This window comes from Scyliorhinus torazame, chromosome 2 (genome assembly GCF_047496885.1).
Source record: "Scyliorhinus torazame isolate Kashiwa2021f chromosome 2, sScyTor2.1, whole genome shotgun sequence".
NCBI lineage: Eukaryota > Metazoa > Chordata > Chondrichthyes > Carcharhiniformes > Scyliorhinidae > Scyliorhinus > Scyliorhinus torazame.
In genome coordinates, this window is record NC_092708.1 from 392,829,989 (window position 1) to 392,974,167 (window position 144,179).

Genomic DNA, 144,179 nt, shown 5'->3' on the forward strand with positions numbered 1-144,179 from the left:
GAGATGTGGGGCTGGATTCTCCGCACGCCGACGCCGAAATCCGAGCCGACGCCAGGGCGGAGAATCCATTTCCGCGCATGGAATTGGGACCGGCGCCGGTTCCCCGATTCTCTGGACCCCGAAAAGAGAGTGCACCCCACCGCGTATCCCCTACCTGCGGCCATTGCTGGAGGTTCGCCCCGCAATTCTCCGCCCCCGACAGGCCGAATTCCCACGACGTGGATCTAACATGATCCTGCCGGTCGGGATACTAGCGTGGCGGCTGCGGACTCATTCCGCGGCCGCCATGGTCGGGGACGGGCCGATCCGAGGGCAGGGGAGGCCTTACACATCACCGGGCTAATTTTGGGTGGGCAGTCCGGGTCGGAAGCGCAGCCGATCGGAGCACATTTGGGAGGTCCAGCTCCGCGGTCTGAGTCCGCCATGGAGCACGGCACGGCCGCTGGAGGCCGCCGTCGTGCGCATGCGCGGCCTCTGACCGGGAAGTGTGGGGGCCCATATCTGCGAGCTCCCCGACGGGTCACTGCAGCCCCTGCAGGGCTATGAATATGTGACCCTTTTACGCCAGTTTTTCTGTCGTGAAAGGCCACAATTTTTATGATGTCGTGGGGACATAATCTCAAGAATAGAGAATCCAGCCTGTGATGTCTCAGGAAGGACGTCGGAGTTATTGTGGGTAACTATTTGTATTATCTGGAAAGATTAATTAGATAATGTGCAATATAATAGTAAATGCAAATCCACTTACCTTCTTTGTAATCCTTGCCTCTGAGTTAGAAGAACATGGAAGTGATTTTCATAGGAACATAGGAATTAAGAGCGGAAGTAGGCAATTCAGCCCTTCGAGCTTGCTTCGCCATTCAATCAAATCATGGCTGATTTCTTCCTGGTCTCAAATTCACCTCACTGCCTGTTCCCTATATCCCTTTAACCTGTTTTTTATGAGAAATATATGTATCTCCTTGAAACTATTTAGTGATTCAGACTAGGGGCTTTTCACAGTAACTTAATTGAAGCTACTTGTGACAATAAGCAATTATTATTATATTATTGTTATACTCCACCGCACAATGGGGCAGCGTGTTCCACAAATTCACCACCCTTTGCGAGAAGAAGTTCCTCTTCATCTCAGTTTTAAATCTACTGCCTCTCAACCTATATCTGTGACCCTTCGTCTAGATTGCCCCACATGGGGGAACATTTGGTCTACATTACTTTTATCAATCCCTCTTAATATTTTATATACCTTGATCAGATCCCCTCTCATTTTTCTAAACTCCAGCAACTATAATCCCAAACTGTTCAATCTCTCCTCATAAGTTAACCCTTTCATCCCCAGAATCAATCTGGTGAACCTCCTCTGAACTGCCTCCAATGCCACCACAACCTTCCTCAAATAAGGGGACTAAAACTGGACCCCGCCGGGTCGGAGAATCGCCGGGGGCGACGTGAATCCCGCCCCGATGCCGGCTGCTGAATTCTCCGGCACTGGGGTTTTGGTGGGTGCGGGAATCGTGCCGGTTGGCGGCCGCTGGCAGCAGCCATCCCGGCGATTCTCCGCCCCGCGATGGGCCGTGCGGCCGCCCGTTTTCGGCAGGTCCCACCGGCGTAAATCAAACCAGGTCCGTACCGGCGGGACCTGGCTCTACGGGCGGCCCGCGGAGGCCTCGGGGCGGTGCGGGGGGATCTGGCCCCTGGAGAGGGGGGGGGGCACGGTGGCCTGGCCCGCGATCGGGGCCCACCGATCTGCGGGCGGGCCTGTGCCGTGGGGGCACTCTTTTCCTTTGCACCAGCTGCTGTCAACTTCCGCCATGGCTGGCACAGAGAAGAACCCCCCCCCCGAGCATGCGCTGGGATGATGCCAGCACACACTGGCGTCCCGCCCATGCGGCAACTCGCGCTAGCTGGTGGAGCCGATTGGCGCGGCGCCAAGCCGATCCATGCCAGCTGGCGTGGCGCCTACCCCGCCGCCGCCGGCCTAGCCCCTGAAGGAGTGGAGGATTCTGCACCTTCCGGGCGGCACAACGCCGGAGTGGTTCACGCCACTCCTCGGCGCCAGTACTGCCCGCCCTGCCGGGTGGGGGGAATCCCGCCCGTGGTCTCACCAACACCCTATACAATTGCAACAATACCTCTCTACTTTTATACTCCAGTCCTTTTGGAATAAACACTAAAATTCCATTTGTCTTTTATATTACATGCTGTACCTGCATACTGATTTTCTGTGATTCATGATCAAAGACACTGGGCGGGATTCTCCAATACCGGATGCCAAAATCATGTTCGGAGAATGGCTCCGACACTGAAATCGGGACCGGCGCCGGTTTGACGCCAGTCAGCCATGCCCTGCCCTTTTGGAAGTAGCGTCATTGCAACGCGTGCTATTGCAACGGCCGGCCTTTCCGCGATGCTCTGCCCCTGATTGTTCGCGTTCCCAACGGTGCAGGACACGTGTGATCACACAAATTGTGAACCGGCATGTCGGCTGCGGACTGCGTCCAGCGCCGTCATACTCGGCCGGGTCCTGTGCCTCTGTCCGGGAGGGCTTATGCGAGGCTTGGGGGGCTAGTGGGTGGCCAGGGGGTGGGCTGTGGGGTCGTGGATGGCAGGTTGGGTCAGCGCAAGGCCAGCGGCATGTCGTACAGCGCGACCGCTGTACCATCGTCAGCCATGCGCGGCCCGGGACTCGGCCATTCTCCGCCCGTTTTGGCAGGGAAGGTGAGGGTTTCGTTCGACACCGGTGCTAACCTCTCACTGGTACCGGAATCGGTGAGGGGATTGCACCATTTTTTTCCATGTATACCTCCCACGGGATTCTCCGTTCGAGCCGGCACTTAGCCGCAGTAATGGAGAATCCAGCCCACAGTTTTTTTTTCAACTTGCATTCAAAATGGGTGTTAGGTTGGTGCTTTGTCCACTGCGTGCACTGTCCAGATTCAGTGGGACACCTGAACTATTTTTAGATTAAGGCTTTATTAGAATAAAGTCACCGAGGTGTTCAGTGCTCATTGAAATTCAGAAAATATCTCACCAAACTGGGGACCGGAAATCTAGCAGTCCATGAATAAGCTGAACCTGAAGTTGGCATTAACAGGAGAAGGCCTGGTGGAGGTGGGTAAAACAGCAACAAACTGATATTGGCCCTCAATTTTCACAAGTAGGCCAGCTGCTGTCTGTTTCAGATGGCTGCTATCCGTTTTCAGGTAGGGCTGTTACGCACCCATTTTTAGGCCCTCCGAAAGATTGCATTAACCATGATTAACCATTTAATTTCAAATTATTACCCAGTGTAGAATTGCTGAATGTAGCAATGCCAGGGGCCATCGTTGGATGTGATGTAAAAATGGTCACACTGTCTTATTAGGCTGGTGTTAAAGATTTGAGGGTACTATTTGAAGACTACGTTGGTATCCAAGGCAATATTCTTTTCTCAGTCACTGCATCAAAAACAGAATTTTGCAGCAGAAGTTTGCAGCATTAAAGGCACATCACTTATTTCCCATGATCCCATTCCATTGGCCTTCAGGATGTGTGGAGGTTGCAACCCATCTGTTTTCTGCTCAGGGAAGATAGCATCTGTTGAAAATGAAAAGTTAAAATTGAATTTGCAGGACTGCAGGCCTCATCTTACCAAGTCTCAACACTTTTCTGTGCAGGGATGTTGCATGCACTTTATACAACTTAACATGAGAAATATCTAACCACATAACTTATTACATAACAAATAAACTTTTCTTAGTTTACAATGACACATCATATTATATAATTACAATGTTTTAACCTTAGACAAAATAATCAATGCAACAGCATTATCCGGATCTGTACATGGTAATGTTATCGTAAGTCTTGTGTTTTTTTTAAATTTAAAGTACCAAATTCATTTTTTTTCAATTAAGTGCCAATTTAGCTTCGCCAATCCACCTGCCCTGTACCTCTTTGGATCGTGGGTGAGATCCACGCAGACAGGGGGAGAATGTGTAAACTCCGGGGCTGGGATTGAACCAAGGTCCTCAGCACCGTAGGCAGCAGTGCTAACTACTGCGCCACCGTGTTTCTTTTTCTTCTGGTTTCCAGTTATCAACTCCGAAAAGAATACTTCATTTAAGTTTACAGTGTAATTGTCTTGTTTGTCACTTGTAGGCATAGTTCAATTTTCAAGCCCACTTTCCAAGTTCACGTGGTAATTTCGCATTTCAATTTAACACAGTCAAAATGTGTTAATATCTCATTTCCTCTTTTATCAAAATCTTTTAGCTGTTTCAAGAATGTTGTTTTTTTAATATTTGTTTTAAAGCTTTTTTCAAACAGAATTTTTACAAGAATGTTGTTAAGATGCTTGTGTTCACTCAAAATGGTTTTGTGTTCTTGCTTTGTTTGTTCTTTGAACTTTGTAATCAGATGGCACGGTAACACAGTGGTTAGCACTGTTGCTTCACAGTGCCAGGGACCTGGGTTTGATTCCCGGCTTGGGTCACTGTCTGTGAGGAGTCTGCACGTTCTCCCCGTGTCTGCCTATGGGTTTCCTCCGGGTGTTCCGGTTTCCTCCCACAGATCAAAGATGTGCAGGTTAGGTGGATTGGCCATGATAAATTGCCCTTTAGTGTCCAAAAAGGTTAGGTGAGGTTATTGAGTTAGGGGGATAGGGTGGAGTTGTGGGCTTAAGTAGGGTGCTCTTTCCAAGAGCCGGTGCAGACTCGATGGGCCGAATGGCCTCCTTCTGCACTGTAAATTCCATGATTCTTCCAGCCCCATTTCAATCAAGTTCATTTCAATTCTATTCGAGCCATGTCAAACACTTCTTCTTTCTGAATTTTCATAGATCGTTCAAACCCTTCAACCTTTTTGCTCAAGTTCTAAACTATCTCAGTCCAGATCTTAACAGATTTTGAATGGTCTTTGCCTTTCTTCCAACTATTACATCTTGTGTAGTATCACGGAAAAGTATTTTCGAATCAGTGTCTCTGGTAAGAAATATCACTTTGTAATTTCAGTACTTCTGGTTGACAATTCGTCATTTACAATTTTGCAGATACTCCAGCTGTTTTCTTATTGTCCATTACTACCTTCGATACATCAGTAATATTACTTGGATCAGTCCTTTGCTCAACTAAATCACTATTCGACAGAGCTTTTATTCATAGGAACAACTATAGAATTGAGACAGTCCATACCACATATTTTCTTAATTTCCTCCATCTTATTTTGAAGTTCAAAAATCTTATTGTTCTTTTCATGACGAAGGTTGTTAGCTTTTCTATGTTCAACCAGTTATTCTGATTTTCTATAAATATTTCTGATGCTTGAAGTTCACTAAGGTTTAACTGAAGATCAACCTTTGCTAAGTTTGCTTTTTCAAGTTTCTCCTTTCGACAGATCAAATCCTCAGTCAAGTGTGTTCCACGTTTCCTGGCTGATTCTCAATTCTTCTTATCAATTTTCCTTTCATTTACAAACTCCTCTTTCATGCATGAAAGTTTATTTTCTATGTTAATCAGGTTTCCCTTCAATTCCTTGTTATAGATCATAAGACGTAGGAGCAGAGGTACGCCATTGGGCCCATTGAGTCGCTCCGCCATTCAGTGAGATCATGGCTGATCTAATACAATCCTCAGCTTCACTTATCCCCATAACCGTTGATTCCCATACTGATTAAAAATAGGTCTATCTCAGCCTTGAACATACTTAACGGCCCAGCCTCTACAGCTTTCTGTGGTAAAGAATTCTACAGATTCACTATGCTCAGAGAAGGAATTCCCTGTTATTGATGTCCTAAATGGGTGCCCTGTCAAGTCCTCTGAGAATCCTATATGTCTCAATATATATATCTTCAATAAGTGTCTCATTTTTCTCCACAGTAGTTTTAAAAAGTTTGTTAAGATCACCTTGATCAACTGCCTGCTGCAATACAGTTGCCATCACATTCCTGTTTCCACAAGTCACTGTGTCAACAACTGTTGCACTAGTGTTACTCTTGATTTGTCTAACAGAACATAATTGTCAGTCACTGTGTTGTAGTCGTATCTTTGGCCAGGGAAAATATCAGTTGCAATCTTGCACCACGACTCAGAAGGATTGAGAAACTTTCTCGATTGGTGAGGTTGATGGAGTTGATATACTTCATGCAACTTGTGCAACTTGTTGATCAATGTTCTTATTGCTGCTTGACTAATAGTCAGGTTCAATCTTTGGGGTTTTTCTGAGCCCATGTGACCTATATGTATATGTTCAAGCATAGAGCAATGGAGAGCTTATGGAATAATCATTTGTTTGCTTAGAAAATTGCATTTCTGGACAGTCCTAGTTCATCTGAATGACCAGAAAGAGCGTGCTTGCTTAGAGACCTTTTCAATATGTTCGGGCCATCTGGTGGTGATGATCCCCTTCGGTTATTGCAGCTGGACATCATCAGACGTAGCTTGCTGAACCTGCTGTGCCTGACTTTGACCAAAGTGAATGAGATTAATGTGGACATTATCTTCAGACTCTGATTTGCCAATATTCACTTGTAAGTCTAGACAAATATCTTTGTTCTTAGCTGGATTTGGAAGTCCGCAAAGAGCATCAGGAATAGTCACCTGTGAGTGTGGCTTGTATTGTACTTCCAAATAGCGTTCTTGCATCTTCACAAGTAGACATTGTAGTGAGAGATTTGTGAGAGATTTTTTATCATTTCCAACACTCTGTGATTGACATGAACAATGAAATGCTTGCTGAATAAGTGCTTGTGGGACCTCAGAATTCCAAAAACTATAGTGAGAGTTTCCTTTTATATGTTGGGTAGTTTGCCTAAGCTGAACAGGCTTGTCATCCAGTAATAAACATGCTCTGAGGTGTTTCTTGGATGCATCTATTTCTAACATGGGCAGAAAATCATAAAATTGAAGGATACATTTGCTGGATGGTGAAGCATTTTTGGTAGACCACCAGTTCATTTTTCAATCTTCATGACAAATGTATGGTGTGTATTTGTGGGGCAGATCTCAAAGAGGAGATACGCTGTGCTAAAAAGTTGAAGAAACCAAGACACCTTTGTGACTCGCTTTTTCTGTGGTGTAGGCATCTTTTGTACGTCTTCTATTTTAGTAGGATCTGGTCTGATACTGTTTGAAGAATAGATTGATCCAAAGAAGTTGATTTGACTCATGTTGCTTTGATTGACTTTTGCAGATCAAAACTAAGCCATGTTTTCTTGTTATTCCAGGGTCTGATAAACATTTGCGTCATGCTCATGTTTAGTTTTCCTAAATACTGCAGTGTCATCTGTTATACAGAGACAACCTGGCAGATTCCCTCTGATATGATCCAAATGTTGGAATATATCCTGGCTAATGGAAGATCCAAACGATAATCTGAGAAAACAGTATCTGCCAAGAGGTGTTGTTATGACGCCCCGGGCTAGTGTGTGATCGATTCCAGCCCCACAGACCTCGGAGTCCTAACACAAGTGAATTAACCAATAATTTGTATAAAGTTTGAAATCTTTGGTCCTTAACTGCTCCAATGATTTACAGGCACCAGATTTGTAGGTGAAACTCAACAACTGTTATTTATAACAAAAATAGAGATAAGACATGCAATAATTATAATAGAATAGTGGCTACCCCCTTTTACAGTTCCACTCTCTACCCAAACACACAAGAAAGACACACACACGGAGGGGAGGGGTGAAAAATAAGGGGACTCATATGAAATGGAGGATGGTGTCCTGGCTTCAGATGTTGAAGTCATTGCAGCAGCAGGCTGTCTTCCCAGGATACAGGGTGATTGAAAATGCCAGTTGGATTGCTAAAGATTTTCTGGCAGGATCATCCAGTCAGAACACCCAGCCTGTAGGATTCCCTCTGGGGAAGTCAGTCCAACTTTTATCAACCTGCGCCTTCACTCCAAAAGAACAGGCTCAGGCTGTGTAATTCCTATTTGTTTCTACCTCCACCAGAATGACCATCAGCCTTGCTGAGTTAAGAACAGAGTTCCCCACATGGGATTTTACAACGGGTTTTTAAACAACTGACCCCGCCTTCAGCTGGTGGCTTGTCTAGATTTCGTTAAGATTTTATTTGTCTCCCCCCAAACCCTGGTCTCAGCCTGGGTTTACTCTTACTTGGTTTCCGGGCTGATTTGAATGGCATCTGGCTTTACTGAGGAGAAAACAGAGTTTCCAACCGGGTGTTTGAGAGAGATTTACCCTCTCAGGAGAGAGAAAGTCAAAAGAGCCTCCTTCAGCTTGGAGTTGAAATCAAAACTAAAACTGGAAACACAGTCTCAGAGGAAGGAACATTCCAGAGAGAAGCTTCACCAATCAGCACGATCCATTGATAAGGCCAGGCAAACTGAAACAAAAACAGTTCATTGGCCGACAGCCAAGTCCATCAAGATGTGTCATTATTGATGTCAGACCAAATAGCACATCCTGTTCAAGGTTTTTTTAAAATGAAAGGTGAAGTCCATCTTAAAGGTAAGTATAGGTCCTATTAACTGCCCAGGCACAACAATTTAAATAGTAGAATAACAGAAATTAAAAGGGAAAAACGAGGGACAGACAGGGATTAACTGGAGGACCTTAGTGTTCTGAAAATTGTCAGGTACTGTGACAGTGGAGAAAGATCTAAGGATCAATATCTATTTTTGGTGTCAAGCTTGGAAAATTGCTTAGTATCTGGAAATTTGGGATTAAGCTCCTCCAGGGCAGGAACCGTGTGTGGATATATTTTTAGTGTAATGTTCAGTTACCTTGGATTCAAACATAAAAGTACAGTGCCATCTTTCTTCAAAACATGTAAAGGAGCTGTACCAACAGTCAGAATGATGTTCAACTTTATGAATCATGTTGTTTTGTACCATGGAGTCAAATTCCAATTTCAGTTTATTTTGAATGTGAATACTGCACTTAGAAGGAGGGTCGATCCTGGGTTGGGTATCATCCTTCAGATCTAATAATGCAACGACTTTAAAGTTATCAATTGAATCAAACTGATCTGGATACGGGTTTGTCAGGTCATGGACAAACTCGATATTGTGATCTGGAATTTTTGGTGTTGGAATTGACATATTGGTTACCTCGTGGATCGTGATGATATGTAGGTTTGTGCAGGCTGTTATACCAATGGTAGTAGGTCCTGCTGTAACAATGATGTAAAAGGTTTAGGTGCCCACCCTGAGGAGCTGTATTGACATTTATGACAAATAATATCAATGCATGGGATCTCGGACCTCTTGTAAGCAGTTAGTTTATCATGTGTGGACAGCACGACTTGTGCCAGTTTCCAGTGTACATCTCTTGTATGAATTGTATGAAGCGTACAGGGATATTATTTGCACTTGCACCGGCGCCAATGTTGCCATTCTTCTTGGATGGAGGTAATAGCTTAAACTTCGCTGTCGGCCTCCATATGATGTACCAAATTGACCATATGTACTATCTGACTGAAGTCTGAAAGCTGTAATGTTGTGGTTACCTCTAGGATTCTGTTGATATGTTTGTGTGCCATGGATGGAACTTGCAAACTTGCTTTGGCATTGCTCCTTGGTTGACTCTTCATCACATGCGCTATGGAGAATTGTGTTGTACCTTGGGTTTCTCAAACAATTGGACTTCCTGCACATTTTTTCCCAATGTCCTCTTGTAGTACATGGCTTGCATGTATCACGGAATGCTGGACAATGTTTGGTGAATGAGACAAACTACATCTCATACATGATTTGGACATTTTGCTGTTCTTGTTGACTGCTGCAGGGTTAAGAACCTGCAAATGCCACTGCCCTGCTGCGATTGCTTCAAACTTGCATCCTTTTCCTAGCGGTTCGTTGAAGGTATGATTTTTAGATTTATCCAGAAGTGTATTACAGAAAGATTTGACAGGTATAGAGGCAATGACCAGTTCCGACAGTCTTTCCGGTAACTTAGCTGTTATCAAATCACCTCTGTAGCTTTGAATCGACATCTACCTATGAATTGGTCAACCAGTTCACCTGGCTTCTAGTGATATGACATGAACTCAAGACAATGAATTATGAAGCTAACTCTGACCTTGAATTGATTTTCTAGTAGGTGGAAAATCCTGTCTGAATCATTGTGGCCATCAGTCAAAATACCAGAGGATTTGAAGCTTTTCAAGCCTTTGTTTCCCTAAGCGATTAGAATTTTGATAGTGTTATGACCAGAGCAGATGTTAATTGCTGAGCAATCTAAATACCAGAGGGAAATTTGGCTTTCAAACCAGACCTTTTCCTTTTGTATTCTGAAAACGAAAAGAAAATGCCCTAATCTAAGGGGCTGGTTTAGCACAGGGCTAAAGACCTGGCTTTTAAAGCAGACGAAGGCAGGCCAGCAGCGCGGTTCAATTCCCGTACCAGCCTCCCCGAACAAGTGCCGGAATGTGGCGACTAGGGGCTTTTCACAGTAACTTCATTGAAGCCTACTTGTGACAATAAGCGATTTTCATTCATTTCATTTCATTTCTCAGAAGCAAGAAGTCCAGTAACAGTTTTGGGATTTTAAAAATTAAAAGCTTCATTAGCATGACAAAAAGAAGGTTTAACGCACAAGATTACAGTTACAAAGCTTAAATTAGTCTTACAAAGCATTTCCCTGAAAAGATTCCCATCTCAGTCAGATCCAACATAATAATCCTCCAGGCAACACTCTTATTTTAAATAAATAATCTTTATTGTCACAAGTAGGCTAACATCAACACTGCAAATGAAGTTACTGTGAAAAGCCCCTAGTCGCCACATTCCAGCGCCTGTTCAGGTACACAGAGGGAGAATTCAGAATGTCCAAATTACCTAACAGCACGTCTTTCGGGACTTGTGGGAGGAAACCGGAGCACCCGGAGGAAACCCACGCAGAAATGGGGAGAACATGCAGACTCCGCACAAATGTTTAATTATAAAAATCCAAGAACATTATCCAAGGCAAAACTGCCGTCGCTTTAGTAAAGGCATACTACATGATTTCTCAAATTCTTTTCCACTCCACTGTGGAAATCCAACAAACCTTCAGACACAAAACTGCTTTTTGCAGCCCAAGAATTTTCTGGCTTGACTGGATGGCTGACTCAAATTGCATATCTTCTCCAAGTCCAGAGCTGTTTCTATCAGGCAGTCTTCCCACACAGCCAGCAACAAATCTCTGCATCTCTCTTTAAATATCCCTTTCATCTATTACATTTATGTCAGGGTGGCACAGTGGTTAGCAGTGCTGCCTCAGAGCGCCAGGGACCCGGATTCAATTCTCTCTGTGTCTGCGTGGGTTTCCTCCGGGTGCTCCAGTTTCCTCCTACAGAACAAAGGTGTACAGGTTAGGTGGATTGGCCATTCTAAATCGTTCCTCAGTGTCCAAAAGGTTAGGTGGGGTTACAGGGATAGGACGAGGGAGTGTGCCTAGGCAGGGTTCTCTTTCAGAGGGTTGGCGTGGACATGATAGGCCGAGTGGCCTCCTTCTGCACTGTAGGGATTCTATGTTCTATAATTCCATTCTCATCACTTCTTTGAACTCAACTTTTCCAAAATATAAATGGTGGGATTCTCCGTTGGCTGACGCCAAATTCGCGAAACGCGATTGGGCGGAGAATAGGTTCCGACGCCAAATTCGCAGCAGGCACTGATTTGACGGCAAATCGCAATTCTCCCGTCACCTCGCCAGCGGTGTCAATGCGCGCATACATGTGCACTAAACACTTGCATATCATTGGCGGACCCGTCGATGGGCTGAGTTCTAGGACAACACCCACAGTAGCCCGATGGTGTATAATGCTGGCGAAGGCAGTGCCAGTCGACAGTATCCCTGGCATCAGGGACAGGCGCCAGGACCAGAGGTCCCCACGGTGCTGGCCACCAATGGGGCCAGGGCAGCGGGAATGGGGGGGTGGATATGCAGGGGCAGTGCCAACTGGGGCCACCATGTAGCCCGGTGAATCTAGTTGGACACGATTACGCACATGCTAACATGCCAGCCTTTCACCCCCTGCAGACAATGAATATTGGAATTCATCCACCAATGGTGGTCTTCCTGCTAGTCGCCTCAGCCGTGGTGGATGCCCTACGGCTGTAAGAGCTGGTGCTGCTCGAGGAGGAAGCTGCAGCAGCAGAATGCTCAGCAGCGGAGTGTGCCACAGAGGGACAGGTGGCAGCCGCCCAGAATGGAAAGCGAGCTGCCCTGACCAAGGAGGAGGAGGTGCCAAGGAGGCCCCGCGTGTGTACTGGCACCTCCTGTCATTCGAGGACCTGCTGGACCAGGCATACAATCAAAGACTCCAGCTGAGCACAGAGTCAGTGTTACATATCTGCCAGATGATGGCACACCTGGCACCGTGGGGGTATGGGGGAAGACACCCACTCCTGGTGGCCGTTAAGGTGATGGTTGCCTGAACATGTATGCGATGGGCTCCTTCCAGGTGCCGAGTGGGGACCTGTTTGGAATCTCACAGACCTCACTGTACAGGTGCATCCGTGCCATCACGGAGGCTGTATATGCCCAGGTGGCTCAATACATCCATTTCAACTGGACCAAGCCCACCAGAATGCCTGGGCGGTGGGGTTCGCCACTATCGACGGGATGCCCAGGGTCCAGGGGGTGATTGATGGAATGCATGTCCCCGATGAGCACCTGTGTAGCGGCAGGCTTGGGTTATGTAGATCTTCTCCAGGAGCTTTCATGTTGTAATAGAAACATAGAAAAGAAACATCAAAAAAATAGGAGCAGGAGGAGGCCATTTGACCCATCAAGCCCGCATTGCATTCATTATGATCATGGTTGATCATCCAACTCAGCCTAATCCCGCTTTCCCCCATATCCTTTGATCTCCTTCTACCTAAGTGCTACCATCTAGCTGCTTCTTGAAACCATACAATGTTTTGACACAAACAATTTCTGTGGTAACGAATTCCATAGACACACCACTCTGGGTGAAGAAATTTCTCCTCATCTCTGTCCTAAATTGTCTACCCCATATCCTCATACTGTGACCTCTGGTTCTGGACACACCCACCATCGGGAACATCCTTCCTGCATCAACCCAGTCTAGTCCTGTTAGAATTTTATAGGTTTCTATGAGATCTCTCCTCATTCTTCTGAACTCCAGTGAATACAGTCCTAAACGACTAAATCTCTCCACCGGGTCGGAGAATCCCCGGGGGGAGGCGCGAATCCCCCACCGCCGCCCCGATGCTGGCTGCCGTATTCTCCGGCGCCGTTTTTTGGGATTCACGCCATGCTGGTCGGGGGCCGTTGGCAGCGGCCCCCCTGGCAATTCTCCGGGCCCTGATGGGCCGAGCAGCCGTCCGTTTTTGGCCAGTCACCCCAGTGCAAATCACTCAACTTGCGTACCGGCGGGACCTGGCAGGTAAGTTGACGGGGGCGGTCCACGGGGGGCGCGGGGCCCCACGGTGGCCTGTCCCGCGATCGGGGCCCATCGATCTGCAGGCAAGCCTTTTCCGTGGGGGTACTTCTTCCTTCCGCGCCGGCCCCTGTAGGGCTCCGCCATGGCCGGCGCGGAGAAGAGAACCCCCCCCCCCCCCCCGCACATGTGCCAAAATACCCCAGCCGGTCTGCACATGCGTGGAACCACGCCAGTGGTTCCGCGCATGAGCACGCCTGCCCTTCGGCGCATGCGCAAACTCACGTCGTTCCTTCGGCGTCGGCTAGAGCGGTGCCAACCCCTCCGGTGACCACCTAGCCCCTGAAAGTGCAGACAATTCCGCACTTTCGGGGGTTATTGACGCTGGAGTGGTTGCTGCCGGTTCTCCCGCCAGGGTGGGGACTTAGTCCCCAGAAGGGAGAATCCCCAGTTTGGTAAACCTTCTCTGCACTTTTCGAGACCAAAACTGCGCACCATATTCCAGCTGCAGCGAGACATCCCTGCTCCTGTACTCAAATCCTCTCGCAAAGAAGGCCAATATACCATTTGCCTTCTTTTCCGTCTGCTGCACCTGCTTGATTACCTTCAGTGACTTGTACAAGGACACCCAATTCTCGTTGCACAGTTCACCTCTCCTAATTTATGGCCATTCAGATAATAGTCTGCCTTCTTGTTCTTGCTACCAAAATGGATAACCTCATTGATGCACGATCAATGACCACTAAAGCGAGGTTGTAGTCCATCTGAAGGCTTTCATAAGCTAGATGTTTCCCCCAGCAGCTCAGGTACAGAATGAAGGCTGCTGGGGCGGCACGGGCTCTTATACCCCGCCTAGCAGGGCGGAGCTACCATACATCTTGACCAATATGAAGCATACAGGTTCTACCAATGGTGTTCCAGTATTACCAGGTACCGTAATACCTCTACGACCACACTCCCCCTGTTAAAAAAGAGTCCGGCGGGGGGGGGGGGTGGACTGATACTACAAACATGGCAACGTGGTAGAATTAGTTATGGAGGTACCGTAATACCTCCGTACAGCGTTTTGTAACTATTTACAATTCTAATAACTATTTACAATTTATGATTTAAATTTACAATTTAAAATGAAGCAACCTGTCGATCGGGGCCCCTGGTTGTCCTCTGTGATCGTCAGAGCTTCGGTGGTGAATTTGGTGGAGGCTCGGGCGTCTGTGACTCCGCGAGCGTGGCTTTGATCTCCGTGGCAGCTTCGACATCCCTAGACGGCGCTGGTGGGGAAAACGGTTGACCTGGGAAGGGAGCGCCTGCAGGGTGCGTCGGTGGGTGGGGGGGCCTAGACGGGGCCGGTGGAAGGACCGATCCTCCTGTAAGGTGCCCTGGTGGAGGGGAGGGTGGGACTGGTGGCTGGGGTGGGCGTGGGGCTCTGGCGGACGGCAGGTCTCGTAGGGAGACCGTATCTTGTCGGATAGGCGTACTGGGGGTTAACGTGGAGAAGATGGACCCTCTCGACCAACGGGTCCAACTTGTGCGCCCGCACGTGTTTTCAGAGCAGGATGGGTCCGGAGCTGCCAGCCAGGTCGGGAACGAGGTCCCAGACGAGGACTTCCTGGGGAAGACGAGACGTTTGTGAGGTGTTTGGTTGGTTGTGGTACAAAGCAGTGACCGGACGGAGTGGAGGGCATCCGGGAGGACTTCCTGCCAGCGGGAGACTGGGAGATTCCTGGACCATAGGGCCAGTAGGACGGTCTTCCAGACCGTTCCGTTCTCCCTCTCCACCTGTCCGTTACCCCAGGGGTTGTAGCTGGTCGTCCTGCTCGAGGAGATGCCCTTGCTGAACAGGAATTCACGCAGTTCGTTGCTCATAAAGGAGGACCCCCTATCACTATGTATGTAGGCGGGGAACCCGAACAGTGCAAAGATGCTATGGAGGGCCTTGATGACGGTGTTTGCGGTCATGTCGGGGCAGGAGATGGGAACTGGGAGTACTCGTCAATCACGTTCAGGAAGTACGTGTTGCAGTCGGTGGAGCCCTTTGAAGTCCATGCTGAGGCGTTCAAAAGGACGCAAAGCCTTTATCAGGTGCGCTTTCTCTGGCCGGTAGAAGTGCGGTTTGCACTCCGCGCAGATTTGGCAGTCCCTGGTGGCTGTCCTGACCTCGATGGAGCAGGGCAGGTTGCGGGTCTTGATAAAGTGGAAAAAGTGAGTGACCCCCAGGTGGCACAGGTCCTCGTGAAGGGCTCGGAGGCGGTCCACTTGTGCGGTGGCACATGTGCCACGGGAGAGGGCGTCAGGAGGCTCGTTTAGCTTCCCGGGACGATACAAGATCTCGTAGTTGTAGGTGGAGAGTTTGATCTTCCACCACAAGATCTTATCGTTTTTTATCTTGCCCCGCTGTGCATTATTGAACATGAAAGCAACCGACCGTTGGTCAGTGAGGAGAGTGAATCTCCTGCCGGCCAGGTAATGCCTCCAATGTCACACAGCTTCTACTATGGCCTGGGCCACCTTTTCGACTGAGGAGTGGCAGATTTCGGAAGCATGGAGGGTACGTGAGAAGAAGGCCACGGTCCTGCCCGCTTGGTTGAGGGTGGCCGCCAGAGCTATGTCAGACGCGTCGCTCTCGACCTCGAAGGGGAGGGACTCGTCGATGGTATGCATCGTGGTCTTTGCAATGTCTGCTTTGATGCGGCTGAAGGCCTGGCGGGCCTCTATCGACAGGGGAAAAACAGTGGATTGGATCAGGGGACGGACCTTGTCCGCATAGTTGGGGACCCACTGGGCGTAGTAACTGAAAAACCCAAGGCAGCGCTTCAGGGCATTGGGGCAGTGAGGGAGGGGGAACTCCATAAGGGGGCGCATGCGTTCAGGGTCGGGGCCTATAACTCCATTTCGCACTACGTAGCCGAGGATGGCTAGGCGGTCGGTGCTAAACACGCATTTATCCTTCTTGTATGTAAGGTTAAGGATCTTTGCGGTCTGGAGGAATTTTCTGAGGTTGGTGTCATGGTCCTGCTGGTCGTGGCCGCAGATGGTGACATTATCGAGATCCGGGAATGTTGCCCGTAAACCGTACTGGTCAACCATTCGGTCCATCTCGCGCTGGAAGACCGAGACCCCGTTGGTGACACCGAAGGGAACCCTTAAGAAGTGATAGAACCGCTCATCTGCCTCAAAGGCAGTGTATTTGCGGTCACCAGTGCGGATGGGGAGCTAGTGGTAGGCGGACTTAAGGTCCATCGTGGAGAAGACCTTGTAATGTGCGATCCTGTTTACCAGGTCGGATATGCGGGGGAGAGGGTACGCGTCCAGCTGTGTAAACCAGTTGATGATCTGACTGTAGTCGATGACCATTGTTTGATTCTCTCCGGTCTTTACCGCCACTACTTGAGCTCTCCAGGGACTGTTGCTAGCTTCAATGACTCCTTCCCTCCGTCATCTTTGGACGTCTGACCTAATAAAGATCCGGTCCTGGGCACTGTACCGTCTGCTCCTGGTGGCAACGGGTTTGCAATCCGGGGTGAGGTTCGCAAACAGGGAAGGCGGGTCGACCTTAAGGGTCGCGAGGCCGCAGACAGTGAGGGGGGTATAGGGCCGCCGAATTTGAAGGTTAGACTTTGGAGGTTACACTGGAAGTCTAAACCTAGGAGTGTGGCCGCGCAGAGGTGGGGAAGGACGTAGAGCCGGTAATTTTTGAACTCCCTTCCCTGGACTGTGAGGTTTGCTACACAAAACACCTTTATCTCTACTGAGTGGGAACCGGAGGCCAGGGAGATTTTTTGATTAACCGGGTGGATGAGGAGAGAACAACGCCTTACCGTGTCGGGGTGTATGAAGCTCTCCGTGCTCCCAGAGTCGATTAGGCAGGACGTCTCGTTCCCATTGATAAATACAGTCGTTGTAGCAGTTGAGAGTGTTCGAGGCCGGGACTGATCCAGAGGCACCGAGGCTAATCGCAGCAGCTGAGTGTTCTCTTCGGGCAGTGTGTGGTCAGCCGAGCTGGGGTCCTGGGGGTTCGTCCAAGATGGCGGCTCCCATTGGTCGCACATGGCTGGGGGTGCAAAAAATGGCGGCGCCCATCCTTCTAACGTGGCGTCCGCGGGACAAGATGGCGGCGCCCGGGGGCCGCACGTGGTCCTGGAGTAGGAAGATGGCGGCGCCCGCTGGCCGCACGGGGACCGTGGAGAGGTTTGTGGTGGCGGTCCGCATTCGCCGCCGGAGACCGCGGCGACCGCATAGGCCTGGCATACCACCACGAAAAGGCCCTTTTTACCGCATCCCTTGCAGGTCGATGCGCAGGCCGGGCAGTGCTGGCGGGGGTGCTTGGCCTGCCCGCAAAAGTCGCAGCGGGGCCCCCTGGGGTTGCCAGGCCGCCTTACAGCACAAGCTTGTGGGGAGATGGGCGATGTCTCGGGGTCGGCTGCGGAGGGGTTCCATGCTGCCCAGGGTACTGCCGCGCGGTCGGGAACGTAAGCACGGGCGTTTCTGGAGGCCACATCCAGGGAGCCTGCAAGGGCCCGTGCCTCCTTGAGACCTAGAGTCTCATTTTCTAGCAATCGCTGGCGGATTTGGGAGGATAGCATACCTGCCGCAAAAGCGTCCCGGACCAAGAATTCAGTGTGTTCGCTCGCCGAAACTTGCAGGCAGCTGCAGTTTCTCCCCAACACCAGGAGTGCACGGTAGAATTCTTCCAGCGATTTCCCCAGAGATATGTCGCCTCGTTGCTAGCAGATGTCGGGCGTAGGCCTAGTTTATGGGCGAATATAATGTCCTTTTAGCAGCTCTATTGCTGCATCGAAATTTTCCGCATCCTCGATGAGGGTATAAATCTCAGGACTCACCCTTGAGTGCAGGACTTGCATTTTCTGTTCTCCCGTGGGTGTGTTTTCGGCCGTCCCGAGATATCCTTTAAAGCACGCCAGCCAGTGCTTGAAGATTGCCGCTGAGTTCGCCGCGTGGGGGCTGAGTTGCAGACACTCAGGCTTGATTCGGAGCTCCATCCTTTTTAAAACTAGCTTATTAAATTGATGCACGATCAATGACCATTAAAGCGAGGTTGTAGTCCCACTGAAGGCTTTAATAAGCTATATGTTATCCCCAGCATGATGAATGAAGGCTGCTGCGACGGCACGGGCTCTTATACCCCGCCTAGCAGGGCGGAGCTACCATACACCTTGACCATAGGAAGCATACAGTTTCTACCAATGGTGTTCCAGCATTACCACATACCGTAATACCTCTACTACCACACTCATATTTATCAAATTATGCTGCATCTCCATTCATTTGCCCACTCACTCAACGGGCTGAATTCTCTGATTTGCAGACTAAGTGCTGATGCCGGCATGTGAAAAAACAGTGCAATAGCTGCACTATCTTCCATCTGGTGGGGGGTGGCACCAGTCGTGCAGCGTAAAGCCCTGGCTTTACTTGCGGATACGACCGTAGAATTGCTGGGTCCGTGGGTGCACATGCGCATGGCAGCGGCCTGCGGTGGCTACTCCATGCACATTGCGTGGGCCGCACACAGACCTGGCCTACCAAAAACTGCCCGCCCTGTAACCAGCCTCGCCATACCCTGGACCATCCCCCACCAGCCCTCCCAGCCCTCGACGAAGGCCCCCCTGCCAGCAGAACGGCTGCCCCCTGATTGTGGCGGCGTTGGACTTTGTCCGCAGCTGCCACGCGAGGTTCCCGGGAAAAAAAAACATAAGTGTTCCATGCCGTCAGGAACTCGGCCTATCGGTGGCAGATCATCGCAAAAGTGGCGCCGTCCTCGATTTCGCCGCAAACAAGGATTCTCCAGCTGATCGCCGAATGCGATTTTGGCGTCGGTGACCGGAGAATCCCACCCAATATGTACAAATCACACTGAAGAATCTCTTCATCCTCCTCACAGCTCACCCTCCCCCCCAACCTGGTGTCATCTGCAAATTTCAAGATGTGACATTTTGTTCCCTCATCTAAATCATTAATATATATTGTGAATAGCTGGCGTCCCAGTACCGATCCCTGCTGCACTCCACTAGTCACTGCCTGCCAATTGGAAAAAGACCCGTTAATTCCTACTCTTTGTTTCCTGTCTGCCAACCCGTTTTCTGTCCATCTCAGTATACTATCCCCAATCCCATGCGCTTTAATTTTACACGCTAATCTTTCATGCGGTACTTTGTCAAAAGCCTTCTGAAAGTCCAAATACACCATATCCACTGGCTTCCCTTCATCAATTCTACTAGTTAGATCAGTTACATCTGCTAGTTAGAATTCCAGTAGATTTATCAAGCATGATTTCCCCATCATAAATCCATGCTGACTCTGTCTGATTCTACTACTGTGTTCTAATTGCTCTGGTATAAAATCTTTGATAATGAATTCTAGAACTTTCCCCACTACTGACGTCAGGCTGACTGGTCTATAATTCCCTGCTTTCTCTCGACCTCCCTTTTTAAATAGTGGAGTTACATTAGCCACCTCGCATCGACAGGAGCTGTTCCGCAGTCTATAGAATCCCGGAAGATGACCACCAATGTATCCACTATTTCTAGAGCCACCTCCTTCAGTATGCTGAGATGTAGATTATCAGGCCCTGGGGATTTATCAGCCTTCAATCCCATCAATTTCCCCAATACCATTTCTTTACTGATATTGATTACCTTCAGTTCCTCCATCTCACTAAACCCTGCATTCCCCAAAATTTCTGGTATCTTATTTGTGTCCTCATTTGCGAAGACAGAACTAAAGTAAGTATTCAGTTGCTCAGCCATTTCTTTGTCCCCGATAATACATTCCTCTGTTTCTGAATCTCCTGTCTTCACCAATCTTTTTCTCTTCACATTCCTATAGGAACTTTTACAGTCAGTTTTTATGTTCCCTGCAAGCTTACTTTCATACTCTATTTTCCCCTTCTCAATCAATCGCTTGGTCCTTCTTTGCTGAATTCTCAACAGCTCCCAATCCCAGACCTGTTGTTTTTCTTAGCCAATTTGTATGCTACTTCATTGGATCAAATACTATCCATAGTTTCCCTTGTAAGTCATGGATTGGTGACCTTTCCCGTTTTACTTTTGTGCCAAACACGAATAAACAATTGTTGCAGTTCTCCCATGCGCTCTTTGAATGTTTGCCGTGGCCTATCATAATAATAATCTTTTATTAGTCATTGCTTACATTAACACGGCAATGAAGTTACTGTGAAAATCCCCTAGTTGCCACACAACAGCGCCTGTTCGGGTACATTGAGGGAGAATTCACTATCCACTGTCATCCCTTTAAGTAACATTACCCAATCGATCATAGCCAACTCATGCCTTATTTTATCATAGTTTTGTTTATTAAGATTCAGGACCCTAGTCTCAGAATCAACTACTTCACTCTCCATCTTGATGAAAAATTCCATCATATTATGGTCGCTTATTCCCAAGGGATTTCACACAACTAGATTGCCAATGATTCTGTTCTTATTACATTACCCAGTCTAGGATGACTTGTTCTCTAGTTGGCTCCTCAACATATTGATCTAGAAAACCATCCCGCATACACTCCAGGAATTCCTCCTCTATGGTATTGTGGCTAATTTGATTTTCCCAATCTACATGCAGATTAAAATCCCCCATAATTACAGTTCTTCCTTTATCACATGCGTCTCTAATTTCCTGTTTAATGCCATTCCCAACAATATCACTGCAGTTTGTGGGCACAAACGTTTTTTTGCCCATTGCTGTGTCTCAGCTCTACCCATATAGATTCCACATTGTTGGAGCTAATATCCTCCCTCGTGTTAATTTTCTCCTTGACCAGCAGTGCAACCCCACTACCTTTTCCTTTTTTGTCTCTCTTAAATACTGAATATCCCTGGACATTCAGTTTCCATCCCTGGTCACCCTGCAGCCATGTCCCAGTAATCAAAAGTATATCATACCTTTTCACGTCTATTTGTGCAATTAGTTCATCCACTTTATTGCGAATGCTCCACGTGTTAAGGCACAACGCCTTTAAGCTTGTCTTTTTAATATTACTAGTCCCGCTCCCAATATTTTTCACTGTGGTCCTGTTTGAATCTGGCTCTTGGTTTACCTGCCTATGACTTTTCTTATTGCCCTTTCTGTCTTTTGTTTTTGTCCTTATTTCCTTCTCCTCTGACTCCTTGGATAGGTTCCTATCCTCCTGCCATATTAGTTTAAATCATCCCAAACCACTCTAGCAAATACTCCCCCTAGGACATCAGTCCTCGCCCTGCCCAGGTGCAACCCATCAGTTTGTACTGGTCCCACCTCTCCCAGAACCAGCCCCAATGTCCCTGGAATCTTAAACCCTCCCCCTCACACCATTTCTTCAGCCACGTATTTACCCGTTGTAGCGCACAAAGACTCACGAGAGACGAATAGAGATGAAGTCGATGAGGCTTTATTAAGCGTGACTTGTTCCCCGCAGTTCAGTAACAGACTGGCCTGCGGGGGAGAACTCCTGGTTCTTAACCAGGACCCGGGATCTGTCAGCCAATGACATCACGGCTTCACAGTCCCACATGACCCCTAATGCATACTACCACACCCGTACATCCTGCTATTTCTACTCTGACTAGCACGTGACACTGATAGTGATCCTGAGATCACTACTTTCGAGGTCTGACTTCTCAACTCTCATCCTAACTCCCGGTATTCTGCTTTTAGGACCTCATCCTTTCTTACCTATGTTGTTGGTACCGATGTGTACCACGACCACTGGCTGTTCACCCCCCCCCCCCCCTTCCAGAATATCATGTAACCGCCCTGAGGCATCTTTGACCTGTTTTGCGGCCTTGTGGAATCTATGGACCATGTCTATGTTAGGTATTTTAGGCTGCATCCCTTTTATAGTTTTCTGTCGACTCTTTCGTTGAAGTTTTGTTTATACTTCAGCCTTATGCTCCTGATCTACGGGCACCCGGTGAGAAGAGGTGCGGGAAAGGCGGAGGACCTCGTTGTGAACCTGCTCCTGGGTCTGGCAAAGAATGCCATTTACAGGTCCAGGCAGCGGGTGATCGAGGTGGTCATCCAACCGGACTGTCTGCCCCTCGTCCGCAGCTACATTCGTGCCCAGGTGTCTCTAGAAGGGGAGGATGCAATTTTCACCGGCTCCATTGACGCCTTGCATGCCCAGTGGGCAACGCAGAGGCTGGGGTGCTTGATTGACCCCTTTAACTGCACTTTTATTTGATGATTTTAAGTTTCCATTGATCTTTGTTACGTTCGGGCTGTGCCTCTAACAGGAGTGGCCCTTTTTTATTTTACCCCACAGTTTGTTTTCTTTATATTTCTTTATATGGTTGGCCTCAAAAGACAACCTGAAAGCAAGTTTAATTACTACTTACCTACTTATAACTCACCACTTGAACTCCCTGTTACCACCCAAGTCCGAAAGCCCTCTCACTCAGCAAATCTCCCCCCTTATGTAAGGGGTGGGATGTGCTCAGGACTGGGGGGCCAGGGGAGTTGAGTTGATCGGAGGGTACCTCTTGTGAACTGCGTTTTTATATATCAGAATCACTCGTGACCTCCCTCTTGTTTCAATTGTCGCCTTCAATTTTGGTTGTTAAAATGTAACTTCAGCTCTGGACTCAGTAGGTGATGAAGAATGAATGTTGGGGGGGGGGGGAAGAAACTTTTTGCAACTGTCACTTCAGTATGAACGCTTCTCTGCTTGCTGTCTTCTAGTCTCTACTTGCTGCCATTGACTTATTGATGATAGGGCTGTCCATAACCTTGAGAGGTGGAAAATTGTACTCTCTTAATTAGAATTGCCACGTTTCTCGCCCTACCATTAAAACCTGAGTGAAAGACCTGTCCCATCCAATTTTTGGGAGCCTTGTCCTTTATACGCAAATGGCTCTCCTGTAGAAATACAACATCAGAGTTTAGACCAGGCAGTTTCAAAGATGGGGTCGCGTCCCGCGGGTGGGTTGCGGGGCGGGTGTCGGGAGGGTCGTGGAACCGTCCGTCGCGGCGCTCTCGCACGCAACAGCCACAGCAGCTGCATTTTAACAATGCCGGCAGCGAGCGACCTTCAAAAAGGCCGCGACCATATAAAAAAAATGCGGCCGCACTGCGCATGCGTGCCAGCTGAGGTAAAAACCCCACCACTATTCTTCGAATTCTCCCAGATAGGGCGCTGTAATTCTAAATGGTGAAATGGGATTCCCTTGAGCTCCTGACGCCTAGGCAGACTTAGGTGGGTGCTATTCGGGTCAAACTAGTGTTTCAAGTTATCCCCGGTATAACCCATATCTTCCAAGAAGATTTTGTTTACTTACCACTCAGTAACTTTACTCACGGGTCCGGCTTTTTAGGTAGGGTAAGGTAAACTTTATAATAACCACTCTTTCAGGTGATCAATTTAAATTAACTTTATTTTCAAATAAAAAACACCAAAGATCAAAACTGCTTTTACAGAAAGGTAAAAAGATCTTGGCCAGGATTCTCCCCTACCCGGCGGGGCGGGGGGGTTCCGGCGTAATGGAGTGCCGGGAAGCACTCCGGCGTCGGGCCGCCCCAAAGGTGCCGATCTCCGCACCTTTAGGGGCCAAGCCCTCACCTTGAGGGGCTAGGCACGCGCCGGAGTGGTTTGCGCTCCGACTGCTGGCGGGAAATGCCTTTGGCAAGGTCTTCGCCGGGCAACGCATGCGCGGGAGCGTCAGCTGCTGCTGGCGTCATCCCAGCGCATGCGCAGGGGAGGGGTCTCTTCCACCTCTGCCATAGTGAAGACCATGGCGAAGGCGGAAGAAAAAGAGTGCCCCCACGGCACAAGCCAGCCCGCGGATTGGTGGGCCCCAATCACGGGCCAGGCCACCGTGGGGGGCCCCCCCGGGGCCAGATCCCCCCGCAGGACCCCGGAGCCTGCCCACGCTGCCTTGTCCCGCCGTTCAAAAGGTGGTTTAATCCACGCTGGCGGGACAGGCATTCCAGCAGCGGGACTTCGGCCCATCGCGGGTCCGGCGCGGCGCAATTCCCGCCCCCGCCGAATCTCTGGTGGCAGAGACTTCGGACACGGCGGGGGCGAGATTTACGCCAGCCCCCGGCGATTCTCCGACCCGGCGTGGGGTCGGAGAATCCCGCCTCTTTTCTTTGGATCCTCTGGGCCAGTTGTAAGACCTTCAGGTCTGTCTTGACAATCGCTTTTCTTTAACTTTTGGTCTTCTCCCGATGGATTCTCTGGGTTGCTCGGTTTTGAAATGCTGTTCGCCCCATCACCGAGAAAGACTGCCGGCTGCTGAATTTTCAGGGCTTATATTGCCCTTTTACGCAGCCTGAGTTTCTAGCTGACCTTTGAAATAGAACTGTCCTTTGCCCACTAGCTGTATTATTTAATGCGAGCTCCCATCATTTACTAACGCGGCATCATCTACTAGCACGAGCTCCAGGCTGTACCTTCAGTCAAGGTGGTGTCATTGGCAGGTCGCCCCCTGTAACTCTAATCTTATTTGGCTTGGTTATTTGCGAAAAAGGTTTTAACGTCAAAAATGTGTAAATTATGGTATAAACGTACCTACCACCTTATGTGTTTCTTTATCTGGAAGGCAATTGTCTCATTTTTAACTGGCGTCAGCAAGGTTTCATGCCTAACATTTATCCCCCAATTTAAACCTAAGATCCTGGCTGTTCTTTTTTTTAACTGTTCAGTAAAATAATGCACTTCTAAGGAAGTGTGAAATACGGTTCCCTTTTATATAACTTAAGTATTTAAATTGATTGAATGTCTTTTTAACTTGAAAAACAGGATGAGTTGTCCCTAGCTGTGTTCTTTCGCACCTGTGAAGCTATCTGTATTTCAAACAAGCTGCTGCTGTTAACCCTTTGCGGGACTTTTCCCTTTCATTTAAAATCTCAGGCTTTTCAGGATTACTTTCATGGTTCAAATGACATATTTTCCCATTTTTTCATTACACCGTGCATCGGTGCACATGCGTAAATCTGAATTATTTTTATTTTTTAGAAAATATTTTATTGAAGCATTTGTAATTTTCACAGTTAAACACTAACATTTCTTAAATTACCGCGTGGGCCAACACATGTACAAAAACCTAAAAAAAAACAATGCCCCCAACTGCCCGCACCCTATTTCCTAATTACCCGTATAATAAGTTCCCTGTCCTTATCTAACGCTGCCATGCCTACTATTTTCTTTCCCCCCCCCCCCTTATTGCTGACATTCAGTTTTCTTTGAAGAAGTCAATGAACGGCTGCCATCTCTGGGCAAACCCCTGAGTTGATTCTTTCAAGGCGAACTTGATTTTTTTCCAGGCTGAGCAACCCTGCCATATTGCTGACCCACACCTCTGACTTTGGGGGCTCCGAGTCCCTCCATCCCAGCAAAATCCGTCTCCGGGCCACCAGGGAGGAGAAGGCCAGGACATTGGCCTCCCCCCCCCCCACCCCCTTGTCCCCCGGATCATCCGATACCCCAAATATTGCCAGTTCTGGACTCGGGGTTACCCTCCCTTCCAGGACCTCTGACATAACGTCCGCAAATCCCTGCCAGAATCCCCTCAACTTCGGACATGCCCAGAACATATGCACATGGTTAGCCGGACTACCCCCACACCGCCCACATCTGTCCTCCACCTCCTCAAAGAACCTGCTCATCCGGGCTACCATCATGTGAGCCCTGTGGACCACTTTGAACTGGATCAGGCTAAGTCTGGCACAGGACGAAGATGAATTAACTCTCTTCAAGGCTTTTTCCCACTTTTCCACTTCCAGCTCTCTTCCCAGCTCCTCTTCCCACTTCCACTTCACCTCCCTGATCGGGGCCCCTTCCTACTCCATCAACTCCTTGTATATCTCCGAAATCCTCCCCTCTCCAACCCCAGTTTTTGATACCACCTTATCCTGTAGTCCCCTCAGGGAGAGGCGAGGGAAGCTTGGAACCTGCCTCCGGACAAAGTCCTGGAACTGAAGATATCGAAACCCATTCCCACTCGGTAGCTCAAACTCCTCTCGTGCATTCAAGGTCGGAAAGCCCTCCTGGATAAATAAATCCCCAAATCTCTCCATCCCTGCCTGCTGCCACCTCCTAAAGCCCCCATCCAGCCTCCCCGGGATAAACCGGTGATTGTTACAAATTGGAGACCACACTGACGCCCCCTCCAATCCGATGTGCTGCCTCCATTGTCCCCACATCCTTAGGGCTGCCACCACCACAGGGCTTGTAGAGTACCGAGCCGGCGAAAACGGCAGGGGCGCCGTTAGTAAAGCCTCCAAACTCATACCCTTGCAGGATGCCCCTTCCACTCGCTCCCAGGCCGACCCCTCCCCTACTACCCACTTCCTGACCATCGATATGTTGGCCGCCCAGCAGTAGTTAATAAAGCTCGAGAGGGCCAGGCCCCCCTCCACACGACCCCGCTCCAGGAGTGCCCTCTTTACTCTCGGGGTTTTACCCGCCCACACAAAACCTGCAATCGCCACATTTATTTTTCTAAAAAAAGTGTTTGGACAAAAATCGGAAGGCATTGAAAAAAGAAAAGCAATCTTGGGAGGACTGTCATCTTCACCGTCTGCACCCTTCCCGCCAGCATCAGTGGGAGCATGTACCACCTATGGGAGTCCCTTTTCATTTGGTCGACCGCTTTGCCCAGATTTAACTTGTGGAGCTGCCCCCACTCTTTAGCCACTTGAATCCCTAAATATCTGAAACTCCCCGCCACCACTTTAAAAGGTAACTCCCTCAGTCTCCTTTCCTGCCCCCGTGCCTGGATCACAAACATCTCGCTCTTTCACATATTCAGCTTATAGCCTGAAAATCACCCAAATTCTCCCAGTATCTTCATGATTTCGGTTATTCCCCCAACCGAGTCTGTAACATAAAGCGGCAAGTCATCCGCATAGAGAGGGACCCTGTGCTCTACCCCCCCCTCACTATTCCCCGCCACACACTCGATGCTCTGAGGGCCATCCCTACCTTGTCCCTCTCCCGAGATTAAAATAATCTGAACGGGTTCGGTTGGTTCTCACATTTGCCACCAGGGAGTGATATAACAGCAGGACCCAGTCCACAAATCCCTGCCCGAATCTGCCTAAAATATCCCATAGGTACTTCCACTCCACCCGGTCGAAAACCTTCTCCGCGTCCATGGCTACTACCACCTCAGCCTCATGCCCCTCGGCTGGCATCATTATAACATTGAGAAGCCGTCTAATATTGGACGTCAGGTGCCTGCCCTTCACAAATCCCATCTGATGCTCACCTATTAATTCCGGGACACAATCCTCTATTCTGGTGGCCAAGGTCTTTGCCAGTAATTTAACATCTACATTTAATAGGGAAGTTGGTCTGTACGATCCACAGCTCTCCGCGGAGGTCCTTGTTTCGCTTCAGGATGAGAGCGATTGATGCCTGTGATTGCGTTGGGGGAAGCACTCCCAACTCCTTGGATTCGTTGAAAGCCTTGACTAACAGTGGTCCCACTAGCCCCGAAAACCTTTTATAATATTCCACTGGGAATCCGTCAGGTCCTGGGGCCTTACCCGATTGCATTGCCCCCAATCCGCCCATCACTTCACCGAGCCCAATTGGGCCCCCAAAGACTTCCACCAGCTCCTCATCTACCTTCGTGAACTCTAACCTCTCCACCAATTGGTTCCGACTCGTACAAACAGCTGTAGAATTCACGGAACAGTCAATAACCACCCCCCGGGTCCCTCACTACTTTCCCCCTCACATCCTTAATTTTCCCTATCTCTCTCGCCGCCTCCTGCTTCCTCAGCTGATATGCCAACATCCTGCTAGCATTCTCCCCATATTTGTACACTGCCGCATTTTCCCTCCTCAGCTGTCCCTCTGCCTTGCCTGTGGAAAGGAGCCCACAGTTGAAGTCTCTGTCGCTCCTTCAGGAGCTCCTCATTCGGAGACTTCGCATATCTCCTATCCAAACGCACAATTTCTCCTACAAGCCTGTCGAGCTCCGCCCGTTCAGCCCTCTCCCTATGGGCCTGAATCGAAATATATTCCCCTCTGATGACTGCTTTCAATGCCTCCCACACCACTCCAGCCGCGGTCTCCCCCGTGTCGTTGGTGTTTATATACCCCCGAATGGCCTCCCTCACTCGCTCACATATATCGTCTGCTAACAGCCCTGCATCTAGCCTCCACTGTGGGCGCTGAGAATTTCCCGTGTTCACCTGTAGGTATAGCCAATGTGGCACATGGTCCGATACTGCGATTGCTGAATACTCTGTCCACCACTCCCGCTAACAATGTTTTGTCCAATATAAAAAAATCGATCCTGGAGTACAACTTGTGCACATGAGAATAGAATGAATATTCCTTGCTCCTTGGCTTCTCAAATCTCCACGGATCAACACCTCCCATGTGCTCCATGAACCCCCGCAGCTCTTACGCCACTGCTTTTTAAAAAACATCATTTTTATTGAAGTTTTCACAAAATATCAACAACAAAATGAAAAAGGAACCCAATAGAATTAAATACAAAACAAAATAAAACAACCCCCGTGCCCCCCTCCCCCTATACATAAATAATAAATTAACACCCCGAATTAACACATATCAAACATAGCAAATATATACACCCCCTCAGATCCCCCAGTGTAGACAAACAAAAATAAAATAGAACCCCCCCCCCCCCCCCCCCCCGGGTTGCTGCTGACCATTGTCTACCGTTCTGACAGGAAGTCCAAGAACGGTTGCCACCGCCTGAAAAACCCTTGCACGAATCCCCTTAAGGCAAATTTCACCGTCTCCAATTTAATAAACCCCGCCATATCGTTGATCCAGGATTCCACTCTTGGGGGCCTCGCATCCTTCCACTGAAGAAGAATCCTTCACCGGTCTACCAGGGACGCAAATGCCAGAATACCGGCCTCTTTCGCCTCCTGCACTCCCGGCTCCCCTGCAACCCCAAATATTGCGAGGCCCCAGCCCGGTTTGACCCTGGATCCTACCACCCTCGACACCGTCCTTGCTACGCCCTTCCAAAACTCCTCCAGCGCTGGGCATGCCCAGAACATATGGGTGTGGTTTGCTGGGCTCCCTGAGCACCTAACACACCTGTCCTCACCCCCAAAATACCGGCTTATCCTTGTTCCGGTCATGTGTGCCCTGTGCAGCACCTTAAACTGTATGAGGCTGAGCCTCGCGCACAAAGAGGAAGAGTTCACCCTCTCAAGGGCATCTGCCCACGTCCCCTCCTCGATCTCCTCCCCCAACTCCTCCTCCCACTTACCTTTCAACACCACCACCGAGGCCTCCTCCTCCATCACCTGGTAAGTTGCCGAGATCTTCCCCTCTCCAACCCACCCCCACCGAGAGCACCCTGTCCTGTACTGTGCGTGGCAGCAGCAGCGGGAATTCCACCACTTGCCGCCTGGCAAACGCCCTTACCTGTAGATACCTAAAGGTGTTCCCCAGGGGGAGCCCATACTTCTCCTCCAGTTCACCCAGGCTCGCGAACTTCCCATCCACAAACAGGTCCCCCAACCTTCTTATCCCTGCCCTGTGCCACCCCGAAAACCCTCCATCTATTCTCCCTGGGACAAACCGGTGGTTCCCCCGTATTGGGGTCCACACCGAGGCTCCCACTTCCCCCGTGTGCCACATCCACTGCCCCCAGAAGGCCGTGTACTTGCGGTCACTCGGGCGGATGGGGAGCTGGTGGTATGCGGACTTGAGGTCCACGGTGGAAAAGACTTTGTACTGTGCAATCCGATTGACCATGTCGGATATGCGGGGGAGAGGGTACGCATCTAGCTGCGTGTACCTATTGATGGTCTGACTATAGTCTACGACCATCCTCTGCTTCTCCCGGTCTTCACAACTACCACCTGGGCTCTCCAGGGGCTATTGCTGGCCTGGATTATGCCTTCCTTCAGCAGCCGCTAGACTTCGGAGCGGATAAACGTTCGATCCTGGGCGCTGTATCGTCTACTCCTAGTGGCGACGGGTTTGCAATCCAGGGTGAGGTTCGCAAACAAGGAAGGCGGTTCAACCTTGAGGGTCGCGAGGCTGCAGATAGTGAGTGGGAGTATTGGGTCCCCGAATTGGAACGTTAGGCTCTGGAGGTTACATTGGAAATCTAACCCTAAGAGAGTGGGAGCGCAGAGTTGAGGAAGGACATAAAGCCTATGATTGTTAAACTCCCTCCCTTGCACCGTTAGGTTCGCGATGCAGAACCCTTTGATCTCTGCGGAATGGGATCCCGCTGCCAGGAAAATCTTTTGGGTGCTCGGACGAATGGAAAGAAAACAGCGTCTTACCGTATCCGGGTGGATAAAACTTTCCGTGCTCCCAGAGTCGATCAGGCATGGCATCTCGTACCCGTTGACCAGCACCGTTGTTGTTGCCGTTTGGAGCGTCTGGGGCTGCGATTGGTCCAGGGTCACCGAAGCCAGTCGTGGTTGTTGCATCGCGGCGTTTTCTTCAGACCCCGTGGAGCCGTCTATGCTGGGGTCTTTGACTATCTTCCAAGATGGCGGCGTCCATGGATTGCACGCGGTTGGGGGCGGACAAAATGGCCGCCCCCATGGATCGCATGTGGCCGGGGGGGGTCACGAGATGGCGGCGCCCATCCTCCCCGCGTGGGGTCCGGGTCCCGCGGGCCGCACATGGATCGTTGGGGGGGGGGTTGAGTCTGCTGTCCCCGTTCTTCCCCGGAGATAGCGGCCAACCCCCGGGACTGGCACACCGCTGAGTAATGCCCCTTTTTGCCGCAGCTCTTACAGATAGCTGAGCGGGCCGGGCAGCGTTGCCGGGGTGTTTCGCCTGCCCGCAAAAATAGCAGCGGGGCCCACCCGGATGGTCTGGTGCTCTAGCCGCGCAGGCTTGCGGGGGGGGGGGGGTGCCGGGGAGTTGGTTGCAACGGGGGTCCACGGAGCCCAAGGGGCTGCCGCGCGGTCGGGGCCGTAGGCGCGGGCATTTTGTGAGGCCACGTCGAGGGAGGCCGCAAGGGCCCGTGCCTCTGTGAGTCCTAACGAGTCTCTCTCTAACAGTCTCTGGCGAATTTGAGAAGAAGTCATACCTGCCACAAAAGCATCCCTGATTAGGAGCTCCGTATGCTCGTTTGCGCTCACCGACAGGCAGTTGAAGTTTCTTCCCAATATCAACAGTGCGCTGTAGAACTCGTCTAGCGATTTTCCGGGGATTTGCTGTCTCGTCGCGAGTTGGCGGCGTGCGTAGACCTGGTTTATGGGCCGAATGTAGACTCCTTTCAGCATGGTGAGCGCCGTCAGGAAGTCCTCCGCGTCTTCGATGAGCGTGTAGATCTCCGGGCTCACCCTGGAATGCAGGACCTGCATTTTCTGGTCGGCCGGGGGCCGTTCGAAGGTAACCTTCGAAGCATGCTAGCCAGTGTTTAAACACGGCCGCTGAGTTTGCTGCATGGGGGCTGATTCGCAGACACTCCGGGGCGATCCGGAGCTCCATAGTCTTTTTAAGTCTGCTTAATAAATTGTAGCGCAACAATTACTCACAAGTCGAGAAGTGATGGAAGTCAATCGAGGCTTTATTAAGCAAGACATGTTCCCCAGCAGCTCAGTTACAGAATGCGGCTGCTGGGAGAACCCGGGCTCTTATACTCCGTCTTGCTGGGTGGAGCCAGCAGGCGGCAGATCCAACCAGGACCCAGTGCCTGCTGCCAATAGCCTCTCGGCTTCATAGGTACCATATTACCCCTAATACATACCACCACACCTCCACTTCGCTTCCCTGAGCCAGCCTTACCAGCTAGCCGAGCAGCTCCACCCCTGATGTCTAAAAGTCTACTGGCTGCTGGATCTTTACCCCCCAACTCTTAACATAAGTTTTCAAGACAATAGCACCAAGCACAAAAAACAAACACACCATCCACTTAAGGTCTAAACTCAACGGCCCACCCAACCCCCTTTACAACATCTTATCAATCCCATCACCTTCAAACAGAGCCCCAAACAATGGAAGTGTAAACATACAGGATAAATGGAGAGACAGAAAAAATTATGCATGCAAAAACTCAAACAGATGTCTTTCCCTCTTAGACCATCTCAATTTGAGAGCTTTTCTTTTACCCCCCCCCCCTCCATTTTTTTTAAATTTTCCCATTTTTTTTCTTTTTTACAAACACAAAAAAAAGGAAGAAACTGTACCTTAGTACATACACTGAAAGGTCAAAGTTAGATAACTCAAAAAAAAACCTTCTCGTCCCGGTCATCGCAACTCAAGTTACAGTGCACCACAGAACTTTTTGATTTAAATCAACCAGTTTTCTCTTTTTATTAAGTCCTTATGGGTCCCCCAGCTTGTTTGTTGTCTTTCATAAAGCCCGCCACTTCTTCCGGCGAGCCAAAATATAGTTCCCGTTCCTTGTAGGTTACCCAAAGACGGGTAAAGCAGTCCAAAGTTTAATCCCTTCGCATACAGGGCCGCTTTAATTTTATTAAAACTCGCCCTCCATTTAGCAAGTTCTGCTCCCAAGTCTTGGTAGACCCGGATCTTGGCTTCTTCCCACACAGACCGTTTTGTCTCCCTAGCCCATCTCATGATGCGTTCCTTGGCCAGGAATCGGTGCAGCCTCACCACCAATGTCCTCGGGGGCTCACGGCCCTGGGGCTTGTGCATAAGTGCCCTGTGGACCCACTCCACCTCCAACGGCCTATCGAACGCCTCTGCCCCCATCATTTTCTCGAACATCTTCACAACATACGCACCGGCATCCGATCCTTCCTTTCCCTCTGGGAGACCGACGATCCGAACATTCTGCCTGCGGGAACAATTCTCCAGGTCCTCCACCTTTTCCAGCAGCCGCTTTTGCCGATCCTGTAAAATGCCAATTTGCAGTGCCATCCCAGTAGACTGCTCCTCTTGTTCCGTCGCCTGCTCCTGTAGCTTTTGGATCGACTGTCCCTGGGCCTTCACGTCACCTCCATCCGGCCGACAGCCTCCTTAATCGAGGCTACCACCTTGGTCAGGTTCTCCACACACTCCTTGTGGTGCCAGGCGAACTTCTCATCCAGATATGTAACCAACTGATCCATCGACCATTGGGCCGACGGGACCGGACCTCGCTTCTCTGCCACTGCAGCTACCAAGCTCAGATCCTCACTTCTAACCAAACTTTTGATTCCTTCTTTTGCGATTATTTTTCGAGCGTAATTCCATAGGATTGGCCTTCTCCTCCTCTCACTTTTATCCACTTATGTTAGAAAAAGTTTCCGCAAAAATCCAGCTTAACAGCCGTCAAAAAAACACCAAGTGCGGCAGCTGCTAAATGTGTGACTGTTCACAGCATGGTCGCCACCGGAAGACCTGCATTATTTTTATATGGTCGCGGCCTTTTTGAAGGCTGCTCGCAGCCGGCATTGTTAAAAGCCGGTTGCTGCGTGTGAATTTGCGCCGCGACGGACGGAAAGGCTTAAAGGAAACGAGAGAGAGAGAGAGAGAGAGTTAAAGAGGCAGCGAGGTTTAAGGAAGATTTTCCAGAGTTTAGGGCAGTAGCAGCTGACAGTACAGCTGCCAATTGTGGAGCAAAGGAAATAATGCACAAGAGGCCAGAGTTGGGAATACAACAAAAGAAGGCGAAAAGCCAGCTGCTGAGGCTGTTGCCCACAAATTTGTGTCTGTGAGGGTTTCCTCCGGGTGCTCCGGTTTCATCCCACAAGTCCCGAAAGACGTGCTTGTTCAGTGAATTGGACATTCTGAATTCTCCCTCTGTGTACCTGAACAGGCGCCGGAATGTGGCGACTAGGGGCTTTTCACAGTAACTTCATTGCAGTGTTAATGTAATCTTACTTGTGACAATTAAGATTATTATTATTATTATTACATGAGTAAGAGCAACATAAACAGTGGCGTCATAAACAGTGTTATTACAGGGAACAGATCAGTCCGAGGGAGAGTCGTTGGGGAGTCTAGTAGCTGTGGGGAAGAAGCTGTTCCTGTGTTTGGATGTGCGGGTCTTCAGACTTCTGTATCTTCTGCCTGATGGAAGGGTCTGGAAGAGGGCAAAGCCTGGACGTGAGGGGTCTCTGACAATGCTGGAGGTTACATTGCCCATGTCAGAGACTTTGTAGCATGCAGATTCAATGTTGAGAACTCCCTCCCAACTGTATACCACTGTGCCGCCACCTAATGATGGTTATATCTGGGACATTGTCTGTAAAGTATGATTCGTGTTGCTGTCCATGTCAGCCTGTTGCTTCACTAGTCTGTGAGACAGCTCTCCCTATTTTGGCACAAGCCCACAGATGTTAGTAAGGAAGACTTTGCAGGAGTGACAGGGCTTGGTGTGCCATTTTTGTCTCTGATGCCTGGGCCAATGGAGGTAATACTTCCGGTTTCATTCATTCCTTGTAGACTTCATAGTAGTTTGATACAACTGAGTGGCTTGCTAGTCCATTTCAGAGGGGATTTAAGAGTCAAGCACATTGCTGTGGTTCTGGAGTCACACGTAGGCCAGACCAGGCAAGATTATCAATTTTCCTTCCCTAAAAGGCCAGGGATGGATTATCTTGTCAGCCAGCTGCATTTTGCTGGCCGGCGGCCCTCGCCGGCAGCAGGATTCTCTGTTCCCACCACCTTCTAATGGGAGCTCCCATTGTGGCCACCCCACTCTGCCGGAAAACCCGTGGGCGTGGGTATGTGCCGGCGCAAAGGAGAATTCCGCCGGCGGAGAATCCAGCCTCGGGATTTTACAACAATGGTTTCATGGCCACTATTATTGATACTACATTTTTAATTCCAGATTGATTGACTGAATTTAAATTCCACCAGCTGCCATCAAATCTATGTCCCCAGAGCATTAGTCTGGTGAGATTACCGCAACATCACTACCTATCCTGCTTTGGAAAGTGCTGTCCAAGAAACCTGAACAGTTGATTGATTGATATTTGATTGATTGATATTTATTGTCACATGTACTGAAGTACAGTGAAAAGTATTTTTCTGCAGCCAATGGAACGTACACAGTACATACATAGTAGACAAAAGAATAATTGACAGAGTACATTGACAAATGGTACATTGACAAATAGCGATTAGTTACAGTGCGGAACAAGGGCCAAACAAGAGCAGCATAAGGCGTTGTGAATAGTGTTCTTCCAGGGAACAAATCAGTCCAAGGGAGAGTCACTGAGGAGTCTAGTAGCTGTGGGGAAGAAACTATTACTATGTCTGGATGTGCAGGTCTTCAGACCTCTGTATCTTCTGCCTGATGTAAGGGTCTGAAAGAGGGCAAAACCTGGGTGTGGGAGGTCACTGACAATGCTGTCTGCCTTCCTGAGGCAGCGGGGTGTAGACAGAATCAATGGGAGGATGGCAAGCTTGTGTGATGCAGTGGGCTGAGTTCACTACACTTTGCAGTTTCTTGCGATCTTGGGCCGAGCAGTTGCCATACCAAGCTGTAATGCAGCCGAATAGGATGCTCTCCATGACACATCTGTAGAGATTTGTGAGAGCCGATGCAGACATTCCAAATTTCTTTAGCTTCCATAGAAAGTGGAGACGTTGTTGGGCTTTCTTAACTGTTGCATCAACATGGGTGGACCAGGACAGACTGTTCGTGATGGTGACTCCCCAGGAATCTAAAACTATCAACCATCTCCACTTCGGAGCCATTGATGGGGAGGAGGGGCGGGGCGGGGTTGAACTATGCTTCCTGAAGTCGATAATCGGTTCCTTGGTCTTTACAACATTTAGTGAGAGGTTGATTTCAGTACACCATGCAACCAAGTGATCTGTCTCTTTCTGTTGTCTGATTCATTGTTTGAGATATGACCCACCACAGTCGTATCATCTGAAAACTTATAGATAGAATTGGAGTTGAATCTTGCTGCACAATCGTGTGTATAGGGAGTACAGTAGAGGGCTGAGCACACATCCTTGCGGGGCCCAGGTATTAAGGACTATTGTGGAGGAGGTGTTGTTATCTACCCTGGCAGATTGTGGTCTGTTGGTGAGGAAGTCAAGTATCCAGCTGCACAGGAAGGGGTCAAGTCCAAGGTTGCAGAGTTTGGTTATTAGTCTTATCGGGATGATGGTGTTGAAGGCGGAGCTTCAGTCTATGAACAGCAGTCTGACGTGGGTGTCCTTGTTGTCGAGGTGTTTGAGTGTTGATTGTAAGGCCAGAGAGTTGCATCGGCTGTGGATTGGTTGCCGCGGTGCATCTTGTAGATCAGTTTGCTGCGGTGTATCTTGTAGATCATGGACTGGGCAAAACTTTCGCTGCAGGCCCGTCCCAAAATTAGCAGCGTGGCGTAGAATTCGTCCAGCGATTCTCCGGGACTTTGCCGTCTCATTGCGAGTTGGTAGCGTGCGTAGATCTGGTTCACTGGGCGAATATAGATGCTCTTTAGTGCTGCGAACGCCGTCTGGAAATCCTCTGCGTCTTCGATGAGAGGGAAAATTTCCGGGCTTACCCTCGAGTGCAGGACCTGTAGTTTCTGGTCTTCTGTGACCCGGCCGGGGGCCGTTCTGAGGTAGGCCTCGAAACAAGTCTGCCAGTGTTTGAAAACTGCTGCTGAGTTCACTGCGTGGGGGCTGATCCTCAGGCATTCCGGGATGATCCTGAGCTCCATAGTCCTTTAAGCACGCTTAATAAATTGTAGCGCACAAAGACTCACGAGAGACGAATAGAGATGAAGTCGATGAGGCTTTATTAAGCGTGACTTGTTCCCCGCAGTTCAGTAACAGACTGGCCTGCGGGGGAGAACTCCTGGTTCTTACACTCCGCCTTCAGGGCGGAGCTAGAGGTCAACAGCCAACCAGGACCCGGGATCTGTCAGCCAATGACATCACGGCTTCACAGTCTCACATGACCCCTAATGCATACTACCACACCCGTACATCCTGCTATTTCTACTCTGACTAGCACGTGACACTGATGATGGTGTTGAAGGCGGAGCTTCAGTCTATGAACAGCAGTCTGACGTGGGTGTCCTTGTTGTCGAGATGTTTGAGTGTTGATTGTAAGGCCAGAGAGTTGCATCTGCTGTGGATTGGTTGCCGCGGTGCATCTTGTAGATCAGTTTGCTGCGGTGTATCTTGTAGATCATGGACTGGGCAAAACTTTCGCTTTGAGGGTCATATCTGGGTGTGGAAATGGTTTGGCAAACCATAAATGCTCAATAAATGAGCAATTCATGTTACCAAGGAGAACACAATTTTCTTTTAAAATCAACATTTGTTAAATGATGCTATTGAGCAAGGCAGTTTTCAAAGCAGTGTTAGAAGATGTATAATTCAGTTGTGTTGATTTTACCTGCCAGAACACAAATTTCACTGTACCTAAAATTTCAGTGCTCTGCCCTGATGTGTTGGGTACTCTGCTACACAGACGAACCAACACAGTTGCGAATGGTACAACTCAGTTTTATTACTAACATTTATTTACAGTGGTAAACTGGTTACTGAGGTTCAATCATAACCCTAGAATCTGTGGACCTATTCCTAAGACTATCTTGGAGTGGCACTCAGCACATGGTAGATGTCTGAGTGGCTTGCTATGAGCTCTGTGCCCTGAGCTGTCTCCTGCTGGAATGCCCGGGAAGTGTCATGTTCCCTGTTTTGTAGTGTGTATGCTCTTGCCTGTGATTGGCTGTGGTGTTGTGTGTGTGTTGATTGGTCCGTTGATCTGTCCATCAGTATGTATGTATGTTTGTACCATGATGTTTACCTGAATATCATGACATCCCCTCTTTTTTACAAGAACATGTGCCTATGTGGTTATAAATAGAGATGTGTACTGAGTGCAGCTGGATGTGTGTGTGCGCAATATCTACAGCATGTACATGGGGCTAAACTATATACAAGGGGCGATATCGGGTGCGACATAGCAACGAGGTTGTACCATAAACAAAGAACGGGGAAATGTTGAACGACAAAACAAACTCCTGTAACAACAAGGAAGAACAGAAACATATTAACACAGTGGTATTATGAGTTCAATGTACAAACAGGCTCATTAGTCCAGTCTAGTAGGTGGGCGACGAATTCGGGTTGACCGCCTCAAGGGTGAGTCTGGATCCACCGGCTGAGGAATGGGCCTGGCCACGGGCGACGACGGAAGGGGCATGGTGGCAGGAAGCGCCACGAAATCGATATCAGGAACAACAGGAGGGCGCGGTGTCGGTATAAGTTCCCGTAGCGAGCGTGGAAGTAGGCGAAGAGCCCGGCGTTTGCGCCTACGAATGGATCCATCAGGTATGCGAACCAGGAATGAGTGGGGAGCCACGCGTCGGAGAACTTCGGCAGGTGCTGACCAGCCACCTTCTGGTAGGTGGATGCGGACGTCGTCCCCAGGCGCCAGGGTGGGAAGATCAGTTGCCCGTCTGTCATATGCCATCTTGCGAACGCGCTGCTGTTGCATTCTGTGTAGTACCGGAGCATGATTGGTTGTGGGTACCAGAATGGACGGCACAGTGGTCCTGAGGGCGCGGCCCATCAACAGCTGGGCTGGTGAGAGGCCTGTGGCTAGTGGGGCCGAGCGATAGGCCAGCAGGGCTAGGCAGAAATCCGATCCGGCAGCAGCAGCCTTGCAGAGGAGCCGCTTGACGATGTGAACGCCCTTCTCCGCCTTTCCATTGGACTGGGGATGCAGAGGGCTGGACGTCACGTGTGTGAAGCCATACGAAACAGCAAAGGACGACCATTCCTGGCTGGCAAAACAGGGCCCATTGTCCGACATGACAGTAATCGGAATGCCGTGGCGAGCGAAGGTGTCTTTGCAGGCCCTTATGACAGCGGACGATGTCAAATCGTGCAGGCGTATGACCTCTGGATAATTTGAAAAGTAATCAGTGATGATTACATCGTCCCTGCCGAGCGCGTGAAAATGGTCCACACCCACCTTCGCCCAGGGGGACGTCACCAGCTCATGGGGCTGAAGCGTCTCAGGAGGTTGCGCCGGTTGAAACGTTTGGCAGGTGGGGCAGTTGAGCACCATATTGGCAATGTCATCACTGATGCCCGGCCAGTATACCGCTACTCGGGCCCTCCGTCTGCACTTCTCGACCCCCAGATGGCCTTCGTGTAGTTGGTCGAGGACCAGCTTGTGCATGCTGTGCGGAATCACAATCCGGTCCAGCTTTAGGTGGACATCATCAATGACGGCCAAGTCGTCTTGGACATTGTAGAACTGCGGGCAGTGTCCTTTGAGCCACCCTCCCGTCATGTGGCGCATCACCCGTTGTAGAAGGGGGTCAGCCGCAGTCTCCCAGCGAATACGGGCCAGACTGGAGTCGTAAGCTGGCAGATTTGCCGATGTGAAGGCCACCTGCGCTTCGACCTGACAGATGAACCCCTCCGATTCAGGCGGTGTGCTCACTGCTCTAGACAGGGCATCCGCAATGATAAGGTCCTTACCCGGGGTGTAGACCAGTTGGAAGTCATACCTCCTGAGTTTAAGTAGGGTGCGCTGGAGGCAAGGGGTCATCTCATTCAGGTCCTTATGTATGATGCTGACCAGGGGGCGATGGTCAGTCTCAACGGTAAACTGGGGGAGACCATACACGTAGTCATGGAACTTGTCTATTCCGGTCAGCAAACCCAGGCACTCCTTTTCGATCTGCGCGTAGCGCTGTTCTGTGGGGGTCATGGCCCGCGAGGCATAGGCGACCGGGGCCCATGACGCAGTATCATCCCGCTGTAGGAGTACCGCCCCAATGCCGGACTGGCTGGCATCAGTCGAAATTTTAGTGTCACGAGATGTGTCGAAAAACGCCAATACCGGGGCTGTGGTGAGCTTAATTTTGAGCTCCTCCCATTGTGGGCAGCCCCGGGAACTCCGTGGACTTCTTGACGAGGTGGCGCAGAGCCGTCGTGTGGGAGGCAAGGTTGGGAATGAACTTCCCCAGGAAGTTGACCATGCCTAGGAAGCGTAGCACTGCTTTCTTGTCTGCCGGCTGCGGCATAGCTGTAATGACGCTCACCTTGTCTGCATCCAGACGGACCCCTGACCAGGATATGTGATCCCCCAGAAACTTCAGCTCGGTTTGGCCGAAAGAATACTTGGTTCGGTTGAGGCGCAGGCCGTTTTCCCGTATGCGCGCAAAGGTGCGCTGGAGATGATCAATGTGCTCCTGTGGTGTGGTGGACCAGATGATGACATCGTCCATGTAGACGCGCACCCCTTCGATGCCCTCCATCATCTGCTCCATGATCCTGTGAAAGACCTCGGATGCCGAGATGATGCCAAATGGCATTCTGTTATAGCAGAACCTGCCGAAAGGGGTGTTGAAGGTGCACAGCTTTTGGCTGGACTGATCCAGTTGGATCTGCCAAAAACACTTCGAGGCATCCAGTTTTGTGAAGATTTTAGCCCGGGCCATTTTGCTTGTGATCTCTTCCCGTTTGGGTATGGGGTAGTGTTCCCTCATTATGTTGTTGTCGAGGTCTTTTGGATCAATGCAGATCCGGAGCTCGCCGGAGGGCTTCTTAACACACACCATGGAGCTGACCCATGGCATGGGCTCCGTGACCCGGGACAGCACCCCTTGGTCCTGGAGATCCTGCAGCTGCTGCTTGAGGCGGTCTTTGACTGGCGCTGGGACCCTGCGAGGTGCGTGAATGACCGGGGTGGCGTCCGGTTTGAGCCCTATTCTGTAGGTGTAGGGCAGCGTTCCCATGCCCTCGAATGCCTCCTGGTTGTGGGCGAGCAGCGATTGGAGCTGTGCCCTAAATTCTGCATCCGGGAAGTCTGATGTGCCTTCTGGAGACAGAGCGTGGACTCGTTGCACGAGGAGGAGAACCTTGCATGCCTGTGCGCCTAGCAGGGTGTCCTTTGATGATCCGACTATTTTGAATGAGAGTGTGGCCGTGTGTGTGTTGTGTGTCACCTGGAGCTGGCAGGATCCCATAGCCGGGATAACGTTCCCATTGTAGTCGACCATCTTGCAACGGGATGGCCGAATTGGTGGTCTGACCTTCATGGCGCAGAAGGCTGACCATGCTATGAGGTTGGCGGAGGCGCCAGTGTCCAGACGGAATGTTATCAGTGATCGGTTGACCGTTAGATTGGCACACCATTCATCACCCGGATTGACAGTGTTCACTTGCAACGGCTGGTGGGTCCTGGCTTGAGACATCCGGTTCCCATCAATGACCGCAACATGGAAGGCGTCCTGGTCGTCTGTGTCACTTGTCTGGATATCGTCTGGGCACGACTCGTAGTAAGGAGGCTGAATGGTCCGCACGTCCCTGCGAGGTTGTCAGAATTGGGGAACATTGGCAGGTTCAGCTGCTCGACAGCAGGCAGCGTAGTGGCCCATCTTGCCACAGCGGAGGCATTGTCGGTTTCTTGCCGAAGATTGCCGCTTTAAATGTGCGGCTCCGCAGTTGCCGCACGTCGTGACGTCATGGCGTTCGTTGCGCCACCGCGCATGCGCAGTTCGGACTTGCGTCGAGCGCGCCTGCGCATCACGTCCCACTGTGTCGACAAACGCGGGAGGCCCCGGAAAGCGCACAAATGGCCGTCCGGGCCGGGAGGAACTCGACCGCCTGGACCCGTTCGGCCTCGTAGGACGCCTGCCTCGCCGATCCGGCCGCGTAGGACCCCTGTCGCGCCGATTCGGCCGCTTGAAATTGGGAGTAGCGGCTAGTCGCGTCTTCATGCAGGACACAGGCTTCGATTGCGGAGGCTAGGGTGAGGCCTTTAATTTTTAATAGCTGCTGGCGTAGGGTGCCCGAGATAATCCCAAAAATAATCTGGTCCCGAATCATTGAATCGGAGGTGGTGTCGTAACCACAGGACTGTGCGAGGATACGGAGGTGCGTAAAGAAGGATTGAAAGGGCTCATCCTTACCCTGCAGGCGCTGCTGGAAGAGATACCTCTCAACTCTCGTTGACCTCAACGTTGAAGTGTTGGTCGAGTTTGAGAAGGACCGTCTCGTACTTGGTCTTGTCCTCACCTTCCGCGAACACCAGGGAGTTGTAGACATGGATGGCGTGTTGACCTGCGTGGAGAGGAGGATGGCGATCTTTCTCGTGTCCGAAGCGCGCTCCTTTTCGTTGGCTTCCAGGAAGAGCTGGAAGTACTGTTTGAACAGCTTCCAATTAACGCTGAGGTTTCCAGCGACTTGTAGCGGCTGCGGTGTGCTGACGGTGTCCATGGCGCAGGATGGTAGATTCCGGAGGATTCGTAGGTAGGTCCCACAGTTACTCCTGGTACTATGATGTGTTAGGTACTCTGCTACACAGACGAACCAATACGGTTGCGAATGACGCAACTCAGTTTTATTACTAACATTTATTTACAGTGGTAAACAGGTTACTGAGGTTCGATCATAACCCTAGAATCTGTGGACCTATTCCTAATACTATCTTGGAGTGGCACTCAGCACATGGTAGATGCCTGAGTGGCTTGCTATGAGCTCTGTGCCCTGAGCTGTCTCCTGCTGGAATGCCCGGGAAGTGTCGTGTTCCCTGTTTTGTAGTGTGTATGCTCTTGCCTGTGATTGGCTGTGGTGTTGTGTGTGTGTTGATTGGTCCATTGATCTGTCCATCAGTATGTATGTATGTTTGTACCATGATGTTTACCTGAATATCACGACATGCCCTACTTAAAATTCAAATAATTTTTCCATTTATTAATGACTTCTTTACATTTAAATTTATAATTAGTTTTGGTGAAACATCAGTAATTCTCCATTTGACTGGCAATAACCAAAACATGTTTGAAATATTTTAGCTTCAAAGTAAACCAGACGTTATCAAGCAATTTTGTTGCTAATCATTTTATCTCTAAAGAAGAAATATTAAAATTAAGATAAAGATAAATTTCAATAGAAATTAAACCTTATTTGCTGATACAATGCCAACTTGATGCTACATCACAAAAATGCAAACAAATTTACAGACAATGTGGTTTGCCACCTTTCTTTAGAATGACGATCATTATGATTCTTGTGGAAATGCGGAATAAGGAGGTGAGATGCTCATCAGTTAACAGTGATCTGCAGTGAATTTTGTCGCACTTTGGCTGGTAAAATGTTTCATCGCAAAAATAGGTAGAGCCCGAGCAAAGCTAGAATTTTCTGTGTCAACTTGTGAATATTTGGGAACTTAGTTTCATTTGAGCAGGCATGAAACTTGTCCAGTTTTTCTGAATTGTATTTTTCCTTGAACGTTCCCTGGAGATCAGTGCACCCACATGTAATTCTTGTAGGGCTTTCTCACAGTCAAATGACAGTGGATATGACACCAAATTCCAGTTTCTTTATTTTCTGGAAGTCAGAGAATCGACGAGAAAACTCACCGTGCAAGTCACTCAAAATCTTTAATACTTCTCTACCTTCTGTGCCGACAGTATCAAGTATTTCAATGTTGGAAAGCGAGAAAACTTCTCTTTGTTTGTTTTGAAAAGAAGACTAAATTAACTTTGAAAGCTCTCATACAAGAATATAATTTGTGTACAAAAACATTCTTGCCTGAGACTTCCGGGTGCGGCGATGACCTGCTAAGTCGCACGTTTCGGCAGCTCCCGTTGGAACGGACTTTTGGGCTCTTATTAGGAGCCCCAACGGCAAATTTTGACGGCTAAAACCATTGTGCGGTGATACAGAAGGGAATCCCCCCCCGGATATATATGGAGAAAGAAGAGAGTAGTGGCTGGATTGCAGAGGATCCTCAGGAGCAGCGGCAAGGAAGGGAAGCACGAAGCAAGATGGCGGCGGAAGGAGGCCGTTCGGTGTGGGGCCCGGAACAGCAAGAGTTCCTGCGGTGCTGTGTGGAGGAGCTGAAGAAGGAGGTGTTAGCCCCGATGCTACAGGCGATTGAAGGGCTAAAGGAGGCACAGAAGACCCAGGAGTTGGAGCTTCGTGATGTGAAGGCAAAGGCTGCTGAGAATGAGGATGAAATACAGGGCCTGGTGGTGAAGACAGAGACGCACGAGGCACTGCATAAAAGGTGTGTAGAGAGGCTGGAAGCCCTGGAGAATAACTCGAGGAGGAAGAACTTAAGAGTTTTGGGTCTTCCCGAAGGTGCAGAGGGGGCGGACGTCGGGGCATATGTGAGCACATTGCTTCACTCGTTAATGGGACCGGAGGCCCCGACGGGCCCCTTGGAAGTGGAGGGAGCATATCGAGTCCTTGCGCAAAGACCAAAGGCAGGAGAAATACCTCGAGCCATAGTGGTGAGGTTTCACCACTATAAGGACAGGGAGATGGTCCTGAGATGGGTGAAAAAGACACGGAGCTGCAGGTGGGAGAATGCGGTGATCCGCGTGTACCAGGATTGGAGTGCGGAGGTGGCGAGAAGGAGGGCGAGCTTCAATCGGGCCAAGGCGGTGCTACATAGAAAGAAAGTTAAATTTGGAATGCTGCAGCCAGCGAGACTGTGGGTTACACACCAAGGGAAACATCACTACTTCGAGACGGCAGAAGAGGCATGGACATTTATTGTAGAGGAGAAGTTGGACTAGACTGGAGAGAGAAAGAGTTTCTGCAATAAAATAGCGGGGGGATTGTATGGGACGGGGAAGGGGGAAAGAGGGGGAAATTTTCTCCATTCCTCTCGTTGGGGGGGGTATGGTGAACTGTGGGCACTGGTGGGGAAGGAGAGGGGGAAGGAGAGAGGGAGCTGCGCCATTAGGGGCGGGGCCGAGTGGGAAACGCGGGCTTTGCTCCCGCGCTATGGTAATTGCGGCGGGAAAGGGAGCGCAGGAAGGAGGGGGCCTCACACAATGGGGGGCCTAGGATAAACGGGGGAAGCCGAGGTCAGCCAGAGTTTGCTGACTTCTGGGAGTAACATGGGGGGAGCAATTACGCTAGAAAGGGATCTAGCGGAGGGGGGGGGTTAACTGGGTTGCTGCTGCTAAGGGTAATGGGGAGCTGTTATGGGGCGGGGTGGTCGGGAAGGGAGGACACCGTCGGGGGGACAAACGGGAGCGTGGGAACCGGGTGAGGAGCTGGTCCAAAAAAGGGGATGGCTAGTCGACATGGGGGGGGGGTGGGCAAAGAGCCCCCCGACCCGGTTGATCACGTGGAATGTGAGAGGGCTGAATGGGCCGATTAAGAGGGCGAAGGTACTTGCGCACCTAAAGAAATTAAAGGCAGATGTGGTCATGCTACAGGAGACGCATCTTAAACTGGTGGATCAGGTCAGATTACGTAAAGGATGGGTGGGACAGGTATTTCATTCGGGCTTGGATGCGAAAAATAGAGGGGTGGCTATATTAGTGGGGAAACGGGTAGTGTTTGAGGCGAGGACCATAGTAGTGGACAGTGGGGGTAGATACGTGATGGTGAGTGGCAGATTACAAGGGGAAGTTTGGGTATTATCAGGCCAGTCCGTTTTGCTGATTGGGCAGCACCAATTGTACCTGTAATGAAGCCAGATGCCTCAGTTCGCTTGTGTGGCGACTATAAACTTATAGTGAATACGGTTTCCCGACTCGACCGACATCCAATGCCTCGCATAGAGGATCTCTACGCGAAACTTGCAGGTGGACTCTCGTTCACAAAATTAGATATGAGTCACGCCTACCTGCAGTTGGAGCTGGACCCTGCCTCCCGACCATATGTAACGATTAATACACACCGGGGCCTGTATGAATATACACGGTTGCCCTTTGGAGTATCCTCTGCCTGCGCAATTTTTCAACGTGTTATGGAGGGCATTTTGAGAGGTTTACCACGTGTGGCTGTCTACCTAGATGACGTTTTGATTACAGGACGTCGGAGCAGGAACACTTGGAAAATCTGGAGGCTGTCCTTAGACGCCTTTCGTAGGCTGGAGTCCGTTTACGTCGCACAAAGTGCGTATTTCAGGCAAAGGAAGTAGTCTACCTAGGTTATCGGTTGGTCCGCGAAGGTCTGCACCCCGTCGCAGAGAAGGTGCGTGCAATTCAACATGCCCCCGCCCCGACTGACACTTCGCATCTTCGTTATTTTCTCGGTTTCGTAAACTATTATGGGAAGTTCCTCCCCAATCTGGCAACAACGCTGGCCCCTTTGCACCTTCTGCTAAAGAAAAATCACACCTGGGTTTGGGGTCAGCCGCAAGAAACCGCTTTCCGGCGGGTAAAGCAACAATTGTCGTCGTCTGGGTTACTAACCCACTATGATCCTGGAAAGCCTTTGCTCGTCACATGTGATGCATCCCCGTAGGGTATTGGGGCCGTCCTGTCCCACAAGATGGAGAACGGGGCCGAGCGACCGATAGCTTTCGCCTCCCGCACATTGACTGTAGCGGAGAAAAAGTACGCGCAGATCGAGAAGGAGGGCCTGGCAGTGGTTTTTGCGGTGAAACGCTTCCACCAGTATGTGTATGGCTGCCATTTCACTATCGTGACTGATCATAAGCCTCTGCTGGGACTTTTCAGAGAGGATAAGCCAATACCGCCCATTGCTTCTGCACGGATCCAGCGCTGAGCTTTGTTGCTTGCTGCATACGAATATTCTCTGGAGCACAAACCAGGTACGCAGATAGCAAATGCCGACTCACTGAGCCGATTGCCTTTATCGACCGGCCCCATGTCGACCCCCACGACCGGCGAGGTGGTTGCAACCCTAAATTTTTATGGACACCTTGCCTGTCACGGCATCACAGATCTGTGAGTGAACCCAGGCGGAGCCAGTCCTGTCAAAGGTTCGGCACATAGTCCTGTATGGTGGGCAGCATAGACAGCTCCCAGGCGAGTTGCGGGCATTTTCCTCCAAGCTGTCAGAATTCAGCGTGGAAGACGGCATCCTCTTGTTGGGGACGCGTGTGATTGTCCCGGAAAAAGGCCAGGAGCTGATACTAACAGACTTGCACAATGGGCATCCAGGCGTGACCAAAATGAAAATGTTGGCACGGAGTTATGTCTGGTGGCCAGGCCTCGACACCGACATTGAGAAGGTGGCCCAAAACTGCTCCATTTGCCAGGAGCATCAGAAGCTTCCGCCGGCCGCGCCCCTACATCACTGGGAATGGCCAGGGCGGCCTTGGGCACGTTTGCATGCTGATTTCGCAGGCCCTTTTCAAGGATCCATGTTCCTTCTACTAATTGACGCCCAGTCTAAATGGCTAGAGGTGCATAAGATGCGGGGACAACGTCCTGCGCAACAATTGAAAAGATGCGTTTATCGTTTAGTACGCATGGCCTCCCCGAGGTGCTGGTCACGGATAGCGGCACTCCATTCACGAGTGAGGAGTTTGCGAGGTTCACGAAGATGAACGGCATCCGCCATATCCGCACTGCCCCTTACCACCCGGCTTTAAATGGGTTGGCAGAGCGCGCAGTGCAGACATTCAAAAGAGGCCTAAAGAAGCAGTCTTCCGGATCAATGGACACGAGACTGGCTCGCTTTTTGTTTACATACAGGACCACCCCCCATGCAGTGACTGGGGTAGCTCCCGCAGAACTCCTAATGGGCCGGAGACTTTGCACCCGCCTTAGTATGGTTTTCCCGGACATTGGCGCAAAAGTACGCCGCACACAAGAACGGCAGGGACAGGGATTTTCTCGGCATCGGCCGATTCGGCAGTTTGCGCCTGGTGACCCATTGTTCGTTCGGAATTTTGCTGGTGGTGCCCAATGGGTTCCTGGTGTAATCTTTCGCCAAACGGGCCCTATATCTTACCAGGTGCAAGCCCAGGGTCGTCTCCAGCGAAAACATGGAGACCACGTTCGGTCCAGAAGACTATCCCCTCAAAAGATTCCCCGCCCCCGGAGCTCATTTCTACAGCCGCAGAGACCAGAGACAAGGGAAGGTAGTCCTCACAATCTTCCACTGGTGCCTCACCCGAAGCCTGCGCAGGTCGTTACGGAATCGAATGGAGATAGAGACGCTGACATGACGGAGGCAGCAGACTCTGACTCCGAGATGGAGACACAGGAAGCATCAGAGGGGGAATCCTCGGGTCCACGGGCCGTAGATGTACAACCGTTGCGCTGTTCATCACGGAAGCGCCGGTCTCCATCTTGTTACACGCCGCCTGATCCAGCGCCGCGTGCAAATAGTGTCCGGCCTGCGGCCAAACAAGTCCCGACGCCCTCCTTGGCCAGGGTCTTCGGTGGATTCCTTGGACTTTGGGGGGGAGGGATGTTATAACCTGCCTACTTACCATTGGCTGGGGACTAATGACTATCCCACAATCCTGTGGGAGTATGAGCTTCCCCAATGAGGGGGGCGGAGAAACCATTAGTAAACTCCTAGTATAAATAAAGCTGGCCAGTTCAGGAACCAGCAGGAAAGTGTATGTAGCAAGGGAAGTTACTGCTACTGTTATGTATATATGTTATTGTAAATAAATGTTATTACTTTGTATCCTTAAAACTTGTGCTGGATTCTTCGTGGCTCTCACAAAACCCCATAACCCAGCAACCCCACCCAACACTAAGGGCAATTTTGGACAGTAAGGGCAGTTTATCATGGCCAATCCACCTAACCACATCTTTGTACTGTGGGAGGAAACCGGAGCACCAGGAGAAACCCACGCACACACGGGGAGGATGTGCAGACTCCGCACAGACAGTGACCCAAGCTGGAATCGAACCTGGGACCCTGGAGCTGTGAAGCAATTGTGCTATCCACAATGCTACCGTACAGCCTAAAGTACCCCAAACTCACCCGATTCGTTCTTACACTTGCCACCGGCACCTGGTACATCAATCGAATCTAATCCCCAAACCCTTAACGCCCCAATATCTCCCACAAATACTCCCACTCTACCTGATCAAAGGCCTTCTCCACATCCATCGCGACCACCACCCCTCCCTCCACATTCCCTCCCTCCGAGGGCATCATTATGACATTTAACAGATGTTATGTATCTCCCTTTTATAAACCCTGTCTGGTCCCCCCCTATCATCCCCGGCGCACAGTCCTTAATCCAAGAGGCCAAAATCTTAGCCAACAACTTGCCATCCACATTCAATAGTGATATTGGGCGGTAGGACTCACTGCTCCGGGTCCTTATCTTTCTTCAGGATCAGATATATTGAGGCCTGCAATAACAGAGCGGGGGAGCTCACCCTTCTCCCTCGCCTCATTAAATGCCCTCACCAGTAAGGGCCCCGGGTCTCCCGAAAACTTTTAATAAAATTCTACTGGAAAGCCATCCGGGTCCAGGGTCTTCCCTGCATGCCCTCCATCACCTCCACCAGTCCAATGGGTGCTCTCAGCCCCTCTACTAGGCCCTGCTCCACCCTGGAAATTCCAGCCCGTCCAGAAAATACCGCATTCTTCCCCCCCCCCCCCCGGCCAGTGGTTCCGATTCATAAAGCCTCCTGTAAAATTCCTCAAATATTCCATTCACCCTCCACCGGGTCCAATACCATTCCACCCTTGCTGTCCTTCACCCTTCCAATCTCCCTCGTCTCCTCTTGCTTCCTGAGCTGGTGGGCCAGCATCCTAATCACCTTCTTCCCGTATTCATATACTGCCCCCCTGGCCCTCCGCAACTGCCCCACTGTCTTCCTTGTGGACACCGGCCCAAACTCCATCTGGAGCTTCTGCCTCTCCTTTAACAATCCCATCTCCGGGGCCTCCGCGTACCTCCTATCCACCCGTGTCCACAAACCTTGCCATCTCTGCTCGCTCCTCCCTCTCCCTGTGCGCCCAAATCGACATAATCTCCCTCCTAACCACTGCCTTGAGTGTCTCCCACAGTGTGGTGGCTGAGACCTCACCATTTAGTTCCAAGTACTCCGGATAGCGGCCCTTACCCACTCACACACCACCCCATCCAATAGTAATCCTACGTCCAGCCTCCACTGCGGTCGCTCCTCCCCTCCCGATCCACTCGCAAGTCCACCCAATGCGGACCGTGGTCCGAGACCACGATCTTCGAGTATCCCGGGTCCACCACCCCCGCCAGCAATGACTTACCCACCACATAAAAATCGATCTGTGAGTAAACCCTGTGCACATGGGAGAAGAATGAAAACTCCTTTGCCCTCAGACTCCCAAACCTCCACGGGTTCACTCCCCCCATGCGCTCCATAAACCCCTTCAGCTCCTTCGCCACCGCTGAGACTCGCCCCGACCTCGCGTTCGATCGGTCCATCCCCGGATCAATGACCGTGTTAAAGTCCCCACCCATAATCAGCCAGTGCAAGTCCAGGTCCGGGATCTTCCCCAAAACTCGCCTTATAAACGCCACATCGTCCCAGTTTGGGGCATAAACCTTTACTAGGCCCACTGGCATCCTCTCCAATTTCCCGCTTACCATCATGAACCTCCTCTCCGAATCTGCTACGATATTCCCCACCTCAAACGCCACACGCTTATTGACCAACAACGCCACCCCACACGTCTTCATATCTAACCCCGAATGGAAAACCTGCCCCACCCACCCTTTCCTTAGCATTGTCTGGTCACCGACCTTCAAATGTGTCTCTTGTAAAAAGGCCACATCTGCTTTCAAACTCCTCAGATGCGCAAAACCACACGATTGTTTGACTGGTCCATTCAGCCCCCTCACGTTCCATGTGACCAGCCTGGTCGGAGGGCATCCTGCTGCCCGCCGATCAACAATACGCCATCTTAGGCCAGCAATGTGCCCGTGCCGCGCAACCTTCCAGGCCCACCCCTGGATGTCCACCGTCACCAGTCCCTCCCATATGACGCCACATCAACAACACCTTCGTCACCAGCCCACCTCCCTTCCCTAAACAAAACAACAACCCCATCCCCCTACTTCGCTAAACACCTGCTCACCATCCCCCCCACTGCACTCCCGTTAAATAGCCCGCCCAGCTAGTCTTCAGCCAGGACGCCTAAATCTCCTATCCCCCACTGATCCCCCCCCCCCCACACTGATCCCCCCCCCCCCCCCCCCCCCCCCCCCCCCCCCCCCCACCCCCCCGGTCACACACCTCGCAACCAGCAGTGTAACAAGAAAAGGCAAAAGAGAAAAAAACCGAAAGTCCAAAAGGTGCACTTGCTCCCTCATCGCATCGAAACATCTGGGAGGAGAAAAGTTCCCCAACCACCAACAGAACAAAAAAATACAGGAGTTACCAAAGAACAGAAAAAAAGAAACCACATTAATCTCCACACCCCTCCTCCACAGTTCAATGTCCTCCTTCACCTGCCAGTCCATTGTCTCTAAAAAAAACTCCATTGTCTCCTCTGGTGTTCCAAAATAGTGCTCTTTGTTATTAAAGGTCACCCAGAGTAGAGCTGGTGTAGCATCCCGAACTTCACCCCCTTTTTAAAGAGGGCAGCCTTCACCCGGTTAAACCCGGCCTTCCTCTTCGCCAGATCCGGGCCCAGGTCCTGATACACTCGCAGCTCACTCCCCTCCCTGGTGCATCTCCTCGTCTGCCTCACCCATCTCAAGATCTTTTCCTTTCTAGGAACCAGTGAAGACGCATCACCATTGCCCTCGGCGGCTCGTTCGCCTGCGGCTTCATTAGCGCCCTGTGCACTCGGTCGACCTCCAGGGGCAGGACAAAGGCCCCCTTTCCCATCAGGTTTTCCAGCATTCTGGCCACATACGTGGCAGCATCCACTCCCTCGATGCATTCAGGCATCCCTACAATTTTCAAGTTCTGCCTCTGTGAGGGTTCTCAAGATCCTCTACCTTCTCCTGTACCCGCTTCTGGGTCTCTCGAATGACTCCCTCGGCCGCCAACGAGGCCAACTGCTCCTCGTGCTCCTCCACCGCCTCCTCCACTTTCTGGATAGCGTGGCCCTGGGACTCCAGCCTCTGCTCCACTCGATTGATTCCCAACTTCGACAGATCTACAGCCTTGGCTAGGTCCTCATGGAACTCTCTGCTCTGCTGGCTGAACTTCTCATTTCAGAAGTCCACCAGTTAGTCCATCGACCATTGGGTTCACAGCGCAGCCTTGTACCCTCCGCTATCTTAAGCTGTGGTGCACGAAGATTCTCCTGCTCCAGCTGCTCCCTTCTTCTTGACTCACTTCTGGTCCGTTGATCCATCCACCAGTCCCACCAGTGGAGTCAGACTTCCCTCTGGCAAGCCCTTCACCTTTTTCAGCCACTCATCCACGCTCCGAATGGGGAAAAGGTCCGAAACAAAACAGCCTCGAGCGGGAGCTGCCAAATGTGCGACCGCTCACACCATGGCCACCACCGAAAGTCTACAAAATGTAGCTTTTCCCCCACTTACTTTCTCTATTTCTGTCTTATCCTCACTGCTGCTGGTGCCTCCAGGTTTTTCCTGAGGCAGCACTTGTTGACAATGCAACCACTGACGATGCAAGGTCCGTATATTTGTGTGGTACCTTCAAGTGTAAACAGTAAAGAAGGCTTTAATAAACTAAGAACTAGGCTAGAGCCGAGACGTGTGCTAACTGCTGCACTGCCCACAAGGTGGCCCCTTATATACGGCTCACAGATGGGCGGAGCCAACAGATGGGCGGAGCCAGAGGCGGAGTTCACAGAGTTCCAAGCCCGATCTTAAAGGGGACATCACCTTGCATGATGACAAGGGTACAGTGTTACAGTAACCGTTCATCACATTCATCCCCTGTTTAAAAAAGAGTCCGGCGGGGGTGAAGTGCCATCATAGGTCCATCCGTCTCAGTGGCCGGATCGTCCTCATCGACCTCCTCAGTTCGGGCGGTGGTGCGGCGGGCACGGACGTCCTGGTTGAGGGTACATCCGGGAGCACAGTGGTCGGGGCTTCTGTCCGGGTCGGGGCAGGGAGATTAGGCAGGGCCGGGGTAGTGGTGCCGGTGCCGGCGGGGTGTGTAAAGGGGGGGGGGCGCGGTAGGTGCTCACCAACGGGGGGTAGAGCCGGGAGGGGGTGTGTTGTAGGGGGCGCCGGGTCCTGCAGGGGAGCGGCGCGGGAAGGGGCGTCTGTAGTGGGGAATCCAGCGGGTGCCAGATCCCGGAGGGAAACCGTATCTTGCCTGCCGTCGGGGTACTCAACGTAGGCGTAACGGGTTGGCGTGGAGCAGTCGGACCGTTTCAACCAGGGGGTCCGTTTTATGGCTCCTCGTGTGCCTCCGGAGAAGAACAGGCCTCGGAGCCATCAGCCAAGGTGGAAGCGAGACCCTGGAGGTAGACTTCCTGGGGAAGACAAACAAATCAGTTGTGAGGGGTCTCATTCGTGGCCGTGCAGAGGAGCGACCTAATGGAGTGTAGGGCGTCGGGCAGGACCTCCCGCCAGCGGGTAGTTGGGAGACTTCTCGGCCGTAGGGCCAGAAGGACAGCCTTCCACACTGTCGCGTTCTCCCTCTCCACTTGCCTGTTTCCCCGCGGGTTATAACTGGTCGTTTAGCTCGAGGCGATGCCTTTGCTGAGCAGATACTGACGCAGTTCATCGCTTATGAACGATGTACCCCGGTCGCTGTGGATATAAGCGGGGAAACCGAACAGAGTAAAGATGCTGTGCAGTGCCTTAATCACGGTGGCTGAGGTCATGTCGGGGCGGCGAATGGGAAACGGGAGAACTCATTGATAACGGTGAGGAAATAGGCATAACGATTGGTGAACGGGAGGGGCCCCTTGAAGTCCATGCTCAGTCGCTCAAAGGGGCCCGAGGCCTTCACGAGCCGAACCTTGTCTGGCTGGTAGAAGTGAGGTTTGCACTCCGCACAGATCTGGCAGACCCTGACCATGGCCTTGATCTCCTTGGTTGAGTAAGGTAGGTTGCGGGACTTGATAAAATGGACGAGCCGGGTAACGCCCGGGTGGCAGAGGTCACTGTGGATGGCTTGCAGGCGGTCCTCCTGCGCGTTGGCGCATGTGCCGTGGGACAGGGCATCTGGGGGCTCATTGAGCTCCCCTGGACGATACTTGATATCGTACATGTAGGTGGAGAGTTCGATCCTCCACCTCAAAATTTTATCATTTTTTATTTTGCCCCGTTGCGTGTTATCGAACAGATCGGCGACCGACCGTTGGTCGGTGACGAGGGTGAACCTCCTACCGGCTAGTTAGTGTCTCCAGCGCCGCACAGCCTCCACAATGGCTTGTGCCTCCTTTTCGGCTGCAGAGTGTCGAACCTCGGAGGCGGTGAGGGTCCGGGAGAAGAACGCTACTGGTCTGCCTGCCTGATTGAGGGTAGCAGCCAGGGCGATGTCTGATGCATCGCTTTCTACCTGGAAGGGGATAGTTTCGTCCACCGTGCGCAGAGCGGCCTTGACGATATCGGCCTTGATGCGGTTGAAGGCCAATTGAGCCTCAGCCGAGAGGGGAAAAGTGGTGGTCTTTGAGTGGGCGGGGCTTTGTCCACATACTTGGGGACCCACTGGGCGTAGTAGGAGAAGAGCCCCAAGCACCGTTTGAGGGCCTTGAGGCTGCGGGGGAGGAGGAGTTCCTTAAGGGTGCGCATGCGGTCAGAGTCGGGACCTAGGACCCCGTCTTCCACGACATAGCCGAGGATGGCTAGCCGGGTTGGGTGCAAAACGCATTTTTCCTCATTATAGGTCAGGTTAAGGGCTCGGGCGGTCTGGAGGAACTTTTCGAGGTTAGCATCATGGTCCTGCTGGTCATGGCCGCAGATGGTGACATTGTCCAAGTACGGGTATGTAGCCCGCAAACCGTACTGGTCCACCATTTGATCCATCGCCCTTTGAAAGACGGAGACCCCATTTGTGACACCGAAGGGGACCCTGAGGAAGTGGAAGAGCCGGCCGGCTGCTTCGAAGGCAGTATATGGGCGGTCTTTTGGTCGGATGGGGAGCTGGTGGTAGGCGGATTTGAGGTCGATCGTGGAAAATACTCAGTATTGGGCGATCCGATTTACCATTTCCGCGATGCGAGGAAGGGGTTACGCATCAAGCTGCGTGAATCGGTTTATGGTCTGGCTATAATCCACGACCATCCGTTTCTTATCCCCGGACCGGACTACCACCACTTGCGCTTTCCAAGGGCTGTTGCTAGCCTCGATGACCCCCTCTCCCAGTAAACGCTGGACCTCTGACTTGATAAAAGTCATTTCTTGGGCACGGCTCCTGGTGGCAACTGGCTTACAGTCGGGAGTGAGGTTCGTGAATAGCGAGGGGGGTGCGACTTTCAGTGTCGCAAGGCAGCATACCGTGAGGGGGGGCAAGGGTCCGCCAAACTTCAGTGTCAGGCTTCGGTGGCTGCACTGGAAATCCAGTCCGAGCAGCAGGGGGGCACAGAGATGGGGAAGGATATAAAATTTGAAACGGGTGTACTTGCCGCCCTGGATCAAGAGATCCGCGATACAGTACCCCTTGATTTGTACCGAGTGGGACCCAGATGTGAGGGCTATGGTTTGGGATGCGGGATGGGTGCGCAGGGAGCAGCGCCTCATCGTTTCAGGATGGATAAAGCTCTCCGTGCTCCCGGAGTCGAAGAGGCATGCAGTGTCGCGCCCGTTAACCTGGACCTGCATCATAGAGTTCTGCAGGTGTTTTGGCCGCGTTTGGTCGAGGGTGATCGCTCCCACTCGCGGCTAGTCGGAGTCCTCAGCTGAGTCGGACTCGTAAAATGGCCGCCTCCGCCGGCTGCGCGTGTCGGGTCGAGAAGATGGCCGCCGCCAAGCTGGCCGCTCCCATGATTCGCACGAGGCTGATGACGCGTCAGAAGGGGCGTGTCGGGTCGGTGCGCAACCGCATTACGAGGCCTGCGGGCCTGAGAGCCTGATTCTCGGGCCGGCTGTTCGTTGTTCTTCTGGCCCCTGGGCCTGGCCAGGCAGACCCTCGCAAAATGCCCCTTCTTCCCGCAGTCGCTGCAGATCGCGGAGCGGGCTGGGCAGCGTGGGCATGGGTGCTGGCCCTGCCAGCAGAAGTAGCACAGTGTACCCCCATGATGAGCGGGTCGGCGCGTGGCGCAGGCCTGTAATACGGCTGAGTCTGAGGAAGTCCGGGGGGGGGGGGTGGGGGGGGCTTGCGAGGTACGTACCCAAGTTATATCGGGCCACCTCCAGCGAGGAGGCGAGCGTTAGCGTGTCCTGGAGGTCTTTTGCCCCGTTTTCGAGCAGCCGCTGCCGGATGTAGGTTGAGCGGATGCCGGACACGAAAGCGTCTCTGATGTGCAGGTTCATATGGACTTCCCCTGTCACATCCTGGTGGTCACAGTCCCTGGCAAGCGCGGTGAGTTTCTCGACGAATTCGTCTAGCGATTGCCCCGAGCGCTGCCGGCAGGTAGAGAGCAGATGCCTGGCGTGCACCTCGTTGATGGGTTTGACGAACCGCTTGCGGAGTAGCTCGACCGCCTCTTCATAAGTCGTCGCCTTTTCGAGCGTGGCGGAGATTCTGTGACTCACCCGGGCATGGAGTAGGCGCAGCTTGCGTGGCCCCAGGATGGGAGTCTCTGAGGAGTCCAGGTAAGCCTTGAAGTATCGGAGCCAGTATTTAAAACTTTCCTTTGCCTCCGGTGTCCGTGCTTCCAGATTGAGCTTCTCTGGTTTTAGGCCTGCGTCCATCCAGATGTAGTTTAGTTTATTAAATTGTGGGACCCTCAATAACGACGCTTAGAGTGTAAACAGTAAAGAAGGCTTTAATAAACTAAGAACTAGGCTAGAGCCGAGACGTGTGCTAACTGCTGCACTGCCCACAAGGCGGCCCCTTATATACGGCTCACAGATGGGGGCGGAGCCAGAGGTGGAGTTCCCAGGGTTCCAAGCCCGATCTTAAAGGGGACATCGCCTTACATGATGACAAGTAACGGTGATGAATTGTGATGAACGGTGTTACAGTAACCGTTCATCACAATTTGCAAATGCAGTGTCATTATGCATACGAGTTGGTTGAGTTTTAGTTCTCTGTATTCCCCATTTTAAATCCTCCACTCTTCATCAACTCTGTCAGATTTCCCTGCTCCGTCAGTTGGAGGCTTTCCCTAGTTTGTGCTATCATCCAGGCCCATGCTGGTGAGTCCCTCCGAGGCCTTGCCTTAGGATAGCATTAACTGTGTGGTTTGTTTGTCACAGTTTGCTAGGCCTGTGCTGTTAATCTGTATACCAACCTGCTTGCCTGAGGTGTCAGCTTGTACATTGCCTGCCTTCCTCATGAAACCACAGAGCCCTTTCCATATCTAGACCATTGATCTTGGTCAGACCTGCTATTCTCGCCAGAATCTCTCTGACACTAAGTCATGCTTCCTCCACCTATGCTCATCATTATGGTTCTTATCAGTGTTGAGGGTGAAGCAATTTTTTCAAGATCGTTTACTGGAGGTATTTTCAAATATATACAGAACAAAAAGACAGAAAAAGAACCATAACAAACCAGCAGCAGTGTAATAACATGTCTAACGCTGACTTTTCCCTGTCCCTCCTACCCCTTTTTCCAGCTTAACCTTCTACTCCCCTCCCCCAACAAAGAAAAAAAACACAAAACCATCCGCACCCTCGTTGACATATTAGCAGTCTTTAAAAACTTGATGAACAGCTTCAACCTCGTGGAGAAGCCCTTGTCCATTCTCCTAATGGCGAACGTATTCTTCTCTGAGTGTAGAAATTCCACGAGGTCGCATATCCATGTCCCCACCCTTGGCTGCTCCGAATCCCGCTAACTCAACAAGACCCTTCTCGGGGCTAGAAGGGAGACGAAGGCCATTGCATCAGCTTCTCTCCCCACAAGAGCACCCGGATCTTCCGACACTCCAAATATTGCTAACCACAGGCTCGGTGTTGAGTCAACACCCAGAACCTTTGACAATACTTATGCAACCCCCTTCCTGAACCTACAAGCTTCGGATACGGCCAGAACATGTGGGTATGGTTCGCCGGTGTCCTGGTACACCGCCCGCGTTTATCTTCGACCCTCAGGAATAATCGTCTCATCCCAGACGTCGTCATATGCGTCCTGTGCACCAGTGTATTAGGCTTAATCTCGTGCATGACGAAGATGAACAGAGAACATACAGTGCAGAAGGAGGCCTTTCGGCCCATCGAGTCTGTACCGACCCACTTTAAGCCGTCACTTCCACCCTATCCCCGTAACCCGACAACCCCTCCTAACATTTTTGGGACACAAAGGGCAATTTAGCATGTCCAACCCACCTAAGCTGCACATCTTTGGTCTGTGGGATGAAACCGGAGCACCAGGAGGAAACCCACGCACACATGGGAGAAAGTGCAGACTCCGCACAGACAGTAACCCAGGGAATCGAACCTGGGACCCTGGTGCTGTGATTCCACAGTGCTAACTACTGTGTTACCATGCTGCCCCTGCTTTAACCCTGCGCAGGGCCTCATTCCAAATCCCCTCCTGTATCGTTTCTTCCGCCCTCCCCCACACGCACACATATCCCGTTCCTCCACTTTCGCCGAATTTCTTCCTTTTTACTCCGCTCCGCATAAATATCCGAGATCTTACCTTTCCCTGTCTCTTCCTCTGATCACAAAAGAAGTCTTACAACACCAGGCTAAAGTTCAACAGGTTTGTTTCGAATCACTAGCTTTCGGAGCACTGCTCCTTCCTCAGGTGAATGAAGAGCTGAGTTCCAGAAACATATCTATAGACAATGTCAAAGATGCAAGACGATACTTTGAATGTGCGTCCTCGCAGGTAACTAAGTCTACAGGTCCAGACGGAGCAACTGGAGAGAGGGATAATCACAAGTTAAAGAGGTGTGAATTGTCTCAAGCCAGGACAGTTGGTAGGATTTCGCAAGCCCAGGCCAGATGTTGGGGGGTGAATGTAATGCGACATGAATCCATGGTCCCGGTTGAGACCGTACTCATGTATGCGGAACTTGGCTATAAGTTTCTGCTCGGCAATTCTGCATTGTTGCGCGTCCTGAAGGCCGCTTTGGAGAACGCTTACCCGAAGAACAGAGGCTGAATCCCCTTGACTGCTGAAGTATTTCCTCACTGGAAGGGAACATTCCTGCCAGTTGCTCCGTCTGGACCTGTAGACTTAATTACCTAATAACCTGCAAAGACTCACATTCAAAGTATCGTCTTGCATCTTTGACTTTGTTTATATATATGTTTCTGGAACCTACCTCTTCATTCACCTGAGGAAGGAGCAGTGCTCCGAAAGCTAATGATTCAAAACAAACCTGTTGGACTTTAACCTGGTTTGTAAGACTTCTTACTGTGCTCACCCCAGTCCAACGCCGACATTTCCACATCATGTCTTCCTCTGATAACAGCTTGTCCTGCAGTACTGAAGGCCCTGACCTGTAGGTACCTGAACCCATTCCCCTTTGACAACTAATATACCTTTTCTAGCTCCAACAAGTTGCAAACTTTCCCCCAAAGAACAGGTCCCCAAAACACCCAATCCCCTACCGGAACCTCGCGTCTAGCCTCGCCAGGGTAAATCTGTGGTTGTCACAGATTGGTGCCCCCATGTAAATGTCCTCCATCCCAAAGTGTTGCCGGTACTGATTCTATACCCTCAATGCAGAAATTATACATAGATACATAGAAGACAGGGGCAAGAGGATGCCTTCGGGCTTCAGACCATCGATACTTTGTTGATGCTTCGGGCACTTCGCTGATGCTTCAGACCATCGGACTTGAGACCTTCGGGCACTTCGCTGATGCTTCTGTCCATTAGGGACTTCGCTGATGCTTCAGACCGTCGGGTACTTTGTTGATGCTTCAGACCATCAGGGACTTCGCTGATGCTTCTGACCATCGAACTTCAGACCGTCGGGGACTTTGTTGATGCTTCAGACCATCAGGGACTTCGCTGATGCTTCAGACCATCGGACTTGAGACCTTCGGGCACTTCGCTGATGCTTCTGTCCATTAGGGACTTCGCTGATGCTTCAGACCGTCGGGTACTTTGTTGATGCTTCAGACCATCGGGGACTTCGCTGATGCTTCAGACCATCGGGCACTTAGCTGATGCTTCAGACCATCGGGCTTAGGTCCTTCGGGGACTTTGTTGATGCTTCAGACCATTGGGACTTCAGACCATCGGAACTTCAGACCATCGGGGTCTTCGCTGATGCTTCAGACCATCGGGACTTCGCTGATGCTTCAGACCATTGGGGTCTTTGCTGATGCTTCAGACCATCGGGACTTCGCTGATGCTTCAGACCATCGGGGACTTCGCTGATGCTTCAGACCATCGGGACTTCGCTGATGCTTCAGACCATCGGGGTCTTCGCTGATGCTTCAGACCATCGGGACTTCGCTGATGCGTCAGGCCATCGGGGTCTTCGCTGGTGCTTCAGACCATCGGAGATTTTGCTGGTGAGTCAGACCATCAGGGACTTCGCTGATGCTTCAGACCAACGGAGATTTTGCTGGTGCTTCAGACCATCAGGGACTTTGCTGATGCTTCAGACCATTGGGGCTTTGCTGATGCTTTGGTCGTTCGTGGGCTTTGCTGATGCATCGGACAATCTGGGACTTTGTTGATGCTTCTGACCTTCGGGAATTCGCTGAGGCTTCACACCATCGGGGTCTTCGCTGATGCTTCAGACCATCGGGGTCTTCGCTGATGCTTCAGACCATCGGGGACTTCGCTGATGCTTCGGACCATCGGGACTTCGCTGATGCTTCAGACCATCGGATCTTCGGGGACTTCGCTGATGCTTCGGACCATTGGGGACTTTGCTGATGCTTTGGTCGTTCGGGGGCTTTGCTGATGCATCGGACAATCCGGGACTTTGTTGATGCTTCTGACCTTCGGGGAATTCGCTGAGGCTTCACACCATCGGGGTCTTCGCTGATGCTTCAGACCATCGGGGTCTTCGCTGATGCTTCAGGCTTCAGACCATCGGGGACTTCGCTGATGCTTCAGACCATCAGGGACTTCGCTGATGCTTCGGACCATCAGGGACTTTGCTGATGCTTCAGACCATCGGGGACTTTGCTGATGCTTCAGACCATCGGGGATTTTGCTGATGCTTCAGACCATCGGGGACTTCGCTGATGCTTCAGACCATCAGGGCCTTCGCTGGTGCTTCGGACCATCGGGGTCTTCGCTGATGCTTCGGACCATCGGAGACTTTGCTGGTGCTACGGACCATCGGGACTTCGCTGATGCTCCAGAGCATCGGACCTTCGGGGACTTCGCAGATGCTTCTGACCATTGGGGACTTTGCTGATGCTTTGGTCGTTCGGGGGTTTTGCTGATGCATCGGGCAATCCGGGACTTTGTTGATGCTTCTGACCTTCGGGGAATTCGCTGAGGCTTCACACCATCGGGGTCTTCGCTGATGCTTCAGACCATCGGGGTCTTCGCTGATGCTTCAGACCTTCGGGCTTCAGACCATCGGGGACTTCGCTGATGCTTCAGACCATCAGGGACTTCGCTGATGCTTCAGACCATCAGGGACTTCGCTGATGCTTCAGACCATCGGGACTTCGCTGATGCTTCAGACCATCGGGGTCTTCGCTGATGCTTCAGACCATCGGGACTTCGCTGATGCTTCAGGCCATCGGGGTCTTCACTGATGCTTCAGACCATCGGGACTTCGCTGATGCTTCAGGCCACCGGGGCCTTCGCTGGTGCTTCAGACCATCGGAGATTTTGCTGGTGCTTCGGACCATCAGGGACTTCGCTGATGCTTCAGACCATTGGGGTCTTCGCTGATGCTTCAGGCCATCGGAGATTTTGCTGGTGCTTCAGACCATCAGGGACTTTGCTGATGCTTCAGACCATTGGGGCTTTGCTGATGCTTTGGTCGTTCGGGGGCTTTGCTGATGCATCGGACAATCCGGGACTTTGTTGATGCTTCTGACCATCGGGGTCTTCGCTGATGCTTCAGACCATCGGGAATTCGCTGAGGCTTCACACCATCGGGGTCTTTGCTGATGCTTCAGACCATCGGGGACTTCGCTGATGCTTCAGACCATCGGGGACTTCGCTGATGCTTCAGACCATCGGGGTCTTCGCTGATGCTTCAGACCATCGGAACTTCGCTCATGCTTCAGACCATCGGGATTTCGCTGATGCTTCAGACCATCGGGGTCTTCGCTGATCCTTCAGACCATCGGGGTCTTCGCTGATGCTTCAGACCATCGGGGACTTCGCTGATGCTTCAGACAATCAGGGCCTTCGCTGGTGCTTCGGACCATCGGGGTCTTCGCTGATGCGTCGGACCACCGGGGCCTTCGCTGATGCTCCAGACCATCGGAGACTTTGCTGGTGCTTCGGACCATCGGGACTTCGCTGATGCTTCAGACCATCGGACCTTCGGGGACTTCGCTGATGCTTCGGACCATTGGGGACTTTGCTGATGCTTTGGTCGTTCGGGGGCTTTGCTGATGCATCGGACAATCCGGGACTTTGTTGATGCTTCTGACCTTCGAGGAATTCGCTGAGGCTTCACACCATCGAGGTCTTCGCTGATGCTTCAGACCATCGGGGTCTTCGCTGATGCTTCAGACCTTCGGGCTTCAGACCATCGGGGACTTCGCTGATGCTTCAGACCATCAGGGACTTCGCTGATGCTTCAGACCATCGGGGACTTCGCTGATGCTTCAGACCATCGAGGACTTCGCTGATGCTTCAGACCATCGGGGACTTCGCTGATGCTTCAGACAATCAGGGCCTTCGCTGGTGCTTCGGACCATCGGGGTCTTCGCTGATGCTTCAGACCCTCGGAGACTTTGCTGGTGCTTCGGACCATCGGGACTTCGCTGATGCTTCAGACCATCGGAGATTTTGCTGGTGCGTCAGACCATCAGGGACTTCGCTGATGCTTCAGACCATCGGAGATTTTGCTGGTGCTTCAGACCATCATGGACTTTGCTGGTGCTTCAGACCATTGGGGCTTTGCTGATGCTTTGGTCGTTCGGGGGCTTTGCTGATGCATCGGACAATCCGGGACTTTGTTGATGCTTCTGACCTTCGGGAATTCGCTGAGGCTTCACACCATCGGGGTCTTCGCTGATGCTTCAGACCATCGGGGTCTTCGCTGATGCTTCAGACCATCGGGGACTTCGCTGATGCTTCAGACAATCAGGGCCTTCGCTGGTGCTTCGGACCATCGGGGTCTTCGCTGATGCTTCGGACCACCGGGGCCTTCGCTGGTGCTTCGGACCATCGGGACTTCGCTGATGCTTCAGACCATCGGATCTTCGGGGTCTTCGCTGATGCTTCAGACCCTCGGAGACTTTGCTGGTGCTTCGGACCATCGGGACTTCGCTGATGCTTCAGACCATCGGACCTTCGGGGACTTCGCTGATGCTTCGGACCATTGGGGACTTTGCTGATGCTTTGGTCGTTCGGGGGCTTTGCTGATGCGTCGGACAATCCGGGACTTTGTTGATGCTTCTGACCTTCGGAGAATTCGCTGAGGCTTCAGACCATCGGGGTCTTCGCTGATGCTTCAGACCATCGGGGTCTTCGCTGATGCTTCAGACCTTCGGGCATCGGACCACTTTGTTGATGCTTCAGACCATCGGTACTTCGTCATCTGATTCAGACCTCACAGATTCCTCTTCCCAGCAGTCGGCTGAGAGCCAGAGAGCTCAGAAGAAGCTGCCACCTCCTGCTGCTGGCATATATCTGTGTAGTGACCACCAGATTGTGGGACCCTTCCCAAACTAGCACTTATATTCACTGAAGTGTGTGTTCAGGAGTTGGTGGAGGGTGCCTGTGATGTCTCTGCAGTTGTGGAGCCCTCTTCCTCATCCTTCTGACTTATCTTCGGGATCGTGCATGGGCTGAGGCCTGATAGGGAGTCCTTCTACTCAGCCATTGGTGTCTTCCTCGAGGCAACTGTAAGTGAGAGAGGAGCGTGCAAGTGACAATATCAGTTAGGCATATTCGATCCTCAGATTTGCATTGAATGGATTAATTCGTACGAGGTGGACACCCAAGTCCTCATCACCAATGGCTTCGTCCTGCTCCACTCCTGCGAGTTCAGATGGCCTCTCTTCGAACTCTGAGAAACCCCCTCCCTTCTTCTCATATTCTCTCTACTTGTGTCAGATCTTTTGCTGCTCAAAGAGAAACAGCATGTTTGAGAGGAATTGCATAGATTGGAGCAGCATACGTTGGTTCATTTATTATACCTCCCCTCGTAAGATAGCCCAATTTGTAGCAGTCAACACTGGTGCAAATTAGTCAGAAGGCTTGTGGACCAACTCCCTCTACAGCACTGAGCACATCTAAATACAAGGGGAAGGCTCAGACTGGCATATGTTTTGCAGATGTTGCTCGTTCCCTCTGCGCCAAAGCCGGTTTCCCATACCTCAGGATTTAGTAGCATAGTTGCTGGACTAGTAATCCAGAGATTGAGGGTAGTGTTCTGGGGACCTGGGTTCGAATCCCACCAGCGCAGACTCCAAACCCACAGCGATGTGGTTGACTCTTAAATGCCCTCAGGGATGGGTAATAAATTCTGGCCCAGCCAGCGACATAAAGAAACCTGGTCTTGCTCTTCTTCTCATTGCTGCCGCCGCTCTTTAACCTTCCCTACTGGTCCCGTTCACATTCTTACTGCTGTTATGATCCCAGTTGATGTTATAACTGAACATGAAGATCCCAGAATGGCATTCTGGCTCAAAAGACAGACTTTTATTAAGACTTTTATTTATTTTTATAAAACGTGGAGGAACTGAGTCACAGGACTGCTAATTAGTTTGAACAGCAAGAAAAAAATCATTTACTAAACATTAAGCAATTGGATTACGACACAATATGGACTGGATTCTTCCGCCCCACCCGCTGCAAGAACGCCACGAGCGAGAGGCGAACAATGGACAATTCCATTGACCTTGGGCAGGATTCTCCGGTCGCCAGGCCGGAGAATCCCACCCTATGGCTTTAGTTTTACCTTACCTTAACAATTACACACAGGTTTTAAGATTAACATGGATTACAAAGTACATCTTAATCTACAATGGTCTCATTAACACCAGACCCTTTTAAGCACACAAGGTGATTGTGGGCAAATTCACTCTCCACTCTGAACCCCTCGGGAATGTTTGTGGATGTCTCCTCAGAAGTCCCCAGATGATTGTCACGTGAGAGATTCCTTAGTCCACTCCCAAAACATGCTTTAAAATCTCCTCTCATAATTATACTTTCTTTTAGCAGTTTGTATTCCGAAGACCAAACCAGGTTTCCAAATGACACTTTAAACAGAGCTTCTGCTCCACTTTTAACAATGAATCCAGTCCAGGATTTTACCCCAACCCCTTTAGGATTTCTTTGTCTTGACAGCTGTGAAAACTGCTCACAATTGCTTTAACGTTCGATTCCCAGTCTGTATTAAAATGGCATCAAATGTTTGATTTATCATTGAAGGTCCACTTTAAACCTGGTTACTGCAATTGCCGCTTTATTTACTCTTCCTTGAATTCTTCTGAACAATAGCTTGGACTTTGTTCACTTAACTTCAGTCATCGTAAACATTCTTTCTGTCCCAATTCCTTGGTTATCTGCACTATAACTTGCATTTAAGGAAGCCTGCCTCTTTGCAGCTCCCATCCTGTCCAGTCTTTCTTCTGGCAGGGTTGAGAGATGTTCACTCCCCGAGGTCCTGTCTCCAAATGGTACAAAATTAAGCTAAATTTAAGAACAAAGGAAATCCCTTCCCTCTGGTAAGTGGGCCCCTGTTGCTAAGCAATGCCGTATCCTTCTTTAGGCTCTTACGTACTCTTCATGCTGTAGCCCTCTTTAAGCACAATAGAATCACAGTTGGAACTTAATCAATCCCCTCACATACAAAGACCTTTGTCCAGCATGAATCTAACTATAGGTTTTACTCTTCATACAGAAGCATTAAATTAAACCCACGTAAAATAACCCTCATTTATAATGTTCATCACTGCAAAATTAAAGCCCTTAAAACTACCTTTGTTTTCCTAACACTTCTCGCATCATTCTTTTATACTCCCTGCTGGTCTTGCTCTCCCCCTCACTGTTGCTGCTGCTCTTTCATCCTCCACTGGTCTCACTATTGATGCCTCTCACTATTGAGGGCCTCTTGATGTATAATACACTATAGCTGCTGCCTGTGTCCCACGAAACACCACCAGGTCAGAGTCCTGTCCATGGCAATATGGTGCAGGTCACGTTAACTCACTCTGACTGTGAGCAGCCTCTGGCTGCACAGCTGAAGGCTATTACTAATAGGGAATTGGCAATGTTAGTTACGTGAGCACTTCGCAGCTCTCAAGTGCATTCCAGTGGATACACATGCCATGTCTCAGACGAGTGTTATTACCTAGTATTTCAATCAAACTGTGAGGCCTGGACACTCTGCCTGAACTCTGGATGGATCAACACCACAGAAGCACACAATCAACGATAAAAAATTCTTGAGCTGGACTTCAGCACTGAGGTGTCATAGGGTGAGTGGATGGACCAGGGGCGAGTACCTGAGCTCGGTTCCCTGAATGTTCCCGGCACGGGTCCAAGGTCTAGGGGCCACTGCAGTGGCCGGGGGAATGTGTACAGGTCGGAGTCCCCAAGTACAACCGACTCGTTGGATGCCACCCTGAGAGAAAGCGGGACATGTAAGGGTGGAGGAGGCTTGGGGGCTCTTGCAGGTCCGGGAGTGAAAACCATAACTTCTTTTTTAAAAAAAATATATTTTATTGAAGTTTTTCAAACAAAGATTTTCCGTTTTTACAACTTAATAAAGGAATATACATTAAACGTTATTTAAATAATATATTAAACTAACAACAGATGGAAAAAGAAATAAACAAAAAGCAAATATCAACAACTAACTAAGAAAAAACAAGAACACGGAATAATCCTCCCCCCTGGGTTGCTGCTGCTGTCTTTTCTGTTTTTCCATTATCGTTCCGCGAGATAGTCAAGGAACGGTTGCCACCGCCTGGTGAACCCCTGAGCCGATCCTCTTAACGCATATTTTATTCGTTCCAGTCTTATGAACCCTGCCATGTCGTTTATCCAGGCCTCCACGCCCGGGGGCTTCGCTTCTTTCCACATAAGTAGAATCCTTCGCCGGGCTACTAGGGACGCAAAATCCAAGACGTCGGCCTCTTTCACCTCCTGCACTCCCGGCTCTTCTGCAACCCCAAATATAGCCAACCCCCAGCTTGGTTTGACCCGGCCCCCCACACCAAAAAACCTGCTCAGTCTTGCTCCCGTCATATGCGCTCTGTGTAGAACCTTAAATTGAATCAGGTTAAGCCTGGCACACGAGGACGAGGAATTTACCCTACTTAGGGCATCTGCCCACAGCCCCTCCTCAATCTCTTCCCCCAGCTCCTCTTCCCATTTTTCCTTCAGCTCCTCTACCATCGCCTCCCCCTCGTCTCTCATCTCCCTGTATATTTCGGACACTTTACCTTTTCCAACCCATGCCCCCGAAATCACTCTATCCTGGACCCCTTGCGTCAGGAGCCGCGGAAATTCCCTCACCTGTTGCCTCATAAATGCCCTCACTTGCATGTATCGGAAAGCATTCCCTGGTGGCAACTTATATTTTTCTTCCAATGCTCCCAAACTCGCAAACGTCCCGTCCACAAACAGGTCCTTCAGCTTCCTAATTCCTGCTCGCTGCCAACATTGAAATCCCCCATCTATCCTCCCCGGGACGAACCTGTGGTTATTCCTTATCGGGGACCACACCGAGGCACTCGTCACTCCCCTATGTAGTCTCCACTGCCCCCAAATCTTCAAGGTCGCCACCACCACTGGGTTTGTGGTGTACCTTTTCGGGGAGAACGGTAGTGGCGCCGTCGCCAGCGCTTTTAGGCTTGTTTCCTTACAGGACACCGTCTCCAACTTTTTCCACGCCGCACCTTCTTCTTCCCTCATCCACTTACAGACCATCGACACATTGGCGGCCCAATAGTAGTCACTCAGACTCGGCAGTGCCAATCCCCCTCTGTCCCTACTGCGCTGCAGGAACCCCCTCTTTACCCTCGGGGTCTTTCCCGCCCACACAAAGCTCATAATGCTCCTGTCTATTTTTTTGAAGAAGGCCTTTGTAATCAGGATGGGGAGGCACTGAAACACGAAAAGAAACCTCGGGAGGACCACCATTTTAACCGCCTGTGCTCTGCCCGCCAATGACAGGGGCACCATATCCCACCTCTTAAAGTCCTCCACCGTCTGCTCTACCAATCGCGTCAGGTTAAGTTTATGTAGGGTTCCCCAGTTCCTGGCCACCTGAATCCCCAGGTATCGAACATTCCTTGCTACTCTCCTCAGCGGCAGAGCATCTACCCCCCTGCCCTGTTCCCCGGGGTGTATCACAAAAAGTTCGCTCTTTCCCATGTTTAATTTGTATCCCGAGAACTCTCCAAACTCCCTGAGTATCTGCATTACCTCTGGCATCCCCTCTACCGGGTCCGCCACATATAGCAGCAAATCGTCTGCATATAGTGACACTCGATGTTCCTCTCCCCCTCTAAGCACCTCCCTCCACTTCTTAAAGTCCCTCAGCGCTATGGCCAATGGTTCAATTGCCAACGCGAACAGTAACGGGGACAGGGGACACCCTTGTCTTGTACCCCTATGTAATCGAAAGTATCCCGATTTTTGCCTGTTTGTAACGAGGCCGGGGCCGCGTACAAGAGTCTAACCCATCTGATGAACCCCTCCCCGAACCCATATCTCTTCAGCACCTCCCACAAATAGTCCCACTCCACCCTATCGAATGCCTTCTCTGCATCCATCGCCACCACTATCTCTGCCTCCCCCTCCGGTGGGGGCATCATCATCACCCCCAGCAACCTTCGTTCATTGGCATTCAATTGTCTCCCCTTAACAAACCCTGTCTGGTCGTCATGTACCACCCCTGGGACACACTCCTCTATCCTTGTCGCCATCACTTTGGCCAGCAGTTTGGCATCTACGTTTAGGAGAGAGATGGGCCTGTATGACCCGCACTGCAGCGGGTCTTTGTCTCGTTTCAGAATTAGCGATATCGTCACCTCCGACATTGTCGGGGGTAATGTCCCCCTTTCCTTAGCCTCATTAAAGGTTCTCGCCAAAAGCGGGGCCAACAGGTCCATATATTTCCTATAAAATTCCACCGGGAACCCATCTGGTCCCGGGGCCTTCCCTGCTTGCATGCTCCCAATTCCTTTGATCACCTCATCCACCTCAATCTGCACCCCAGACCTGCCACCTCCTGCCCCTCCACTCTCGGGAACTCTAGCTGGTCCAAAAAGTGTCCCATTCCCTCTTTCCCCTCCGGGGGTTGGGACTTGTACAGCCTCTCATAGAATGTCTTGAACACCTCGTTCACTTTCCCTGCTCTCTGCTCCATCTTTCCCGTTTCGTCCCTAACTCCACCAATCTCTCTTGCCGCCCCTGTAGAGGGTGCCATCTCCGCTACTCCACTACTGGGCCGATATCTGGGGTTTGAATATCTGTGTGTGTCTCTCTCCAGCTGGCACTGAAACTTCAGAGGCCAGGGGATGTCGCACTGGGACACTTCCACTGAAGAGAGCACTGATTCAAGCCTGCCGTTTATTCCTAACCGACAGCCTGAGACTTATATCACACAGATCTCCAGACCCCTACCAATACCCAGGTGATTCTCTCTCTTGCCGGTGGTGCAACAGCCACCCGGTTCCTACTCCACTAGAGTAGCTTTCCCAAGAGAGAGAATAGGACACTGCTGTTTATTCCCTAACCAGCAGTCTGTCCTGAGTGAATCGCTCAAGATGACCCTCGATTCCTGAACCCGGAATTAAGGTGAGGAGTATTTTAACAATGACTTGGTCAGAGGTCGCTGGTGAAAGATTGAAGAATTTAAACGACTCCAATTGTCATCAAATCAAGGTTTATTGTAAAACCCAGGTCAAAATCATCAACAGAAGAAACACAATACAATCTTATGCTCTAATATACACTATGTCTATTCAAAAGTAATATAGCGGACACAACGAAAATTCTTATGCTTACACAGCTTTTAGCAATATCACAAGGCACAAAACAAGTTCCCTTCCCCAAAGCCTCAACCACTATTAAAGTCAAGGGAGTTTCGCAAGCTGCTGCGGAGTACTTACGGTCACAGGCTGCAGAGGTCAAGTCAGGGGTGCAGAGGTCGAGCCACGAACGAAGAGACCCCCAATTGAAAACACAGCCCCTTTTATGTTGCTTTACCTGGCTTTGTTCTGTGATCGGCCAGCCCCTTTTGCATTGAAAAGGTAAGTTTTAAAGTTCCCGCTGGTCCCGCCCCCTTTGAGCCGGTCAGAGCTGTCGAGATGGGAGTACCTCCCCTAGGTCCGCCTCCAGTCTGTTTTTTGAGATAACGAGGTTGAGCTCCCTTGAAGATTTTCAAAGACTTCCATCTGCTCCGGAGATGCTGCTATGTTGATGGGGTGTTGATTGGATTCTGCTCTGGTGGAGGCCAGGTCATTTACATTTGCATGGGGCTATGACCATCCCATTGTCCTGCTTGCATGCAAGCCTCCTGTGTATTCCCGTGCCCCTTTGTCTGTGTCTTGATGTTATCTTGTTGTCTGGCTCCTTCTTCCTTGTAGCTCCTAGGGGGGTGTTTGTAAATATTTATGTGCTTATGTCCCCACTCAGCTCAGCGGGCCAAGCCTGCTGGGAAAACTGGTTCTGTTCCCTTGGCTGGAAAGTCAGTTTACAGTCTCTGAGTTTCTCCAAAAGGGCCGAATTGCCCGAAAACCTTACAGATGCCCCTTCGATACGTCCCTACCTGCTTGGACCGTATCGACACAGGTGAAGGGCAATTATTTCCTTTTGTGTGGACCGTAGGTCCCCCCCCCAACAACATGCGAAACTACAAGTCCCATGACAGTTCCCTTAATCTAGGCTACCCCTGATTTCAATGAAAGGGAAAGACAAGACCATACTTAATTCAAGCAGACAGTAACATATACACATTGCACCGGAACCCCAAACGTAAGGGTCCCTGTACATATATCCCACTCAAGTACACATTTCACCGGAACCCCAAACGTAAGGGTCCCTGTACATATATCCCAGTCAAGTAACTGGGACCCGCGAATCCATACAACTATTTACAATTGCATCTGTTTATTTCATCAAGGATCCTCCTTTCTTGGCTGCACTTCGCTTCTTCCCGTTGAGGGCTCTTCATTTATCCTCCATCGTCGATACCTGCAGCTGAAAGGTTTAGTCCAACTGAGGCGGCAGCATAATGTACCCCCTGTACAACATTTCCTTTGTGGGGGCAAACACTAAACCATTCTCAGGCTCCCCCCTGGTGGTGATCGGACAGTTGTGAGGGTCGATCGGTTGGGCTGTGGGCAGGGGTCGCTTTACCTGAACCAGCAGTTCGGTAGCTTCTACAGTCATCCCTTCCCTGGGCGTTACACATCCCTCCCCACTGCGGTCAATTTATCCCGTTCCCTGGGTTCTGCCACCACCTTACAAAAGTGATTAATGCCCCTTGTGGACATGCCTTGGTAGATCCCCATGAACACAAATAAATGCCCTGGTCAGAAGCCCACCCCTTATCCCCGCAAACGGTGATCCTACCCGGTGACCCCGTGATGGTCCGTTAGGTGTTGTCCAGTCCGTTCCCAGTCCGAGGACCGATCCCTCATGTCCAGCCTCAGCTTCCTGGGCCACCACCGTCTCCCCAAAGGAACGTCCCCCTCACAGGTTGAACACACCCGCCTGCCCTCAGTCACCCTAACCCGGTCAGTCGAAGGACTCTTCTGTCTCGCCTCTGCGGAGTTCTCCCGGTCCCACCATCGCCAAGATCCTCAAACTCCACATCGTCGGGTGCCCCATCTGTAAAAAACAAAACACATTCTTGCCTCTACAGCCCTACCTACCTTAAAGTGCATGGGTTCTATCCAGTGGCAGCAGCAGCTCCCGCTTTGAAGTTGCCGCAGCCTGTCTGTGGTTCTGTGTCCACAGCCCGGCTCCCCAGGGTCCTAGTGCCTGCCGCTATCCGGTGGCAGCAGCAGCTCCTGCTTTGAAGTTGCCGCAGCCTGTTTGGGGTTCTGTGTTTTACAGCCCGGCTGCACCAGGGTCCTAGTGCCTGGTGCTTCATCATTTTACCCTTGCACCAGGCGCTTCTGTGTCCCCACGATCCCAAATACCTCACACACAACTACATACTAATTAGAACTAGCAGGGGGAAAGAAAAGGGAATATGATATATACAGTGCCACCCGTCTCCGGGTGGCCAAATTAAAACTGTGCCCCGCTAAACGGGGGCAGTTCGCCTGTTTGGTCCAACGGCTCGGGCCAGACCGTCCCCTCCCGGGGGTTCGGGCTGCCCCTTGCCTCTCCTTCCCCAACAGGGTTCGGGGATCCCTCAGCGCTCCCTCCTACTCGGGTCCCCTTACTGCGGGACCGGGTGACAGGGAGATGGGATGGGGACCATCTTACCGGGGGCTTGGAGACCCGATTGCTCCTTCGTCCCCTGACTGGTTCCCAAACCCAAGGTGATACCTCCACTTCCTCCGCCTCCTTAGCCTCTATACTAAGGCAGGCCACCTGACCCACAGGGAAGGGCTTGGGAATCATCACTGTCCCTGGGTTGGGTGCTTGCAGCACTGTCGGTCTCTTTGGGACTGCCCCTTGGGGACAGTACCTTGTCACCGGTTGTGTGACCGTGGAGTCAGGGACCTCCCCCACCGTCGTTAATTCTACGGGGGGTTTCTCTACTACCACCCCCAGTCTTCCCCCCACCTTGCTCTTTCTTGTCCTTATGGGGTGGAACAATTTAAATTGACTGATGTGGCGTTCGCATGGGTCCCACCTTAAGGGATTTAAACTGCAAATAGCCCCTGAGGCAGCCTCCGGAATGGGACCCTGCACCTGGGCCGGACCAGGGTCTGGGGCTAGAACTACCCCTGCGCTCCCTTTTTCCTGAGGCTGCTCCCTGGGTAGTCATACGGGTTCTTGTGGTGCGGGCAGGCCCTGGCCCGTTGCCATTGCCACCTGTCCCGACCCAGCTGCTAGGCTCTGCAAAAAGGCTAAAAGTTTCTTTACCTCGAAGGTTTCCGGGGCAGCTGCTCCTGCCGCCGGGGTCTGACTCTCTACTGCGGGAGCCCTCTCCTGCTTGCTAGGGTTTTTACATTCCCTCTTGAAATGCCCGGCCTTCCCACACCCGTAGCATACCGGTTTCTCGTCGGAGGTCCGGGTGCCCTCATGCTTCCACTCTCTCTTAGGGGCTGCTGGCGCGATTTCATGCACCCTACCCTTAAGGGGCTTGTCCTCACCCCTCTCCCCATTACGATATGCGAGGGTAAGTTTCCTGAGGACCTCTTCCTCGTTAAGGGCCGGGGTCTGCGGGTCGAACCAGTGTTCGGCTTTTGCCCTAACGTTAGGGAGACAATTGGCAACTAGGGTCTTCAGCCAGTGGGCGGTTCTTTCCCCTAAATTCCGTCTATCCGCTTGAATCCCGCATGCCTCCATATAGACAGTCCACAGTCTGTCTGCGAACATGGTGGGAGATTCCCCTGGTTGCTGCTTGGTTTCCCCCACCCTCATGAAAGGGCTCCCCAGATTCAAGCCCATCGCCTCCAGAACAGCAGTCTGTGCTGCCGCCCATGTGTCAGGTCTTCCCCCATTCCCAGAGGTCACTGTCCTGCATAGCTGTGCATCTAGGGTCATCAGGAGCATCTTTATTTGCTCCCCTTCGTCGCAGTCATTGATGCTGGCTGCCTGTTCCACCTCCATAAAATGAAGCGACGGATCCCCTTTTGGAGTTAGTCTGGGAACGTGGGCCACCATCCCCCTGAGCTCGGATGCCCCATGAGGAACGATAATGTCGCCCTCAACCGGTCCCCTATTTGCCATCCCCGCCGGGGGACCATACCTTCGTTGCCTGACAGGGCACATCTGCCCTACCTGGGGTTCCTGCTCCTCCTCCCCACTGTCCAGCTCTCCTGCCCCGTTGGGTAGCCCCCCTGTCCCCGGGCTAGCTACCCATATAGGAGACGCCGCTATCTGGGGATACACCACTGACCCCCCTTGGACCTGCCCCTGACCGGGCGGTCCAAACCCTACCTGCTGACCCGGCCCCATCACCGGCATCCCAGGCAGCGGTCTGTCCCCATCCCATGGGGACCCACATACGAAACCAGGCGGACACGCCGCCAGCTGGGGGTACCCTGCCGACCCCCCTTGGACTTGCCCCTGAACGTGCAGTCCGATCCCCCCCTGCCGGCCCGGACACAATCCCGGTGCCTCAGGAGGCGGTCTATTCCCCTTGGCCTGTGGGGAATCATCCGCTGCGAGGAGCACCTTGCCCCTTGGGAACCCCCCTGGACCTACCAGGTGTACCTGTCCCCTGACCTTGGACAAGGCCTCCTCCAACTCCGTTATTCGTGCCTGGCACGGCCCATGGGCACAGTCCCCTACTTCCTCGCGAGCCACTCGGTACGCTGCCTGGATGTCCCGGAACTTCCCCTCCAGCTTCCTACACTGCTCTGTACTCCGAGCATAGAGTTCCTGGAGCCTCCGTTCCTTTTCTTTACCCTCCACTATCTGGCAGTGGAGATAGTCCTTCTCACACCGGTTAGACTCGCTTTCATGTTTCATTTCTGCCATTTCTTCCCGCAGTCGTTCCGCTGCGCTAGCGCTGTCCCCTGCGCTGGCCCTCACTTCTCTCAACTCCTGCTCTAACTCTTCGACCCTATCCTCTGTTTTGACTACCTGCTCGGACAGGCAAACCAGCCAAACTGCCTTCTCCAAGTGCCTTTTGTGCGCCTTACTGTCTGTCCATGCAGCCGCTGCCATTACCGGTTGCTCCGCATTGATTAATTCTGAAACCCAAGGTTTGGTGAGGTTGACCTTTTGCCACAAATACGAGGATATTCTCTCCTCCATTTTGCTTCGTTCCCTCACCCCCTCTGCCAAGTCACATACTCCAAACCACCGGGCTCCTGCCGCGGTCGCCATTGTAGAGGGTGCCATCTCCGCTACTCCACTACTGGGCCGATATCTGGGGTTTGAATATCTGTGTGTGTCTCTCTCCAGCTGGCACTGAAACTTCAGAGGCCAGGGGATGTCGCACTGGGACACTTCCACTGAAGAGAGCACTGATTCAAGCCTGCCGTTTATTCCTAACCGACAGCCTGAGACTTATATCACACAGATCTCCAGACCCCTACCAATACCCAGGTGATTCTCTCTCTTGCCGGTGGTGCAACAGCCACCCGGTTCCTACTCCACTAGAGTAGCTTTCCCAAGAGAGAGAATAGGACACTGCTGTTTATTCCCTAACCAGCAGTCTGTCCTGAGTGAATCGCTCAAGATGACCCTCGATTCCTGAACCCGGAATTAAGGTGAGGAGTATTTTAACAATGACTTGGTCAGAGGTCGCTGGTGAAAGATTGAAGAATTTAAACGACTCCAATTGTCATCAAATCAAGGTTTATTGTAAAACCCAGGTCAAAATCATCAACAGAAGAAACACAATACAATCTTATGCTCTAATATACACTATGTCTATTCAAAAGTAATATAGCGGACACAACGAAAATTCTTATGCTTACACAGCTTTTAGCAATATCACAAGGCACAAAACAAGTTCCCTTCCCCAAAGCCTCAACCACTATTAAAGTCAAGGGAGTTTCGCAAGCTGCTGCGGAGTACTTACGGTCACAGGCTGCAGAGGTCAAGTCAGGGGTGCAGAGGTCGAGCCACGAACGAAGAGACCCCCAATTGAAAACACAGCCCCTTTTATGTTGCTTTACCTGGCTTTGTTCTGTGATCGGCCAGCCCCTTTTGCATTGAAAAGGTAAGTTTTAAAGTTCCCGCTGGTCCCGCCCCCTTTGAGCCGGTCAGAGCTGTCGAGATGGGAGTACCTCCCCTAGGTCCGCCTCCAGTCTGTTTTTTGAGATAACGAGGTTGAGCTCCCTTGAAGATTTTCAAAGACTTCCATCTGCTCCGGAGATGCTGCTATGTTGATGGGGTGTTGATTGGATTCTGCTCTGGTGGAGGCCAGGTCATTTACATTTGCATGGGGCTATGACCATCCCATTGTCCTGCTTGCATGCAAGCCTCCTGTGTATTCCCGTGCCCCTTTGTCTGTGTCTTGATGTTATCTTGTTGTCTGGCTCCTTCTTCCTTGTAGCTCCTAGGGGGGTGTTTGTAAATATTTATGTGCTTATGTCCCCACTCAGCTCAGCGGGCCAAGCCTGCTGGGAAAACTGGTTCTGTTCCCTTGGCTGGAAAGTCAGTTTACAGTCTCTGAGTTTCTCCAAAAGGGCCGAATTGCCCGAAAACCTTACACCCCCCTCTTCAGAAGTTGTTGGGCCAGCAGCCGGCTCGCCTTTTCCCCAGATTCATATTGTATCCCCTGTGCCTTCCTCCACTGTATCTCTGCCTTTCCCGTGGTCAGCAGGTCAAACTCCGTCTGTAATCTTCGTCTTTCCCTGTATAGCCCTTCGTCTGGGGCCTCCGCATACTTCCTATCCACCCTCAAAATTTCCCCTACTAATCTCTCTTTTTCTTTACCCTCTTGTTTCCCCTTGTGGGCTCTGATGGAAATCAGCTCTCCTCTAACCACCGCCTTCAGCACTTCCCATACTACTCCCACCTGGACCTCCCCATCGTCATTGACCTCCAGGTATCTTTCGATACATCCCCTCACCCTTCCGCATACCCCCTCGTCTGCCAGTAGTCCCATGTCTAATCGCCAGAGTGGGCGCTGGTCCCTTTCCTCTCCTAGTTCCAGCTCCACCAAATGCGGGGCGTGATCTGAAACGGCTATGGCCGAGTACTCCGTTCCTGCCACTTTCGGGATCAGTGCCCTTCCCAAAACAAAAAAGTCTATCCGGGAATATACCTTGTGGACGTGGGAGAAAAAGGAAAACTCTTTACCCATCGGTCTGGCGAATCTCCACGGATCTACTCCCCCCATTTGCTCCATGAACCCCTTAAGCACCTTGGCCGCTGCCGGCCTTCTCCCGGTCCTGGATCTGGACCGGTCCAGCCCTGGGTCAAGCACTGTGTTAAAGTTCCCCCCCCCCCCCCATTAACATGTTTCCCACCTCCAGGTCCGGGATACGTCCCAGCATTCGCTTCATGAATCCCGCGTCATCCCAGTTCGGGGCATATACGTTCACCAGCACAACCGCCTCACCCTGCAATCTGCCACTCACCATCACATACGTGCCCCCACTATCCACCACTATGGTCTTAGCCTCGAACGATACACGTTTCCCCACCAGTATTGACACCCCTCTGTTTTTCGCGTCCAACCCTGAGTGGAATACCTGTCCCACCCATCCTTTCCTTAGTCTAACCTGATCCGCCAACTTCAGGTGCGTCCCCTGGAGCATAACTACGTCCGCCTTCAGTCTCTTTAAGTGCGCAAACACCCTTGCCCTCTTAATCGGCCCATTTAAACCTCTCACATTCCACGTGATCAGCCGGGTTGGGGGGCCATTTACCCCCCCCCCCCCTCGTCGACTAGCCATCCCCTTTTTTAAACCATCTCCTCACCCAGGTCTCACGCACCCATCTGTCCCCCAGACGGCGCCCTCCCGTCCCGACCACCTCGTCTCGGATCAGCTCCCCCTTACTCTCAGCAGCAGCAACCCAGTTAATCCCCTCCCCCCCGCCCCCCCCCTAGATCCCCCTCTAGCTTGATTACTCCCCCCATATTGCTTCCGGAAGTCAGCTAACTCTGGCTGACCTCAGCTTCCCCCGTTCATCCTTTGACCTCCCTGCGTGTGAGGCTCCCTTCCTTCCTGCGCCCTTTTTCCCGCCATAGTTTCCATAGCGTGGGACAATACCCGCGCCTTCCTCTCGGTCCCGCCCCTAATGGCGCAGTTCCCTCATTCCCCTTCCCTGTCCCCTTTTCCACCGGCGCTCACATTTCTTCATGTCCCCCACATCGGGGGGAGAAACGTTCCCCGTCCAACATTATTATACATTAGCCCTCCCCTCTCCCCACTTTACATTTCTGTGCCACCACCTCGCTACCCCTCTCCGGGCAATTTCTCAAGTCTAGTCCAATTTCTCTTCCTGAATAAATGTCCATGCCTCCTCCGCCGTCTCGAAGTAGTGGTGTTTGCCCTGATGTGTGACCCACAATCTCGCCGGCTGCAGCATCCCAAATTTGACTTTCTTCCTATGGAGCACCGCCTTGGCCCGGTTGAAACTCGCCCTCCTTCTCGCCACCTCCGCGCTCCAGTCTTGATACACACGTATCACCGCGTTCTCCCACTTGCTACTCCGTGTCTTCTTAGCCCAGCTCAGGACCATCTCCCTGTCCCTGTAGCGATGGAACTTCACCACTATTGCTCTTGGTGTTTCCCCTGCCTTTGGTCTTCTCACGAGGACCCGGTACGCTCCCTCCACTTCCAGGGGGCCCATTGGGGCCTCAGCTCCCATTAGAGTATGGAGCATCGTACTCACATACGCCCCAGCATCAGCTCCCTCTGTTCCTTCGGGGAGACCTAAAATCCGTAGGTTCTTCCTCCTCGAGCTGTTCTCCAGGGCTTCCAGCCTTTCTATGCACCTCTTGTGTAGTGCCTCGTGCGTCTCCGTTTTTACCACCAGGCCCTGTATCTCGTCTTCGTTCTCAGCTGCCTTTGCCTTCACTCCACAGAGCTCCATCGCTTGGACCTTTTGTGTTTCCTTTAGTCCCTCGATTGCCAGTAACATCAGCGCCAGCACCTCTTTCTTGAGCTCCTCCACACATCGTCGGAGGAACTCCTGCTGTTCCGGGCCCCATACCATCTGGGCTCCCTCGGCCGCCATCTTGCTTTTCTCTTCTCTTCTCTGCCGCTGCTCCAAAGGATCCTCCGCAATCTGGCCACTACTGTCGCTCCTTTCCATCCACACCCGAGGGGACTCCTTCCTTTGTCACCTCACACTGGGTTTGGCCGCAAAACTTTTCCGTTGGGGCTCCCGATAAGAGCCCAAAAGTCCGTTGAAACGGGAGGTGCCGAAACGTGCAGCTTAGCTGGTCATCGCCGCAACCGGAAGTGCCCTCTGAAAACCATAACTTATTGTTGGCCTCTCACCATCTCCAATTCCTTATAGATATCACAATATGGATGGTATTGTAGACTCTGCAATGACAGCCCTCGTGGTGCTGGTCAGACGCCGGAGAAGGAGACAGCAGCAGTATCAATGCAGGCTCGAGGCGGCACCCCATGTGCAGGAAGTCACCGCACACCTTGTAGACCCAGCCACCCATCAAGCCGGGGAGGGACCCAGAGGGGAAGGCCAGCGACGGTCCAAGATGTAAGGCGTCGTTGGTTGTTTGAGGAGATGTCGGACAGCCTGTGCCGCAGGTGTATCCGCTTCAACAATGGGACGGTGCGGCACCTGTGCCATATTCTTGCGGACTTGGCCCCCGGTGGAGGAGGAGGATACATGCTCTTGGTGGCCGTGAAAATCACCACAGACTTGAACCTCTATGCCTCAGAATCATTCCAGGGACTTGTGCGGCATTTCACAACCTACAGCCCACAAGAGTATCCATGAGGTTACGGATGCCCTGTGTGCCCAGGCTGCTGATTACATAAAGGAGGAGGAGGGACGTAAGGACTCGACTGAGGAGAGTCTGGAGGACGGGCCCGGGGAGGACACTTGGGAGTAGCCGGAGGAAGGAGGACTGATAGCGGCCAAAGCAAGGGTCTGCCATGCCTGGACAGCCAGGGAGGCCCTCATCCTTGCCCGTTTCTAATAGGACGAGGCTTTGCTACCCCAGTACCCCCTCGTCCCCTCCCCCCCCCGCTCACCAAGTTTACCCTGTTACACCCTCTCAGGGTCTATGTAACATCAGTCCAGGGTGATGGGCCTCTGTCGGCACTGTCAGTGGGTCATTATACATGGCAGGGGATAATAACCTGCTGTGAGATAAGCTCTGGTGCTGCTCAATCTGTGCCATAATCTGACTCCTGCCTTTCTGCTGACAGTGAGCACACACCCATCACCAGCGCGTAGTATGCATCGGGCTCATGATCTCTGATCACTATGCACCGAGGGAGGGGCGGGGGGAAAATTGTGGAATAACGTGACAGAGGCTCCACATTTATCAGGTGTAGAACGTTTCAATTGTGCTTTATCAAAACCCCAGCTGACCCTAGTCAACAATGATGCCTCCCCGGCCCCCCCCCTCTCCCCCACAACACCTACTCAGTGATGCTCAATCTTCTTAAGCTTCCATGCTTTGCCGCTACATCTAGGTGTGTCCACAGGATGCACACGGGGGTGGAGGCAGCTTTCTGCTTTTCACACCCTGTGGCCTTTGTGACCCTGGCGGGCGTCCTCTGGAGGATCTGGGGCTGGAGGGCCCCCGCCGCCTTACTGGTGTCACCCTGTCCTGCCCACCTACCTACCTTGAGAATATGCAGGGTAAGGAGGGGGGACCCAGAAGAGCTGGAGCTGCCACCATCTCCCTCAAAGGAGGCTCCGTGTTGCCTCCAGTGCTTCCTCATCCTGGACAATGCCCTTGTTGCCCTGGGAATCTCCATGGTGCAGAGTGGCAGCTGGTATTAGCTCCAGAGGCCCTGGCGTCTCTCCATTGTCTGCATGATGGTGTTGAAACCTTCAGCGATGCCCCTCAGTGACTGGGTCATGCTCTGCAGCACCTCAGCAATGACTGCCTGCACCTGGGACATGCTCCGCAGTGCCTGGGCAATGTCCATCTGGGTCTGGGACCCGTCTCCCAGTGACTGGGACAGGTTGTCAAAGACTTCAACCATGACCGTCACTGATGGAGCCACATCTTGGACACCAGCAGACATGGTGCGGACCCCGTGCTCCAGGCTTTCCACTGCGATCGCTACCCTAGCAGAGTTGGCCTCGGTGCCACGCATTGCCGGTATCATCTCCTGTCCCCGTAGCATATGGGACTCCTACAATCCACTATGCACTCGCTGGAGTGTCGCTGACATTCCCTCCTGTATCTCACAGCCTCACCCTAGCATCTGCATCAGCTCTAGGATAATCTTGACCAGAGGCTCAGCATTTGACTGAGTTCTGGGATCCACCTGAGTCTGCTGATTCCCTCAGATGCTCCTGCCTTCACCCGATGTGCATCAGCAACTGCGTGGTGCTCATTAGATGTGCGCCAGAAGCTTAGGCACTAATGATGCCTACTGGGGTGTGTCTCTGCACTGGTAGAAGGTGGAGGTTATAGCTGTGACGCCTCGATAGTGGTATCCTTGAAGCTCTTCTCCGAGGTGTTCTCTTGGAACATTATGGGCGGTGGGGGGGGCGGGGGGTGGTTTCCTGCGATTATAAAGGGCATGTGGTCAGTGAGAGGGATGGATCATTTTGTCTGACATGCACAACTCACTAGAGACAGGTCAGCTGGATGAAGGGGCAGTGGATCCTCACCACTGCCGCGCAGGGCAATCTCGCTGTCAGTGATTGGTCTCTCCTTGGTCAACCCCACGATCTCCAAGGCCCGTTCCTCAGTGGGTAAGGATTCTGAAGTCCAGCACTCCGCTGCCCGCCTAAGCCCTTTCCTGCCTATTATGTGACAACGTCTCCCATGAGGACAATGAGAGGGCATTGTGAGCCGCATGCCTGAGGCACTGGGGGGGGTCTATGGTGGGTGTCATGTTAGGGCACCGCTGCTGGGCATGGGTGGGTATTAGGCTGTGCTGGAGCACAGGCATTGTGTTATGCTGGGGGGGAGGCGGGTTTGTGGGGATTGTGATGTGAGGGTGGCACTGTAGCACAGTGGTTAACACTGTTGCTTCACAGCGCCAGGGACCCGGGTTCAATTCCAGCCTTGGATGACTGACAGTGTGGAGGTTTCATGTTCTCCCAGTGTCTGTGTCTAATGCCCTCCATACCAGACAACATTCTGGTAAATCTCTTCTGCACCCTCTCTAAAGCCTCCACATCCTTCTGGTAGTGTGGCGACCAGAATTGAACACTATACTCCAAGTGTGGCCTAACTAAGGTTCTATACAGCTGCAACATGACTTGCCAATTCTTATACTCAATGCCCCGGCCAATGAAGGCAAGCATGCCGTATGCCTTCTTGACTACCTTCTCCACCTGTGTTGCCCCTTTCAGTGACCTGTGGACCTGTACTCCTAGATCTCTTTGACTTTCAATACTCTTGAGGGTTCTACCATTCACTGTATATTTCCTACCAGCATTAGACCTTCCAAAATGCATCACCTCACATTTGTCCGGATTAAACTCCATCTGCCATCTCTCCGCCCAAGTCTCCAAACAATCTAAATCCTGCTGTATCCTCTGATAGTCCTCATCGCTATCCGCAATTCCACCAACCTTTGTGTCGTCTGCAAACTTACTTATCAGACCAGTTACATTTTCCTCCAAATCATTTATATATACTACAAACAGCAAAGGTCCCAGCGCTGATCCCTGTGGAACACCACTGGTCACAGCCCTCCAATTAGAAAAGCATCCTTCCATTGCTACTCTCTGCCTTCTATGACCTAGCCAGTTCTGTATCCACCTTGCCAACTCACCCCTGATCCCGTGTGACTTCACCTTTTGTACTAGTCTACCATGAGGGACCTTGTCAAAGGCCTTACTGAAGTCCATATAGATAACATCCACTGCCCTACCTGCATCAATCATCTTAGTGACCTCCTCGAAAAACTCTATCAAGTTAGTGAGACACGACCTCCCCTTCACAAAACCGTGCTGCCTCTCACTAATACGTCCATTTGCTTCCAAATGGGAGTAGATCCTGTCTCGAATAATTCTCTCCAGTAATTTCCCGACCACTGAAGTAAGGCTCACCGGCCTGTAGTTCCCTGGATTATCCTTGCTACCCTTCTTAAACAGAGGAACAACATTGGCTATTCTCCAGTCCTCCGGGACATCCCCTGAAGACAGTGAGGATCCAAAGATTTCTGTCAAGGCCTCAGCAATTTCCTCTCCAGCCTCCTTCAGTATTCTGGGGTAGATCCCATCAATTGCAATCAAACACTGGCATAGATTGTTTTAATTGATTTCTATATTTTAACATTGCTGGTAATCAAGTACTTAAATGATTATTATGATGTAATTCTGATCAGGCCAGATACGGCCTACAGGCCATAATTTGTCCACCAATCATCCACCATGGCATATTTCATGGGTTTCTTGCCCTATTATCCGTATGATGATGGGGCAAGAAAATACACAAATAAAAGTTGTGCATAAAGCAGGTGTGCTGCTGTCTGAACGCAAGAATAACAGAAAAACCGAAATATGCAAAAATAGGGAAACAAAAAGGAAAGCAGAGATTATGGTCTACAATTGTTGAACTCAATGTTAAGTCTGGAAGGCTGTAAAGTGCCAAATTGAAAGATGTGGTGCTGTTCCTTGAGTTTGCGCTGTTCGTTAAGGTTGTGTTGAGTTTCACTTGAATGTAGTAGGATGAGGACAAGAGATGTCAGTGTGAGATGCAAGTGGAGAATTGAAATGGCAACGCCACTAGAAACTTCGAGTAATGTTTGCAAACTCAACAGAGGTGTTCCGCAAAATGCTCACCCAATCTGTGTTTAGTCTCCCCAGTGTTGAGGGGACCATACTGTAAACAGGATACTAAATTGAATGAATTACTGTGGCTGTTCGAAGCCTCAATAAATCCCACTAAAAATGGGGATTGACAAACCGAGGAATATTAACCCCCGAGTGGTTGTGTGCGGTTGCCATTTTGAAAGAAGATCAGCAAATTTTGCCTTAAACCCCTGTGCATTTTCGCAACACAGCCTATCAGATGTTTGACCCCCCACCCCTCTGGCCCAGTTACAGGGTACCAGCAAGTAAAATAGCCATTCATGGATGAAAATTGGAGGCTGACTATTAATGTTTGTCTAGCATTTTGTGGCTGAAACGAGGAGCCGGTTTATGCTATGGTGTGTATAGGCAAAAGCACGATTTTTGGGGCCAGAAAAGAGTCTTCCTAAACAATAGATTTAACTTCTACAACATGATTTATGGTACATCTAAATGCTGCTTTCCGTGTGTAAGGAGTCATGAGAGTTCCTTTCAGAGTCTCACTTAGGCTCAAGGCCATACTCTGGATGTAACAAGAATGATTGACTCTGACAAGTATTGGGTTAAAATAACATTTTGGTCTGTTCCACGATAAGCTCGCCCAAAATTGATAATCACGTTACCATCTCCTGGTGCATACATTGACACATTGTTGATTAATCCCAGCAGCACTATGATCAGTCAATGTATTTTGGCCCATTCTCCCATCATCTGTGGATTACTATTCCAATCTGGCTGCAGCACTGAGTTTTTGAGCAGTGTCTCTTTAACTTGGAGTTTTGACTATATTCCAGCCTCTTGAAGCCAGCTGCCCCAATTTTCAGAAACAGATCTCAGCTCTTCACAGTTCTCACAGAGCAGGGACCTCAATGTTAGATTTTGCAATATTTAGGTAGGTTATTTATGTAGCTCTTGATGGTGTTTTCTCATCTGCCATCAATCAGCTGTTATGTCCATCAATTAAACTTCATCAGCTGATGCTTCAGGTAATGCACCAGATAAGATTACTCAATGACTTGGTCTATAATCCAAGGGTCACAGCCATAGGTCAATACTTGTAAATAACAAAAAAAATTAATTCATCAAAACACAATCATAGCTGGATCTAGTGAAAAATACAAAATGACATTACACATTAAAAATCAAAGCAGAGCAGAAATAAATGCAAGATACAAAATTGTAAAAATTAGTGGCTGCTGTCCTCAGACCTACACCTGCAAAGAGTAAATGGGGCCTTGGATGGTGAGGACTGTTGCTCGTTTTAGCCTTAGTTTACTTTATTCTTATTCTGTCACCTTTGCTCATGAGTTGCCAGGTATCTTTCTGATACCGCCACGTGGTTCAAGTCCAAGTAATGATTAATAATGCAACACACCACTTAGTAAGAGTTAAATCAACGCTCGTTTATTATATACAGCAATTAATACTTATACAATAATCCTACTTCTAGACTACTACCTACCACTAAAGGTCAATACTTAACTTTGGAAATGGCCCACCAGGTCAGGGAAACAAATGGTCTTTCGAATTGGTTCTGAGCCTGCGGGATTCAAAAGCTGGTACAAGTCGATAGTCAGGAGCGCCTATCTGGTAGCGATCGCTGGAGTAAGACTTACAGTTTTCTTGTAGACGGGTCTCAAAGGTTGCGAGCAGGAAGAGAAGGGTTGAGTTGAACTTGGCCCCTATTATAGTCCCCAGGGGCTTCCCGCCTCTCGGGGCGGACCTCGTACCTGGTTCCAAGTGATTGGACTTGGTCCCAATGACTTGGTTCGATATGCTCCAATAATGGGGCGATTCCTTGATCGGGGGGTGGTCGTTTATCTTTCTTTGTGTCAGCCCCTGCTGGCGCCGAAAGGTCTGGGTCGGCTTTCAATTGCCAATTTGTAGCAATTGTTCCCGGGGATGGCTGATTAAAATGCAGGTGGCTGGGTTGTTGTGATGTTGATGGCTGCAGGTATCGGTCTGGACTGACCTCCCCAGAGGCGAATACACTGTTTTACCTGCAGCTGTCCGTTTGGGTCCTGTTGGCTGATTTTCCCATCAGCCTCTTTCGTTTGCCATTTTAAATCGGGGTTTTGACCATTCTAATCGGGAATCAGCCATTTTACGTGGCTACAGGACAGTGGAGGTAAAAGAACAGGGGTTGGATTCTCCGCGCCGATCGCAATTTCGGGGCGGAGAAATGGGCGGTTACGCCGAAATCTGGTCCGACGCCGCTCCCGCGATTCTCTGGTCAGAATCGCGCGCGGTCTACACAACGCGAGTAGGGGGCCATTGACAGAGGCCCCGTGGCGATTCTCCGAGGAAAACTGGCCGAGTTCCCGATGGCGTGATTCTAATCACGTTTTGCCTGTCAGGAACAGCCGGTGGTGGCTGCGGACTCAGTCTGCGGCCTCCCTGGTGGGGGTGGGGGGATCCTTCACCTGGGGGGGGGCTCACAGATGGCCAGGCAAGTGATCGGGCAGCACCGATCCGCGGGCGCGCGCAATCTCGGGGGGAACTACTCGGGTGTGAGTCCGCCATGTCGCACCGGAAGTGCAGGACCCGTATCCGCAGCCAGAGCTGCGAGGAGCAGTCCGGGGCCCTGCTGACCCTCTGCAGGTTGGAGAATCACTCTGGACTTTCGTTAAGAAAGTCTAAAGTGAAACGCCTGCGTTTTGATGCTGGCGTGGGGACATAACCCCATTATTGGAGAATCCCACCCCAGGTATTCCTGCGCTTACATGGAAAAGTGTTGTAGGAAGGAGATGAGGTGTTAAGAATGATTGAGAAGTAGACTAGGGTGTAGTGGAGAGAATGGCCCCTTCGGAATGCTGAAAGTGGCGAGGAATCATAGAAAATAGGAGCAGGAGTAGACCATTTGGCCTTTCGAGCCTGCATTCAATATGATCATAGTTAATCCTCAACACCATACTCCTGTGCTCTCCCCATACCCTTAGATGATTCTATAGTCCAGAAATCTATCTATTTCCTTCTTAAATATATTCAGTGACTTGGCCCCCAACCTCTGTGGTAGAGAACTCACTACCCTTTAAATGAAGAGGTTCCTTCTCATCTCAGTTCTTATGGCCTACCCCGTATTCTGAGGATGTGACCTCTTGTTCTAGACCTCCTCCAGCCAGAGGAAACAACATCCCTGCAGCCAGTCTGTCCAGCCCTGAAAGAAGTTTGTACATTTCAATGAGATCCCCTCTCATTCTTCTAAACTCCAGTGAATACGTTCCCAGCCAACCCAATCTCTCTTCATATGTCAATCCTGCCATTCCAGGAAGATGTATTTGATGATGGCATCATGTTGGAGGAGGAGAAAACGGTAGATGTTAAATCTGGTGGGGTGGAAGCTGAGGGCAAGAGGAACTCTGTTGTACTTCTGGGAGGGAAGGGAAGGGCTGAGAGCAGAAGTGTAGGGAATGTGTTTGACACAGTTGAGAACCCTGGCAAGCACAGGAAGGGGAAATCCTTGGTTGTGGAGAAAGAAAGAATTATGGAAGCACCTGTGGAGCAGATGTATCAACGGGACAGATGCTAAGAAGACTGAGAAACTGCGATACGAGAATAGAATCCTTATTGGGCCCGGTGCGGGGAAGTGTAGTCAAAGGAGCTGTGAGAGTCAGTGGAAATATGAATATTTGTTCATAGCCAGTCCCCAAAAATGGAGAGAGAGGGAAGGGAAGAGCCGGAGCTGGGTCAAGTAAAAGTCAGAGAATAGTAGAAATTGGAAATAAAGTTGATGAGGTTTTCCAGTTCAGGCAGGGAGTAGGAAATAGCTTGTATACCATCATCAGTGCCAGGGGTAAGGACCAAGTTGGCACTCGCCAAGGGGTGGAGGCTGATGGGAGACTGAGGCAGAGGGCCCGAAGGGAGGAGCACTGTCTGTGGGTGGGCTTGGGGACCTTGTCAGCGATTGGGGGGGGGCGGGGAATCGGCCATGCCAGCGGTTGGGGATGGGGTGCAGCCTGGCCAGGGATTTGGAGGGGGTTATTCTGAGAGGATTGGCCTTGCGACTTCTTCGGGTCCCACAGCACAAATCAACCTGGCTCCAAAATGTTGCTCAGTATGGGTGGATTGCAATCTGGATCATGCCGAACCAACCGGCGGGAATCGCACCTCGTTTCCCGCCGGCGAGAATTCCACTGCTTAAATATATGCTCCCTGGTAATTGACCCCTCAGCTAGGAAAACAAGTCTTTCCTGTCTACCCTGTCTAGGTCCCTCATAATTTTTGACACCTCAATTAGGTCACCCCTTAGCCTCCTCTATTCTAGGAAAACAACCCTAGCCTATCCAACCTTTCCTCATAGCTAAATGAGAGAACGAGTTCAACCAGGTAGAGGAGGGTACAGGTCGATTGGCTTGGCCTTCATTGAAGGAAGAAGCAGAGCGCCTTTAGACCATCCTGGTGGGGGTGCAATTGTAGAGAGATTGGATAACTTCAACTTTCTCAACATATGAACTTGTACATATATATATTCTTCCATAGAACGACTGTCCATTTCCAAAAGCTAACAAAATCTGAGTAGGTCTCATAGGCATTTAACAGATTATCTTTCTCCTGGAATTCATCCAGAAGCTCCATCAGAGAATCAAAACATTTATCATAATCCAACTATATCTCAGAAAACATCATGGGTGGGGTTCTCCGATCTCCGATGCCTAAATTGCATTCAGCGATCGGCTGGAGAATCCACCTTTACGCTGGAATCGGGGGTGGGGGGCGTTTTTGCGACGCTCTGCCCCCTCAAAAATGGCATATTCCGGAAGTACGTCGCACGCCATATGGATGGCCTCAGGACCTCACCTGAGGCCCTCTCCCGATGCTCCGCACCCGATGTTCTGAGACCCCGATAGTGTGGGACGCGTGTCCTCACAACTTTCGGGGACCTTGCGTGGCATCTGCGGACTGTGTCCAGCGCCGCCACAATCGGGGGCAGGGGGGAGTCGGTTTGCTGGCGGGGGCTAGGGGAACTGATGTGGGGTGGCGAGGAGGATTTGGGGGGGCAGTTTTTGGCAGGCTGGATCCGCGTGCAACCGCCGCCATATTGCAAGGCGAGGCCGCCGTGCGCTTGCGCGACCGTATCCGCAGGTAAATCCTTTACCTGGCTGCTAGCCCCTCACCGGGCAGAGGATCGGTGCAGGGGCGACGCTGACTTTCTGGTCATAAGACCAGATGGATCCTGCGGACATAGTCACAGGACCGGAGAATCAAGCCCCATGCTTTTGATTTCACTTAGCTCAGGAAGAGACAAAATCATGGGCTGGATTCTCCCAAAATGGGACTATGTCCCCCCGCCGGTATAAAAGCGCTGGAGTTTTACTCTGGAGATTCCTGCAAAAACGATCGCTAATTCAATGCCCTGCAGGGGGCTAGCGGGGTCCCAGAGTAATTCACGCAGCTTTAGCTGCGGATACGGGCCCCCTCACCTCCGGTTTTGAGTCCGTGCATGTGCACGGCGGCGGCCTCCAGCAGCCACGCCGAGCGCCATGCAGACTCAGACCGCTGAGGCGGACACAGAACTTAGACCCCCCCCCCCCCCCCCCGATCGGCCACGCGCCCGAAGATCTGACCGCGCGGATATTAACCCTGGCCGCCTATTAGGCTCCCCATGGTGTCCGTTTCCCCCACCAGGGCAGCCGCGGACTGAGTCCGTAGCCACCATGCGAGAATCCCGACCGGCAATAGCAGGTTAGTTCCACGCCGTCGGGAACTCGGCCGGTCGGGAGTGGAGGACCGCTAGGCGGTCCTCTATCAATGGGCCCCCAACCGCACGGAGTACTCCGCGATCACTCCGATTCTTGGGTCCCGGAGAATCGTCGGACCGGCGCCAGGCCCGATTTCGGCGTGAAATTGGATTTTCCGGCCCCGCGCCCCATGTCTTGATTCTCTTTGGTAAAGTATGGATCAGAGTCCATATTTTAAGCTCCTTCTGCAGAACATATTATTCAAACTCATCTGGGTATGTAGTTGGAATGGGGAATATAGTATCCGATTTAAACTTGTCTTCTGTCATTTTCCACAATAGCCACTAGGATTTCAAGTTCTTTATCTGAAAAAAATAAGAGCCTGATTTTCATGGAGGAAATGGAAAACGGAAGCTGAGAAAGTTCCCAATTCTACAAACCCGTCTCCTTTAAAGCGGCCTCTGTCCGCTTTATTTTCCCTCTGTGAAGGGGAGGAGAACCTGGATGAAGTGACAGACGAATAATGGGCCCGATATAAAGGATCAACTGTGTTGCGAGCACAGAAGTTGGATCGTATCTGAAGTTTCTTCAAAGCTGATGACTGTCAGTAATTATCTGAGTAATAACTAATTGCAGGAGTTACAAGAGATCACGGGTTATGCACCATCCGGGTCCCTGTGACCACCGCAGAATATGATCACCCCTGGTAAAATGGGGCAGGGTTTCTCCTTAACAAGGGTGACATTACGGGCGAGGAGAGTTATCGATGTATGTTGAATAAACACTGGGCTAAATAGCTGGCTTTTAAAGCAGACCAAGGCAGGCCAGCAGCACGGGTTCAATTCCCGTACCAGCCTCCCCAAACAGGCGCCGGAATGTGGCGACTAGGGGCTTTTCACAGTAACTTCATTTGAAGCCTACTTGTGACAATAAGCGATTTTCATTTCATTACATCCTACCATGCATTCCTTTTTGTCTCATGGTTGGATTCTGCACTGGCAACGAGGCGGAACTGGAGGTGCCGCCAGAGCTGCGTACAGCACTTCTGGACCACTTTGTCTAGGCCCTGGAAGGCCTTTGCTCCAGCGACTGAGATGTCCCACATAGGAAAACTTGAACCATTCGATGTGAGTAGTGATGACTGGGCTCAATAAATTGAGCGTATGCAATATTTTTTTCGCTCAAATGTGCTAATTGGTGATGAAAGGCAGACCGTAATATTGCTGACAAGTCAGTGGGCCGCCCTCGCGCATATAAAGCCTAACCCACCCAGACGTGCCAGGTTCCCGGCCTTTCAATGCATTGGTAGCCTTGGTCAAGGAGCAATTGATTCCAAAACCCCCAATTATAGTCTGCAGATTTCGCTTCCATACAGCTTCCCAGGCCCAAGGAGAGTCCAACAGCAACTATTTGGGGCGTTTAAGGAAACTCGTTGAAACTGCGAACGGGGATATCAAGATGGTGGCAACAGACAGTAAGCTGGGTTCCGAGACCAAGACACCAAACAAAGCTGCAAGGATCTCTTCTCCCACCAACCCCCCCCCCCCCCCCCCCCCCCCCCGGCATTACTGCACCCCTCGTGATCAGGCGTGCTACATGAATGACTGGGACGTTCCTATCACCAACTCCATTGCGTGACAGCACCCCGAGTCGCCCCATCTGGATAGCACTGCAAGTCAACAGGTACTCTCATTGAGATGGAACTCAACACCGGAGTGGCAGTCTCCATTGTAAGCCGCCATGCGTTCAGCGAGAGTCAATCCAGTCTGCAGACTTTGGCCCTCCAAGATACAGATGGCAGTTTGGCCACATATACAAGTGAAACTCTGGCCATTGAAGGTACCACTCTGGTACCCATAGCTTACAGTGAACAATCAACATGCTTGTCCTTAGTGGCGGTCTGCAGTGGCGGCCCCAGTTTATTAGGCCACAAATGGCGGCATCATTTGTAGTTAGGCTGGCAGCGAGTCTGCTGCATGTACCCACACGGCACTGAAGGGGTCCTGCTGAAATTCCCGGGGGATTTCGCTCACCATCAACGTGGCTGTGGCAAAACTCAACATGGACCCATAAGTGTAGCCACACTATTTCCCCGCCCAGCCAGTACCATATACATTTCTCCCGAAGGTTGACGCCGAACTGGACCGCTAAGAGCTTCTTGAAATTTCCATCCCATCCGATTCACCAACTGGGCTACGCCGGCAGTACCGGTACTGAAACCTGATGGGTCGGTGCGATTATCCGGTAACTATAAGATGACGGTGAAATGTGTCTCTTGTCCAGACCCAAGCATCTACACCAAGCTCAGTGGAGGAAAAACATTTACTAAACTGGATACGAGCCATGCGTACCTACAGTTGGTCCTAGACCGCGGCTCCAGGCGATTTGCAACCATTAATACCCATAAGGGCTGTATAAGTACGCCCAGTTGCTGTTCGGGGTTTCATCAGCTTGTGCAATATTTCAGTGGGTGATGGAAACCATGTTGCAGAGTCTACCCAGGCTGGCCATGTACTTGGACGATGTCTTCATCATTGGAGCCTCAGTCAAGGAACACCTGGGAAACGTAGCTGAAGTCCTCCGGGGGTTCGAATAGGCCAACGTCCGCCTCTGAAGAGAGAAGTGCGTTTTCAACGCCCCCAAGGTCACCTACTTGGGATATCGGGTAGACAAAAACGGCCCACACCCGGTGAAGGGTAAGGTGTGAGTGATCAACAGGCACCCATCCTAGAAAGACAGACCGAGTTATGCTCCTTTAGGATTTGTCAATTACTGCGGGAAGTTTATCCCGAACTTGGCAATACGGCTCAGCCCACTCTGCCAATTATTGAAGAAGGGGCACCCTTGGGAGTGGGCCCCTCCACAACAGAAGGCATTCACGGATGTGAAACGAAAGAGAAAATGCTGGAAAATCTCAGCAGGTCTGGCAGCATCTGTAGGGAGAGAAAAGAGCTACCATTTCAAGTCCGATGACTCTTTGTCAAAGCTTCCAACCTCATAGTCTCCCAACCCCAACAGCCCGCTTTTACCTACTTCCCAAAATCCACAAAAAGGACTGTCCCGGCAGGCCAATTGTGTCTGCATGCTCTTGCCCCACCGATCTTATTTCCTCTTATCCTGACTCCATCCTCACTCCTCTGGTCCATTCCCTTCCCCACCTACATCCGGGATTCCTCTGGTGCACTGCGTCATATTGACAGCTTCCAGTTCGCGGGCCCTAACCGCATTCTATTCACCATGGACGTGCAATCCCTCTACACCGCCATCCCACACCAGGATGGCCTGAGAGCTCTTCGCTTCTTTCTCAAAAAGAATCCCGGACAATTCCCATCCACCACCACTCTCCTCTTCGTGGCTGAACTCGTTCTATCTCTCAACAACTTCTCCTTTAACTCATCTCACTTTCTCCAAATCAAAGGTGTAGCAATGGATACCCGTATGGGTCCTAGCTACGATTGCCTTTTTATGGGTTATGTGGAACATTCCTTGTTCCAGGCCTAGGGCCCTCTCCCACAACTCCTTGACCGATACATTGATGACTATTTTGGCGCCGCGTCATGCTCTCGCCCGGACCTGGAAAAACTCATCAACTTCGCTTCCAGTTTCCACCCCTCCATCGCTTTCACCTGGTTCATCTCAGACACTTCCCTTCCTTGATCTTTCTGTCTCCATTTCCAGCAATAGACTATCCACTAATATCCACTACATGTCCACTGACTCCCACAGATATCTGGACTACAGCTCTTCGCACCCTACACCCTGTAAGGACTCCATCCCTTTCTCTCAACTCCTTCGAAGGAGCTTTGACAGAGTCATCGGACTTGAAACGTCAGCTCCTTTCTCACCCTACAGATGCTGCCAGACCTGCTGAGATTTTCCAGCATTTTTTCTTTCGTTTCAGATTCCAGCATCCGCAGTAATTTGCTTTTATTCACGGATGTGAAATGGAAACTGTCCTCCGAGAAGCTGTTCACCCACTTTGACCTCGCCAAGCCACTTCTGTTAATGTGCGATATTTTCCCTTACGGGGTGGGGGTCTGTCCTCACACATTGCACGCATGATGGATCGGAACGACTCATAGCATTTTGACCCTAAACACTCACTGGCACGTAGTGTAAGTACGCGCTAATTGAGAAGGTAGGCTTGGCTGTTGTTTTTGGGGTTCACAAATTCCACCAGTACGTCTACGGGCACTAATTCATTGGATACACCGACCACAAGCCTCTGCTTGGGTTTTTTAAAAAGGATCGAGTGATTCCCCTGATCACATCAGCAAGGGTCCATCAGTGGGCTACGCTATTAACTGCATACAAATATACCTTGGAACACCGCCCTGGCACAAGGATGCCACATGCCGACTTGTTGAGCCGTCTCCCCCTCTCCATGAGGCCACCGGCACCTACATCAGCTGAAGAGGTCATCGCTGCCCTCCATTTCATGGACTCTCTGCACAACACGGCCATGAAGGAATGGACCTAAACGGATGCACAGTTATCCACCGTCTGCCACAACATCCTATATGGAGCCCAATACCGAGCTTTGCCTGATGACCTGAGGGCCCAAGCAACAAAACTCCTGGAGCTCAGTGTAGAGGATGGCTTCTTAATGTGGGGGACGGGGGCGGTCGTTCCGGAACACAAAGTGCCCCCCCCGCTGCAAGATCTCCACAACGGACACCCCGGGGTGTCGAAGATGAAAATGCTCGCCCACAGTTACATCTGGTGGCATGGGATCGGTACTGGCATAGAAGATGGTTCAGCACTGTAGCTCATGCCAAGAACATCAAAAGGCTTCACTGGCAGCGCCGATGCACCCATGGGAATGGCCAGGCAGCCCGCGGTCCCGCATACATATCGACTTCGCCAGCCCATTTCAGAGGGCAATGTTCCTGATCATTGTGGACACACACACCAAGTGGCTCAAAGTCTACACGGTAGCACAGTGGTTAGCACATTTGCTTTACAGCTCTAGGGTCCCAGATTCGAATCCCGGCTTGGGTCACTGTCTGTGCGGAGTTTGCACTTTCTCCCCGTATCTCCGTGGGTTTCCTCCGGGTGCTCCGGTTTCCTCCCACAGTCCAAAGATGTGTAGGTTAGGTGGATTGGCCATGCTAAATTGCCCTTAGGTTGGGTGGGTTACGGGGATAGGGTGGAGGTTTGGGCTTAGGTAGGGTGCTCTTTCCATGGGTCGGTGCAGACTCGATGGGCCGAATGGTCTCCTTCTGCACTGTAAATTCTATGATTATATGATGCAGACCACGCCCCACGAGGGCGACTGTTGACCACACTTTTAGCATCCACGCCACCCCCAAAGTGTTAGTGGCTGACAACGGCGCTGCTTTTACTGGCTTCAAACGGCATTCGCCACGTACAGACGGTCTGATATCACCCAGCCTCGAACGGTCTGGCCCAGCTGGCGGTCCAAACTTGCAAGCGCTGGATGAAGAAACTGACCACTGGATCCTGGAATCCCCGGTTGGCCCGGTTCGTATTCAGCTACCGGACCACACAACATGACACCAAGGGGGTTGGATTTGACTGGTTTTGATTGGTTTATTCTGATGAGTACTGAGGTACAGTGAAAAGTATTGTTCTGCGTGCAGCTCAGACATATCATTCTGTACATAAAATAAAATACTTAATAGGGCAAACATAAAATACACAAAGTAAGTACATAGACACAGGCATCGGGTGAAGCATACAGGAGTGTACTATTACTCAGTAGAGAAGATGTGTGAAGCGATCAGATCAGTCCATAAGAAGGTAATTTAGGAGTCTGGTAACTGGGGATGAAGCTGTTTTTGAATCTGTTGTGCATGTTCTTAGACTTTTCTATCTCCTGCACAATGGAAGATGTTGGAAGAGTGAGTAAGCCTGGTGGGAGGGGTCTTTGATTATGCTGCCCACTTTCCCCAAGGCAGCGGGAGGTGTAGACAGAGTCAATGGATGTGAAGCAAGTTTGTGTGATGGACTGGGCTGTGTTCACGACTCTTGGTAGTTTCTTTCGGTCTTGGGCCGATGGGGAGGCACCTCAGGACATGCTTAAACCTGGTCATCGTGGACATCATGGAGTGAGTCCGCCGCAGATGTGGGCGGTGCACACTGCTGCACTGTTTTTGAGCTCGGAGACGCCTTCTGCGTGCAAAGTTTTGTTGTTGGCACAAGGAAAGGAAGCAAGTCATCACGTGGACCACATCTCCCACCGCATCCAGGAGCCAACAGAACCTGCCCATGACATTCCAATCCCGGTCCTCCCGTGGCCTGTTACCATCTCCTCTGCCTCCTCCTCCAGCCGTCAATATCCCGGAGGCTGAAATGCCGGATACCGGCCGTACGGACTCTGACTCCGTCATGGACATTTGCCCACCAGGGAGCGTCGTGACAACACTGCCCACTCACGCAGAACCAACCTCGGGAGAGCCCACCAAGTTGGATGAATAGCCTTTGGAAAAGGATGGTGTGGTCAAAAGCTACAGGTAGGTAGAGGTCGAGAAGAGAAAGTTTATCGTGGTCACGGGCACAATGTATGTAGGACTTCAATTGTGGACAAGATGGGATGGGTTCAGAACATGACAACAAAGGACTTTGGGAAGGAAGTTGAGGTCTGAAATGGTGTTTACAGGTACAGTGGGAGCAAGAGCAGATTTTCTGAGGTAAGTGGTAATAATATTAGTTATCATGGGGTTCAATAAGGGAAGTTGAGTGGTCAACAGTATGGTTGGAATAGAAGAGCGAGATGTGTATTTGAAAACCGGACAAGGTTAGAGAGAGTATTCTGGAGAGGGGATAAAGTCTAGGTCATGACATTTGTTCAGGAATAGGGGATTTGGGGGGAAGTTTGTCCCGAAGGACTGGGAAGAGAGAGAAGTGGAAGAGATAGTTGAATGGATGGTCTTGATTTTTTTGTGCTAGTCCTCGCACTTACAGTTGGAGGTAAGGTGGAAGAGATAGGGACTGTTATTTAAGAAGACACTTAGCAGCAGAAAAGAGAAGATAGTGTTATGGGTGGGGCGTTTTCAGAACCCCAAAATGTATCATGGAGTTCAACCAACCTCTCCCTTTAATGGATTTGTTGCTTTTCCTAGCACATGGCTTTTTCCCTAGGTGTGGGATTACAATTATGGACACGTGGGTTTTTAAACACAAAACACTGTTTATTCCATGAACTCAACATCTTAAATAAACATTGGATGTCTTAACACCCCTTACTTCAAAGATAACTCAGAAAATATTGCAACAGTAAATAACTCCTTCAAATGTTCCTTCAAATTTCAAGAGACTTAACACCTTTAAACAGTATCACATCAGGTTAAAGGATATATATATTTTCAGTAGAATAGCATAGACATATTAGCTTGGTTGACTTCAGCTCCAGCACCTTGCTTTCTTGCTGCAGCTCTCTGGACACACACAGACAACCCAAGCTGCTTTCTCAAACCTGGCTTTCTCCCTTCAAGCAGATCACAGCAAACCAGAACTTCTCAAGCTGCTGTCTCAAACTGGCTTTCTACTTTTAAACTGCTCTCAGCAAAACCAGCCAGGCACTTTTTAGCTGCTCTCAGCAAAACCAGCCAGACACTTTTCAAACTGCAAAACCAAACTGCAAAATGGCTGAACTGAGCTGAGCTCCACCCACTCTATGACATCACTGTTTTCTTAAAGGTACATTGCTTAAACATCCAGTTCTTAAAGGTACCCTCACATGACAATAGGGATTATCTTGCATTCCTGGATGATATTTGAATGGTGAGCATTTTAAGTGATCGAAAGAATTTCTGGAAAATTCTTTAAGTAGCCTATCCAGATCTGGTGATGAATGGTTAACTAACGTCAGCCAAAAATGTTCCTTTCTGCACCCCTTGAAATTAAGACAGTTGAGATAAGGGCATATCAGACCAATAATGTGGGCGAGAATTGTATTAGTTCCAGTGGGGTACAAAGTTGATAGACTGTGATTTTTTTAATCAATTGGTTTTTTAAAAATTCATTTATTTATTGGATGTGGGCAATGCTGGATAGGCTAGCATTTATTGCCCATCCCTAGTTGCCCTTCAGAACGTTCTTGAACCGCTGCAGTCCATGTGGTGTAGGTACACCTGTGCTATTCGGGATGGAGTTCCAGGATTTTGACCCAGCGACAGTGAAGGAATGACAATATATTTCCAAGTTAGGGTGGTGAGTGACTTGGAGGGGAACCTGAAAGTGGTGGGGTCCCCAGGTATCTGCCGCTGAAGTATCCATTTTTTAATTCATTCATGGATGTGGGTATCATTGGCTATGCCTGCATTTATTGCCCATCCCTAATTGCCTTTGGGAAGGTTTTGGTGGGCTACCTTCTTGAACCGCTACAACAGTATTAAAAATGTTTCCCACCTGCATTTTTGACAAGTGCTGGGAATTGTGACAATCCCAGCTGATGTTACTATTGGTCAAGTCAGATTCCAGAGTGAAACTTGGCTTGATAGATTCTAACTTTCTTTTCAAAAACATGGAGGCAGTTCCTGAAGAAATTTACTCTGATGATTGTTACGACAGCCTAGGTGAGCGCTAGGTCAATTCCAGCCCCCCTCGCCCTGGAGTCACAACATAAGTGAATTAACAATTAATTCTTACAAACTTGTCGAGATTTTGACCCTAGCCTGTTCCAATGGGTTACAGGCAACAGATGTATAAGTAAAACATTAAAATAACGGTTTATTTAAAACAAGGAAAAAGATTAATATATAATGATTAAAAATGGAACAATGGTTTGCTAATCTAACTATTCCCAAAACCCCATCCCACCCTCCACCCAGCCATACACAGGACAGACACAGTGGAAAGGGGGGGGGGGGGGGGAGATTAAAAAATAAATAGGGATTAAGCAATATGAGATGGTTCTTTGCTGCCGGTGTAGCGGTCTTTGTAGCCAGCGATCTCCTAATGATGTCTTCAACCAGAACCTGCAAGCTTAGAATGCTCTCTAAGCATGTTAACTGCCTCATGCTTGGATCTCTTCACGGCACTAACATGCAAAATAGAACTCCTCTGAAGACCCGCCTTCTTTCTGGAAGTTTCTGACTGGCTCCACCAATCACAGGCAACAAAAGGAAAAGGTTGAGAATCCTAATATCTAAAATAGTAACATACGCATGTTTCCACTTCTTTCAACGTTGGTACAGTTGCCAAGCTTCATCGATTTCCAGATCTTCTCTAAAGACAAAGACAGCGTTTTGTCGGTGCCCCACTCACTCTAGCCTGGGCAATTCTAGATGTACTATCTGAAGTTAGTATCACCATTCTCTGTAGATCCAGATTGTGATTTGTGTAGTATTGCTTAACAGCATTTGGAATATTCCAACCATTATATGCAATTCACTGGATAATGCCAGCAGACATAGTCATATAGCTGACATTGTTCTGCTCCTGAAATTTGATGTGTGGATTAACATTTTATGCACAGCAATATCAGTGCTCTCTTCAACTATCAGTGTACGTATCTGGGAATTGCTTCCAGCTCTTTTAGGTCGTTTTGGGTTACAATGTTAATCGACTGTTCAAATTCAATGGTATAGTTCCTGCTTCTGCTGGTAGGAAGATTATCATATCTCACTACGTGGCCATTCATTTATTAAACCAACAGCACGGGTGTGTTTATTTTTATAGCATGGAACACATTTTCAGTCAGAATTTTTATTTCATCTGTATTTGCTCACTTGACGTTCCTCCATTTCAGTCTGCTTGTCGGTTTTCAGCAGACACTGCAAATAAATGCTGAACTCCAGCACCATATTTTCAGAAACAGGTTTTTGAACTAAGTGACATTTCAGAAAGCGCAGTTTCCATTCAGTCGATCTTTTGCCAATTGTAAATCCTCCATTCATTTGTTTTCAGAACACAATTTATAATCAATTGTGGAACTGAAAAATGTCTCCCATTTTCAAAAGGCCATTCAAAGAAGAGCAGAGTTACCCTGGCCAATATTTATCCATCAATCATCGCACAAAAACATTACCTGGTCATTATCACATTGCTGTTTGTGGGAGTTTGCTGTGTGCAAATTGTCTTCTGTGTTTTCTACATTACAACAGTGACTACACTTCAGAAGTACTTCCATTGGCTGTAAAGTGCTTTGAAACATCCGGTGATCATGAAAAGCACTGTATAAATGCAAGTCTTTTTCCACATTTCCCAAAAAAACTTTTAAAGCATTGTACAGCATTTTTTCTGAGGTGTTGTTTGATCTCCAGCCTTTCAATTGGACATGAAATGAATGAATGAAAATCGCTTATTGTCACAAGTAGGCTTCAAATGAAGCTACTGTGAAAAGCCCCTAGTCGCCACATTCCGGTGCCTGTTCGGGGAGGCTGGTACGGGAATTGAACCGTGCTGCTGGCCTGCCTTGGTCTGCTTTCAAAGCCAGCGATTTAGCCCTGTGCTAAACCAGCCCCTGATATAAGGCGAAAGTGCAATCGTTATAAATTGATGAATGTTTATTTCAATGCACAGCACACATCAGATGTGGTCAAGCACATGTACATTTTAGAGAAAATGTTGATCATGGGGTCAGAGGTTGTATTCAGTGTCAAGGAACTCTGAGGTTTCAATCTGACTCTGAGGCAGCAAATAGCGAGGAAGATGGAATTGGTGGCTAGGGAACAGAGTTCATCCAGAGTCTGAAGACAGACTTCAGTACGCTCATTGTTTAATTTGAGGAAATCTGAGCCCTAACCCTAATGTGTGTATTCGTCCTTCATTGTCGAAGACCACAACATCAACTAACATTCTTCGAGTTGTTTCAGGTGCAATGATTTTCAAGATGAATAATCAATTCATTTTGAGCACAAGAAGACCAGTTGCATGTTGGACCTGCATATTGTTGATGTGAAAGAGGTGATTGCAACTATGGACTTATGAAGCTCGCGATTCCTGTTCGCCAGTGTGTTGACTCTATTCTGTTCAAAGGAAGGCATGTCTTGAGTGATCATGCGTAAAGTACTCCCATATGTCTCTGGGATAATGCTGAGACCTTCAACGCATTCTTGAAACACTTTCTGTCCTCCATATGAACGATTCCCTTCAATTAGCTTGCTGCAGAAGAGCTTTTTTGGTAGGTGCTCAACTGGTATTCTGGCAACATGGCTGACTATTAGTGCCTGGGAGAGAAATGGTGGGCGCTAGTGCCACTCCTGTTTCTGGGCCCCTTTTTCCTCCACCCACTTTTAACCTTCCCCTTCAGTCGTTCATGAGTTAGTATTTCTCAAGATCAACATACTTCGTTCCATATATGATATGTCTATAATGGTGTCAATCATTACTGAAAGCAACTTAGCATTTTACGCTCACTTAAGATGAAGAACGTCACTTTCTCAACACAAAGGTGAGTACATTAATTTTGTGAAGAATAACTTAATAGCGAGCCTGAAGGCACTTGTTTCCGAGTTTCTTTCATCTTAGTTACATGTTCATTGTAATGGGAGAGGTGTTTTCAGAACCCCAAAATGTATCATGGAGTCCAACCAGCCTCCTTTAATGCTATTGTTGCTTTTCCGAGGACACGGCTTGTTCTCCAGGAGTGGAATTACAATTATGGACACGTGGGTTTTTAAACACAAAACAATGTTTATTCCATGAACTCAACTTAACCTCTTATATAAACATTGGATCTCTTAACACCCCTTACTTCAAAGATAATCCCGAAAATATTACAACACTAACTAATCCTTCAGTTATTCCTTTCAACATCCATGAGAGACTTAACACCTTTAAACAGAAACACATCAGGTTAAAGGCTTTACTCTTATGAGTTTAAATCACCCAAATGATCCAGAGATAGTCTTTCATGGCAGAGATCACAGCAGATCCAGCTCACTGCAAACACAGACATACCCAAACACTTTTCCTCAAAACTGAAACTAAAAAACTGCAAAATGGCTGATCTAAAGCCCAGCTCCACCCACACTCTGACATCACTGCATTTCTTAAAGGTACATTGCTTAAACATCCATTTCTTAAAGGCACTCTCACGTGACATCATGAATGATTCGATCATGACAAGATAAAAGCTTAATTAGCCCCAAAGAATTACCATTATTAACATCATTATTCTACTTGACTCATTATCAAAAGAAAGTCTTCTTTCTCCCTCTGTAATTATGACATTGAGGTTTTTCTTGTGAGGAGTATTCTCAATTTATCTGTTTCTGATTGAATGTTTTGAATTAGCTGATCATCAATGCTAAGCATGCTTCCAACTGATGCCATCCCAGATAAGTCTTTTTATAGCATGTGCTGTCTTCATGCTTTGGAATGTGATTATGGAGCTTTTCCCATGTAGACTGTTTAGAACACACAGAGGTTGCTACGGGTGCCTGAGTAACCTGTGCAGCAAAGAGCTTGTAAGGCAAGCAAAACTAGGCACACCTAGGCTACCTACTGCCTAAGATTCTAAATCAATATCATTATTGCTTAATTTTTAATATTTTTTATTTATTCTTTCATGGGATGTGGGTGTCATTGGAAAGGCAAGCATTTGTTACCGATCCTTAATTGCCCTTAAACTGTGTGACTTGTGTGGCCATTTCAGAGGGCAGCTAAGAGTCAGCTACATTGCTGTGGGTCTGGAGCCACATGTAGACCAGACCAGGCAAGGATGGCTGATTTCCTTCCCTAAAGGACATTAGTAAACCTGAAGGTTTTTACAACAATCGATTATAACTTCCTGGTTACCTTTACTGAGACTAGCTTTATATTCCAGATGGATTAATTGAATCGAAATTCCACCAGCTGTCGTGGTGGAACTTGAACTCAGGTCCCCGGATCATGAGCCTGGTCCTCTGGATTACTAGTCCAGTAACATTACCACTACACCACTGTGTCTAGCCCCAAAGTGTACATGTACTGGCATTGCACCATTATATGAGCAGTAAAATGGGTGAGGGAATCTAATTTGTGAGATCATTTGTATGTTTTTGAGGCAGACCCGACCTAAGAACAAAAACTGAACTGGAAATGAAACTGAGAGGCAAGTAGAAAAGGTAAACCTAGAAATTAAGCTGAACTTCTCAGTTTTTGAGGAAACCAAAATGGAGGTTGGGAAATTGTAACTGAAACTTCTGCGAAAGATATAAAAGGACACATCAGTCCAAACCGAGCAGGAGAAGTTGCTAAGTTCAATTGAGCAGAACAGACAATCTGACAAAACTCAAAAAGGGGCAAGATGAAGAAACTGAGAATAAGTGAAGAGAATACGTTGCTGCAGTTTTCCTGTAACTTGATGATAATAGTGGCGGATCCACACCATCCAGACCAAGGTGAGCAGGAGAAGTTGCTAAGTTCAATTGAGCAGAACAGACAATCTGACAAAACTCAAAAAGGGGCAAGATGAAGAAACTGAGAATAAGTGAAGAGAATACGTTGCTGCTGTTTTCCTGTAACTTGATGATAATAGTGGCGGATCCACACCATCCAGACCAAGGTGAGCAGGTTCTGCAAATGTGTGTTATTTGTGGAGAAGACCATGGCCGGGATTCACCGACCCCGCGCCCGTGGGATGGCCGCCCCACTGGTCGGCCCAGTGATTCGACGGGCCAAGTGCCCGCCGTGTTTGGCCTAGTCCCGCCAGCATGGGTTACGTACGGTCCCACCCGGCGGGACCTCGAAGTTCTGTCTGTGGGGGCCGTCCTGGTGGGGAGGCGAGGGGGATCCGACCCCGGGGGGCCTTCACGGTGGCCTGGCCCGCGATCGAGGCCTACCGACCGGCAGACGGGCTAGTTCCATGGGGCCCTATGTTCCTCCGCGCTGGGCCCCTGTAGGGCTCTGCCATATTGCCCGGGGGCTGACGTGGAGACGGGAACGCACGGGCATGTGCGAACTCGCGCCGGTCATGGCGCGCATGCACAAACTTGCGCCGGCTGTGGTGTGCCGGCTTTTGGGCACCGGAGCTGTGGACACCACTCCGGCGCCGTACTAGCCCCGTAGGAAGAGGTGGATGGCTGCCAGTTGAGGCCCATTGAAGCCGGAGTGGCTCGTGCCACTTCTCACGCCGGCATCAGAACGTGGCCACAGGATTGGAGAATCCCGGCCCATGCCTGTGAAACTCACACACACACACAAAATGCTAGAAAATCTCAGCAAGTCTGACAGCATTGCAGAGAGAGAACAGGGCTAATGTTTCGAATGTGTGATACTATGAAACTCAGGCTTGTTATCCACGACTTTCAGCTGGGGTTTAGTCTAGCTCCTGGAAGGAAAGGAGGTGAAACTCCTTACAAGGAAGACAGCGTTTGAAGGACTTTGTGACTATTAAAATCTGATTGGTCTGCTGAGCTAATTTATATGTTTCATCTTAGTTTAATTTAATTGCCATTTAATTGTGCAATTTATAGTTTCTATTCAGCCACAACTTGTCTATTAATTCATGTTAATTCTGGATGTTAGAAAATAAGGGGCGGAATGGTCGGGTGGGGGGGCGCGAATACATGCCGGGTGGGGGGGCGCAAATCACGCGACGCCGCTCCGACGTAGGTCCGCCGATTCTCCGGAGAATCGGCGGCAATGGCGCCGCCGCGGCCCATCCGGTGATTCTGCGCGCTGTGTTCTAAATGATGAAGAGGGATCTCATCATAAGTCTTAGAATTCCCCCTATACCAAAAAGGGTCGGTTAGTTCTAAATAGTGAGCAGGGATCTCGCCATCAGTCTTAGAATTCCTCCTATACCAAAAAGGGTCGGTTAGTTCTAAATAGTGAGCAGGGATCTCGCCATTAGTCTCAGAATTCCCCCTATACCAAAAAGGGTCAGTTAATTCTAAATAGTGAGCAAGGATCTCACCATTATTCTTCGAATTCCCCCCTATACCAAAAAAGGTCGGTTAGTTCTAAATGGTGAACAGGGATTCTCTTACCCTGACTCCTATGTAGACTTAGGTGGGTGCTATTCAGGTCAAACTAGTGTTTCAAGTTATCCCCAGGTATAACCCATATCTTCATCGAAGATTCTGTTGACTTCCCTCTCAGTAGCTTCACTCACGCGTCCGGCTTTTCTAAGTTGAGTAAAGTAAACTTTCTAATAACCACTCTTTCAGGTTATCAATTTAAGTTCGCTTTATTTTCAAATTAAAAGATAAAATCACTGTGTTACAGAAAGGTAAAAAGATCTTTTCTTTGGATCTTCCTGGTCAGTTGTTAGACTTTCAGGCCTGCCTTGACAATCTTCCTTCTTTAACTTTTAGTCTTCTGATGGATTCACTGGGTTGCTCGGTTTTTGAATGCTGTCCGTCCCATGACCGAGAATGAATGAACCTCTGGCTGCTGAATTTTTAGGGTTTACATTGCCCTTTGCGCAGCCTTAGTTTCTACATGATCTTTATTGAAAGTAACTCTTTCGCTGCTTCGTGACCTTATTGAAAGCAACTTAGTTTCGCTGCTCCATGACCTTATTGGAACTTCGCCGTTGCTTTTTGTTTAATACAACGTTTAGTTATCGCATTTAGTCTTTGAACTATCGGGTTCTGCTTGACAGGTAATAAATTTGGTTGCTACTTTGTCAGCAAATGTCCTGATATCAAACCCTAGTGTTACCATAACTTGTGCTCAGTGAAGCAGCTCACCCCTGCATCTCTGCTGGCGTCAGTATGTCACACATATACCATAACTTGTGCTCAGTGAAGCAGCTCGCCTCTGCATCTCTGCATTCAACGGGCGTCAGTATGTCACAAATGGATTCTAACCTTATCTAAATTGGGACGAAAATCCTGACCCTTCTAAGTCGACTACTTGCTAAAAAGGTTTAACTTCTAAAAATGTGTAAACTATTGATGTGTTGGGTGTTCTGGATCACATACAGGTCACCAACACTTGAAGTAGTGCAACACTATTTTATTAAAAGGTTAACTATTTAAACATACTTGAACTGTGGGTAAATACGATACTAGCTTTAACTAAAGACCTTTGCCTTGTCCTAACCAGTTGATGCACTCAGCACATGGTGAATGTCTGTGTTGCAGGCTGTGATCTCTGTGCGCCTAGCTAGCTGCTACTCGAATGAGCGGGAACTCTGATGCCCCCTGTCTTTATAGTGCGTGTGCTCTAACTGGTGATTGGCTGCGGTGTTGTGTATGTTGATTGGTCCCACTGTGTGTCCATCAGTGTGTGTGTCTGCACCATGATATACTGGTTATTATATTATGACATCCCCCCCTTTTATATAAAATAATGTGCCTGCTTGACAATAAATAGTGTGTGGTGAATGTTCCTGACTACGTGTGCGAAATATTTACAGGACTATGTACATAAAACTAAGATATTTACATGGGAAGGTGCCTGGTGCAGAAAAAGCAGTGTCACACAAATAACGAGATGAACACTATATTCAAACCACTTGAATGATTAAACGGAAGAACAGAACAGACCAGAGAGTCCATTCGTGCACAAAGTTCACAAATTAAGTCTCTGAGGTGGGCGACAAATTCTGGTTGACCGCCTCAAGGGTGGGTCAGGAGCCACCGGCTGAGGAACGGGCTGGACTGCGTCAGAGTGTGGAGGATGCAGAGTAACCGGAATCTCCGCATTGTCCAGGTCAGGGACAACAGGAGGGCGTGGCACTGGCGGAGGATCACGTAGCGAGCACGGAACGAGACGAAGGGCACGTCGATTGCGGCGTAGAATGGAGCCATCCGGTAGACGAACCAGGAATGAGCGGGGGGGCCACCTGCCGAAGAACCACAGCAGTTGCAGACCAGCCACCAGTCCAGAAGATGGATGCGGACATTGTCATCTGGAGCCAGAGCAGGGAGATCAGCTGCACGGGAGTCATGAGCCACCTTGTGCTGTGCACGAGACAGTTGCATTCGTTGAAGGACCGGAACGTGGTCGAGGTCTGGGACGTGAATGGACGGCACCGTCGTCCTCCGGGTGCGACCCATGAGCAGCTGGGCTGGCGACAGACCAGTGGACAGTGGGGCCGAGCAATAGGCCAGCAGGGCGAGGTAGAAGTCGGATCCCGCATCGGCAGCCTTGCAGAGGAGCCGTTTGTCTATGTGGACGCCCTTCTCCGCTTTGCTGTTGGATTGGGGGTACAGGGGACTGGATGTCACATGCACAAAGTTGTACCTCCTGGCAAAGTTGGACCATTCCTGGCTTGCGAAGCAGGGGCCATTGTCCGACATCACAGTATGTGGGATGCTGTGACGAGCAACGGTGTCCTTACAGGCACGGATGACTGCAGACGATGTGATGTCGTGCAAACATACCACCTCCGGGTAGTTTGAAAAATAGTCTACAATCAGAACATAGTCTCTGCCCAGCGCGTGGAACAGGGCAATGCTGACCTTGGACCAAGGGGACATGACCAACTCATGGGGCTGTAGGGTCTCACGTGGTTGGGCCGGCTGGAACCGCTGACAGGTGGGGCAGTTGAGCACTGTGTTGGCGGTGTCGTCATTGATGCCGGGCCAGTACACTGCCTCTCGGGCTCGGCGGCGGCACTTCTCCACGCCAAGGTGGCCCTCGTGTAGCTGTTCCAAGACAAGCTGGCGCATGCTGTGCGGGATAGCAATGCGGTCCAGCTTCAGGAGGACACCATCGACTACCGCCAGATCATCTCTGATGTTGTAGAATTGCGGGCATTGGCCCTTGAGCCACCCGTCTGTTAGATGGCGCATGACACGCTGTAGCAGGGGGTCAGCCGTAGTCTCACGGTAAATTTGGACGAGGCGTTCAGCCGTGGCCGGCAGATTGGAGGCCACGAAGGCCACATGGGCGTCAACCTGGCAGATGAATCCGGCTGGGTCACACGGGGTGTTGACTGCCCTGGACAGAGCGTCGGCTATGATCAGGTCTTTGCCCGAGGTGTATACGAGCTGGAAGTTGTATCGCCGGAGCTTGAGCAGAATGCGATGGAGGCGAGGCGTCATGTCGTTCAAGTCTTTTTGTATTATATTGACCAGCGGGCGATGTTCGGTCTCGACGGTGAATTGGGGAAGGCCGTACACATAATCATGAAACTTGCGACACCGGTCAAAAGGCCCAGGCACTCCTTTTCTATCTGCGCGTATCGCTGTTCCGTGGGGGTCATATGCAACGGGGGCCCATGATGAGGCCTCATCGCGTTGCAGGAGTACTGCCCCAATGCCAGATTGGCTGGCATCGGTCGAAATTTTTGTCTCTTTCGCTGGATCAGAAAAAGGCCAATACCGGGGCCGTGGTAAGTTTGGTTTTAAGTTCTCTCCATTCGCGCTCGTGGGCAGGAAGCCATTGGAAGTCTGTCGTCTTCCTGACCAGGTTCCTGAGATCTGTGGTATGAGAGGCGAGGTTAGGGATGAACTTCCCTAGGAAGTTGACCAATCCCAGAAATCGGAGGACCGCCTTCTTGTCCTCTGGCTTTTTCATGGCTGTGATGGCAGCCACCTTGTCCGCATTCGGCTTCACACCCAACTGGGAGATGTGGTCCCCTAGGAACTTGAGTTCTGTCTGACCGAAGGAGCATTTGGCTCTGTTGAGGCGTAGGCCCTGCTCCCGTATGCATTTGAACACGCGCAGGAGGCGACTGATATGCTCCTGCGGGGTGGTGGACCAAATGATTATGTCGTCGACATAGACGCGAACACCTTCAATGCCTTCCATCATTTGTTCCGTGATCCTCTGGAACACTTCTGACGCCGATATGATCCCAAACGTCATCCTGTTGTAACAATATCTGCTAAAAAGGGGTGTTAAAGGTACACAGTTTCCTGCTGGATCTGTCTAGTTGAATTTGCCAGAATCCTTTCGAGGCGTCAAGTTTGGTGAAGAGCTTGGCGCGAGCCATCTCGCATGTGATCTCTTCGCCCTTGGGAATTGGGTAATGCTCCCTCATTATGTTGCGATTCAGATCCTTTGGATCAATGCAGATTCTGAGCTCGCCGGAAGGCTTTTTTACGCACACCATGGAACTGACCCAGTCAGTTGGTTCCGTAACTCTGGAGATCACTCCTTTGTCTTGGAGGTCCTGTAGCTGCTGCTTGAGGCGGTCCTTGAGGGGTGCTGGGACTCTGCGAGGTGCGTGCACCACAGGCGTGGTCTTTGAGTAGGATCTTGGAAGTATATGGGAGCGTGCCCATGCCTTCGAAGACGTTGCGGTGCTGGTCGATGATGGCGTTGAGTTGCACCCTGAAGTCAGTATCCTGGAAGGCAGGTGCGTCATCAGGAGAGAGATAGTGAACTCTTTGAATGAGGTTTAGCAACTTGCACGCCTGTGCGCCAAGCAGAGAGTCCTTCGAGGAGCCCACGGTCTCGAAAGGTAGGATGGCTTTTCGTGACTTGTGCGTCACTTCAAGTTGGCATGAGCCGGTAGCAGGAATGACGTTGCCATTGTAGTCCAATAGCTGGCAGGCCGATGGAAGAATGGTTGGTTTGACACAGGCTTTGGAAAGCAGACCACGCCATGAGATTGGCGGAGGCACCAGTGTCCAGGCGGAATCGTATTTGGGACCGGTTAACCATCAGGGTGGCACACCACTCATCGTCTGGATCCATGCTGTATACCGACCGGCTGGTGTCTGCTTCGGGGACAGCCTGTTTTTTGTTACGACACCGACTCGAAAAAGCGCCTTCGGGTCCTCGGTGTCACTGCTGTGCGGGAGGTTGGAATCGGACTCATTGACCGTGGGTTGAATTGCCCGAACATTCCTGCGAGGCTGGCTGAAGCAATAAGAATTGGAAGGCTGAGCTGCCTGACAGCAGGCAGCATAGTGGCCAAGTCTTCCACATCGTATGCATTGTGAGATTTTGCGGGGCATTGCCGCTTTAAATGGGCGGAGCCACAGTTGCCGCATGTCGTGACGTCAGCACGTTCGGTGCGCGCATGCGCATTACGTTCCTCCACGTCGCCGTCCCCTCGTTTGGTGCGTACAAGCGCGGGAGTCCGTGAAAAGTGCGCAAAATGGCCGCCCTCATCCAGACTGAGGCCCTGGAGGTGCTCAATCACTTGGACCCTTTCCGCCTCATGGGGACCTTGCCGCGCCGTTTCAGCCACTTGTATATGGGAGTACCGACTGGTGGTATTTTCATGTAGGACACAGGTCTCGATGGCGGTCACTAGGGTGAGTTGCTTTACTTTGAGGAGCTGCTGACGTAGGGGGTCCGACTGAACACTGAAAACGATCTGGAACAGTATCATGGAGTCGGAGGTGGGCCCGTAGCTGCAAGATTGCGCCAGGATGCGGAGGTGCCTTAGAAAGGATTGGAAAGGTTCGTCCTTACCCTGCAATCGCTGCTGGAACATGTAGCGCTCGAAATTTTCATTCACCTCTACGCTGCAGTGAGTCAAATTTGAGGAGAACCGTCTTTAACTTCGTCTTGTCTTCGTCATCTGCAAAGGTGAGAGAGTTGAATATGTGGATGGCATGGTCCCCGGCCGTGGAGAGGAGAGGAGCAATCTTTCTGGTGTCCGAGGCGCCCTCCCTGTCCATGGCTTCGAGGAAGAGCTGGAAGCGCTGTTTGAAAATCTTCCAGTTGGCCCCGAGGTTGCCGGCAATGCGGAGTGGCGGCAGCGGGCTAATGTTGTCCATGTTGCAGGATGACGGAATGCTGGCGGAAGGCAGATCACTTGCAGGTAGGTCTAAGAAGTGCTAGTATGCAACCACTCCTGGTATCATGATGTGTTGGGTGTTCTGGATCACATACAGGTCACCAACACTTGAAGTAGTGCAACACTATTTTATTAAAAGGTTAACTATTTAAACATACTTGAACTATGGGTAAATACGATACTAGCTTTAACTAAAGACCTTTGCCTTGTCCTAACCAGTTGATGCACTCAGCACATGGTGAATGTCTGTGTTGCAGGCTGTGAGCTCTGTGCTCCTAGCTAGCTGCAACTCGAATGAGCAGGAACTCTGATGCCCCTTGTCTTTATAGTGCGTGTGCTCTCACTGGTGATTGGCTGCGGTGTTGTGTATGTTGATTGGTCCCACTGTGTGTCCATCAGCGTGTGTCTGCACCATGATATACTGGTGTATATTATGACAACTATAAAATGTAAATTAAAGTAGAAATGTACTATAATTGTAACTAAAAGCCTTTGCTACCTTGTAACTACCACTTCATGTGTTACCAAAACCTAATTCACTGTACTTCTTTATCTGGAAAGGCAGCTTCTCAGGCTTGTTGTATTCCAAACTGCTTGCCCTGCTGTTAACCCTTTGTGGGACTTTTCCCTTGCATTTTAAATCTCGGGTTTTTCCAGACTTCCATGGTTCAAATGACATATTTTCCCATTTTTCGTTCCAGCGCTCGACGGACCAAATGCCCTCCGAGTTCGGCCAAGTCCTGCCAGCGCTATTAACATATGGTCATACCCGGCGGGACCTCGGCGTTCATGCTGCGGGGGCCATCTGGTGTGGGGGAGGGGGGATCCGACTCCGGGGGGGTACCCCCACGGTGGCGAGGCCCAAGATCGGGGCCTACCAATCGGAGGACGGGCTTATCCCGTGGGGGGGGGGCGCTATGTTCCTCCGCGCCAGGCCCCTGTAGGGCTCCGCCATGTTACCCGGGGGCTGACGCAAAGTTGGCAACCCACGCACATGCACGGACTCGCGGCAGCTGTGGTGGCGCCCGTATTGGCAGCTGGAGCTGCGTGAGGCGCTCCAGTGCCTTGCTCGCCACCTGTGCAGCGCAGGATCGCTGCTCCTAGGGCCAGATGAGGCCATCGTAAAACACTCCGCCGTTTACGACGGTGTCAACACTTAGCCCCAGGATCGGAGAATCCGGCCCAAGATATATCGGGTGGAATCTTGCCATATAAGTGTCAGGTTCAGACTGAAAACTGGCATGTCGCTCTCCAGGTGCATAGACCAGTTTTCTCTCCAGTCCTGAGCCTCTCTGAGAAAGAAAATGAGTAGGTGGGGTGGGGCCTGTAGAGCTAGCTGGGCCATCTTTAAAGGGCACCCCGTTCAGCATTGCAGTGGAACCCCCCCCCCCCCCCTTTCCCCACCACTGCGGAAGTATCGCTGGTGTTTCTGACCCCCCTCAGTGCCTGCTGCTCCCCTGTTCCTGCAGGTTCCCCCTTCACTATCTGCTGCTCTTCCCTCATCTCCCCCCCACCACCACCGCACACAACTGAATACAAGCCCCCTATGAGACTCACATAAGGGACTAGCCGGCACAGGTTGGCATTGCCAGGTTGCCCCTGCCAGGTTGGCTGTGCCAATCTCTGGCAGTGCCAACCTGTGCCAATGTGAAGTACCATGGAACTGCCGAGGCATGTCACTCCCACCCTGGGGGCTAGACTTACCTTTGTGCTCCTGGAGGATCCCCTTTACTGAATCTCGTCTTTCAAAACCTGTTTTAAACCAGTTTGAATATTCAGTGAGGGGGAGTCATATGGCAGAGGGTGGGGGGGGGGGGGCGGTGGAGGACTGGCTCATGGTATTTAAATTATTCGGTTCCATTAAAATAAGGTCCTTGCCCTCTGGGCGAATGCAGGCGTTAAAATTGTCCCCAGAGTGTTTCATATTTACTTTGTTGACTCTTCCTTAGTAAAGATTCCTCTGTTTTAAAAAATGCAGTTTTTCCTAACTGCTCTCGTTTGACATTCACTCCGTGGTACCATGCAATGTTCTCTATGTTCACGGATGGCGATGTCTTTGTGGTTGCATCAATCAGAGAACATACGGCTTTGTTAAAGAACAAAACTATTTATTAACTAACGAAACACTGAAGGCTTCTACGATATGAGCGATAAGTACAGTCAGATACTGTGGCTAAATCCAAATAATTACGATTAACGAGTATTAATTACTATTGACTAAGGAGCTACTCGATATGCGGCTAGGCTCTGCACCTGCTATCCACGTTCTGCTGCACACCTGGTGTGTCCCAGTAATGTTCCTTTCTGCTCACGCCACCTAGTGGTCGAATGCGAGAATTGCAATCTATACATACAGGCACTCATGTTTATATACAGATTGGTTATTATATTATATACACAGATGATAGTTCACATATCATCACAGGGACAATCAGAATGCCAGCATAAACTGCGTTGTGGGACTACTGTGGGATTTCTCACTCCAGCTGCCGATCTCACTCCTCGAAAACAGGAGCGGAAAATCCCCCCTATGGAAGCATGTGGCTTTATTCAGTAACAGTAGTACAATTGTTCCCTCAGAACCAACTTAGAGTGGTGGATATGGCTCAGTATAGCTGAGGATTCTTGATTAGATTCTGATGGTGAGCCAGGTATTTGGAAGTTAGAAGTTTTTTCTCTGATAGAAAACTTTTTCCTTACTCCTCCAACAAGTAAACAAATAAATATTTTGAGATATACTGGGGCAGTTCAGTCATTGATGGTGGCTTAAGATGCGACTTGTCTTCCAGAGGGTTTAATGAAAGCAGAAGTAGTATATGGGGACATTCATGGTATTCATGAACCTGTTCCTTGTATAAACTGAATTTACAAATAACATAGTGGAGTTGCTGCTGTGGGACTTATTCCTTGCTTTCCTCTAAAAGGGGTAGATTTTGTACTGGATAATAATTTGACATGTTTGAAACTATTCACATCCACGAGAGCTTTGAGAGAATTAGTTGAAGTGAGAGAAACTGAGAGTTTGCAGAAGGAACATTCCAGATTGTTACTAGATTTTGTGCTAAGTAGAGTTCAAGCACATAAGACGAGGCAGAATGAAGGGAAACCAATAGATATTGTTACGACATTTAGGCTAGTGGACAGTCAATTCCAGCCCACGGCTGAGACCCCGCGCGAGGACCCGAACGCGCTGCAAGGTATTCCCGCGCCCGCAGAACGCCGGGACCCATCCGGATCGTAAACATGCCCCCCTAGCAATCCCTCTACCTCAACCTGTGCCCGGGACCCTGCCAGACGTGACCCCAGATACGTAGACAGCGCCCTGGTCCCCGCCAGATCCCTGGACTCCGCCAGACGCAACCACCTACCTTCCACAAGAGCTGACATCTGCCATCGGATCCCAGGATCATCCAGCAGCAGCCGCCGACCAAGGAAGCGAGGGAAACGCAGCGGTTTGCAGGTTAGACTGAAGCAACGCGGTTTCAAGACCCCTCTCCCCAGCATACTCCTGGCAAACGTCCAAGCGATCGAAAACAAGCTGGATGAACTTAACGCCAGACTTACCTCTCAGAGGGAAGTAAGAGACTGCTGTGTGCTCTGTTTCACAGAGACATGGCTCACCCCTGCCTCACCGGACTGTGCCATACAACCTGAAGGCTTCTCAATTCACCGGGCGGACCGCACGGCATCATCAGGCAAAGCGAAGGGTGGTGGGGTTTGCCTCCTCATCAACTCCTCCTGGTGCTTGGATGTGGCGACTCTGGCGACCTACTGCTCCCAGACCTGGAATACCTGACCGTGAAGTGCCACCCATATTATCTTCCACGTGAGTTCACTTCAGCCATTATCACAGCGGTCTACATCCCACCCCAGGCAGTAGTGAGGAAGGTGCTGGACGAACTATACACAGTAACTACGAAACAGAACACCCGGAGGCCTTGTTCATCGTGGCCGGAGACTTCAACAAGGCCAACCTCAAGAGTGTACTGCAAAAATTCCACCAGCACATCTCCTGTCCCACCAGGGGTGACAACACTCTTGACCACTGCTACTCAAAAATCAAGGGCAGCTACCGTTCCATCCCCCGACCGCACTTTGGGAAATCAGACCATAAGATGGTGCTCCTTCTCCCGGCGGGCGGGCCTGTGCCGTGGGGGCACTCTTTCCCTTCCGCCTCCGCCACGGTCTCCACCATGGCGGAGGCAGAAGAGACTCGCCCCACTGCGCATGCGCGGGAAACTGTCAGCGGCCGCTGACGCTCCCGCGCATGCGCCGCCCCGACATGTCATTTCCGCGCCAGCTGGTGGGGCAACAGAAGCCGTTTCCGCCAGCTGGCGGGGCGGAAATCACTCCGGCACCGGCCTAGCCCCTCAATGTTGGGGCTCGGCCCCCAAAGATGCGGAGCATTCCGCACCTTTGGGGTGGCGCGATGCCCGTCTGATTGGCGCCAGTCGGCGGACATCGCGCCATTTGGGGAGAATTTCGCCCCATGTCAGGAAAGCAGTGCATTGGAATTTTCTTTCCCTGCTCCTTGCTTGCCAATCACATCCTTCTAGAGATTCATGTCCTTTCCAACTCTGGCATTGAAGTTACCACAGAGAATCAGCTTGTCCCTTGTTGGGACTCAGGTTAGGGATCGCTCAAGGAGGGAGCAGAATTTTTTTTTAGCCTTGTCTGTTGCATCGAGGATGAGCATATTCACTACTGATTCTTCATAGGAGTGACCTGAAAGGCCAGACGACGGTTGCTTACCCCACTGAGACGCCAAACAAGCTTGTTCTCCCAAGCGAAACCCACCCCCTGAAGGCATCATTCCTCTTCCAGTTTAATCTTCCAGAAAAAGATGTAACTGCCTTTTTATTCTTTGAGATGGTCTTCTGCCCACTATGTCTCACTCAGGGCAGTGGTATCAATATTGTAGTGCCAGAGCTCTCGAGCTATGATAGAGATGCAGTAATCAAGTTTGTTGCTGTGGGCATTGTTTATGAACGTCGTGATGTTTCGGGTACCAAACTTCATTTAAGGAGTGGAAGAGTCATATGTGTAAGATCTTTTAATATTGGATGGCCATTGTACACCAGCTACCGCGTGGTTTTGACTGAGTGAGGTCTTTACCCAATGGCAAGGAAGTCCATGACAATTGGAGATCAGGCTCTGCTGCATAACATTAACGTAATTGACACAAATGTATACAAATTGTGCAGACAGGCACAGGAAACACACAGATTACCCTCACCCCCATAGGCAACTGAATGGATACTCTTAATCTTAATGACAAAGGAGTCCATGTTCTCCTCACATTTGTTGGTGGTGAGGATGAAGAAAGCAGGGAGGGTTTATAGTGGAAAAAAGAAGCCAGGGTTTACCTTTGAATTCCAGGACGATCCTGGAGTAATAAATAGTTTTGGTGAAGGACACTAGGGAGTGATAGTGCTTGATGTGATCTGAATACATCTTGACAATGAATAACAAAATCATTTATACACCATGAAAGTTCAACTCTTGAACCTATGGGGGTGGAGACTGGGGCCACACCAAGGAGAATTATCTGTGTGAGAGAGGGTAATTTTACTGGCGACAAATGCGTCAAAGGTGGAGATGTGACTGATTGGAGACATGGATGACAGCAGAAGCATTGTGATGATCAGATAGCCAATGTTAACATGATTAGGAGTTGAAAGAGGTTAGAAATACATGAAAGTGATCAGAGAAAGCTTTGTTTAAGACACTGGGAATGGAGATGTCATGTAAGATGGCCAGGTTGATGTGTGGCCGTGAAAGGTCACGTGTTGTTAAGACCCTGAGCTGAGACAATGACAGAGACCAACTGAGAGTTTAACGAGTTGATCACTCAGCAATCAAATGAGAATATTTTGCACTCTAAAGTGTGTATATGCTTACAACTGTGGAGGACAATTCAGAATGTAATTGATCAAGCCATTGTTCTGAGAGGACCGGAGCGACTGTTTTGTAGTCAGTTCTCAGCACCAAACGGTCAGCTATTTAAAAAAATCGTTCATGGGATGTAGGTGTCACTGGCTGGGACAGCATGCTTTGCTCATTCCTGCATTTAAAAGTCAACCACGTTTATGTCAATGCCTTTTCATTCTCCTCTGTGTTCCAACACATAAAATCTTTATATAGCTTGAATAAGGTAATGTTCTCTTTTACTGCTGAGAGCATTCAGTTACCATATAGTCCAGTTGTTTTTCGCCACCTGCTCTTCTGTGATTACTGAGTGAACTACCTTTCAGCAGTTACGCCGTTAAGTTGTATTATTCGCTATTGTTTTCCTTTGACATTGACATTGTTCATTATTCTGATGAATTCTTACACTCTCTCCTCTCGCAACCATGGGTTATAATGAAACAAGATTCTTCACAGTAGTCTGCCATTGGTTCTCTGAGAAAACGTTCCAAGTCTCAATCATGCAGCAATTGCTTTTTAAATTGTTACATCGCCTTCAAGCAGATGTTTCATTTACAGCATTTGCAATTGAAAAATCTCATTATTGCCACCAACCCTCGCCAACTTCTTAATGCATTTCAAAACACAACAATATAAAATTATTGTAATAACACTTTAAACACCTTGGAGTACAACAAAAGATTAAAAAATAAATTCCACAGGACTCCCATGGATATGTAAATTGTAATCTTCAGACTGCAATTAGTTTACAGCTTGGTTCAATTTCCTACAGTGAGTGGCTGATGGACATGAAATGATTGTTTTTAAAAACTAAAATCAGTAACAGATTTTTGTTTGATCCTATGAAATAAGAGATGCAACGCAAGACAAGAAATGAAAATCGCTTATTGTCACAAGTAGGCTTCAAATGAAGTTGCTGTGAAAAGCCCCTAGTCGCCACATTCCGGCACCTGTTCGGGGAGGCTGATATGGGAATTGAACCGTGCTGCTGGCCTGCCTTGGTCTGCTTTCAAAGCCAGCGATTTAGCCCTGTGCTAAACCAGCCCCTTCTACTTTCACACCAACAGTTATTGATGGTTATATAGCATAAGATGCGATATCTGTGTTTTAAGTCATCATAGTTCCGTTTCCTTTCTACTGACAGAGTGCTACATTGTCAGAGTCGTCGTCATTTCGACGAGACATTAACCTGAAGCGCCATTACCTTCTTGGTAGTTGTAAAAGATCTCAGGGCACTGTATTGAAGAGCAGAGGGAGTTCTCCCCATTTGTCTTGGCTAATATTGATCTCTCTACCAACATCACAATTGCATTATCTTGTCATGTATCACCTTGTGGAACATATACAATGAGACACAGTACCCCCTCTTATGTTGGGGTAGCACATATAATGCACAATCTGCGACATTAGTTTCATTTTGCAGCACAGGAGACCATTGGATCCATTGTTCATACCAGCTGACAAGGAACCATCCGTCCTAATCCCACGTTCGGGCTTTTGGTTCATAACCTTGTAGCTTCACTTCAGCTGGATATCCAAGTAGATTTTAAATGTTTTTACCAAAGGTTTCTACCTCTGCTACCAGTCCCAGATGATAAAATATCCTTTGAAAGCTGTAAATTGTCTTCCTTTCACCCTAAATCTATGTCCTTGATTATGGCCCCCTTAATCGAGGGAACTACCGCATTTCTATGCACTCTCTAGATCCCTCTCAATTTTATATAATTCAAATAGTCATGGAATAGGAGAACCATAGAATCCCTCCAGTGCAGAGAGAAACCATTCGGCCTATCAAGTCTGCACCAACCCCGTGAAAGAACATCCTACTAGGCCCACTCCCCCGCCCTATCTCCATAACCCCACCTAACCTGCACGTCTTTGGCATTAGGGGCCTTTTTACATGACCAATCCATCTAACCTGCACATCTTTGGACTGTGGGAGGAAACCAGAGCACCCGGGGGAAACCCATGCAGACACGGGGAGAAAGTGCAAACTCCAAACAGACAGTGACCCAAGGCCAGAATTGAATCCGGGTCCCTGGTGCTGAAAAAGAGACTGTTTTGTCGATATTTCTCGTCTTGTACTCACCAGGACATTCGCAAGCACGGTAGCATAGTGGTCAGTACTGTGGCTTCACAGCGCCAGGGTCCTAGGTTTGATTCCCTGTTCGGTCACTGTCTGTGGGGAGTCTGCATGTTCTCCCCGTGTCTGAGTGGGTTTCCTCCGGGTGCTCCGGTTTCCTCCCACAGTCCAAAGACGTACAGGTCAGGTGGATTGGCCATGATAAATTGCCCTTAAGTGTCCAAAAAGGTTAGGAGGGGTTATTGGATTAGGGGGAGAGGGTGAAAGTGAAGGCTTAAATGGATTGGCGCAGACTCGATGAGCCCAAATGGCCTCCTTCTGCACTGTATGCTCTATGTCTAATACAATGCAAGGGAAATCAACAAATTTATACTGTATGAGAAGAGAGTGCTGATTGGTTGGTAAGTGGACTCTGATTGGTAGAGGCACTGCCATGGAGAATGTAACGAAAAGGGTTTCCTTTACTCCACAGCAGGCTGGTATTGTGTGCCACAGATAACTGTGGGTGTCTCTCTCCTGCAAGTGTTGAAACCACAACCCAAAAGTGTCGCACTGGAACAGCTTCGCAAGAGAGAGGGAACAAGCCTCACTGTTTATACCAAGTAAGAAGTCTTACAACACCAGGTTAAAGTGCCAACAGGTTTGTTTCAAATCACTAGCTTTTTGAAAAAAACCTGTTGGACTTTAACCTGGTGTTGTAAGACTTCTTACTGTGCTCACCCCAGTCCAACTCCGGCATCTCCACATCAGTTACCTTGACTGCCACCTACGCCTGTGTGAGTCTCTCTTGTGATGGTGAAATGTCCCCCGAAAACGTCTCACTAGTGCAACTTCACAAGAGAGAGAGAAAGAGGGACCATTGTTTATTCCTAACCAGTAGCCTCTCTTGAGTGAGCATGTTCTAAGCGCTCGGATTCCTTTTGGGTCCTCAACTACGGAATTATGTCCTGACAATTATTGTGACTCAACCAGAGCAGACAGTGACAGGAAGGTGAGACTACAACAATGGTAGATTTAAAATTAAATAATTTATTCAAGAGAATTGGATCCTCCACAACTCAGACTATGACACACAAACACCGATTATGAAATACTATTTATAAAGCAAGAGGCTAAACGGCACATTGAAAATTCTTACTGTTACACAAATTTACTTTAACGCCCACAAACATAGATACATAGATATATCAACTCACCCACCCCAATCTTCAACAGTCTACTAATTGGGAATTTCTGTGGGTTGAGAGAGTATGCTCACCGTTCCCAGGAAGGATAGTTTAAAAAAAAACACAGGCACCTATGTCTCTGGTTCTTCCTCCAAACTGGCTGGGCCGTATGGCTGGTGTCCTGGTCTTCGTGGTCTGTTCCCAGCAAGTGAAATGTGCGCCATGCAGGAGAGGGTTAAAACAATCACTGAGTCCCTTATTTTTAAGGGCAAAAAGCCTGGATGGAGCGGACTGACCTCTACCACAGGTAAGTTCCAGGACAAAAGCCTCTTGATTGCTGACAGGATGGCATAGATATGATTAGTGTCCCAACAAAGGTTCATAATGTCTCCAGAGGCTGCTGATCTCTTGAAAATGGATGCTGGAGACAACTTTAATTGTTTTCCCATTATGGTATTGTGATTTCGTCTGGCCAGCGCAACAAATGATTTGCATTCCAATTGTCCCTCCTGAAGTGAGTTTGGGCCGTTTATTCTCCCCGCATAATTTTCCTGTTGGTTCTGTCACGACACATGGCCCGGCTTGTTTTTTGAATATTCTGTTGTCTGCCTGCAGACATGGGGCGGGATTCTCTGATCCTGGGGGGCTAAGTGTTGACGCTGTCGTAAACGCTGGAGCGTTTTACGATGGCGTCAACAGGCCCCAAGGATCAGCGATCCTGCGTGCACGGGGCCAGCACAGCACTGGAGAGCCTCACGCTGCTCCAGCTGCCGATACGGGTGTCAGAATGGGCGCCGCGGGTGCGCGCATGCGCGCTATTGCCGGAGCGAGTTTGCGCATGCGCATGGTTTGCCTTCTCCGCGCCGGCCCCAATGCAACATGGCGGAGAGCTACAGGGGTCCGGCGCAGAGAAACATAGGCCCCCAGCAGGATAAGCCCGCCTGCTGATCGGTAGGTCCCACGGGCCAGGCCACCGAGGAGGCCCCCCCCCCCGGAGTCGGATCCACCCCCCCCCCCCCCCAAAACCAGGCCACCCCCGCAACATGAACACCGAAGTCCCGCTGGGTAGGACCACATGAGGACGGCGCCAGCGGGACTCGGAATAACTCGGCGGGCACTCGGCCCATCGCATGGGGAGAATCGATGGGGGGGTTGCCGCATGGAGCGGCCCCCGACCAGGATTGCGCCGGCACCAATGGTGCCAATTCTCCGGTGACCAGCGTCGGAGCGGCGTCGCGTGAATCGCGCCATCGCACCCCCCGCAGCGATTCTCCGACCCGCGCGGGGTTGGAGGAAATCCCATCCATGGTCTGCACAGCAGTTTGCCCATTTAAAATAGAATATGTCCTTTTCCAACTTGGGCCAGTTCATTTTTATTCTGCTGATGGGTTTACTGCAACTTACACAGGTGATGGTGATTGAGAGATAACTGCCAAGTATTTTCTGAAATTTAAATCAGGCAGCTTGACTCTGGTCAAGACATTACCCTGAAGCCTTCCCTCATCTCCCCTCAGCCACATCTGTTCCAAACCCTAGCCTATCCATTCTTTTTTAATAACTAAAATCCTTTAGTCCAGACAACATCCTCCCAAATGTTCTCTGTCCAGTCACCTTTCCTGTAGTGCAGTGACAAGAACCACATGCAGTACCCCAGCTGCCTAACCAATGTCTCATACAATTCCAGATTTACCTCCTCTTATACTCTGTACCTTGGCTAATAAAAATATATACCCTGTAATTCTTTAAGTCCACCTTTATCTATTTGTCCAGCCACCATCATTGGAACATGTACTCCAAGGCATTCCTTAACGCTTCTTAATATCTTATCATTAATTGTGTATTCTCTTGCTTTGTTACTATTTCCCAATTGCATTATTTTACACATTGAACTCCATTTGCCATTATTCCACCCATCTGACCAACCCATTGATTTCTTCCTTTAGTTTACAGCTTTTCTTTCAGGGTAAAACAGCAATTTCTTCTCAGGCAACTGCATGGCTTTCGGAGCAACATTAAAAGCTTTTCTTTTTCATCAATGAATTCTGAAATTCTCTGGGCGGGATTCTCCGTGAATCGGCGCGATGGCCCGAACCCGGCGCCAAAAACGGCACGAATCACTCCGGTGTCGGGCCCCCCGAAACGTTGCAAATTCTCCGGCCGGTAATGGGCCCCCGGGATAAGGGGGAGGGGGATATGGGGGGAGGGGCGATATGGGGGAGGTGTATATGGGGGAAGGGGGAACAGACCCGGCCCATCAGGCATACGACGCCCCCAGGACGTTCCAGGGCGGCCACGACCCAGGGACAGACCCGCAGTACCAGGCGGACGCCACCCCCAGAACGTTCCAGGGCGGCCACGAGCCAAGGACAGTCCAGGAGCACCATGCGGACGCCTCCCACATCTAGTGCGAGTGCGGCGACGGCTGCGGGCCACACCCAGCGACGACGAGGGCAGCCACAGCAACAGGCCCCCTTTGCAGCCGACCCAGGACACTGACGCACAGGACACTGACGCACAGGACACTGACGCACAGGACACTGACGCACAGGACACTGACGCACAGGACACCGACACACACAGGGCACTGATGCACAGGACACTGACACACAGGACCCTAACATAAAGGACACCGGCCCCCAGGACACTGACGCACACGACACCCACACACGGGACGGATGGACAGGAATCACCACTCCAGGGGGACCCCGGACTTCGGATCGGATGAGGAGTACGCCACTGCTATCTCCTGCACCCTCCATCATCGCAGAGACACTCACCTCGGTTGGGCACATTAGCAATGAGGCATCTGGGACACTAACTGGTGCGCTCAACAAAGCCGTCCTGGTACAGCAGGTGGCGGCAGGAGCAGCCGAGGGGCCGGGCGGTCGGAGGGCAACCCAGCGCAGGCAACCATCTGCCACCCAGACGGGTCCCGGGTTACTGGTGTTACCACACCCACCCATAGACTCGATGCAGTCACCACACCCACCCATAGACCCGATGCAGTCACGGACCATGGGATGACCGGAAGGGGATGACGGCTGGCTTGCGGCAGCTGCAGACGAAGGTGGAGGAGACCACCCGTGTGCAGGAGCAGTTTGTGGTGCCGGCCATGTGTACCACCCAGGCTGACACCGTCCGGGTGGCATCTGCGGTGGAGGCAATGGGTGCGACGGTGTCAAGACATGGGTCGCAGTATGCAAGGTGTGGTGGCGTCCTTGGCCTAGGACATGGCTGCCCTCTCACAGGCAGCCATGAGCCAGAGCCAGCTGCAGATCGCAGAGGCGCTCAACGCCGTCGCCCAGTCTCAGCAGACAATGGCCCAGTCTCTGCAGGCCATCGCTGAGGGCATTGGTGCCATTGCCCAGGTGCTGGCCGGCGTCGCCCAGACACAGACAGGGATGGCCAACTCCCTGAACTCCATGGCTGCAAACTCGCAGACCCTTGTTGATACCAGGGCGGGCCTCCAGGACTGGCAGTGCCAGGTGTCGGGTGCTCGGTCCGTTCGCATCCCCGACCCATATAGAGGCCCGGGGGCCATCGGGCACCCCGAGGGAGGAGTTGGTGGTGGGGCCCGTTCCGGGTCCCCCTGGAGGGAAGGTCTCGGAACACCACGACACCTCGGACTCCACCTCCACCCCCCCCCCCCCCCCCTTTCCGTTCCAGGTGCATCTGGTGGGCAACGGGCAGGACAGGCTGGCAGCACGCCATCCCAGTCGCCCGAGCCGCAGCCTGGCCCATCTAGGCCGGGCCGCCCCAGGAAACAGCCGCCAAAGAGGTCCCTAATCACAGGGCAGGAATCACAAGAGTCCACCTCCAGTTCTGCTGTACTGTCTGGGGAACCACCTAGACGTAGCCATAGGGCCCGTAAGGCCAAACAATTAGACACTGAGTAAGTCGGCATGGGTGCAGGGCACAGATTAGTTCTGGGGCTAGGGCACGTGTAAGAACTGTTTGTTATTAAAATCACTTTCACACCTACAGAAGCTGCCTTTGTGCTCTGTCCGATGCGTGTGGGGGTGTGGTGTGAGGTGAGGGGTGATAAAATGTCGGCCTTAGGTGAGTGTGCCCCCCCCCCCCCCCCCCGGGTCGCCCTCGCCATCCCCCCGGGCAGACGACGGGACCGTGCGCTGCAGTGTCATAGTTCTATAGTTTTATTTTCCAATTGTGTCCTCAGCTCATAATTTTGACTTTGATTTTGGCTTTGAATTATGTTTCTCGTAGACTGATAGTCTCCAGTTTTCTTTAATTTACCTGGTATTAGCAAATTTTCACACCTAGAACCTTATCCTTTCTTTCCCAGCTGCTAACTAAGATAGTTAATTTCAATGAAGGTGTGAGCCATTATTTTTGGCTTCATTCAAAATCCTGTTTGTCTTGTTTGCTAAGCCTGCTTGACCAAGGCTATCTGCATTTTACAATCCTTCCCTGGCAGCTGCTGTTAACCCTTTGTGGGATCTTTCCCTGTATCCTCTCATGTTTCTCTCAGACCAGATTGCCAGACTTCCATGTTTCAAATGACACATCTTTCCATATTTTCAATAACACCCCGTCTTGACATTTGAAACATAACTATATCATTTGGTCAATTATCCCCACATCTAATTGTACTGACTAACATTTATCCCCGATCTTTCTCATTTGTATGTACATGTTTTGTGATTTTAAATTATGCACCGAAATCAGTTCGTAAATGTATCCATATCACAGACCAGTGTCTTTTTACGTTCTTTCCTCAAGTCCAATTACCGTGAACCATAGCCTTAGCCACTCAGGAAGGCAACACAATAGCTATATCCGTGTTCCACTACCTCCAAAGCATTTTACTTCCTTGGGGTAGCAGCACCGTAGAAGCTTCCTCATGTCCCTTAGAAACAGCACACAACTTAGTCCATCAGTAACCAAAAAGGTATTTTGTCCATCACTGGCTGTTAAGTGTCCCATTTCTCTGTCATCCAAATTGCTTTCCGTTTCTCATTGGAATGGTAAATTATGATATCATGTACCACCCCTTGATTCCCTTGCTTCATTAATTTAAAAGGTTCAATCGATCCTGCTTCTATGCCTGACTTCCCCACATTAATGTCTAACATTGTCCTGAACCATGTATGTCTGCCAACCCCTGGTGTACATGAGAGAATATCGTTCTGACAAACTTCCTTCAAATCCCTTTTGTCTATTATCATTTCCCTTGCAACATTTGCAATACAATATGCCAACAGTATTCGCAAAACCACATCGGACTGTCATTTTTTCCAAATAAATTCTCCTTATTGTTAAGTACACAGTAAAAAAAAAAATTAAGTCTTATCTTAACACATGACTCATCACATAGCCACACAAAAAGACCGTGTGTTACAACTTTACATATTTACAACTGTTATCACAATTTCAGTACTAAAATTAAAGTACAATATCGACACATCCCTTCGTGGTTTGGGGACCAATAGTCATTACATACTAAATATGGCGTGTAAACAACATCAATATTATTTGTGATGTTCTCTACAGTTAAATCAAGAAAACACACTAAACTACCACTATTCCCCCTCTATTAAAACATTCACACAGTTTAGAAATGCTGATCAAGTTCTCAAATGGCACACATACCCCCATTATCATACATAACAATGCCTACCAATTTACATGATATTTCTTCCTTAATAACTATTACAGCTCTTCAATGCAATATTGTTTGCTTCATTGGTAATAATTTTCCCACCGTGGCATCAAGCTACAAAAATTCTTAAACTACTGTCATTTATCATATTGGGGTTCCTCGTCATCGCGTAGTACGTACCCCGTGGAGACCTCAGATCTTCCATCAGCTGATGTCCAATTAGAGATGTCTGACCGGACGTTTCATTGCTCAGTAATAATTTGAAAGTTTTCCTCCGGGCTCTTGTCATTTAATTCCCTCAAATATGTAGCCAATTGTATCACTAGTTTTCCCCCCAATCCTGTCTAAAACATTCTTCTCTGGAGTGCAGTTCTCTTCCTTCTTGTGAACTGGTTTGTCTGTTATTTATTTTTTCCATCTGAAAAATCAAATGAACAGGTCAAGGGTGGAGAGGGCTTTATTCTTTCATTTGTACTTTCTATCTTTGTTTGGATTTCAGAAGTGCCCTCTCCAGGACTTCCGGATTTCTTTTGCTACCATTTCTTTCCTTTTTTTTTAACTGGTTTATTTTCCTTATCCTTTATGTCCTTCATACAATTAAGATCTGTTAAGCCTCCTCCTTCTGTCATTGCACCCCTGAGTGAGATTCGAAGAATCTCAAACTCCTCCTCTTTTGCTCACTCAGTGATGCAATCATTGAAACCTAACCCTGATACTTTCCTGATATTGCTACTGCATTTACTTTAATTACTTTATTTTAATTACGGACGCATTTTTATGAAGGTAAGTTCCAAACATGACATTTTGACTTTATCACCTGTCCAATCAATGCTGCTAACGGGTTTTAATTCACTGTCTTCCCACCAATTGGGTCATGTGTTTTAATTGTGATATAATTTATTTTGCTCCAGACACCATTCTTCTCTAATTCAACTGTATGTTTACCCAGATTCTGAACAATCTTGTCTTTACATGTTACAGCTTCACTGATTATTTTTGCTGCAGTTTTAGTTGGTAGCTTCACCCAAATTTTCTCTGTGTCATCAATTGTTTTAATATCTTAATTTTACCTGCATCGATTTTTTATCAAATCTTTCCCTGCCATCAGATTCTCTTTTCCTTACACTGCAAGTAATTCTCTTACCTAACTTTTGATCCAAAATCTTTATTCTCTAAAGCTCCTTCTTCAATGTATTTAATATTCTAAACATCATTATTTTTGCTGGTGAATCTTGTGATCGTCGGGCACTAGGAGCCTGCGGAGCTATGCAGTGTCAATTTCAACACATCAGTTTCAAAGTGATTTCCAGCACACAGCTCTGACTGCTGCCCAGTAAAAACTTCTTTATCTGTTTATTCTGAGACTAATTTAGTTCTGAACATACTGATTTGTCACCTCATAATACTGATCACATTTATTTTTTTTAAAAATATATATATTTTATTAAAGTTTTTCGATCAAAAAGAATTTTCCATTTTTACAACTTTGTAACAAAATGTACATTGACTTATTTAAATAATATATTAACTAACAACAAGTGCAGAAAAAGAATTTGTAACATTGAAAAAATAAATATAATTATAAACAACTAGCATGGAAAAGAACAAAAAAAAACCAAGGACCCACATGTACCCTCCCCTCCCCCCGCCCCTGGGTTGCTGCTGCTGTTTTTCCTGTTTTCCCTTATCGCTCTGCGAGATAGTCAAGGAACGGTTGCCACCGCCTGGTGAACCCCTGAGCCGAACCCCTTAGTGCGTACTTTATTCGCTCCAATTTTATAAACCCTGCCATGTCGTTTATCCAGGCCTCCACGCGCGGGGGCTTAGCTTCTTTCCACAGAAGTAGAATCCTTCGCCGGGCTACTAGGGACGCAAAGGCCAAAACATCGGCTTCCCTCGCCTCCTGCACTCCCGGCTCTTCTGCAACCCCAAATATAGCCAACCCCCAGCTTGGTTCGACCCGGACCCCCACCACCTTTGAGATCACTCTTGCCACACCCACCCAGAACCCATGAAATACCGGACATGACCAAAACATGTGGGTGTGGTTCACCGGGCTTCCCGCGCATCTCCCGCACCTATCCTCCACTCCATAAAATCTACTCGGCCTTGCTCCCGTCATATGCGCCCTGTGTAGAACCTTGAATTGGATCAGGCTGAGCCTGGCACACGAGGACGAGGAATTTACCCTACTTAGGGCATCTGCCCACAGCCCCTCCTCAATCTCTTCCCCCAGCTCCTACTCCCATTTACCCTTTAGCTCCTCTACCATCGTCTCCCCCTCGTCTCTCATTTCCCTGTATATATTGGACACTTTACCATCACCGACCCATGCCCCCGAGATCACACTGTCCTGGATCCCTTGCGCCGGGAGCTGCGGAAATTCCCTCATCTGTTGCCTTACAAATGCCCCCACTTGCATATATCGGAAGGCATTCCCAGGTGGCAACTCGTATTTTTCTACCAGTGCTCCCAGACTCGCGAACGTCCCGTCCAAGAACAAGTCCTTCAATTTCACAATTCCTGCTCGTTGCCAAGATTGGAATCCCCCATCTATCCTTCCCGGGACGAACCTGTGGTTGTTCCTTATCGGGGACCACACCGAGGCACCCGTCACCCCCCTATGTCGTCTCCACTGCCCCCAAATCTTCAAAGTCGCCACCACCACTGGGTTTGTGGTGTATTTTTTCGGGGAAAACGGTAACGGCGCCGTCGCCAGTGCTTTTAAACTTGTTCCCCTACAGGACGCCATCTCCAGCCTTTTCCATGCCGCTCCTTCTTCTTCCCTCATCCACTTACATATCATAGACACGTTGGCGGCCCAATAGTAATCACTCAGCTCGGCAGTGCCAGTTCCCCTCTGTCCCTCCTACGCTGCAGGAACCCCCTCTTTACCCTTGGGGTCTTACCAGCCCACACAAAGCTCATAATACTCCTATCCACTTTCTTGAAGAAGGCCTTTGTAATCAGTATGGGGAGGCACTGAAAAGAAACCTCGGGAGGACCACCATTTTGACCGCCTGTACCCTACCCGCCAATGACAGGGGCACCATGTCCCACCTTTTAAAGTCCTCCTCCATCTGCTCTACCTGTCGTGTCAAGTTAAGTTTATGCAAGGTTCCCCAGTTCCTAGCCACCTGGATCCCTAGATATCGAAAGTCCCTTGCTACTCTTCTCAACGTCAGATCGTCTATTCCCCTGCCCTGTTCCCCAGTGTGCATCACAAATAGTTCACTCTTTCCCATGTTCAATTTGTAACCCGAGAACTCTCCAAACTCCCTGAGTGTCTGCATTATCTCAGGCATCCCCTCCACTGGGTCCGCCACATATAGCAGCAGATCATCCGCATATAATGACACCCGATGTTCCTCTCCTCCTCTGAGCACCCCTCTCCACTTCTTAGCGCCCCTCAGCGCTATGGCCAATGGCTCGATTGCCAACGCGAACAGTAACGGGGACAAGGGACACCCCTGTCTTGAGCTCCTGTGTAATCGGAAATAGTTGGATTGTTGCCTGTTTGTAACCACGCTTGCCACCGGGGCTCCGTACAGGAGCTGAACCCATCTGATGAACCCCTCTCCAAATCCAAATCTCTTCAGTACCTCCCACAGGTAGTCCCACTCCACTCTATCGACTGCCTTCTCTGCATCCATCGCCACCACTATCTCCGCCTCCCCCTCAGGTGGGGGCATCATCATTACCCCCAGCAACCTTCGTATGTTGGCATTCAATTGCCTCCCTTTAACAAACCCTGACTGGTCGTCATGTACCACCCCTGGGACACAGTCCTCTATCCTAGTCGCCATCACATTGGCCAGTAACTTGGCATCTACATTTAGGAGGGAGATGGGCCTGTATGACCCACACTGCAGCGGGTCTTTGTCTCGTTTCAGGATCAACGATATCGTCGCCTCCAACATCGTCGGGGGTATTGTCCCCCTTTCCTTAGCCTCATTGAAGGTTCTCGCCAGGAGTGGGGCCAGTAGGTCCACATATTTCCTGTAAAATTCCACCGGGAACCCATCTGGTCCCGGGGCCTTTCCTGCCTGCATGTTCCTGATTCCTTTTACCACCTCCCAGACCTGTCACCTCCTGCTCCTCAACCCTCGGGAACTCCAACTGGTCCAAGAAGTGCATCATTCCCTCTTTCCCCTCCGGGGGTTGGGACTTATACAGCCTCTCATAGAATGACTTAAACACCCCGTTCACCCTCTCCGCCCTCTGTTCCATCCTTCCCTCCCCGTCCCTAATTCCTCCGATCTCTCTCGCCGCCCCCCTCTTCCTAAATTGTTGGGCCAGCAGTCGGCTCGCCTTTTCCCCATACTCGTATTGTATTCCCTGTGCCTTCCTCCACTGCGTCTCCGCCTTACCCGTGGTCAGCAGATCAAACTCCGTCTGTAGTCTCCGTCTTTCCCTGTATAACCCTTCATCCGGGGCCTCCGCATATTGCCTATCCACCCTCAGAATCTCCCGGATCAGTCTCTCCCTTTCTTTACCCTCTTCTTTCCCCTTGTGGGCTCTTATGGAAATCAGCTCACCCCTAACCACCGCTTTCAGCGCCTCCCATACTACTCCCACCTGGACCTCTCCATCATCGTTGACCTCTAGGTACCTTTCAATACATCCCCTCACCCTTCCACATACCCCCTCATCTGCCAACAGTCCCATGTCTAATCTCCAAAGTGGGCGCTGCCCCTTCTCTCCTAGATCCAGATCCACCCAGTGTGGGGCGTGATCTGAAACGGCTATAGCCGAATATTCCGTTCCTGCCACTTTCGGGATCAGCGCCCAGCGCCCTTCCCAGGACAAAAAAGTCTATGCGGGAGTATACTTTATGGACGTGGGAGAAGAAGGGAAACTCTTTACTCCTCGGTCTAGCAAATCTCCAGGGATCGACTCCTCCCATCTGCTCCATAAACCCCTTAAGCACCTTGGCCGCTGCCGGTCTCCTCCCGGTCCTAGATCTGGACCGGTCCAGCCCTGGGTCCAGCACCGTGTTGAAGTCCCCCCCCCCCCCAGTACCAAATTTCCCATCTCTAAGTCCGGGATGCGCCCCAACATACGCTTCATAAAACCCGCGTCATCCCAGTTCGGGGCATATACGTTCACCAGCACCACCGCCTCACCTTGCAATCTGCCACTCACCATCACGTACCTGCCCCCACTGTCCGCCACTATGGTCTTAGCCTCAAACAGTACCCGTTTCCCCACCAGTATTGCCAGCCCTCTATTTTTCGCATCTAATCCTGAGTGGAAAACCTGTCCCACCCATCCTTTCCTTAATCTGACCTGATCCGCCACTTTCAGGTGGGTCTCTTGAAGCATAACCACATCCGCCTTCAGCCTCTTTAGGTGCGCTAATACCCTTGCCCTCTTAATCGGCCCGTTCAACCCTCTCACGTTCCACGTGATCAACCGGGTTGGGGGGCCCTTTACCCCCCCCATCGTCGACTAGCCATCCCCTTTTTTAAACCAGCTCCTCACCCGGGTCCCACGCACCCGTTTGTCCCCCAGACGGCGCCCTCCCGTCCCGACCATCCCATCCCACATCAGCTCCCCCTTACCCTCAGCAGCACCAACCCAGTTAATCACCCCCCCCCGCTAGATTCCCTTCTAGCTTGATTGCTCCCCCCCATATTGCTTCCGGAAGTCAGCAAACTCTGGCTGACCTCGGTTTACCCTTGGCCTCCCTGCGTGTGGGGCCCCCTTCCTTCCTGCGCCCACTTTTCCCGCCACAATTTCCGTAGCGTGGGAGAAAAGCCCGTGCTTCCCTCTCGGCCCCGCCCCTAACCCTCTCCCCTTCCCTGTCCCCTTCCCCACCGGCGCCCACATTTCTTCGTGTGTCCCCCCCCCCCCTCTGGGGGTGGGGGAGAAAAAATTCTCCCGTCCAACATTTTTACAGATAAGCCCTCCCCCTCTCCCCCCTTTACAATTCCTTGCCACCACCTCGCTACTTCTTTCCAAACATCCATTCCTCAAATCTAGTCCAACTTCTCTTGAATAAATGCCCACGCCTCCTCCGCCGTCTCGAAGTAGTGTTTGCCCTGGTGTGTAACCCACAGTCTTGCCGGCTGCAACATTCCAAATTTCACTTTTTTCCTGTGGAGCACCGCCTTGGCCCGATTGAAACTCGCCCTCCTTCTCGCCACCTCCGCACTCCAATCTTGATACACGCGGGTCACCGCGTTCTCCCACCTGCTACTCCGTGCCTTCTTAGCCCATCTCAGGACCATCTCTCTGTCATTGTAGCGGTGGAACCTCACCACTATTGCTCGCGGTATTTCCCCTGCCTTCGGTCTTCTCACGAGGACGGTATGCTCCCTCCACTTCCAGGGGGCCCGTCGGGGCCTCAGCTCCCATTAAAGTATGGAGCATCGTACTCACATACGCCCCAACATCCGCTCCCTCTGACCCTTCGGGTAGACCCAAAATCCTTAAATTCATCCTTCTCGAGCTATTTTCCAGGGCTTCCAGCCTTTCTATGCACCTCTTATGTAGTGCCTCGTGCGTCTCCGTCTTCACCACGAAGCCCTGTATCTCGTCTTCATTCTCGGCTGCCTTTGCCTTCACTCCACGGAGCTCCATCTCCTGGGTCTTTTGCGTCTCCTTCAATCCCTCAATCTCCAGCAACATCGGCGCCAGCACCTCCCTCTTGAGCTCCTCCACACATCGTCGGAGGAACTCCTGCTGTTCCGGGCCCCATACCATCTGGGCTCCCTCAGCCGCCATCTTGCTACTCCCTTCTCTTCTCTGCCGCTGCTCCAGAGGATCCTCCGCAATCTGGCCACTACTATCGCTTCTTTCCATCCACACCCGGGGGGACTCCTTCCTTTATCGCCTCACACTGAGTTTGGCCGTGAAAAATTTCAGTTGGGGCTCCCGATAAGAGCCCAAAAGCCCGTTAAAACGGGAGGTGCCGAAAAGTGCGACTCAGCTGGTCATCGCCGCAACAGGAAGTCTCTGATCACATTTCTATCTGCCATTTATAACTTCTAATTGATGTGAAACTCGGTTTTGCAAAATACAACATTTTTTAAAAATGCAAACACCTGAGCTACATCCATCTAAGCATATATATACTCCTAAAAGAAACAGGACAGAATCCCAAATAATTTGAGTTTACTGGGAGTTGAATTTTAATCATGGTACCAGTAATGGTTTTGACAATTCATCAGCCGTCTGTTGGTGTGATTGTGTACATATACTGGATTTGAGGGCTTGGTTAGAAGAATGACAAGGTGGTTTGTGTCATCTACTGCTGGGAAGTTGATGGTAAATTGCGGAATCCCTGTGGCAAACAGACACAAGTGTATTGCTGATTTTTGAAGATAAATGTTTGATGCGACCATCAATTCACACGAGACAGAGAGTTGAAGTGAACAGTGGTTTTAATCAGCTGGAACTGTGCCTGCCTGCGACTGCTCTACTGAGAGCCGCCTGCAGGCAGCAGATCTATATACCTCCCCCAAGGGGCGGAGCCCACAAGGGCACCAACATGATACAATGTAATGTAATACAGTGGTGAATGGTTGCCTTAGTACATTCACCACAATGTTAATTTGTACTGGCAATTCTGATGCAAGGAACTGACGATCAATTCAGTCTGTCCAGACCACGAAAAGATTCAATACTTGGATTGTTTTCATCATTAGCTCTGGGCCTGATACAACAGTAGATGCATACGGTATTGTGCCCAGATGAATTTGCGGTATCTCTAGTCAATGTCCCATTGGGTTTGTGCATACCGGCCTCTTCAGATTTTTTTCTATTTGTTTGATGTCTACCTCTCAATAATGCCTCAATTTTTATTTTCTGATGTGGAGATCACAGTTCCTACAACTAATCAGACTGCCTTTTGAATTTTCCTTTTATATTCCCTTCTTTGTTTGAGTTCACTTTTTTTCAATTCTGTAATGAAGTGAGAATGCTCCAAATACTGTTGCTGCCACTTTAGGAGTTTATCTGCTCATTCTTGTTTCTATCGCTCCATTCATTCCCCTCCCCAATGCAACCCGTCAATGTCAGGATTCAGTCCAATAGGTCAAGCAACTAACTTGTCGGAAAATTCCAGATACTCATTAAATATATTGAGATTGTACCCAATGGATCTGGAAGGTCGTGTTGCAGTAGACAAGTCAGTGAGGCCAAGTGCAATTGCCCTGGAAAATCTGGATGGGGGAGGTTACTTTGGGAGCACTCGGAGGTTTGCATTTACAGCACTGTATTGCCATGGTCAGGTTGAAAAGGAACTGCTGACAATCTTTGTCCCCTTTTCAAACTGCCTCTGATCAGTGCATTTAAAGACTACGAATGGTGTTGTAATAACTTCACCAAGGCCAGTCTTCCAGCAATATACCCTTTCATTAAAGCAACTAAAAAAGGCTACTGCAGCAAATTACAGCACTTAAGTCCAAGCCCGAGGACCAACAGAATACCGGCCCAGTTGAAGCAGCGGGTTTAAGCTCCCGCTGCTCATTCCCCATTAGGTGAGCTCCCGTCTGCTTAATAGGGGGATTCATATTCCACGAAGCCCATGGGGAGATCTATTGATGATCTTGCATGTCCTTCATGGCCACCATAACATCCCTTCCCGTCAAGTCTGTTTCTTCCCCGGTACTCCTGTCGCGAAGGCCTCTCTTCTGGCGCTTGGTGATCGGTCAGAGGTCAGTTGAGGGTGGAACTGGATCTGGAGGCGTGAAGCGAATTGGAGCCCTTTGTTTCTGGAGGGAGCTTTGAAGAGTTACTGACGCAGATTCCTCTTCAGGGTCAGCGTCAGTAGGGGTGCCAGGTTCCTATGCTTCCATCTCGGAGCATGCATCCTCGTTGTCAGGGGACGAATGCTGGGTTGCCTTTGAGCTGTTGCCTGCTGCTAGTGGCAGGCCCTCCATGGCTGGTAACGAGGCTTGCACTGCGGCAGACTCCCTCCTCCTGAGGTGGTCCAGGTGTTTCTTTATGACCTTTCTCTGGATCCTCACTTTGTGCATCAGTGGTCCCCTTTTCTCCATTATGATCCCAGGGACCCAGCTGGAACCATCTTTAAAGTTCCTCATGTAAATCAGATTGCCTGTCTTTTTTTTTTATTTTTAGAGTATCCAATTCATTTTTTCAATTAAGGGACAATTTAAATTTAGCGTGGCCAATCCATCTACCCTGCACATCTTTGGGTTGTGGGGGCGAAACCCACGCAGACACGGGCAGAATGTGCAAACTCCACACGGACAGTGACCCAGAGCCGGAATCGAACCTGGGACCTCGGCACCGTGAGGCAGCTGTGCTAACCACTGTGCTGCCCTAGATTGCCTGACTTGAATGTTCTTTTCAGGTTCTCTTGTTGGGATTCTACACACCCTGGTATGTTTAGGAATAATAAGCTCAGTCTTGTAGATGCCGTCATCCCATTAACAGTTCCGCTGGGGCGATTGCTATTGTGTGAGGAGTGGTCCTATCTTCAAACAAAGATTGTGCCAATTTGGTCTCTATGGATGTCATGATATGCAGACACACACATAATGATATACAGACAAGCAGCTAATGGACACAGAGAACAGGACATGACCAATAAGCAGGCAGGACACTCAGGGGTGGGATCTGACTATAAAAGACACGAGGCACTCACACTCCACCTCTCGAGAGTCAGTCAAGGGTATTGTTACAATCCCACACCCCCCACCACGTGGAGACCACCAGTCAGACAGAGTAACTTATGTTAGCAGAGAGTCTAACTCACAGAGAACTGTGCTATTAGTTCAATAAACCTAATAGAACTAACTTCAAGGTCTGGAGTATCTTTCTGATCTAAGTTGAAGCCAGTGTTAGACCAGTGTACCTAACAGGACAGTGGATACTGCAGGTTGTTTCTCCATGCTGATTTTAAAAGACTGCACCGCCCGTTCTGCCAGTCCTTTGGCAACAGGTGATAAGATTCTGTTCTGATATGTCTGACACTTTTGGATTGCATGAAGCTTTGGAATTCACTACTGGTGATGGCAGTGCATTTGTCGGAAATCAGGACTTTAGGTATTCCATGTATGCGAAAAAACTCTTGTCGCAATTTCTCAATCGTAGCGTGGGAAGATGTGGAGCTCATGATGCATAACCAATTGGAGTGCATCCACCAGGATCAACCCCCCCCCCCCCCCCCCCCCCCCCCCCCCATGGAACCCATAAAAAACCCGGCAAAAGCAACGTGCACTTGCACCCATGGCTTGCCTGGCTACTCCCATGGATATAGGGTGGCTGAAGGAGGGAGTTTTGGATTCTCCTGGAAAAGGCCGCATTTTCTCACCAAGTCCATGATGTTTGAGCCAAAGCCGGGCGACCAGACGTAGATCCTGACTAGCATTTTCATTTTGATACCCGAGGGTGGCCGTTTTGGAGTTCCATTAGAATTGGGCGCCGTCCTGGGCAAGGGGCAACTACTCGGGACCCCCATCCTCAACACTGGGTCCATTTTTCGTGGTCAGATAAGGCATCATTTCCTGTGTGGTTTCTCCTCGGACTCCATTGTCCAAGGTCATGTGTTTGAATTTAGACAGTGTTAGATCTTTCTGCGTCCAGACATTAATTTGCCTTGCAGACACTAGCAAAGTCTCAAAAAAGAGTCGTCGAGACCTCTTTCAATGCTGGTAAAGAAGCCTGGCTTGTGGGCAACAAGAAGTGATTCAAAGCATCGGCGTCAGCTATCCACATTCCCAGGCAGTGCTCTAAAAGATATTCGTAAGTGCAAGTAACAGGCCCCAATACTGTAACCAGGCAGAGGCAATAGGGGGGATTGTCTTATCCTCTTTACCGGCCCCCTCGCCGGTGAGGGGCAGCACGGTAGCACAGTGATTAGCACAGTTGCTTCACAGTGCCAGGGACCCGGATTTGATTCCCGGCTTGGGTCACTGTCTGTGTGGAGTCTGCACGTTCTCCCCGTGTGTGCGTGAGTTTCCTTCGGGGGCTCCGGTTTCCTCCCACAGTCCAAAGATGTGCAGGGTAGTTGGATTGGCCATGATAAATTGCCCTGAGTGTCCAAAATGTTTAGGTGGGGTTGCTGGGTTATAGGGATGGGATGGAGGCTGGGGTGCTCTTTCCAAAAGCCGGTGCAGTCTCGATGGGCCAAATGGCCTCCTTCTGCACTGTAAATTCTATGATAATAAGACGCTACTGCACTATGATAATAAAAAGGCCCAAAAGGGCTCATGATGCACTGGTCAAGTTTTTGTTACACCAAACACGACCGCCAAACCTCCTTCTCATTTGAGAACACCTCCATTCGGCATCTGAAAGGGTCCTGGATGCATAGGCAATGGGCCTTTCCATTCTGCCTTTCCAGCAGTGTGAATGTACAGCCCCAACCCTATAAGGGGAAGTATCACATGTCAGGATGAATTCCTTCTTGGGGTCAAAATGGGTCAATAAGTTGGATGACAACAATTTTTGTTTAACTTTTTTGAAGGCCTCCCTCCACATGTGGTGCTTCACAAGACCTTTTTTATACTTCCACTGCAGTGTATGCAAGGGTGTTAAGAAGGAGGCCAAATTTGCGATAAATTTTCCATAATTACTAATCTCAGCAAGGATTTTAACTCTGCTGTTTTTAGAGTTGGTGCTTCCTTGATGGCCTTTACCCTGTCCTCTACTGGATGTGGACCCTTTTTATCTATCCACACATAGATCACTTAATTTGCTTGAAAAACACATTTTTCTCTCTTCAGGTCACCCCAGCTCTGAAAAATCTCTGCAAGAACTCTTCTTTGTCACATGTCTTGTTCCAAAGCCCTGTGACCAGGACATCATCCAAGTACAACACCATTTTACATAACCTTGCAGTATGTTCTCTATGATCCATTGAAATATGGTGCATGCTGATGAGACCTCAAAGGACAAGTGAGTGTACTCATACAGGCCCTTGTGCATATTAGTTGTAACATGCTTGTGGGAAGGCTTGTCTAATTCAAGTTGAAGATAGGCGTGGCTCATATCGAACTTAGTGAACGCCTGGCCACCTGCTAACCTGATGGACAGATCCGTGGCATGGGGTATCTATCGAGATCGGGAACCTGATTGACCATTAGTTTATACCTCCACAGAGACGGACTGATTTGTCCGGTTTTAGGACAGATGACAAGTGGGGTTCACCCTGTTAATTGTACGGGCCTTATTATACCTAGATTTTCACGGCCCCAAAGTTGGGCCGCAAGTACCTTTTCCAATAGAGGGTATGGAACCGGTCTCACTCTAAAATATTTAGGCACAGTATCAGGGGTCAACATAAATCTTGGCTTTGGCTCCTCATATGTTTTCAAGACCCTCCTGGAAACTTCACGGTATTTGCTGTTGACTTCATACACTCGTAATAAACATGATTGTTTTTTTTTTAAATAGCTCAGAAATGAATGCAACTTCACTCATTCACATTTTCATTCACACAAAAGCACTCAAGGTTACGGTGGTTGCAATGAGAAAGGGAGATCGCCTTTAGTTAAAGAGTCGGCTAAGGGAGTTCAACAGCTGGGGTAGAAGAGATTTGTTTTTGGTTGTTTCTTCAAGCAATGTTCAGGTAGACAATGTTCTGTTGTGCAGACCAGAGAAAGCACAAGCTTATGGGCATTCGATGTCCCACCACATGTTACAGCCTTTTCTGTGCATCTTTATGCAGATAAGAGCAATCTTATTTAACGATTCAAAAGGAGAAACATAGCTGTTCCACCATATGACTCACAACTGTGGTTTATCAAATGTTCTTACATTAATCAGCTGCGACCTTCTGCTTTATTGTTTCTGGATTACTGAACATTGACACAGACCTCCAATTTACTGGGTTAAGACAATTTCTTTTTGGCTGTTTGCTGTCACCGCAACTGATGGGGCACATCCACCAGATATGCATTCGCAGTGCCTGTGATGTCACTGCAAACCACAGGTAGCTGCCTGCGTCAAATAATATTGAGCAATATGAAGATATTTAAACGAGTGCAGCATCAATAGAATGTGTTTATTTTTCAGGATTAGTTTTCACAGAACATTGAACCCCAAAATACCAGTTAAAGATCTTGGCATTGTGACTACGATTTGCTCACCACCTGCTTGCTGCTTCGCTGGTCCCAATCATAACATTCACTGCCTACTTCTCACTTGCTGCCCTGCACCCTCGCTGTGTACTGACAATAGGGCAACGAGCAAGGAGGCCAAGGGTTGGGAGTCGGGCACCACGCAAAGCGGCGAATGGAGTAGTGCGCAAAGCAGCAAGGGGGTGATGAGGGGAGCAAAGTAGCAAGAGGAAGGGGAGCAAAGCAGCGAGGGGAAGAGGAGCAAAGCAGCGAGGGGAAGAGGAGCAAAGCAGCGAGGGGAAGAGGAGCAATGCGGGGAGGGGGAGAGTAGCAAAGCAGCGAGGAAGGACGGCGAGGGCGAGTAAACTAGCGAGGGGGTGGTGAAGTGAGTCAGCCAGCAAGGGGGTTGGTGAGGGGAGCAAAGCAGCAAGGGGGCTGGTGAAGTGAGTAAGCCAGCAAAGGGGGGTGGTGAGGGGGAGCAAAGAAGCGAGGGGGCGGTGAGGGGGAGGAAAGCGGTGAGGGTGAGGAAAGCAGCGAGGGGGGCGGTGAGGGTGAGGAAAGCAGCGAGGGGGCGGTGAGGGTGAGGAAAGCAGCAAGGGGGCTGGTGAGGAGAGGAAGCCATCAAGGGGGGTGGTGAGAGGGAGCAAAGAAGCGAGGGGGTGGCGAGGGTGAGGAAAGCAGCGAGGGGGCAGTGAGGAGAGGAAGCCAGCAAGGGGGGTGGTGAGAGGGAGCAAAGAAGCAAGGGGGTGGTGAGGGTGAGGAAAGCAGCGAGGGGGTGGTGAGGGTGAGGAAAGCAGCGAGGGGGCGGTGAGGGTGAGGAAAGCAGCGAGGGGGCGGTGAGGGTGAGGAAAGCAGCGAGGGGGCGGTGAGGGGGAGGAAAGCAGCGAGGGGGCGGTGAGGGGGAGGAAAGCAGCGAGGGGGCGGTGAGGGGGAGGAAAACAGCGAGGGGGCGGTGAGGTGGAGCAAAGAAGCGAGGGGGTGGTGAGGGGAGGAAAGCAGTGAGACAGGATGAGGGGGAGCAAAGCAGCGAGGGGGTGGTGAGGAGAGTAAGCCAGTAAGGGGGGTGATGAGGGGGAGCAAAGCAGCAATAGGGCGGTGAGGGTGAAGAAAGCAGCGAGGGGGCTGGTGAGGGGAGCAAAGCAGCGAGGGAAAGCATAGCAGCGAGGGAGTAAAGCAGAGCCCAAGACAGTGAGGGCGAACAAAACAGCGATTGGGAGGGTCAGGGAGAAAAAAGAAGCAAGGAGGTGGGTGATGGGCGAGCAAAGCAGCGAGGGGGACAGTGAGGGTGAGTGAAGTAGGGAGCAGGAGCAAAGCAGTGACGGTGATGGGAGCAAAGCAACAAGGGGGGTGGTGAGGGGAGTAAAGCAGTGAGGGGGGTGGTGAGGGGAGCAAAGCAGCGAGGGGGTGGTGAGGGGAGCAAAGCAGCGAGGGGAGTGAAGCAGCGAGGGGAGTAAAGCAGTGAGGGGGGGTGGTGAGGGGAGTAAAGCAGCGAGGGGGGAGTGGTGAGGGGAGTAAAGCAGCGAGGGGGGTGGTGAGGGGAGTAAAGCAGCGAGGGGCGGTGGTGAGGGGAGTAAAGCAGCGAGGGGGGTGGTGAGGGGAGTGAAGCAGTGAGGGGGGTGGTGAGGGGAGTGAAGCAGCGAGGGGGGTGGTGAGGGGAGTAATGCAGCGAAGGGGGTGGTGAGGGGAGTAAAGCAGCGAGGGGGGTGGTGAGGGGAGTAAAGCAGCGAGGCGGCTGGTGAGGGGAGTAAAGCAGCGAAGGGGTGGTGAGGGGAGTAAAGCAGCGAAGGGGGTGGTGAGGGGAGTAAAGTAGTGAGGGGAGTGAAGAGGCGAAGGGGGTGGTGACGGGAGTGAAGCAGCGAAGGGATTGGTGATGGGAGTGAAGCAGCGAGGGGGGTGGTGAGGGGAGTAAAGCAGCGAGGGGGGTGGTGACAGGAGTAAAGTAGTGAGGGGGGTGGTGAGGGGAGTGAAGCAGCGAGGGGAGTAAAGCAGTGAGGGGGGTGGTGAGGGGAGTGAAGCAGTGAGGGGGTTGTGACGGGAGGAAGCAGCGAAGGGGGTGGTGAGGGAGTGAAGTGGCGAGGGGAGTAAAGCAGTGAGGTGGGTGATGAGGGAAGTGAAGCAGCGAGGTGGGTGGTGAGGAGAGTAAAGCCGCGAGGGGGGGTGGTGAGGGGAGTGCAGCAGCGAGGGGAGTAAAGCAGTGAGGGGGGTGGTGAGGGGAGTGAAGCAGTGAGGGGGGTGGTGAGGGGAGTGAAGCAGCGAAGGGGGTGGTGACGGGAGTGAAGCAGCGAAGGGGGTGGTGACGGGAGTGAAGCAGCAAAGGGATTGGTGAGGGGAGTAAAGCAGCGAAGGGCGGTGGTGATGGGAGTTAAGCAGCAAAGGGCGGTGGTGATGGGAGTGAAGCAGCGAGGTGGGTGGTGAGGGACTGAAGTGGTGAGGGGCGTAAAGCAGCGAGGAGTGGCGAGGGGAGTAAAGCAGTGAGGTGGGTGGTGAGGGGAGTAAAGCAGCAAAGGCGGTGGTGATGGGAGTGAAGCAGCGAGGGGGGTGGTGAGGGGAGTAAAGCAGCGAGGGGGGTGGTGAGGGGAGTGATGCAGCGAAGGGGGTGGTGACGGGAGTGAAGCAGCAAAGGGATTGGTGAGGGGAGTAAAGCAGCGAGGGGCGGTGGTGAGGGGAGTAAAGCAGCGAGGGGGGTGGTGAGGGGAGTGAAGCAGCGAGGGGGGTGCTGAGGGGAGTAAAGCAGCGAGGGGGGTGCTGAGGGGAGTAAAGCAGCGAGGGGTGTGGTGAGGGGAGTAAAGCAGCGAGGGGGGTGGTGAGGGGGGTAAAGCAGCGAGGGGGGTAGTGGGGGAGTACAGCAGCGAGGGGGGGGTGGTGAGGGGAGTGAAGCAGCGAGGTGGGTGGTGAGGAGAGTAATGCAGCGAGGGGGGTGGTGAGGGGAGTAATACAGCGAGGGGGGTGGTGAGGGGAGTAAAGCAGCGAGCTGGGTGGAGGGTGAGTGAAGCAGCGAGGTCGGTGGTGAGGGGAGTAATGCAGCGAAGTGTGTGGTGGGGGAGTACAGCAGCGAGGCAGGATGAGGGCGAGTAGAGCAGTGATGTGGGTGGTATGGGGATCTAACCAGCGAGCGGGCGTGGTGAGGGGAGTAATGCAGCGAGGGGGGTGGTGAGGGGAGTAATGCAGCGAGGGGGGTGGTGAGGGGAGTAATGCAGCAAGGGGGTGGTGTGGGGAGTAATGCAGCGAGGGGGGTGGAGAGGGGAGTAAAGCAGCGAGGTGGGTGGAGGGTGAGTGAAGCAGCGAGGTGGGTGGTGGGGGAGTACAGCAGCGAGGCAGGATGAGGGCGAATAAAGCAGTGAGGTGGGTGGTGAGGGGAGCCAACCAGCGCGAGCGGGCGTGGTGACGGGAGCAAGGGGGGTGTTGACGGGAGTGAAGCAGCGAGGGGGACGGCGAGGGTGAGTGAGGGGGACGGTGAGCGAGGGGGAGGGTGAGGTTGAGCAAGGGTGAGGGGGAGCGAGGGGGCCGGTGAGGGTGAGCGAGGGGGCCGGTGAGGGTGAGCGAGGGGGACGGTGAAGGGGAGCGAGGGGGACGGTGAGGGTGAGCGAGGGGGTCGGTGAGGGTGAGCGAGGGGGACGGTGAGTGGGAGGGTGAGCGAAGGGGACGGTGAGGGTGAGCGAGGGGGAGGGGGAGGGGGAGGGTGAGCGAGGGGGACGGTGAGGGTGAGCGAGGGGGACGGTGAGGGTGAGCGAGGGGGCCGGTGAGGGGGACAGCGATGGGGACGGTGAGGGTGAGCGAGGGGGTCGGTGAGGGTGAGCGAGGGGGACGGTGAGGGTGAGCGAGGGGGACGGTGAGGGTGAGCGAGGGGGACGGTGAGGGTGAGCGAGGGGGACGGTGAGGGTGAGCGAGGGGGTCGGTGAGGGTGAGCGAGGGGGACGGTGAGGGTGAGCGAGGTGAGGGTGAGCGAGGGGGACGGTGAGGGTGAGCGAGGGGGTCGGTGAGGGTGAGCGAGGGGGACGGTGAGGGTGAGCGAGGGGGAGGGTGAGGGTGAGCGAGGGGGACGGTGAGGGTGAGCGAGGGGGACGGTGAGGGTGAGCGAGGGGGACGGTGAGGGTGAGCGAGGGGGTCGGTGAGGGTGAGCGAGGGGGACGGTGAGGGGGAGCGAGGGGGACGGTGAGGGTGAGCGAGGGGGACGGTGAGGGTGAGCGAGGGGGAGGGTGAGTGAGGGTGAGCGAGGGGGACGGTGAGGGTGAGCGAGGGTGAGGGTGAGCGAGGGGGACGGTGAGGGGGAGCGAGGGGGACGGTGAGGGTGAGCGAGGGGGAGGGTGAGGGTGAGGGTGAGCGAGGGGGACGGTGATGGTGAGCGAGGGGGACGGTGAGGGGGAGGGTGATGGTGAGCGAGGGGAGGGTGAGGGTGAGCGAGGGGGACGGTGAGGGTGAGCGAGGGGGACGGTGAGGGTGAGCGAGGGGGACGGTGAGGGGGAGGGTGATGGTGAGCGAGGGGGAGGGTGAGGGTGAGCGAGGGGAGGGTGAGGGTGAGCGAGGGGGACGGTGAGGGTGAGCGAGGGGGACGGTGAGGGTGAGGGTGAGCGAGGGGGACGGTGAGGGTGAGCGAGTGGTACGGTGAGGGTGAGCGAGGGGGACGGTGAGGGTGAGCGAGGGGGACGGTGAGGGTGAGCGAGGGGGACGGTGAGGGTGAGCGAGGGGGACGGTGAGGATGAGCGAGGGGGACGGTGAGGGGGAGCAAAGCAGCAAGGGGGGTGCTGAGGTTGTGAACAAAGTGACAAGTGGGACAGTGAACAAGGTGAGCAGCCAGTGGTGTGCATTCAACAGGCCCACAACTAGCGACACCAGGTTGGAGTGGGGATGCTGACTGTTCCAGGTGCACAATGATGACATCAGTGGCATCAACGTCCCGATCCAGTGCTGCGGCGGCAATGTTTTTTGTTCAAAAGTCCCATTCGATTCAGGAATGCCTTCTAGCTTTTTCAGGATGTATAATTGACACCTTTTTAGACTAATGCACTATTTGTCCTGTGAGGCAGGTCCTTGACTGGGTTATGGAATCCATGCAGCAATGTCATCTGATGTTTTGTGGAATTAGTGACCATTTAAAATCAATGTTACTTCTCTGTTCAATATTCACAGTGAATAACATCTGCACTTTAAATTATGAATATGCCATACCTTACATGAAAATAGATAGCTTTGCTTCGAAAGGTTCCCTGCCTAGAAGGCAACCCAATGGATAGGCTTGGCATCCATTTGGATGAGGTTGCAGGTATGTTGCCTGTGTGACACCTAAGTTCTCCCGGAAGCTGTTCTCGCCTGTACTCAGCTACCAAATCTCCATGGAGCTAGGAAATCTAACTGGCCAGGGTCAAACTTGTAAAACAGATCAAAATATTGAATTGACCTCCTGGGCCAGATTTGTCCCTGCCCCACTAAACCCAGAAGTGGACTTGTTGGGATCTTCAAGATTTTTAAAGTTTAAATACCTCAGCTGTTTTGGAGATTAAAGATTCAGCGCATTGTGCCTGTATGGTCGGTCAGTGGGTTTATCCATGGAATTGTGGAGTACAATCCTGCCTCCTAGGAGCAGGTTGGTTATCCACCTTAAAAGCAGATGGAAGTGGGTCGGTTGGGGTTTGGTTTGAGATGTTTTTTAATTTTCAGATCTCACCTGATCGAAGCCCACCCATTTTGTATGGTTAAAATTTTCCCTCTTATTTCAGAGACAGCAAATGAACATAGTGTAACAGACAAAAACATTGTCTCTGATAATCTATGAAATAATGAATTAAATTTCCTTGTAAAGATAGATGGATGAAAAAATCCCATTCTTTGTTTTGTGAACCAGTTCTTTGTTTTTCACAGTCTTTTTTCAGTCTTCAAATTGTAATCACTGACTTCTTGCACTTCCTTAGTTCTCTCTGGCCAGGTTTTCTGTTCAACAGAGCTTCACTTCAAACTTGTCTAACATATGGGCTTATGTTCTGCCTCCTCAGCCAGAGGGAGGGCTGAGATGCTAACTTCCTCCAGGCTAGTGCCCTAATGAAACTGACTACCTCTTTTCTTTGAAGTGTCTGTATTAAAGAAGTACCTTCTGCTGTCAGAATGAATTAAGGTTATCATGGATAGTAAACCTAAAATGAGAAATTGACTTGTACTGTATCAGTTTGAGATTTTGAAGCAATGAGTAATACCACATTTTACTAGTTTAGTTTCACATGTTCTATGCTTTTAGATTATGGCTTACTTCATTTTTAAACTAGTGCAAATTCAGTGTTTCACAATACATAAACCTAACTCATTCTGAAACTATATTGTTTGAAGAGAAAGATGATGATTGACGAGTAAAATGGAGAATGTGTCATTGTAGACATTTTTGAAATTTGTCATAAACTTTGGAAATTGGGATAAAAGTTGACAATGAGAAAAAATAAATGAATATAAAACATTGTGTAATACATTGTATTTCCCTATGTATGTGTAGTGGCAGATATATATCTATAATTTGTATGTCGTATTTTGTATATAAATCATTAAAAGTATTTCAAGAATGTGTATTCGCATGAGTATGTTTCTCAGAATTTAATACAAACGTAAAGTTTGATGTCTGACAATTAGAGGAAGTCTGTACTAATGGGGAAGTATGAAACTTTAGGGAAAACAAGGATAGGATGCACCTGGGCCATGGAGAAGTGAAAAGGATTGAAACGTGGGT